Genomic DNA, 119,621 nt, shown 5'->3' with positions numbered 1-119,621 from the left:
AACATGTAACTTTGAGCATATAAAGTAGCTTAAGAAACTGTTCTGTCGTGTAGGTGCTTGAGATGTCTTCAGTTGTTGCAGGAGAAACTCTGATGTCTGCACTCATTTTCTTAGCCAGTTAAAGATCAACTGAAAGGCTTTAAAGTGTCACTTTCTGCATTTTCATAATTCCAGCAGTGTCTTAACTCAGCTGGGATAAATTCATTTGGGTTATAATGCCACAAAAATGCACGTTTCTGCCTGATTAGTAAAGTGGATAACTTTCACCTAAATTTCATAACTTTTAGTACGTTTACCATATCTACCACATCAGCAGTGGCGTAGCCAGGGTTGCAGCCGAGGAGGAGTGGCGGAGAAAAAAGGCGCTGGTCCTTCTGTGGCATTTCGGCGGCCCTGCGCATGCGCCGAAATGCCGCTGAAAGACAGAGCGGGGCATGCGCAGGGCCACCTCGCTTCCCCATCCAGAGCGCTGTCCGGGGCACTGAGACCCCCGGCCACGCTCTCAGGGCCAGAGTCCCGGCCAGAGCGCTGGGAGCCCGCAGCCCCGTTCCGCCGGCCGCCCGGAGCGCCGGGAGGCAGGAGCCCGCAGGCCAGCCTGCAGCCCCGTTCCGCCGGCCTCCAGGAGATGGGAGCCAGCAGGCCAGCCCGCGGCCCCATTTCACTGGCCGCCCGGAGTGCCAGGAGGCGGGAGCCAGCAGGCCAGCCCACGGCCCCGTTCCGCCGGAGCGCTGGGAGCCAGCCCGCGGCCCCGTTCTGCAGGCGCCACTTTTGGGGAATGTGGTCAGGGGAAGCGGCTGCTTCCCCTGAACCCCGCTAGCTACGCTACTGCACACCAGGGGTCGGCAACCTTTCAGAAGTGGTGTGCCAAGTCTTCATTTATTCACTCTAATTTAAGGTTTCGCGTGTCGATAATACATTTTAATGTTTTTAGAAAGTCTCTTTCTATAAGTCTATAATATATAACTAAACTATTGTTGTATGTAAAGTAAATTAGGTTTTTAAAATGTTTAAGAAGCTTCATTTAAAATTAAATTAAAATGCAGAGCCCCACAGACCGGTGGCCAGGACCTGGGCAGTGTGAATGCCACTGAAAATCAGCTCGCGTGCCGCTTTCGGCACCCATGCCATAGGTTGCCTACCCCTGTGCCACACTAACATGGTGTATATGTGTGGTGTTAGCATTCAGTTTAAAACAGATGTCCCCAGATAGAACAATCCATCACTTAGTTTAGTTTTGGCCATTGTGGCAAATGGTAATAGAGGCCTGTTTGGTTTGTGACAGCAGAAATCCACAACTGGAGGCAGGCAGCTGGTGCGAAATGGAAGCAAAAGGGTCTTTGTTAACATTTAATCTTGGATTCTGTGTAAGACTTGGTTGCTGGTTGTCTGTCTCCAACACAGTGAAGCTGCTTGGTTTTGGTAATAAAATATAACAACTTCCTGAGTTCTTTAATGTTATAAAAACATTAATACTGGTTCTGAGCGGGAGGAGGGTTTGAGCATATAAAGCCAAGAAGCTTTTGTATTCGATTTAATCTCATGCTGATAACTGTTTATCTGAGTAAGTCATTACTCATTGATCTAGTAGTGAGGAAGGACCTGTAAAGAGATGAAATCATCTCCTTCAAACCTGCCAGTGTGGGCATGTCCTTCCTACAGTTAAGTATTAGATAAGGTAAACAATTGGAGAACATTCCTGGAAGAAAATCCAGTCATTAAGTTGACTAAAACCCAGTGACGTGATCAACTGCATTTGCTTAAGTGCAATTCTTAGCTTGCCAAGATAACCGTATTTCTACATTTCATTTATTCCTGTGTAAGAAATTAAAAGTAAACACAAGATCCCTGTATCGAGTTCATGCAACTTCCCCTCCGCACATGTTTGGCTTCTGAACTTCGAGGATCCACAAAAGACTGCTGATTGGAAGTGAACTGAAGCTTGTTTTAGGAACCTAAACCACTTGCCTATACAGTATCCCAGAGCACTGGTTCTCAAACTGGGTCGGGACCTCGTTTAATGGGGTCACCCAGAGCTGGTGTTAGACTTGCTAGGGCTGAAGCCGAAGCCTGAGCCCCAATGCCTGGGGTCGAAGCCGAAGCCCAAGGGTTTCAGCCCTGGGTGGCAGGGCTCAGGTTACAGCCCCCCAACCTGGGGCTGAAGCCCTTTGGCTTTGCCCCTCCCCCCCGTGAAGTGTAGTGGGCTCAGGCTTTGCCCCTCCCCCCCCCCCACTTGAGGTGGCAGGGTTCAGGCACACACAGGCTCCTGTCCCCCCTCCTGGGGTTATATAGTAATTTTTGTTGTCAGAAGGGGCTCACGGTGCAATGAAGTTTGAAAACCGCTGAGCTACAGAGAGAGTCAACCATAAACCAAAAAGAAAAGAAAGTAACTTAATTTGCATAATATAAAATGACTCCTTATCCTCTACTCAAAGCATCTGCTGATTTATTTTTTTGACTGTACTGTATGAATCTACATCTAGAGGAGCGGGATTTATGTGATTATGGTGGAATACAACATTAGCATCACTTAAAATGCATCCTCAAATAGGGGGAAATATTGATTCCCTTTGCAATTTTGTACTTGAGAAACAGTGTTAGGCCTTACATCTGGTATATGCTGAAGCTTGTAGTGTCATGAACACACAGGCACGTGCATACTTCACATATCAGTACCGTAGCTTCTTTTCCTGTTGTTTTTAGTCTAGTGGTCCGACTGTTTTTGGGTTGGAGCCTCTTTCCTCAGTGGAGGAACACTCTTCACACCTGAGTGCTTTGGCCATTTCTCTGCCTTTTCCAACTGGGATAGAAAAACATAACTTTATTTGAGGGTCTTGAAACCTGTTACGAAAGTGGCATGCTGAAGCGGTCTGCTGGCTGTATTGCCAGCTGTAGATGTGGAAACAGAGATTAAAAATCAGTTTGCAGATCTGCTGCTATGTCATTCTGGCAACAAAAACGACAAGGAGTCCTTGTGGTACCTTAGAGCCTTACAAATGTATTTGGGCATAAGCTTTTGTGGGCTAAAACCCATTTCATCAGATGCATGGAATGGGGAAAAAAACAGTAGGCAGGTATATATACACAGTCCATGAAAAGATGGGAGTTGCCTTACCAAGTGGGGGGTCAGCGCTAATGAGATAATTCAGTTAAAGTGGAAGTGGGCTGTTCTCAACAGTAGAATACCAAGGGAGGAAAAACCACTTTCGCAGTGGTAATGAGGCCAATGTAAACAGGGCAGCCCATTTCAAACAATTAACAAGAAGGTGTGAGTAACAGTAGGGGGAAATTAGTATGGGGAAAACTCACACCTTCTTGTCAATTGTTTGAAATGGGCCACCCTGTTTACATTGGCCTCATTACCACTACAAAAGTGTTTTTTCCTCCCTTGGTATTCTACTGTTGAGAACAGCCCACTTCCACTTTAACTGAATTGTCTCGTTGGCACTGACCCCCGCACTTGGTAAGGCAACTCCCATCTTTTCATGGACTGTGTATATATACCTGCCTACTGTTTTTTTTCCCACTCCATGCAGCTGATGAAGTGGGTTTTAGCCCACGAAAGCTTATGACCGAATAAATTTGTTAGTCTCTAAGGTGCCACAAGGACTCCTCGTTGTTTTTGCTGATACAGACTAACATGGCTACCATGCTGAATTCTGGCAACAGTCACTCTTGGGGTATGTCTTCACTACCCGCCGTATCGGTGGGTAGCAATCGATTTATCCAGGATCGATATATCACGTCTCGTTAAGACGCGATATATATCGATCCCCGAACGCGCTCACCGTCGACTCCGGAACTCCACCAGAGCGAGCGGTGGTAGTGCAGTCGAATGGGGAGCTGCGGCCGTCGATCCCGTGCCGTGTGGACCCCAGGTAATTCGATCCAAGATACTTCAACTTCAGCTACGCTATTCGCATAGCTGAAGTTGCGTATCTTGGATCAATTTCCCCTCCCAGGGTAGACCAGCCCTTGGTCAAAGGGCACTGAGAAGGAAAATGTATGGGTGCGTGGTGAAAATATCTGTCCTGTATGTGGCTTGCTTAGCTCTTCTGGAGCTACCTAATCCTATCCCAACAGGGAACGTGAAGGTAGCCACAGAAAATGGTAGGGGGAGATTTTTACTGAGGTTTAAATGACCACACACCAGCCGCTGCTTATGAATGTTGCTTGTGCCATGGAACTGTAGTGAGTAAAAAGCAATGCCATCAGAATAAACATTACCTCTGGCGTTCTTCTCTAGAAATGATCTCCCCTATGTTTCTTTACTCTTGTAGTCTACCTCTGCTTTTCTCTCTTTACCTATTCCACCTCATGACACCAGTTAAGCATCCATTTATTCAGTTAGTGTCTTTTCACCAAACTGATAAACTACTTCCTTGCTGATATTTCTTATTATTGTGCGTGAACATGCAGGAGTGCTTCACCCAAGCCCAAAACTAATATGGTTCCATGAATGGCTATCTTTTAATCAGACTTGACGTACACTGTAGAGACAGTTACCTTTTCCACCAGCCTGAATTATCAGTATTTTGCATACTTATTTAGACAATAAGGAAGAACCAGTTGTAAAAACTTCATTCTTTAGAGGTTAATGATTATCATTATGGGTGCCTCAGGGAGTATGTTCTGGTTCTCAAGGCAAGTCAGCAGTAAGGTGCAGTGTCTGCCTCGGTGTATGTAATTTTTAACGAGTATGATGAGGCAATAGCTGCCTGTGACCAACTTTTATAGCTGTGTTTAGTCTTTGAATGGACAAGTATAATCTCAAAGGAAGCAGAGCATAGCGTGGAATAATTTCATCCCCTTCTAACGACCATCCACTCTTGCGCTGTCTCAGGTAGCTTGGCCAGCTTGCTGCAGGCTGGACATTAAGGAAAATAATCTTGTTTAAAAAAAATCAACGTTGCCAGTGTTCCGGATTGCTGAGTATGGCTGAAGATAGATGAGCTGCCTCATAAACTTACGTTATGGGGCTTGAGCAGACAAACCTGCCAGTTGAGATGCCTCTCCCTGATCTGATTTACAATGTGGTTTTTTTTCCCCATAGAAATAGCTCAAGAACTCCCTTTCAAGGTCCTAAATGATGACGTTATTTCCCATCACTTTATTTCCCTCCAAACTATTACAATCTAAATCAGCCTGTAGCGGGGTGGTTACCCGCTCCAGCCCTGACAGGGTTAAAACCAGCCCTGGTTGAGGGCTGGAGAACAGCCCAGGCTGAGTGGGACGCAGGCTCAGCTGGGGCCACGTCCCAATTAGGGCCCAGCTGGCCCTATAAAGGCTTGAGCCAGGCACTCAAGCAAACTTTCTCTGTGCCTTTAGAGGGAGAAGGGCCTAGCTGCTAGGGAGCGTACCTAAGGTGGAGCAGGGCTGGGGGAAGGCAAGAGGAGCTGGGGTGCTCCGGCCTGGAAACCCTCCAGGCTGCAGGCCTAGGGTAAGGCGTACGGGGGTTGCAAAGGAACAGCCCTTGGGTAGGCAGAAGCAGCAGGTCCGAACCCCTTTGCCTGTGATGGGTGGCTGATACTACAGTCTGCCCCAGTGAACGGGGGCTAGATGGAGACTGGGCAGTAGCCAAGACTGAGGCAAAGTGGGGATAGTGGGTGGGGGAGACCCAGAACTGTGGGGGTACTGCCAGGGGTCAGCACCCAGAGAAAGGGGCACCGGGGTCCTGGGAGGGACATGGGGCCAGTGGAAACACGGATCATTGGCCTGCAGAGGGTGCTCCAAGGCTGGGAGAGCTAATTCCTGAGGACAGCCAGCAGGGTTTGTCCGTCCCCGTCCCGCCCCCCCTCCTCAGCTTAAGTGGTATGTAGGGTCTCTTGTACCAGTGCCCCCAAGCTCTTGTGCTTGCGGCCTGTTGCCATTAGAGATGCAGAGTTTCTTTCTTCCTGGCTAGGCTAAAGAAATAGGTTCATTAACTTTCAACTGTCTTAAGTTGTCATGGTTCTGTTTCCACCATTAACTATACAGTTCCCAGAGCCACGGTATTGCAGGATCCTCCATAAACACAAGTTGTACTTATTACCACAGTAATAAATAGTCAGTTAGCAACTTGTCACTCCCTCTCCGCTGCCTTGAAGCTTTGATCATTTTTTTTTTCTCTTTTTCCTCTTGCCGTGCTATTTATTTCCATCACACCTCTCCTCTTTCTTGGCCTTGCGTGTTCAAACATTTGGTGTAAGATCAATGGCCAACACTTTCAAAAGTATTTTACAAAAATAATTTTATGCCTCCATTTTTGGGTACCCAATTTAAGACACTTTTAAAGGGACCTGACTTTCACAGGAGGGGTGCTCGGCCCTTTGGGAAGTTGAGGCCCCTCAATTTGGGTGCCCAAAATCACTAGTCACTTGCTGAAATTGTTGACCCAACTTACTTTTTTTTTAAAAGGAACAATCATGCTCTTGATTTTCCAGTGTAACTCTCATCCCTCCCATTGTAACGTAAGGATCTAGATTCTTTTTCCCCTCCCAGTCCCCACATTGTATAGCTCACTCGGGTAATTGTATAAACAAGTGCCTGTTGTTAACTTTATTAAGCCTTAGCAAGAAAAGGCAGAGGAGTGGGGGGAAAACTGTCTGTAAGGGAGATGGTCAGGGGAGCAGCAGATAACGGGGGAGCATCTTAGGCCAATGAGAAAATCAGGGGTCATTATTATTTATCTGTGCTGGGATAGTATCCAAAGGATCAGGTGAGGATGTGGGTTCTATGCTGTTGGTATAAACTTATAGACAAGAGGTGGAAGGATGTTCTTGTGGTTAAAGCACTAGACTCTGTCTCAGAAGACACGTATGGTAGCTTTCCTGTGACGTTTAGCCTCTTTGCGCATCAGGAGCGTGCTCAGATACTGAGGTCGTGCAAGTATACAGACGGATGATCCATGGAGCAAAGATGTTACGATCTAAGAAGACAAAAAAAGAAGAGGATACAACGTACATGCACAGTGGTCCGGGAGATGATATGGCCATGGCTTGTTAGGGTTTTTTGGGGAGGATTTAAACAAACCTGTGCAGTTGCCCTCCACTCCAGCCATTATGTGCTGGTCAGTTTCTTGGAGGGGTCAGAGTAGAAGAGGGTTCTGAGAGTGGCAGCTGAAGGAAACAGTAGTGCCTTTATGGACTAGTGCAAGGAAGGTGTTTTGGTGTGGAAGAAAGCCCAAAGGTGATAATTGGAGGACGAGATAAACAGGCTGCTATCGCTGCGGGAAGGTGACTGATGAGGCGAGAGCAGATAACTGTTAGGAAGAGAATTGTGAAGGGACATGAGGACAAGGAGTTGATGCAGGGAAAAATGGGGAGCCAGTGGAAGGATTCAAAGAAGAGGATATGCAAGGCCAGCCTTATGGGTGGGCAATGTGAGCGATTGCTGTGGGCGACCACCCAGGGTGCTGTGGGCAGGGGGGCACACTGGTCAACCGCCACCACACACATAAAGCCAGTCCAAAGCCCCTTTAACACCTGAGTGCTGGGCCCAGAGCCGGGGGGGGGGGTCAGTGGTGGGGGTGTTCTGGCCGGGGACTTTTACCATGTGCCGGACTCCAGCTGCTAGTCCCAGCCAGGAATAGGACTTCCTCTTTCCCTGCATGGGTCGCTCCCAGGTCTGGGTCAGATCCACCTCTGAAAACCTCCCCTGACTGCAAGAAGTTCCGCATCCTCCCCCACCCACTTCCTGCCCCAATCGCTCCCATGTCGCTGTGGGAGGAGTCACCATACAGGGAACTGCCCTCCCATTCACCCAACCCCCGTGCATCTGCCTTCAAAGAAAGGGCACCAAAATACATGTTCACCCAGCGTGCCATTTTCCCTAAGACCAACTCTGGGGATACGTACGTGATGTGGTCAGAGCAATGGGCAAGGGCAGTGATCTCATCAGGTGAACACTGAAAGGAGAAGGGTGGCATGTGGGTCAGGAAGCTCAAGGAGATGGTCTGTCTCTGCGTGTGTCAGGAAGTTAAGCTAGTGAGAAGTTGTGACATTCCCCAGGGTACAATCTGGACTGTTGAACAGCTGTGTCCCCTCAATTCTCCAACCTGGGGTCCCTTTTGCACTGCTTTGCTGTGAGCTGGCAGCTCCTCCATAGAGCCGTGAGCACGGGTGCATACCTGGCACGATTCACCCCCATCCCTGACACTTGTCCTTTTTGCAGTGTGAGGAAGATCCTGGCACACGTCTATCTGGAGGGTGTCAGGTTGCAGCCCCTTTTCCGGCTCCTCCTGCTGAGATTCTGGCTGCACTTCTCTCCGCACCGCCTGTTCTACGCACACCCTGTCCATGGCCCCATGAAGTTGCGAGACCTCCTTGTCAGTCTCCTCCTGGCATTGGCCAAAGTGGCCATTCACCACACCAGGAGGAGGATGCTGGATGGGGAGGTGCTCTGTGACTGTGGGACCTATTTCCGCTCCTCCCTTAGCTCACATATCTGGGCAGAGTTCCTCTGGGCTGCTTCTGCTGGCTCCCTTAACACCTTTGAGGACCAGTGGGCACTGTCCAGGGTTCTCTGCTCGGGGGCCCCTTCCAGATCCCTGATTTTGAACCTATGACCCTCATGCTCACTCCCATTTTATCATTTGTTGTCCTCTGCTTTCATTTGAATCCTGGGTCTAGTAGCTCCTCCCTTTAGGCTGGGGAAGATCTGTCAGATGTGGACGGGCTTCCACACCCCCATCCCTGGAATTCAATAGGTGCTTCGCTGTGAGAGCAACCACTCTTGGTCCGCTCACACCCAGCCTCCAGCGTGTAAATTACTCCCAGCTATACTATATAGTAAGGGAACTTTTGGTTTTATCATTTTATTCCCTATCAGGCCATCTTGGATTGCCTACTATGTCGTGTTTTGGCATCCATCTTGGTTCCCTTTCTTCATCCAGGCTTTGGCACCCTTTTTCATTTTGGTGCTCTTTTCGTGCTATAGTGGGAACAGATAGGGGGTCATGTAACTGGCTAATCTGCCCAGCAACAGGAGATTATATAAGGCCAACAATCCAGTCACTCGGGGCTGTCCACCCTAGAGGCAGCAGTGAAAGCTGTTTGTACTGGAGGTAGCAGCAGAATCTGTTTGCTCTAACGGCATTCAGAGCTCGTGTGGGGGTAGCCAGTCCAGAAGTGGGATTACTTCCAGGTATCTGTACCATTGGTGTAACATCTGCAGCATGTTGGGGAGAGTTTCTTAGTTCCACTCAGGATAGCAGTCCATCAGCTATCCACCTTCAACTCACCCAGGGACAGCGCTGGGGAGAAGACCAGGAAGAAAAGCTACTTACCTGAAGAAGTCCTCGTGTGCCCAGTTCCAGGATCTGGTTCTCCATCTATGTCAAGTATCAGAGGGGTAGCTGTGTTAGTCTGAATCTGTAAAAAGTAACAGGGGGTCCTGTGGCACCTTTAAGACTAACAGAAATATTGGGAGCATAAGCTTTCATGGGTAAGAACCTCACTTCTTCAGATGCAAGTAATGGAAATCTCCAGAGGCAGGTATTACTTGCATCTGAAGAAGTGAGGTTCTTACCCACGAAAGCTTATGCTCCCAATACTTCTGTTAGTCTTAAAGGTGCCACAGGACCCCCTGTTACTTCTCCATCTATGTGGCCAGTCCTCCTGTTCTGCTGATGAGACATACCCTACTTGTCAACAAGAGATGGTACAGTGTCAGCGTGTCATGTCTTATTCCTACCTATTGTAAATATTTTTGGCCCTGGGCTTCAAGCCCTGGTTGGGGGAGTTAACAGGCAAGGTATTGTTCTGTGTTTATCTGTTTAAGTTGGGTGTCCTGAGTCCCACCTTCTTTAGTTTTTACCTTGTTATTAAACTTTATATGTTTTGCACCTTATGTTCTGTCGGGTCCTCTGTTGGGGTAAAAGCACCTGATGATAGATGTGGGATGCAGGGGTGTAAACCTATGTAAGTCCCTGGCCAGGCTTAACCATATGAGTGCTATAGCCAGACACTCTTGAATTACACTGCAGAGCACCACTAGCAAACCCCCAGTCCTAGACTTCCCCCAGACATGTGCGTCTTGTACAGCCCAGTTTCTCTTGGACAACACATATAAAGTCACAAGCTCATATAAAGTTTCTAATTTTATTAACAGGATTTGTGCATATCATTTTATATTATTTCAAATGGAGTTTCCCAAACACTTCAATCCAAGCACTGATTTAGATAAAACAAATTTATTAACTACAGAAAGATACACTTTAAGTGATTACAAGTAATGGGGCATAAAGTCAGAATTGGTTACAAAGAAATAAAAGGTAAAATGCAGCTAAAATTAACAAGCCTAAATTAATTCAAAGCAAAAGTCGCTCTTACCGCATGCTTCAGGCAGCCGTCTTACTGGCTGAATTCCCTTCAGACAGGATCCCTCCCTCAGTCAGTCCAAAGCTGTGTCTTTGTTCCTCAGGTGCGGCTTCTGTGGATAGAGAGAAAAGGAGGAATAACTTGGTATCTGTTCCCCATTCTTATACTTTTTCCTCTTCTTTGAGAATCCTCTCCAGCTGGGGTTCAGGAGAGAGAGTCTGTGGGTACAGGAATCTCCAGCTGTTGCTTTGCCAAGATGTAAATTTCTTGATCACACCTTTTTTCCTGCCAAAGAATGGTCACTTAAGCAGGTAATGGTCCATTTGATTTTGTTGACACCTGACTGAGGCATCAATTTGCTTTTTGTCTTTGAGGAACTTGTTTGTGGCTGCTTCCCCAGATTTGGCATATGTCTTAGTAACATGCAGTAGAATCTTATCACTTTACATACAATGTTAGATTTTATCAGGACAATAATGATCAGCAAATTATGAGTTTTCAAATGATACCTTACAAGGCATAGTTTGTACAAAATTTATCATAGTCTTGAACAAGGGGTGAACATAGGGTACAGACTGGCTCAGAAATACATGTGTCCTGTGGTGGGAGATGGAGAACAATGCAGTAGAGGCCACTTCAAAGTGTTTTCTTGTTGCCAGAATGAAACTTTACAGGGTCCCGGCTTCCACTGACTGGCTTTCACCAGGAACCTTCATGCAGCACACGGGGTCAGCAGTGCTCTATGCTGAGCAACCATCTTTACCAGAATGGTAGCCTGGTTCAATTTCTGAAGCCAGTGAATCTTTTTTTAAAAGGCTAGCTGGTTTACTCTGCACTCAGCCTTCCCCATTTTATCCAGGCTTGGGACTGGCAGCTACAACAAAGTGCAGCAGGCGAGGTTGCGGATAGCATCAGAACAAAACTGAGAATTTTCCATTCAAATGTAATCTCAGTGCTAACATACCACTGTGAGAGCTGGCGCTCTACCAAAACGAAACTAAGTGCCTACGAAAGATTCCAGGAATTGGTTGGACAGACTTAAGTACCAATGAAGAGATCCAAGAAATCACCAATCAGCAGTTTGTTTCCACCAGAATCAGAAGGAAGTACTGGCTGTGGCAGGGTCACATACTCCTGATCTCAACACAGACTCCCACATGAATGGAAACCAACTGGTGCGAGGAAACGCTATGAATGGGGGGACAGAGAGAGAGCAGGAGAGAGGGGAGCTACTGAGACCTGGTGGGGCAGGGATGGGCCGCCGGCTCCAGGCTGGAAAGGGGGATCTGTTCTTACCTGCTCTGAGGCCAAATCCTGGGCTCCGTGGCAGCAACTTAACTCCCCCAGTCCTTCTCTTGCCTCCAGCCCAACCCGTTTGCATGAGTTTACACAGGGGCAACCCCGCCCTCAGCGTCTGCCACCCCTGTTTGTGCCAAACTATTTCACTGCCAGTTATTTTTGTAGAAACGGCTAGTACTTATTCTACAATCCCCTAACCTAATGCTTCCTCTGCCTCTGCAGGTGTTGAATTTAATACCTAAATAACAGGCTTTCTGTCCATTGTATTACACAATTTTATATTCAATGAACTCAAATCTTCAGCAGTTTAATATAATTAAGCTGTCACAGACTTTCCAATCCACTGCACCAGCCCAGAATCAAAGAAATGTAGGGATGGAAGAGACCTCAAAAGGTCATCTAGTCCAGTCCCCTGTACGGAGGAAGGACCAAGTATACCTGGACCATCCCTAACAGGTGTTTGTCTAACCTTTTAGTTAAAACCTCCAGTGATGAGGATTCCACAATCCTCCTTGGAAGCCTATTCCAGTCCTTAAATATCATTGTAGTTAGAAAGCTTTTTCCTAATATCTAACCCTAATTTCCTGTGTTGCAGATTAAGCCCATTACTCCTTGTCCTTGGGGACATGGATCAGCATTCACATCACACTCCCCATCAGTACCTGGCCTGGGCTGGGGAAGCTAATGATCCAACCGGCAGACTAAAATTCGGTGATGAAGCCTGGTCATGTGCCACCTGAGACACGGTGCGCATACGCTAAGAAGACTTCTTGTGCTATCTTCAAGGTACAGTATATGGAGAACAACTGATCACTGTCCTCTTTATAACAGCCCTTAACATATCTGAAGACTGCGATCAGGTCCTCCCTCAGTCTTCTTTTCTCAGGACTCAGGGCCGGTTCCAGGCACCAGCCCAGCAAGCAGGTGCTTGAGGAGGCCAAGGGGAAGGGGCGGCACGTCGGGCTGTTCAGCGGCGGGTCCCTCTCGGAGGGAAGCATCTGCTGCAGAATTCCCACCGAAGAAGAAAGCAGTGCAGTGGAGCTGCCGCCGGAGTACCGCCGATCGCAAGTGCGATCGCAGCTTTTTTTTTTCCCTCCACCACTTGGGGCCGCAAAAACCCTGGAGCCGGTCCTGTCAGGACTAAATGTGCCCAGTTTTTTAACCTTTCCTCATAGGTCAGATTGTCTAAACCTTTTATCATTTTTGTTGCTCTCCTCTGGACCCTCCCCACTTTCTCCACATCTTTCTGAAAGTTTGGTGCCCAGAAGTGGACACAGCACTCCAGCTGGGGCCTCACCAGTGCTGAATAGAGCAGGACAATTACGTCCTGTGGCTTAGATATGACACTCCTGTTAATACATCTGTAATAGGGTGGCTTGCCTGTGGCCTGGAGAGCCTGTGGCTAAGCCAGCCCTGATTACAGGATGAGCCACCCCTGGGTTGAATGAGGGGCTCCCCATATTAAAGATCAGGAAGTTGCACTGAAGGGAGGAACCAGGAGACTTTGTCTGTGCTGACAAGTTGTTTAATAAATAATAATCACACCTAATGCAGAGACCTTGGCATAGACCCAGTTTGCTGAGGCATAGGTGAAGTTATTCTGAAAGTGCTAGCCCATGTTGGTGATGTTCTCTCTCTTTAAAAAAAAAAAAAGAGATAAATGTGTTCTGAGTATTTATACCACTCCCAGCACCACAGATTCTGAGCTCCTGGGATTATTTCTTCTGACACAAGCAACACTGGCACCCACAAGGAACTACACTGACTTTTCAAAGTGCCCCAGCCCTTGAACTACCATTACAGTGGATGGGAGCTGTATGCTTGGAGGGTTTGCATGATTTGAGCCAGATATAAAGGGGGAAAAGGTGAAATGATGAGTTCTCTCCAACCTTGCTAGAGTTCCTCTAAGATGGTAGAAGCTACCTTCAATACCCCACCCTCCAGCTATTCTTTCCCCTTCACTGAAATTCCTTTCTAAAGTCGTTTAAAACGGACACATGGCTGTGGGCTGGAACAGGAATAAAAGGGGGAATGTTGGATGTGTTTTCAAAGCACAGTAGGCAGCTGTGGCTCATTGATCTGCTAGCGGTCGCCGAGAAACACTGTACGAGACGGTGCAGAAGCATCACACCAAGTCAGCATTTCTCTTGGCTCTTCTCCTGTCACTTAGTGCGAAAGGTCACCTTGCTTACTGACTAGTTAAGAGTTCTGAACGGAGCTTTGATCAATGATCGTCATCATCTCAGCATGCTAGGAACATGCCTGGCAACGGTTTGCCTGCTGTGGGATGAAGCTGCCTGACTTGGCAGGACCTTTGTGCACCCTCTGTTCTTTAATTCTCAGGGTCCTGACAAAATACTGTTAAATGGGACCCTTATTCATTAGTGTGATTCAGAGCTTCATGCCTCTCATTTAGATGCTCATCAGTTGTGTACTTATTTGGCACTTTTAAAGAGACATTTGTATTAACTATTTCAATTATCTTTCACAACAGCATTTGCCTTTGAAGAATCTCAAAGCACATAAAAATAGGATGGTCTTATCCTGTAATCCTCTTAGATAGCAAGTAGCCCTTATGTAAGGAAACTCCACTGAAACAATAACACATGTAACTAAAAAAGTTGTTTGTGTTCGTGCATATGTTTGTCCCGTCCCTGCTCAATCCTTTGTCTTCTCCTGTCTTTTAGATTGTAAATGCTCTGGGGCAGGAATTGTCTCTCATCTGCGTATACAATGCCCAGTACAATAGAGCCCCATGTGGGAGTTATAGTAACAAAGGTTTATGAAAAATAAATATGGATTTCTCCAATGGCTATCATGATAGTATCTAAGGATGCGTGCAATCCACAAAGGTACTTATGCACTGAAGTCCCATTTTTAGGCATCACGGCGATTCATAAAATTCCTGCTTGGCTACCAGCAAACCCTGTAGGTGCCTAAAACTCGGCGACTGAGTTTTTGCCTCTGGGCATGCACACTGCAGCTTCATGCTAGACACTGCTCCTGCCTGAGCATGCGCAGTACTGCCTCATGACTGGCATCCAGGTGCCCATCTCTTGCCTAAGCCCCGGGATGATTCCCAAACCAGGAAAGACAGGTGCCTATCCACCTAAGTTATGTATGGAGGCCCGATCCGGTAGGTGTGGTCAGAGGCTGCCAACTGGAGCGGGCCCCTTGAGCTTACACAAAATGGCCAGGGGGAAGAAGGGATTTGAACTCGCATGTGAGTGCCCTAACCACTAGGCCATATAGTCATTCTAACTTTTATTGGCCCTATTAATTAATTAAAGTGGATCAACTTCAGCTTCAATCAGCAAGATTGAGAGAGACCCACATCAGAATATTCCAGAGCCTAGTTGTTAGTCTGACAGGTAGCACATCCCTGTTCAAATCCCTTCTCCCTCTCGGGAGGAGGGGGAACTGAATTGGGAGGTCTCCCACATTCAGGCTGAGTACCCTATCCACTAGAGGCTAAAGGTTATAAGGGAAATCCTCCTCTTCCCGCCCCTGCCATTTTGTTTCAGGCCCTGAACACAACTGAGGTAGCCAAATCTCTTGTCTTCTGCCAGTTCATGGATTGCTAGCACTGCTAGGCACCTCCCCACAGCTGGACTTTGGCGCCTACCACTGAGAAAAGGGCAGAGCTTAGCACACATCCCTCTGGTCAGTGTCTCCCCTTGGCGAGCTTAGGCAGCTCCCTGTATAGCTTGCTGCCTTTGTTGACCACAGTCTAAGGCACCGATCTCTCCCCCTTCGTTGTATAGAACAGGAGTGGCCAAACTTACTGACCCTCCGAGTCGCATGCAATAATCTTCAGAAGGTCAAGAGCCGCAAGACACACAACATGCTCCACGGGGTGGCACCTGCCGGGGTGTGAGGCTTCTGCCCCAACTCCCCCCCGTGGGGCTAAAGCTCTTAGACCTCCTCCCTTCAAGAGAAAGGCCCCGCCGCAGGGCAGAAGCCCCTAGTCCACTGGTGGGCAAACTTTTTGGCCTGAGGGCCACATCGGGGTTTTGAAATTGTATGGAGGGCTGGGTAGGGAAGGCTGTGCCTCCCCAAACAGCCTGGCCCCCACCCCCTATCCGCCCCCTCCGGCTTCCCCCCTCAGAACCCCCGACCCATACAACCCCCACCTGCTCCTTGCCCCCTGACCGCTCCCTCCTGGGACCCCCCGCCCCTAACTGCCCCCCGGGACCCCACCCCCTATCCAACCCTCCCCTGCTCCCTGACTGCCCTGACCTCTAGCCTCACCCCTGCCAGGCCCCCTGTGACTCCCACACCTATCCAACTCCCTGTTCCACGTCCTCTGAGCGACCCCTCCACCCCCCAGAACCTCCGCCCCATCCAACTACTCCCTGTCCCCTGACTGCCCCCCAGGATCCCCTGCCCCGTATCCACCCCCCGCTCCCTGCCCCCTTACCATGCCGTTCAGAGCACCAGGACTGGCAGCCGCACTACCAGGCCGGAGCCAGCCATGCCGCCACGCAGTGTAGAGCACCGGGGCAGGCTGGCGTCTCTCGCAGCCTCGCCACCCAGAGCGCTGGCTGCACGGTGACCTTGGGCTGCGGGGGATGGGGACAGCAGGGAAAGGGCCAGGGGCTAGCCTCCCCATCCGGGAGCTCAAGGGCCGGGCAGGATGGTCCTGCGTGCCAGATGTGGCCTGCGGGCCGTAGTTTGCCCACCTCTGCCCTAGTCCCACTACCCAGCTGCAGGGCAGAAACCCCGAGCTCCACCCTGTCCAGTCTGGTAGGCGGAGAATGGAGGATGGGGGGGGGGGGGGACGACGACGACACTCTGTGAGCCGCACTTTAACTGTAAAAGAGCCACATGTTTGGCACCTAGTTCAGGCTTTGTCTATTGAAGAGTTTGTTGTTCCTGTGATTTTTCTAGGTGCCTAAAAGGTAGGTGCTGCAAAACTCTGCATCGCTACGCCTTTCCCCCTTCATGGGTCTTGGCCTGCATACTGAACAGTTAATCTAGATAATTGGGCTCCCTATTCTTTGCCTTAACTGCAGAACCATCCTGCTAATAACTACCTGGTCCCAGATCTCTTCAGAAGGTAAAGTACAGTATTGCTCTAAAACTTTTCTTCTGCAATGAGCTGACAAACTAATCTCCTTTTCAAAAATCTATAGCAAAGTGAGAAGCACCAGGGGATACAGTACATAAACACCAAAATAATGATGCAATAACCTTCTGAAACCTTGTAATCTCAACAACAGGTTTTGAGGAAGTCACTGCTCGGAGGACACTGAACACTTCCCCTAATTTCATGTGCAGTTGTCACAATCCTCTCTCTAGAGATAGCACAATTTGACACAAGGAGTCCAGAAACAAATTGCTGTTGGCCTAAGGTTGCCTGTAACTGAATTTGCCTCTTGGTCATCACAAGATGGAGATGGTTGACCTCTTAGCTCATTAAATGCTACTCTTGACCAAAATGACACCCGTCCCCCAGCCTGAAAGAAGAAAGTGAGATGTGTGTAATAGACTGGCAAGTACGGGCATTACTGCTTAAATATATGGCTTTAAACCTGAATCACCTTTTTTTCTACTGGGAAACCTGTATTGTCTGATAGTACAGCTATATTGGTAATGATCTCTTTGTGAGATACACAGAAAATACAGTGAAGGAGCAATGTGAAAAGTGGCTGGCTCTCTGTGTGGAAGATTCTGTGCACTCGGCTTTGCATTTGGGGGCATTTGCATTTATTAATTTTTATTGTTTATGTTATTGTAGCACCTGGGAGCCCCAGTCATGGATCAGGACCCTGTTGTGCTAGGTGCTGTACAAACACAGAACAAAAAGACTGGCCCTGCCGCAAAGAGCTTACAGTCCAAGACATCAGATGGGGAGTATAAAGAAACAATTTTCAGAATGGTAGCCGTGTTAGTCTGTATCAGCAAAAACAACGAGGAGTCCTTGTGGCACCTTAGAGACTAACAAATTTATTTGGGCATAAGCTTTCGTGGGCTAAAACCCACTTCATCAGATGCATGGAGTGAAAAATACAGTAAGCAGTACATATATATGAAAAGATGGGAGTTGCCTTATTAAGGTGGAAGTGGCCTATTCTTAACAGTTGATTACTTTTGTAGTGCTAACAAGGCCAATGCAATCAAGGTGGACGTCGCCCATGAGACAGTACTGGTCAGTGTGATTGGCAACGGTCTCTATTTGTGGTGAAAAATTGCTCCCCCTACAAGCTCCCTTCTTTGAGCCTCCTTTTTACATTATGCTTAGAGTTGGCAAAAACATTTATATTTTAATTTTGACAGATATCAATGTTTAAGCATGTCTTTTAAACTTTTATCTATTTAAATGTTCATAGTTGCATGAAATTATGGGCTTTAAGCATTTTCTAATTTTGCTAGATTTAGATTTTCACAGCTGAGGGAAACTGGGGAGGTCAGATAATTTAATGACAGTAACTGTTGAGAGTCAAAAAATTAAAGCTTTATTAACTGTTAAAACATAAATTATTAACATCACGTCAAAATATACAAAGTAAATATTCTTAAATCAACAAACCATACCTGTTTTTACTATTCATTTGCTAGTCTATTTGGAACAAGCCTCATTCAAAAGCCTCAATCAGTAGAGTTTGACTCTAATAAGTCCTCATGCCGCATTTTAGTTATTTAGCCTAGCTGTACATTTCAATTACGGATGGAAATATTTGTTTATCAGTTGGTGCATGTGTGTATGGTGGAATTGATGTTTACCTTTAAAAATCTACTCCATCCAAGCCTAATTACAATGCACCCCTCAGCCGGTGGCACAGAAAGGGGCAGATAGGACGGTGCATAGCCAGCAAACAGTGCCTACAACCCTGGAGACAGAGGTGAATGAATTCTTCCTCCAGCCTGACCCTCCTATTCTCCCCCACACTGTGGAGTGTCCCTGCAATTTGGGGGAACACCTCCCTCCCCCAAACCTGATGCCAACTAAGTGCTAGTGCCTGGCAGCAGCCTTGCCCCGTTGTGTGTCAGAGCCCCTATACTGCTAGTGGAGATTCCCCTATAGCTCTCGGGGCAGGGGCACGTGGTTTGGCAGCAAGAGGATAGGGCCAATGATGGCCCAGGCACAGCTAGAGAGAGCTCAGCCCCCACAGCAGCTGCCCTACCACAGCCCCTGCAGTAAGGCCCTCAAGGGTCACAGGGCATCATCCTGGCTCCCCAGAGGTAGTCTACGTGCGCATGCGCACAGCGAGATGATGCGAAGCCAGGTTCTTTCAACTACCCTGCAGATGAAGAAGCGACGAGAGAAGTCCGCCGCGCCGCTCTTCAGGCGCATGCGCCGGAATCGGACCAACGGGTGGCTTTCCCACTGCGCATGCGCCACCGAGGGCCGCGTTCCCTCTCCCCTAGCGTCCTCAGGTCGCGCTGTGATGAGCGCGAGGGCGGGCGTCCTGTGCGTGCTCGCGTGCGCCCACGGCTCCTGTCTGGCGGGATGACGTTCTCCACCAGCTCTCCCCGCCCCGTCGGCCCTGGCTTTGACGGCCCCTGCGGTTTACGTCACGAGTTTCTGGGTGGAGGAGGTGGAGCTTTCAGCGGGGACGGTAGCGGCGGTCGCGGGCGCCTCACGTTGAAGGGTCGCCCCCCCCCCCTTCTGCCCTCGATCCGCGTGAGGGTGTCGGGCGCCCCCCCCCCTTTGGCAACTCGCTCCCCATCTCCGCCCCCCCATCCGGGTGTCTCCCGCTCCGGCCTCTCTCCCGTCACCCCCGCCGGTAGGCCCCCGTCCCGCAGCGCCGGGGGGCTGGGGCAGGGGCAGGCGGGCTGCCGGGTCCTGCCTGCGACCCCCCCCTGTGCCGGGAACCTGGCTGCGCCCCAGAGCCTGCTCCCCACCCGCGTCCCCCGGGCCTGCAGCGGGGCAGGGAGCTGTGGGGGGGCTCCCTGGGCTCGGGCACCAACGGCTTCCTCCCCCCCACTCGGGGCTCGGCTGGGACCCAGGTAGGTGTGGGGGGGGCGAGAGCGGGGGAGGGCTTGTGTGGGGGGGGGGCTGAGTGTGGGGGAGGGGAGACTGAACGTGGGGGGGGGAGAGGAACCCTGAGCTGCCCTGGTGATGGAGGGAGGGGACCCTGAGTTGCCGTGGGGAGGGGGGGGAAGAGCCTGAGCTGGTAGGGGAGGGGGACCCTCAGTGTGTGTGGTGGGGCAGCGTGAGCTGCCGAGGTGGGGGGAGGGAAGGCTCATGAGCTGCCGAGGTGGGGGGGAGCCACTGAGCTGCTGAGTTGCAGTGGTGGGTTTGGGGGGGACGACCCCGAACAGTCGAGGTGGGGGCGGAAGACAGTGAGGAGTAGAGAGTCTGGAGACATCAGTTGGGGGATGGCTTGTTGGGGGTCAGGTGATGGGGGGGGGGGGGGGGGTCTTGATGAGCTGAGTTCTAAACAGCAAAGTGCTCCTTCCTGAATGCCCGGAAATTGACTAGTATCTTTTGGGTGACCACAAACAAACAAACAGTAACAGGGCTACCCAGGCCCAAGTAACAAAGCTGTTTAAATGAAATAACACAATAAATTAGTTGTTTGCGGCTTTTGTGTGTGCTAATTGGAGATAATAGAAGTTTTACGTTATAATTGTAGAGCCTTGATGGATTTGTGTTATAAAAAATAAATACATTATATTTAATTATAATGTCACTTAGGCTTTTGACAGTATGCCATCATTGAGATACGTAGTCTCCTTCCTTTAAAGTGTTCTATGATGGTGGCAGCACTGTAGCCGATTATGTGGGTTGGCAATCACCAGGTATTTTTGTCGAAAAGAGAGAACATTAGGTTCCTTTTTCCCCCCTCAGTTGTGAAGTGCATTGCAATACATGTAAGGTAGTTCCTTGGCTTTTTTTTCCCTTGGCAAACAAATTTTTAAAGGTTTGCCACAAAATTGTTGGATTTAAAGATCAAAGCATGAAAGATGCTAAGCAATTATGAATATTGAATCATCAAAGCTCTTTTTGTGGAGAGTGTTGAGGATAAGAGAAGTCTGTCTTGCATCTTTGAAAGAAGGGGAGCTTATGGTATATTGTACACAAATAGCCCTAAATTGTGAGATTCTCTTTAAAACAATGCAGTATTTTGCTGACTACAAGAGGCCTTCAGAAATTCACTGCTACATATGTGGCAAAGGCTTAGTATTTGTAAGATGAATGTCTACATACTTGTCTTGCAAAACATCTTGGATTTTCTTGTGGAGCAGCACTTGTTAGAGAAGGGAGGAAGTAGCAGAAAATTCTGTGATTCATTTATTTTATTGGAGGGGGGAGAAAATGACGAAGTTGTTAGGAAAGAGACTGGACACTATATTGTAATGATGAAATTTTTGATAGAATTTTTCTCTGAGACTAAAAAAAAATCTCACTCATTAACAGCAACATAGTAAGAAATATGGGAAATTGATATTTGCTTTGATATACACTGTTTCTTATAGGAGTTCAGGGTTTTTCTCTCTCTCTCTCTCTCTCTCTCTCTCCCTCCCCCCCCCCCCCCCCCCCGACACACACACACATAGTATTTAAAAATGTGAACATCTTGTACCTAATTCTTGGTTTTCCCCCAGAATTTTGTTTCAGTAACGACGACATAGGACATACCGAAACAAACTGGTAATGTCAGTTGTTAGTGTCACTAAATACAGAGTAAAAGGGCCATCTAGGTTTTCATAAAGCAGAATGACAAGCTGATATTTTACAAATCGACTTATATTTGGAGAAAATATGTATATTCTGTTTGTCTCGTGGAACTCTTTGCATCATTGGTTTATGTGACATTAATGGAGGGCTATTGTGAAGAAAATATCCACTTTTTTGAATAGGGGTTGTCTCAGCTTGTTTGAGAGATTTCTAAATGAAAGTGCGAAAGGAAATTTGTTTTAGAGATAACCACTGTTCAAGTATCTAGAAATCTTACAGTGCATAGTGTATAGGGAGCTGACATATACATAGTGGCAAGAATGGTGTTCTGACGGCGGTTGTTAATGTTGTGGAGTTTGTGGAAGAAGTCGGTTGTGTCTTGGAGGAAGCTGGACCTTTGTGTGATGAGAGGTTTGAGGATGGTTTCTAACAGTCCTGATATTCCTTCAGTAAGAGTGCTGTGGTTAGATCTGATGTCTGCCTGGGTTCCCTTGTTTGTGTATCTTAGGAAGCATGTAAAAGTTCCCCAAAGCAGGTTTGTGGGAGATGAGTTTGTAGAGTTTCTCTTGGAGTGGTTTGGGGAAAGATTTGATATCCTTAAATTCCTGGGGAAATTGTGGTGCAAAGTCACCTTTAGTTCTTTGTAGAAGATGGTGTTGGCGACTTGTTGGTTGGCCTCATTAATGTAGTCATCATAGTTGAGGACTACAGTGGCGCTCTCTTTTGTCTGCTGGTTTGATCACTATCTGGTGGTTAGATTTCAGGGACTGTGTAGCTGTCCTCTTGGAGTTGGAGAGATTGTGGTTGATGTGATGTTTATTAAGGATTTCAGTCAGTTTTTTTCATGAAGCAATCAATGTAATGATCAAGAGTGTGGTTTTATCCGCTTTGTGGTGGTCAGTTAGATTATTTTTTTTCTTATGATATCCGTGGGGACGTGGTAACTGAGTAGTGTCATCGTTGTTGTGAAATAATTCTTTGAGGTGGAGTCGGTGGGAAAACTCCTTTAGTTCTCCACATGTTAGCATTGTATTAGGTTTTGTGGTGAGGGCAGAAGTTCAGTCCCTTAGCATATGGATAATTCATAACTTTGCTGGATACTAAAAATTATGGATTGCATTAGAGTCATAACTAGGCATTTTAGCACCCCGGGCAAGTAAGCATGTTTTCACCCTGTGATGAGGTTTATCAGCCCCGTACTGGTGCAGCAGGGGTTAATCCTTTTCTCTGGGCCGAGGAGGCCACGCCCCCGCAGCTCTGCTGGGCATGCTCCAGCTGGAGAGAGGATATAAAAGGCAGCAGAGCAGCTCATTTGGGGCTGATCGCCGATGAGGAAGGAGGTGCACTGCTGACTCCTGGGGTAGGACCGCCTGCACTCCAGGAAGCGTAGGCCAGGAAGACGCAGATGGACCCTGACACACAGGCTAGGGATGCCGCAGAGAGGGGAGAGACCGTGGAGACCCGGAGACAGCAAACTACAGAGAATCTGGTAGGAAGCGACCCAGGGAAATGTTGCAGGGAAGCGGTTGTAGAACCATAGATGGGCTTGGCGTGTTTCAGTAGGATCCCCGACGAGGTGGTGGCGGTTGGGACCCGGTGGAGAGGGCGGGCCCAGGTCCCCCATCCTGGGTATCTTGGCGCGGTAGAACCTGTTGCGGGCCGAACGCGCCCAAGAGAACCAATACAACAGGGGAACAAAGATGAGGACCTCTGAGCCTGGAGATCAAGTCCTGTTGTTATTACCCTCCTCAGAGTCTAAGCTGCTGGCCAAGTGTCAGGGCCCCTTCGAGGTAACCAGACGGGCCTGTCGACTATGAGATATGGCTACTGGGACGCCGGAGAGGCGCACAGGTCTACTACGTGAACCTCCTCAAGGCCTGGAAGGATCAGGAAGGCCTGATGATTGCACTGTACCCCCCGGAACCCAAGTTGGAGCCACTGGCCGACAAACCCTCTGAACCAGGGCCGGTGGCAATCATCCAGTAGCTCAACCCCGAACAGCAGGATCAGATACAACTGCTAATATCAGTCTTCCCCACCGTCTTGTCAGCCTGGCTAGGGAGAACAAATGGGACAAGCCATCACATCACCACCATCCCTGGCCAGAAAGAGAGAAATAACACGGTCTGCTCCCCAGGAAGATGTGGATGGTTGTGCAGAAGGAACTGAAAATGATGTTAGCCCTGGGAGTGATGGAGGAGTCCAGAAGTGAGAGGCGGAGCCCCGTAGTCCTGGTCCCCAAGCCCGATTCTGCATTGATTTCAGAAAGGTGAATGCTATCTCTTGGTTTGATGCTTACCCCTTCTCCGAGTGGAGGAAATGCTCAAGCGGCTGGGAAAGGCAGAATTTATCTCTACATTAGGCCTAACCAAGGGATATTGGTAGATTCCTTTGACACCAGCCTCTAGAGGGAAGATGGCCTTTCCTACACCATTTGGCCTATGCTAGTCCACCATGATGCCTTTTGGGTTGCAAGGGACCGCAGTCACCTTCCAACGGCTTATGAACCAAATACTGAACCTCCATAATTCGTATGCCGCTGTGTACATCGACGCTTTGGTGTCTATAGTGTGGGTTGGAAGGAACATCTCATCAGCGTACTGCAAGCCCTGGGAGTCACAGGCCTCACTGCGAACCTGGCCAAGTGTCATTTAGGCCAGCGGGAGGTGACTTAACTGGGCTACGCTGTGGGTAAGGAAAAGCTATGCCCCTTAATAGGAAAGGTGCAGGCTTTACGGGACTACCCCATCCCCACGACAAAGGGACAAGTACGGCAATTCTTAGGGCTGGCTGCATACTACCACCATTTGTGCCCAACTTCACCACGCTCTCCACTCCACTGATGGACTTGACAAAAAACTCCTAACCACGGAAAGTCCAATGGTCAGAGGACTGTGAGGCCGCCTTCCAAGTCCTACGAGAGCTGGTGTTGTCCCAGCTTGACTTCCCCCAAACCCTTCATCCTCCAAAAGGATGCTTTGGAGGCAGGACTGGGAGCAGTGCTGTCACAAGGACTAGAGGGGGAGAAGCACCCAATCCTGTACCTCAGCCACAAGTTGTTACCCCGGGAGACCCACTACTCCATGATAGAACAAGAGGCCCTCGCCGTTAAGTGTGCGGTCAACACTTTAAGGTATTACCTCTTAGAGAACTCCTTTCTTTTGGTAACTGACCACGCACCCCTCCGATGGATCCATAGTACGAAGGAAACCAATGCGTGAATCATGCGGTAGTACCTCTCCCTCCAACTTATGCCTTCCGTGTGCTGAACCGGCCGGGGAAGGCCAATGCAAACGCAGACGACTTCTCCGGGGAGGGAGGGGAAGAAGGGAAAGGAAGACAGCTCTCGGATACCATCTTGAGGAGGGTTTGTGACTGAGTGCATCAGCCCTGCATTGATGCAGCAGGGATTACTCCTCCTCTCTGGGCCGAGGAGGCCACGCTCCCGTGGCTCTGCTGGCAGTGCTCCAGCTGGAGGCAGGATATAAAAGGCAGCAGAGCAGCTCATTTGGGGCTGGCCACCGATGAGGAAGGAGGTGCACTGCTGACTCCTGGGGGAGGATCGCCTGCACTCCAGGAAGCGTAGGCCAGCCATAGATGGACCCAGACACACAGGCTCGGGATCCTGGGGAGAGACTGGTAGGAAAAGACCCAGGGAAACGTTGCAGGGAAGCAGTTGTAGAACCATAAGCGGGCTCGTTGTGTTTTGGTAGGATCCCCACCAAGCTGCCCGGTGGAGAGGGGTGGTGGGCCAGCTCACCAGCACTACTGCCTCTGGCCACTAAGCAGCACTGCCCTGATAGCTAGGGCTGTACTACTGACTCAACGGTGAGGCTGTAACGCACATCTGCCCCGCTTCCAAAGGGTGACGGAGTGGATCAGTCCCATGACAAACCCCCTACCATTTTTTCATAACTTTTGCGCCCTGTGGCTTTGCGCCCTGAGCAGCTGCCCTGCTCACCCCACCCTGGTTATGTCCCTGTGCTTTCTCAGTCCTTCTCCCTCACTCTGGTTTTGAGAGCAAGAGGGGTCTGATTTGTGTTTCAGTTCACTCCATTAGTTCTGAATCCTTAACTGGAGACTTAAAAAATGCGGAAGGTGGTCAAAGAGGGTTGATCCATATGAGTGAGTTATTGTTCTTCCCACGATTACCCATGTGAATCCCTCTTCTTAGCAGATTAACAAGCACTAGTCACCCTCCATAGCTGCTGCTGCTTACTACAGGTTTGTGGGAGCGTATTTTTCTCAGAATGGGGATCCCTATGGACAATTTTCAAAGAAGAGTTTGTGTTTTCTAACACACAAGAAGACTGATTCAAGACCACAAAATGACATGGAGAGATTAAAGTGATTTGTGGGGAAAGCGATGATACTAACAAATACAAAGCTAGGGCTTCACATAGCTTTCCCTTGCCGCGCATTTTCATTACTACCCACAGAGTTCTATACAGCATCAGTGACAACAGCCAGAATCTCCCAAGTTTCATTGTGCTGCTGCTTAGGAAAGTTCTGAGCAGCAGCTGGGGCAGTGGAGCTTTCTGCAAACCCAGCCTGACACCACTGCATCACGTTTATATTCAGAACATTCTTCATAACTGTAAAGGCTAGAAACATTTTAAAATTAAAGAGCAGATAGGAAGAAACCGTGCATACCCACCTACTGAATTAATGCAAGCTTATTTTGATCCTGTATCTTTAATAGTGCCTTTACATTACTTCTTCAAGTAACCAAACATTACTAAGTTTCTGTAGGGAATGGGAGGTGAGAGATCTGGAAAGGGAGTCTGGGATGGGAAGTGTTTGTAAGAGGCCCTCTGATAAGAAGTAGTCTACAATATGGGCATGTTTGAAAACAATTAACTAATACCTACTATCACCTGTAGTAGGCAAATTATTTTTTTCCTGGACCCTTGGAAGGTGGTTCAAAAAAGAACCCCTTTGTGTATAGATCCTAATCATAATACTATTACTTGCACTTAAATAGAACTTTTCATCAGTAGATGTCACAGGTCTTGACAGAAGTTTCAAGTTTTCCCTTTTATAGATGGGGCAACTGAGGTAGAGTTTCAGAGCAAAACTTTAATGAGTGGTCAGTGATTTTGGATGCCTAACTTGGGACACTTTATGCCTGATTTCCAGAGGCACTGCACTGAACAGCAGTAGCTTCCAAAAGTGGCATTTATAGGTGATCAGCACCTCTGAAAATCAGGCTCTGTGATCATCAAAAAACTCCAAATCAGCATCCACTTTGATTAAAATCGAGCAATCAGAAAGTCACGAGCAAATAATGGGAGAGGTAGGCACAGTACTCAAGCTGTTCCTGTCCCCGTGCTCAAGCCATTGGGCCATTGCTGCTCCTAGTCAGAAGTCAGGTTCAAGGTGGATTTGTGATGCGGGGTGAAAGGCTGGGGACACACCCACCATAACCAGGCAGCTGCCACCTGTCCCACGGCCAGGTGGGGCCTGCTGAGAAGGGGGTTTGTAATGGGGAGTGGGCGAGCCCTTCAGCTGGTAACACACCCTGGGTTTCGCTTGGAGACGGAGGGTCCTTCCACTTCAGCAGATGAGGGGCAGAGGGTGGCCAGGGTCCCTGAGAGCAGTCCCCAGGCTTTGTCCCTGCTGGGGTGCACTGCCCAGGGCAGGTGGAGGGTCTAGGGCTTACCGCAGTAGCCAAGACTGACTCACTCCGGCCTGGGCTTCTGGGCCCTGCACCTTGTGGTAACTGCTCCCCAAGGGCTCTGATGGCCCTGGAGCCGGGTCCCCCTGCCTGGGCGGCTCATACTGGCCACAAGCAGTCAAAGAGCAGCCTGGAGTTCAGGTGCAGCCACAGCTCCGGGCACCAGCAGACGCAGCAGGAGGAGGAGATTGGGGAGCGCTTTGGCCACCCAGACCATGACACTAGCCAGCATAGCAGCTGCCCTGCACTGCCCGGCTTTGGCTTCTGGCCTCCGAACTGGCCGGGGGTGCGGTCTTGAGTGGGGGGAGAGAAGGAGGTGGGGCTGGCACTTACTTGAGGAGGAGCAGGGGTGTGGCAAGGGGAGGCCAGCACCTACCCAAGGAGAAGCAGGTAGAGGGGTGGGATAGTGGTGAGGATTTGGGGCCTCTTGGCCAGCAGCGGGACCAGTATTTACGCGAGAGGGAAGGGGCAGAACCAAGCAGGATCTATACAGGAGGGGACATGGCTTTGGGGGGGCTGTAGAGCCAGGCGCGTGATCAGCCCCTGGCCTGCCAGGCTGCGTGGATACAGAGACTAGAAATCTCTGCGCAGTGATGCTGTGTCTGTGGAACCGCCCCTCTGTGGCTTTGCCCCATGGGCAGCTGCCCCACTCACTCCTCCCTAGTTATGGCCCTGGACTGCGTAGACCCACTGGATTTATGGCTTATTACAACAATATGTAACCCACTAACAACCACTGCGCAGCTGCTTTCCCCCCCACTCCTTCCTTTCCTCCCTATGACTAGAGGGGTGCTAATGGGCCACTTCATCTTGAATGGTTCCTTGAAATACGTTAACTGCTTATGCTAAACAGTCTGTTCCACCTTCTATTTAGCAGTGATGTTCTGAGTCAATGTCTACACAGCAAAGAAAATCCGCGACTGGCCCATGCCAGCTAACTGGCTCATGGGGCTTGGTCTGGGGGGCTATTCCATTGCTGTGTAGACTTCCAGGCTCAGGCTGGAGCCCAGGCTCTAGGACCCTCGCAGGGTCTCGCAGCAGTGAAACAGTCCAGTGAGCCTGAGTTTGCTGGCATGGGCCAGCCACCGGTTTTTCTTTGCTGTGTAGACATACCTGAGTTAATTTTCCAGGCTTGAAGAAGAGCTCTGTGTAAACTTGAAAGCTTGTCTCTCTCACCAGCAGAAGTTGGTCCAATAAAGATATTACAGTAGAACCTCAGAGTTATGAACACCTCGGCAATAGAGGTTGTTCATACCTCGGAAATGTTCGTAACTCTGAACAAAACATTATGGTTGTTATTTCAAAAGTTTACAACTGAACATTGACTTAATATGGCTTTGAAACTTTACTGCGCAGAAGAAAAATGCTGCTTTTAACCATCTTAATTTAAATAAAACAAGCACAGAAACAGTTTCTTTACCTTGTTAAATCTTTTTTAAACTTTCCCTTTATTTTTTTTAGTAGTTTACATTTAACACAGTACTGTACTGTATTATTATTATTTTTTGTCTCTGCTGCTGTCTGATTGTGTACTTCTGGTTCTAAATGAGGTGTGTGGTTGACCGGTCAGTTCGTAACTCTGGTGTTCGTCATAACTCTGAGGCCTGGTCTACGTGTTTGTGTGTGTGTGTGTGTGTGTTTTGATGTAAGATACGCAACTTCAGCTACGGGAATAGCATAGCTGAAGTCGACGTATCTTATTTTGACTTACCTCCCGTCCTCACTTCGTGGGATCGATGGCCGCGGTTCCCCCGTCGACTCCGCTACCACCGCTCACCCTGGTGGAGTTCCGGGGTCGATGGGAGCACATTCGGGGATCGATATATCACGTCTAGATGAGATGCGATAGATCGATCCCCGATAGATAGATCGCTACCCGCCGATCCGGCGGGTAATCTGGATGTACCCTTAGACTCTACTGTACCTCACCCATCTTTTCCCTCTAATATCCTTGGGCTCACATGGCAACAACAACACTGCATACCTGTAAATGTGCATATTTTGGAGACAACTGAGGTTTGAGAGAACTTCCTCAATATTTAAAGTTTGTCACCATACAATGTTGCAATAATGCTGTTTAAGATATTTTAATGCTCTTGTGGAGGAAAAAAAAACTTACATAAACGCACATTGAATTTATATATACACAATTTAATATACTATTTGTACAAATGTGTAGATGTGTAGTTATTAAAGTAAAAATGTGAGGTAAATAGACTTTAAAATTTGGTTATAATTCCATCTCTGCTTCTTTCATGTGGTCCCTAGGAAAGTTATTCAGAGTCTAGAGCTTTGAATCTTTAAAAATGACTGTAGCTAGATACAGAAGCATGCTTTGTTTTATTGTAAATGTAACGTTTGTGCTTTAGAGGGCTAGAAAACCAGTCACTGTAAATTTCCTTCATGCATGTTGCCAGTGCTGTTCTTGGGTTTTCCTTCTCTGTTAACCTTTCCTCAGCTACTGTTTATAAATAATTGGTTCAAGTCAGATGTGGTATGAAAACTTTGTAGTATTGATACATAGGCTTGGAGAAATTCTCTTGAGGGAGTATCAGGGGGTAGCCGTGTTAGTCTGTATCTACAAAAACAACAAAGAGTCTGGTGGCACCTTAAAGACTAACAGATTTATTTGGGCATAAGCTTTCGTGAGTAAAAACCTCACTTCTTCGGATGCATCCGAAGAAGTGAGGTTTTTACTCACGAAAGCTTATGCCCAAATAAATCTGTTAGTCTTTAAGGTGCCACCAGACTCTTTGTTGTTCTCTTGAGGGAGGTTCCATGTATTTAGTAGTTACAAGTGGTATTTGTTAACCATCTTCATCTGTGTTATATTATCTTACATAAATTTGACTATAGGCTGACTTTTATAAATTATAGGACTACATTTCCAGTTATGAATTAAGTGTTTTGACATATCTGGTCTGTAAACTACTGAACATCCTCTGGACTCAAAATGGTAATATTTGTGATATCACATTTCAGCACAGTATCATGAAGGTGAAGATTATTGTTTGTAAAGTGTAATGTATGTTGGAAGACAGATTACTGGGCTAGATGGCCCTTTGTTCTGACCCGGTATGGCAAATAAAAAGGTATATTTACTCTGTGTTAAATAGACTATATTTAACACTCAATGCTAGATATCTTAAATATGGAAAAATTGAGCAAAAGCAATTGGACTTTATTATAGCAATGGATGAATAAGAACATAAGAACGGCCATACTGGGTCAGACCAAAGGTCCATCTAGCCCAGTATCCTGTCTTCCAACAGTGGCCAATGCCAAGTGCCCCAGAGGGAATGAACAGAACAGGTAATCATCAAGTCATCCATCCCGTCGCCCATTCCCAGCTTCTGGCAAACAGAGGCTAGGAACACCATTCCTGCCCATTCTGGCTAATAGCTATTGATGGACCTATCCTCTGTGAACTTACCTAGTTCTTTTTTGAACCCTGTTATATATAGTATAGGCCTTCACATAGGGTTGTCCAATTTTCTAGTCGCACAAAACTGGATACCCTTGCCCTGCCCTTTCTCCGAGACCCCACCCTGCTCACTCCATCCCCCCTCCCTCTGTCGCTCCCTCTTCCCCACCTCACTCACTCGCTCGTTTGCACCAGGCTGGGGAGGGTCACAACATCCTCTAGCAAAGAGTTCCACAGGTTGACTGTGCATTGTGTGGAAAAAATACTTCCTTTTGTTTATTTTAAACCTGCTGCCTATTAATTTTATTTGGTGGCCCCTAGTTCTTGTGTTATGAGATTGAGTAAATAACACTTCCTTATTTACTTTCTCCACACCAGTTATGGTTTTATAGACCTCTATCATATCCCCTCTTAGTTGTCTCTTTTCAAAGCTGAAAGAGCCCCAGTCTTCTTAATCTCTCCTCATATGGCAGCCGTTCCATACCCCTTATAACTTTTGTTGCCCTTTTCTGAGCCTTTTCTAATTCCTATATATCTTTTTTGAGATGGGGCGATCACATCTGCATGGAGTATTCAAGATGTGGGAGTACCGTGGATTTATATAGAGGCAATATATTTACTGTCTTATCATCTATCCCTTTCTTAATGATGCCCAACATTCTGTTCGCTTTTTTGACTGCTGCTGCACATGGAGTGGATGTTTTCAGAGAACTATCCACAATGACTCCAAGATCTCCTTCAGTGGTAATAGCCAATTTAAACCCCATCATTTTATATGTATAGTTGGGATTATGTTTTCCAATGTGCATTACTTTGCATTTATCAACAATATGGCAGATGAAATTCAGTCACCCAGTTTTGAGAGATCCTTTTGTAGCTCTTCGCAGTTTGCTTGGGACTTAACTATCTTGAGTAGTTTTGTATCATCTGCAAATTTTGCCACCTCACTGTTTACCCCTTTTTCCAGATCATTTATGAATATGTTGAATAGGACTGGGCCCAGTACAGACCCCAGGGGGACACCACTATTTACTTTTCTCCATTCTGAAAACTGACCATTTATTCCTACTCTTTGTTTCCTATCTTTTAACCAGTTACCAGTCCATGAGAGGACCTTCCCTCTTTGTCCTATGACAGCTTACTTTGCTTAAGAGCCTTTGGTGAGGGGGGTTGTCAAAGGCTTTCTGAAAATCTAAGTACACTATATCCACTGGATCCCCTTGGTTCACATGCTTGTTGGCCCCCTCAAAGAATTCTAGAAGATTGGTGAGGCATGATTTCCCTTTACAAAAACCATGTTGACTATTCCCCCAACAAACTGTCTGACAATTTTATGTTTTACTATAGTTTCAGCTAGTTTGCCCGGTACTGAAATCAGGCTTACCGCCCTGTAATTGTCGGGATCACCTCTGGAGTCCTTTTAAAAAATTGGCATCACATTAGGTATCCTCCAGTCATTTGGTACAGAAGCTGATTTAAATGATAGGTTACAAACTACAGTTAGTAGTCCTGCAATTTCATATTTGAGTTCCTTTAGAACTCCTGGGTGAATACCATCTGGTCCTGGTGACTTATTACTGTTTAGTTTATCAGTTTGTTCCAAAACTTCCTCTAATGACACCTCAATCTGCGACAGTTCCTCAGATTTGTCACCTAAAAAGAATGGCTCAGTTTTGGGAATCTCCCTCACATCCTCAACAGTGAAGACCGATGCAAAGAATTCATTTAGTTTCTCAGCAATGGCCTTATTGTCCTTGAGTGCTCCTTTAGCATCTCGATCATCCAGTGGCCCTACTGGTTGTTTAGCAGGCTTTCTGCTTCTCATGTACTTAAAACATTTTTTTTTGCTCTTACTTTTTGGTTAGTTGGTCTTCAAATTCTCTTTTGGCCTTCCTACTTATATTTTTACACTTCATTTGCCGGAGTTTATGCTCCTTTCTACTTTCCTCAGTAGTATTTAACTTTCTCTTTTGAAGGATGCCTTTTTGTCTATAGTTCTTGTTGCAAAATGGTTTGTTATAAATTTGTCTTCAACTAGTCATTGTAATCACCTTTGAGGCTTCAATTTTCCATACTTCATCTGTGCCCTAACATGAACTTTTCTTTTTCTTTTTTTAATTCTGAGGATAAAATGGTTCAGCAACTTCTGAGAGGAAAGAAAAACCTTTGTAACATTCTTTTTCTGAGTCTGATTATAGTAAAAATGGTGATGTTTTGACTTGCCATTGAAGAGTAGTTCATAACCTTATTCCAAAAGAAATTGGTTTAGATTTGATAGCTATGATAATTTACATTTATTTTAGCTTGAACTGCTGTAAGTTAAAGAAAGATGTGGCCGTATTGGAAAGAGTCTAGAGAAGAGCAACAAAAATGATGTGAGGAGAGGTTTAAAATAAAGTGAGTTTAGTCTTCAGGAAAGAAGACAGACAGGGGACCTGATAAGTCTTAAGGACTGTTATAAAGAGGACAACGATCGGTTGGGCTCCATGTCCAATAAAGATAGGAGAAGCGGTAATGAGCTTAATCTGCAGCAAGGGAGATTTAGGTTAGATATTAGAAATAACTTTCTAACTATGAGGATATTTAAGCTCTGGAATATGTTACCAGCCCCCATCATTTGAGGTTTTTAAGACCAGGTTAGACAAACACCTGTCAGGGATGGTCTACTTGGGCCTGCCACGGTGCAGGGGGCTGGACTAGGGACACAGCTACATTAGAGAGTTTACAGTGGTGCAGCTTTGCCATTGTAAGCTCCCTAATGTAGTTACTCTAAGCCGACAGGAGAGAGCTTTCCTGCCTGATAAATTACACTGACTTAAACGCCGGTGTGGACCGTGCCACTGACGCTCGCAGAGGCTGGAGTAATTAATGTCACTCGGGGTAGCATAAGTTGTGCCGACATAAGCTGTAGTGTAGCCATAGCCTAAGTGACTTCTTGAGTTTCCTTCCAGCCCTATATTTCTGATTTTAAATTCAGCTTACGAATAAGGACAACATTACAGATGTTTCAGGAATCAATGGTGGGATTTTCAAAAGCATTTAGTGTTGGCCAAACTCTACTCTCTGAAGTCAATGGTAAAACTTCCATTTATTTCAATGATTAGGACAATAGGGAGTGCTTTTGAAAATCCCACTACCTGATGATCAATTGTCTATTGCTATTCTTCTCACTAAAATAACCCCCATGCCCTAGGGCATAGTAGCTCAACCTTTTTGATTATCAGGGTTTGGTTTGCTGCCTTCCTAAACTGTGTCAGGGAGATCTCAGGGATTGGGGCCGGTCCATGGGCCGGTCATTGAGAAGCACTGGCCTTGGGGATTGAGAGTCCAGAGGACTAGAATTCTGTTCACTTCTTCCACTAATTGGCCTTAATACTTTTTGCTTATTGTGAACTTACTTTAGTGAGGCCTCACACCTCACTTAAGTAAATATTCTGATATCTTTTTATTTTGCTGTTTGCCCAAGAACCCTCCTCTGGATCTCCTTGTACATCTTGTTTTTCAAAGTCTGCTTCCAGTTTGCAAGCTATCTCTGGGGCAAGAATGCTCTTGTTATGACTTGTGCAGGACCAAGCAGATTGTCTCAACTAATAAATATTACCCCCTTTTCACAGTTGGGGAAACTAAAACATTGTGGTTTAAGTGACTTGCTGGCTGGAAAAGAACCTAGATCTTTGGCCTGCGAGAGTACATATTCACTGTGCAGTTAACTTGGGCTCTTAATCAGGTGTTGCTTCTAACCTCCCTCCTGTTTACACACACAACTCTCTCTCCTGAGTTTGATGGTGCTTTAAACTGTTCTTTCTTATCTTTGTAAAGTCCTCCTAGACCTCAAGATGAACAAGTGGTATATAAGTGTAAAGGATTTAATCCCATTTTACAGGTAGGCTAGCTAAGGCCCTGTCTATAGTGTGTCAGGATTTTTTGTTTTTGCACCAATGTAGTATGTCCACATTAAGGGATTGCTCTGACTGGTATACATATTTCAGTGTAGTTACACTTGTAAATATTGTCCTAATCCAGAGAAATCCTAAGGCACAGAGGTTGGTTGACTTATGTGGAAAGCTTTGTGATCTAGAGGTTTAGGAATAGCCCTAGGAACTAAGAAAGACCTATGTTCTAGTCCTGGGCATGAGGTATTTGCCTGGTGAAGTTGGGCTAGTAATTGTAAATATAAACTATACTCAGTTGAATCACTGAATTTTTACATGGCTGTTTCAACAGCAGTCTTTAGCATTCGGCTAAATAGGACATTATTTAACTAGTATCAAGTAAGTTAGTGCTTAAAGGCAGGTGTGATATTCTAATCCAGGGGTAGGCAACCTATGGCACATGCGCCGAAGGCGGCATGCGAGCTGATTTTCAGTGGGACTGCCTGGGTCCTGGCCACTGGGCTGGGGGGCTCTGCATTTTAATTTAATTTTAAATGAAACTTCTTAAACATTTTAAAAACCTTATTTACTTTACATACAACAATAGTTTAGTTGTATATTATAGACTTACAAAAAGAGACCTTCTAAAAACGTTAAAATGTATTACTGGCACGCAAAACCTTAAATTCGAGTGAATAAATGAAGACTCGGCACACCACTTCTGAAAGGTTGCCGCTAATCTCTGGTCCCCTAATCTTTATTTACAAATTGTATATTAAGAGGTATGTTTCCTAAGTAATTGGGAAGACTACGCCTTGAGTGAGTGGGTTCAGAGGCATCTAGCCAGAAGATTCTGGATTTTGAAAAACATTTTGCAGTTATTTTTAAACAGCAGTAAAGATAGAAAATGCAAAACACACACATACACGAGTTAAGTACTGAAGTCACAAAATGACAAAATTAAGATGGCATATGCAGCCTTAACTCATCTCCTGTACATATGAGTTGGAAATCTTATTGCATGTTCACATTTGTCAAATATTGTATGTTTATAAAATAGGTGTACTTGCAAGAGATTAAGTTGTTTAGTTCCTGGTGCGAGCTGAGTGTGAAATCGTTTTATGTATGCTAATGTCCAATTACATGGGGATCCGTTTCTCTCCTTGCCGCTGCCTTGCTTCCGGCAGACCTTGGTTTTTATGTCTCTTTTGTCACGTGTTTCTTTCCCAGCACCCCCTTCATAGTTTGCATCTCTTTCGAGTATGCACAGCAGCAAAGGACACCAAAGAGAGGCTCCCCTGCTAAGCACAGTAACAATAGTTAGATAGCAGCTATGGTTTGAATAATGACGTTCAAATCTGTTTCGAACTGCTGGTGCTTATGAAGGGACCACTTCTTTGCAGAAGCACAGGTGCAGTAGGAGTTGGATTCCCTCACTTGGGTGAGTTAACAAATGGATGATGATATGGGAAGCTATGCCACAAACCTTTCCAAACACACCCTATCCCCAGGACTTCTAAACTTGGGTCTAGTCTACACTAGAAAAGGTTTGCTGATATAGGTGTACTGGCAAACCCTCCTAGTATAGACGCAGGTTCTCTTGGGGAAAAATGTGCTTTTGCTGGTATAGCTTATAGCAGGTCCCCAAACAAACACTTGTTTGCTTATAGTTGATGCCTAGAATAGGGCTTTTGCCATTATAAAGCATCATAAAAATCACACTCCTAACTGACATTATTATATCAACAAAAGTTTCTAGGGTAGACCTGGCCTTAGTGGAAGGGATATGGAGTCAGACAATTGTCCTGATGGGGCAGATATAGGGCCGTACTGATAGAGAATCGTGTCCAAGAACAGAACAAAACAAATACCAACAGTGGTCATTAAGGAAAGCATGGGAGGGGGTTTGTCATCTTAGATACAAATGATGAGTTAACTCAATGTAGATGGTGATTAAGCTAAAACTATTGGACAGGCTGCTGGTGCAGAAAGAATTTAAGAAAGGTTAAACCATCTAAATGCTGACAGTTTTCAGCACTATGGAGGCAAATCTATGCAAATGGGAGCCAGAATTTCACCTTGGAGTGAAGATTTTACATTACAGCAAAGCAGCAGGAGACTGGCAAACACTCAGATAATGAATATAAAATTAGAACATCTAACTCTGGTGACAACCACAGTAACAAAGGAAATTAAAATGTTGACATCCCTACCAACTCCTTCAGGGATCTAAAGAAAGCAACAGATGTGTTTTATCGCGGAGTGGTGGGGAATTAGTATCCTACATATTTTTGAAAGGCAGGTTCTGACTGCTTGAATATGGTTGATTTTAAAACATCACTCTATATTCATTGGCCAACTATTGACAGATTAATGTCACTGTGTCACCATTGTTATAGTGCAGTGTTATGGTGTTACAGTTGATTTTTATCAGGAGTGTTAATCCTTTATTTTGTAAAAATCTAATTGAAATGGCAAAAAACAAAACATAGAATAAACTGATCACTATTTGAATTTTTCATGGTTCGATGAAAAATGAATCGATACAGAGAGAATAATACTTTAAAAATCATCCCTTTAGGTATTTTTTTCACTGCAGCATCTCACTTTTCTTTGTAGCACTTTTGCAAGAAATCTAAAATGCTCTGGGACTCTGTCCTTTGGCCACATTGTTCCTCGTACTGAGTCCTAGAATCATAGATGTGTTGGGAGTATATGACAGTAAAGTATTTTATTAGTTTTTAGCCAGAACAGCAAGCTAATGTCAGCAATGTTAAGGTAAAATAACTTCCAAATACATAGAAAGTGTGAGGGTCATTCATACATGCTGATCTGTTGATATAACTGATATAAAAGCAAATGTGGGCACTTAAGATTTTGCATTGGAATGTAAGTTTGAAGTTGGGGGTATGTATTGCTTTAAGACAGGTTTCAGAGTAACAGCCGTGTTAGTCTGTATCCGCAAAAAGAAGAACAGGAGTACTTGTGGCACCTTAGAGACTAACAAATTTATTAGAGCATAAGCTTTCGTGGACTACAGCCCACTTCTTCGGATGCTTTAAGGTATGTGTTGGGAAATCCTTATGGAACATTGGCGTGTTGGTGACTGTTTTGTAGGCAACGTGAAGGTAGAAAGGAATGCATAAGTGTTTTCCCATAACTTCTTTCCACGCTTTTGAGGGGTTGGGTGCACTATCCCTAAGTGTATTTTATTTGATACTACATAAATACTACATTTAAAAAAAAAAAAGTAGCATTGAATACCTAATTGATTGGTGATCAGGTGTAGAATGTTTCAGCTTTTATCCTGGTTAAAATCTAGCCCAGTCTGTTGTGCAATAGTGGTGGGTGGATGTTGGCCTGCATAAAATGGGTTTGTGGTCTTGGCCCACTTCCTAGTGGGCTGATGTCCACTTCACAAACCATTCCACATTTGGCATCCTAGTTGATATTTTTTTGAGAGTGAAGGTTTGAACTCTAAGAACTACCCTATCTCCCTTACGAGAACTCCCTTCACATCAGGGTTAAGGGTGTTTTATTCACTGCTCTGTGAATAACTGTTCTGTGAATAAAAGTCTTGAGACTCCAGAACTGTCAGTTTGGCATCATTCATGAGCATCAAATAAATCTTTCAAATGCGAAATTAAATTTAAACCCCGATTTACAAATGTTTAAAATATGTATTGCAGAATTTTAATCCATAGCATGCTTCTTCACTTGGTTTTATAACTCTGTAAAAATGGATGCATCATACAATTGCTGATGCAACTCTAAACACAGTATGGATTGAAAATGACACTGGTCCAGGATTTCCTTGAAGTAGTGGACCAGTGCCAAAATAATATTTCTGGGCCAAGAGACTAGTGACCATTCCAGCGATCTCAGGAACCACAAGCACTAGAAAAACGAATACTGTGCACCATCTGAAATTTGAGAAGCCAGTGTTCTGATTGTATACAGCATTTCTTTCTAACTCTAAGCGTCCACTCTAGTGGACCTCATAAGTTAGAACTAGAACAATGTTGTATGCCTTGTAAAAGCATGCTACAGCATGAATTTCTAACTTTAGGGCTTTATGAGAATATTGGCTGCTAAAATCATTTTGGAATAGTGAATCAGTGTGAGGAATCAGAACAGTAGCCAGAAAGCTTACATTATACTAGAATTGATAAAAATGAATAGGGATTTAAACATTCTTGCTTCAGGGCATCAGATAATGCCTTAACTGCGTAGTTATGGGACAACTTGCCCATATGTTTCTTCCTAATCCTATCTGGTGTTCTTGTATTTTATCAATTGGAAAAAAAAAGTATATCTAAAACAATACCCAAAACTGTTTTATACATGTCTTTAAATACCAAAACAAGGATCCTGCCCCTAGGACTTTAGATGATGGAGTGTGGGAAATGTGTGAAAGAAGCAAAGTGAGGATATGTTGTCTTCATACTTGTATTTGGTTCTTGGTTCTCTAACAAAGTAAACTTTTACTGCTTTTAACTTTTCTTAGCACTGCAGTTCCAACACAGCTTGAGAGAGATGGATTCTTCTTCTGGTTCACACCAACAGAAAGTTACATTTACAAGGTCAAATCCTACTTTGTTAAACCTATCCAAGCCGTGTAACTAAGGGCAGAATTTGACTTGCAGATTTTCTTCTGATAATGTATACAGCAGGAAAAACGAAACAAAACTTGTCTTTTAGATCACAGGATAAGTTTGCAGGGTTAACAGTTTGGAAAATGGAAGCAATTTGGTACTGAATCATTGGGGAAATAAACTTGGAACTGGTGTCATTTTTAGAGTATAATCACGTGTTAATTCTTGAGTGTCATCTAACTGAAAGAAAACAGTTGACCTCCTTTATTTTTTAAATCTTACGTTACAAGTATCACCTAAAGATTACTAGTATTGAAAGATTAAATGTTTTTCTTTTTCAACTTGACTTTTCACATTGGAGAACACTTCAGACATGCAATTGAATTACTTTTCAGTAGTCAGGTTTCAGAGTGGCAGCTGTGTTCATCTGTATCAGCAAAAAGAATGAGGAGTACTTGTGGCACCTTAGAGACTAACAAGTTTATTTGAGCATAAGCTTTCATGGGCTAAAACCCACTTCATCAGATGCATGCAGTGGAAAATACAGTAGGAAGATATAGATGTACACAGAGAACATGAAAAAATTCGTGTTGCCATATCAACTGTAACGAGAGTAATTAATTAAGGTGAGCTAGTATCAGCAGGAGAGAAAAACGTTTGTAGTGATAATCAGGATGGCCCATTTCCAATAGGTGAAAAGAAGGTGTGAGTAACAGTAGGGGGGAAAATTAGCATGGGGAAACAGTTTTTACTTTTGTAATGACCCATCCGCTCCCAGTCTTTATTCAAGCCTAATTTAATGGTGTATAATTTCCAAATTAATTCCAATTCTGCAGTTTCTCATTGGAGTCTGTTTTTGAAGGGTTTTTGTTGTTGTTGTTGTCAAGTATCAGAGGGGTAGCCGTGTTAGTCTGGATCTGTAAAAAGCAACAGAGTCCTGTGGCACCTTTAAGACTAACAGATGTATTGGAGCATAAGCTTTGCTGGGTGAATACCCACTTTGTCACCCATGAAAGCTTATGCTCCAATACATCTGTTAGTCTTAAAGGTGCCACAGGACTCTGTTGCTTTTTTGTTGTTGGGAGTATTGTGACTTTGAGATCTGTAATTGAGTGACCAGGGAGGTTGAAGTGTTCTCCGACTATTTTTTGAATGTTATAATTCTTGACATCTGATTTGACCATTTATTCTTTTGTGAAGAGACTGTCCGGTTTGGCCAATGTACATGGCAGAGGGGCATTGCTGGCATATATCACATTGGTAGATGTGCAGGTGAACAAGCCCTTGATGCTATGGCTGATGTGATTAGGTCCTATGATGGTGTCCCCTGAAAAGATATGTGGACAAAGTTGGCAACGGGCTTTGTTGCAAGGATACGTTCCTGGGTTAGTGTTTTTGTTGTGTGGTGTGTGGTTGCTGGTGAGTATTTGCTTCAGGTTCGGGGGGCTGTCTGTAAGCGAGGCTTGGCCTGTCTCCCAAGATCTGTGAGAGTGAGGGATCGTCCTTCAGGAGATCCTTGATGATGCGCTGGAGAGGTTTTAATTGGGGGCTGAAGGTGACGGCTAGTGGTGTTCTGTTACTATAGGACAGGCCCAACAAAGAAAGTAGGTGACTTCTGGGTACTCTTCTGGCTCTGTCAATCTGTTTCTTCACTTCAGTAGGTGGGTATTGTAGTTGTAAGAATGCTTTGATCGAGATCTTGTAGGTGTTTGGCTCTGTCTGAGGGGCTGGAGCAAATGTGGTTGTGTCTTAGAACTTGGCTGTAGACAATGGATCGTGTGGTGTGATCTGGATGAAAGCTGGAGGCATGTAGGTAAGTATAGCGGTCAGTAGGTTTCTGGTATAGGGTGGTGTTTATGTGACTATCGCTTATTAGCACTGTAGTGCCCAGGAAGTGGATCTCTTGTGTGGACTGGTCCAGGCTGAGGTTGATGGTGGGATGGAAATTGTTGAAATCATGGTGGAATTCCTCAAGGGCTTCTTTTCCATGGGTCCAGATGACGAAGATGTCATCAATCTAGTGCAAATAGAGTAAGGGCGTTAGGGGATGAGAGCTAAGGAAGCAGTATTCTAAGTCAGCCATAAAAATGTTGGCATACTGTGGGGCCAGGCGGGTACCCATAGCAGTGCCGCTGACTTGAAGGTACACATTGTCCCCAAATGTATAATAGTTATGGGTGAGGACAAAATCACAAAGTTCAGCCACCAGGTTTGCCGTGACATTATCGGGGATATTGTTCCTGACGGCTCGTAGTCTTTGTGTGGAATATTGGTGTAGAGGGCTTCTGCATCCATAGTGGCAAGGATGGTGTTTTCTGGAAGATCACCAATGGATTGTAGTTTCCTCAGGAAGTCAGTGGTGTCTTGAAGATAACTAGGAGTGCTGGTAGCATAGGGCCTGAGGAGAGAGTCTACGTAGCCAGACAATCCTGCTGTCAGGATGCCAATGCCTGAGATGATGGGGCATCCAGGATTTCCAGGTTTATGGATCTTGGGTAGCAGATAGAATACCCCTGGTTGGAGTTCTAGGGGTGTGTCTGTGCAGATTTGTTCTTGTGCTTTTTCAGGGAGTTTCTTGACCAGATGGTGTAGTTTCTTTTGGTAACCCTCAGTGGGATCAGAGGGTAAAGGCCTGTAGAATGTGGTATTAGAGAGCTGCCTGATTATCACTATAAAAGTTTTTTTTTCCTCCTGCTAATAGCGGCTCACCTTAATAATTACTCTCGTTACAGTTGATATGGCAACACCATTTTTTTCATGTTCTCTGTGTGTGTGTGTGTGTGTGTGTGTGTGTATGTGTATGTATATATGTATGTATGTATACACACACACACACACACACACCACTCCCACAATACACTGGGGATGTGTTGTCTGTGATGACATGTATGATGGAATTTCTTTAGCCTGCATTTTTGATTACCTTATCTTATTGCCTTGAGTTGCAAGACATTTATATGGAGACTCATCTCTTCCTGGGACCACATTCTCTGTGTCTGGAAATGGTACAGGTGAGCACCCCAACCTATATGCATCTGTGATCAGGGTCTTTAGAGGTGCAGGGGTGGAGGAAGAATACTGTTATCCAAACATTCAGTGAGTCTGTCCACTAGTTTTGCGATTAAAGGATATGAGCTGGGACTACAATATGCATGTCCATATGAGCTCTCTCAGGGCAATACACGGACCTCAGCTAGCCTTGTAATGGGTGTAGGTGAAGTCTAGCTAGTAAATGCAAGGCAACATATGACCTGTTTGAGATACAGTCTCAATGTGATGGATTTATCTTGAAGCTAGAGATGATTATCTGGCTCTGTGGCTGAAATCTCTCCTCTGGAAGGTATGCCTTTGCTAATTTGGAGTCAATTATTGCTCCTATGACCTCTATCCTCTGCAAATGGTTGAGCAATAACTTTCTGTAGCTCACTATCAAGCTCAACTCCATGAACAGGTGGTGGATGATGTTTAGGGCTGTGGTGATGTCCTCATGAGGCCTGTCTGATCAACTAATCATCTGGATGTAGACAGACATTAATTACTTGCCTCCAAGTGTGTGGCCACCAAGGCTCGGCATTGTGTGAAGACTCTTGGAGCCACAGAGAGCACAAATTACAGTATCTCGTACTGATGATTTGACCTTACTACAAAGTGCAGATGCTTCCTGTGGGCTTGATGGATCACAATATGGAAGTATGCATCCTTGAGGTCTAGAGCCACTAACCAGTCTTGTCTTGAGCCTATAAAGAAGGGATAGTGGAGGCTAGCATTATTACTAATTTTTTGTATTCTCGTAGTGCTTAGGAGCCAGTCATGGAACAGGACCAATTGTGGTAGGTGCGGTACAAACAGAACAAATCTGAGACGTTTTATATAGTTCTTTAGTCCTTTCAGATCAAGGATAGGACAAACACCCCATCTCTTTTTGGAATAAGAAAATATCACAAGTAGAAACCTTTTTCCCTGACTTCCAGAGACGGTTCCCCTACGGTTCTTAGGCAAAGCCGGGAAGCCACTTTTCAGTCGATTTTTGTGAGAAGGTTCCCTGAAGAATGATGGGGAAGGTGGTGGGTAGGACGCAGGGACTGGAATTGTTGAAAATAGTCTACTTTGTCTAGTCTGAGACTGGAATTTGAAGTGTTTCCATCTCAAGACCAGGGTATTGTTACCTAGTGATATCAGAGTGGTCCTGGAGTCCTTTAGAGGATGCAAAGCCTCATTTGTTCAATTGCTGAATAGGTCTGTGCACTCAAGGGCAAGTCATCTATGGTATTCTGTACTACTTTTGGTATACTGGATGCTTGGTGCCACAAAGCCTTCCTCATTGCAACTGCCACAACCATGGACCAAGATATGGTGTCAGTGTAGAGATTGATGGGAGTGGTGGGGGGAGCAGGAGAGGTGAATGTGTGTCGCCTATGTTCCATGAGGCAATCAAATTATGGATGTGGTATCAACTTATGGGATAACCTGAATTGCTCTTCATCTCCCAGGAGCCCATAATAATTTGACAGATTTTTGTCAGCAGACACTCTGTCATCAGTCACGAATGGTCTTTCATTCTATGATTTTTTTTTCCATATCAGCCTGGGTATCAGAGGAATAGGGAAAGTGCATGTATGAGGTCTTGATTCTGTGGTATGAGAAGGGATGTTTACAAGATGTCTAAGCTTGTACCTCCTCTAAAACAAAAGACTGGATACTTTGTGGTCTCTTTTGTGGTGAATAAATCTACAGTGGAATTTTCCTGCTGATGAAATAATGATCCTGTAGATCTCTTTGCCAGATGATAATGTAGTCGATAAGATGCCATTGTTTGGATGTTGGGTGCATCCATGATTTGTTTTTTGTCTGGTATCTGGAAAAAGGTATTTGTGATAGCTAATGGCTGTTTGACACATTAAGTAAAAGTTCCATTGCTAGTCTCCTTCCCAGTCCCATGCTGTCCAATGCCAGGCTGCCAGGTTATCACATTTCTTTCAACCTTGGCATTAGAGTTCCCCATGGTAATCTGCTTATCTGACACCGATGAAGACATGAGGTTTTTTTCTAAGTCACTGTAGAACTTTTCTTTCTCATCATCTGCATTTGTCATGGTAGGAGCATAAGTGCTGATGATAGTAACATACCAGTTATGTTTCAATGGCAACTGTAGAACCATAAGCCGATCACTTATGCCGTTAGATAGACTTTCAACCTTGAAAGCAGTGGAGTTAGTTGCTAATGGCAAAGCCATTACTTGATTGTCATGGCTCTGAGCATGGACAACCTCAGCAGAAGAATGTGTACCATGCATTGATCTCTGTGAGTTGCCCTTTGTCAGCGAGTCTGGTTTCACTGGCATTGTTAACCCAATACCTGGTCAGTTCTGTTGCATCAAGTGCTGAGCCTCTCTCAGATTGGCTGGTGATAGGGTTGTTGCATAGAGTTCTAACTTTCCACAAGACTATTCTAATTGGTGTCGTAAGCTGCCGACATGCAGATTTGTGACTATGACCACCAGCATCAACACACCTGTTGCTTCACCACTCGCCCAGGACTGTAAAACTTTCCTCTGTCATCTGAACACATGTGAGAGTTGTTCCCAGGGGCGATGGCTTGCATTGCACCATCCACACTGTTTACCTGTGCTCTATTACATTGTTTTTCAATCTTTTTCATTTGTAGACCCCTAAAACATTTCAAATGGAGGTGCAGACCCCTTCGGAAATCTTAGACATAGTCTGTGGATCCCCAGGGGTCCACAGACCACAGGTTGAGAACCACTGCTCTAGTGGCATGCACTGTCAGGGATTAGTGTGCATTCTATGGCCGTCAATGTGGAATTGTTCTGTGTGCCCTCTATAGTAGTAGGTAACTGCTATGCCTGCATCTGCGTGCTGCGCTGTTGTAGAGTGTAATACTCTCATCTGCCATAGAAACCACTGAGCTCTTCACTACTAACCGTAACCAGGGGCATGATGGTGAATGTCAAGGCGTGTTCTGCACACTAGTGGTCCTGTTCACTACACCTATGGGGCCCTGTGCTGCTCTGAGTTCCCTTGCAGAATGGCATGCTAGGATCCAGTTACCATTCTGGCTGAGTCTTGGTCACTGGGATTGAAATCTTGTCCATCTAGAGGAGGGGTAATTGCCCTAAATGATGGATGTGACATATGCCTTTGTTTAGATGAGAGCTGTATCACCTCTGTGTGCAATTCGTAAATCTTGTCCAAAAAACACACACACAAAGCACGGGAGTCAAGACTGAAATTTTCTCACAGAGAAATCTGTCAGAGCAGTATCTGACTCAGAGGTGCCTCAAGGGTAGGAGATCTGAGCCCTTTCCACGTTAAGTCAGACTTTCAGTGCTCCATCAAGGAGAGAGGTGGCTATGGGTGCCAGAGCATCATAAAGATCTAAATCTTAGCATCAAGCACTGCCAGAGCAGTTAGACACACTAGCTGCTCATGGGAGAAAGAAGCATTGCACAGGTCATCTCTTGGCACAGCGAAGCAGTCACCAAGAAATTTAGCTAAATGGCATTGTTCCAGTTGGCACCACATGCAAACGTGACACCAAAACAGCAAACTCTGGCAATGACTAACTTGATGTACCACCTTAACAATTGTTTTCGTCAGTAGGTCACTCAGCATCACTCAATGCATGTGGCACTAGCACATTCAGTTCCAACTGTGAAAATGGTGATGCTTATTGCATTGGTGCTGTCTGAACTGGTGTCAGGTACTTTGGTGCCGAATGTGTTGGTGATAGGACTCAACTGGCTGTCCCTTTTACCACTCAGCTGATATCAATAACGTGTAGCTAGAATCTCCCCTGTTGGACATGTCTCCAATATCTGGCACTCCTAAATCTTCCCTGGAGCATGAACCCAGGGTTCTGGTGGTCGCTGTGACTGTCTATAAATGACTTCAGTGATTATTTTACTAAACAAATTATAATGCACCCAAGGACAGCTCCATTATTGGAGTTTTCTTCTTTCTTATTTGCTTCCTCCAGTACAGACGTATCATCAGAATAGCATTGCTTACACAAGTTCCACCCTGGAGTAGTGGACAGCTCAAGAAAGGCTCATTTTGAACTACAATATTTAGAAATCCCGTATGAGAAACCCCCTTTGCTCCCTAGATGCCACCACTTTGCCCAATTTGCTTTATCTTAAACATGCCAGAATATCAAGTCATCCATCTGGTCTTCTCTCAGGACATGGTGATAAATCTCAGTGTGGTCTTCAAGTATCTAGCCTCTTGCCTTCAAGATAAATTACTTCAGAAACACTACAATTGAGCGAAGAAAAAGGCACACCATGTAGAATCATCTCCACAGAGATGTTTTTCATCTTCATCTCCAGATAAGACAATAGTGTGTTGTCAGTATCAGTGGTTATAAATGGTTTTAAGACTTTCCAGGAGCCCTTAGAGGATGGTTGACGTGATTGAAATTCCTCTGGAGGTGGTTTAGAAGAAGACTAACTTTTCAACATTCTTCAGCCATCTACACAAAATAGAGTAGCCTTACCTGTCAACAAGGGCATTCTTAAACCTGCAGAAAACTTGTGTGCTATGCCAGCGTCTATGTCTGCAATTCCAGAACATGCTGACTAAAAATATCAGGTCCCACCTAAAAGGCTGAAGCTCTCAAAAACACATACTTGGAAGAATTTTTTTCATCTAGGTCACCTTCATCTCAATACTCAGTTGATTGATTCTTTAGCAGAGTAGTTTGTCTGTATCCAGCAGTTGACGCTTGTTTTTTACTTAAGTTGTAAGATTTTTGGGGCCAGGGACAAAGTTTGTGGTCTGTTTGTACAGTGCCTAGCACAATAGGGTTCTGGTCCATGACATAGGCTTGTAGGCACTACAGTAATTTGAATGAGAAAAATAATAAAAAGTACCATTTTAATCTTGCGTCTGACTGAGACTGATGCAGTAAATTTCAGTGTTGTACTAGTAACTTAAATGGATGGTGAAAGTTGGAATCTGCAACTGGGTTAAATGGTAAAATATTGTGTGATAACATATCTAGGACAAACATCACTTTTAATGTAAGCGTAAAGGCCATGAAATTCATGCATGACTATGTTATTGATGCATCCGAAGAAGTGGGCTGTAGTCCACGAAAGCTTATGCTCTAATAAATTTGTTAGTCTCTAAGGTGCCACAAGTACTCCTGTTCTTCTTTTTATGTTATTGATGACGCTGGTAGTGATGCCAATAGTAAAAGTTGTCCAGTGCTTCCCATTAAGACCCTGTTTTGAGTTGCTTATAACTTTGCCAAACTTTAACCTTTAAGGCTGAAATTTTCCATGCCAAGTGTTTGCCTCAAGCTGAATTTGTTTTGGACAGTTTCAGCTAAAATGATCCAGGTGTTGGTTCTCAGAATGTTAGGGAACTTGAGACACTTGGGATCTGATTTGCAGAAGTGCTTAGCATTCGCAACTGAAGTCAGGAGCTGTGCTCTGAACCTGAAAAGAGCTAGGTAATATGAAAAATCAGGCCTTCCCTAGGCTTCTCAAATTGGGCATCTCTTTGCCTCGATTCCTCATGTAAAATGGGGATAATACCATATCACTTCATAGATGTGTTGTGACGATAAATTAATGTTTGTAAAGAACTAAGATTCTAAAATAAGATCACCATAGAAAAGCCTATAAGGACACTTAATTTTGTATTCCGAGCAGGCTTTTAAGGATGTGCAGTAAATGATGCATGGGGCCACACTCTGAAAGAGGATAAAAATAAATATTGAATAGCTACCAATTCAGTGAGCATCATCCATCCTGTGCACTGATTGAGGCAGTAGTACTGTGGAAAAAATAGTAAGTGATTATATATTTAAAGATCATATCACAAATACAGGAGGGATTAAAATTTCATAGGCAACCTTAATTTTGACATTTCCGAACTTGAGTACGTACTTCTGCAACCTTAACACTCTTTTAACATCATTTATTTGGATGTGATAGCTGTTACAGTGGCACATCTATAGCTAACAACGTTTATTTTATGAGCACTTCCCATTCCAAAAACGCATTCAGCAAAACTGGAAGTATACAGTTCTGTTGCTACATCAGATTTTTATGTGAATGCACAAGCAAGTTTAGAATAATGTATCGGTCTAATAACTAGCTGTGTTGCAAGACATAAAAAAAATGTTATTTTTTTTTCCTGGAAATTTGATTAAATGCTTAATGAAAGATTGTCTTGTCTTATCAGAATGTCCGGAAAAAGCTAATACTGCTATCTTTAGTATAATTATAAAAATTACTTGCGTTGAATTTTCCCTCTTTGTTCTGCATGTAATGTTCGTTTGTTTTTAAAAGGTCAGAATAATAAATATAGCTTACAGTAATTAATATATAGTCTACAATAAGTATTCTTTACAGGTAGCATGTACAAGGAATTCATATTTCTGGCTTTCTTGCTCCTCCAAAATGGTAGACTTTCAACCCATTGTGGGTCATAGAACTTAAGCATAAATTGTAAAATTCTAGATACTGGATATTAAAGTGTGTACCGTGTACTTGAGACTCAGGTGCATATGGAGGTGGGCTGTCAAAACTGTGTCTCAATCCGCGAGCAAAATGTAGCTATTCATACTTAAATTATGGTAGTGAAACACTTTTTGTCCTAATTGTATGTAGCACTAAATGTATATAGAGTCAGATCTCAATTTTAATTTATATTCTTATTACTTATAAATTAATGTTCATAGATTATAAGCTCCTTGGGGGCAGGAATTGCCTTTTCAATAAGTAGGTGAACTTAGTTCATTCTGACTTTAGAGATGTTACCACTTTTAGTGCTATGCCTCATTTTAAGAATGGGGAATATGCTGCAATCAGTAATACTTCTAAAACCGGAAACAACTGTTGAAGTGTATTCACTTTGTTTGTACAGCATAGTGTAATTAGACCTCAGTTCTGACTGGTGTCTGAGTTCTTCTGTAATATAAGTGGCTTACAATTCTTAAATGTTTGTTTTTGAAAAGGCCTTAGCTATGGCTTCTTGAAGAAATAAAATGAATGCACTGAAGCTTCTGCTACAGAAATACGGAGCTTTTGTTATATCATGTTTACCAAACCAAAGAAAATAGGTTGACTCTTCGGCCATAAGATTAAGTTAGAACTGGCAGTAGTGCCACCCAGTGAAAGTTTCAGCAGAAGACCTTCCAAGATCACCAGAAGGTAATGGCACCTTAGTTTAGACTGCCTTTAAAAACAAAAACAGAGCAGCAGTGGGAAGAAAAAAAAAAAAAAAAAAAAAAAACCCACGCCCCCAAACCAGAAAAAAATAACATCGAAGGGCAAACAAACCAAAAAACCCTTTTAATATATGGGTATGGATCCTAGCATAGTAATCAAGCACGATTTTAGTGAAGATAAAGATAAGCCTATTCAATATTTCCTTTAAGATCCTGTAATATGAGATCAGCATGCTGTTGAGTGACTCAAATGCATCAGAAATTAAGAAAGCAAAAATCCAAACTAAAAAAATAAAGTATGTTGTCCATTGCAGAAACTGAATGGGAAACATGTCTGTTTTGTAGACAGTGGTGGACACAGACAAATAGATCATGTCATACTTGGATATACAGTAAGAATTCCTTTCTGTAGAGTATTCTAAGATCTGGCAGTACTTATACAGAAATGTAGTGATCTTGCTTGTAAATCAGAGCCAAGAACAATGTTGGACTAGTTTGTACTTGATAAAATTACAAATTCAATCAATGTAAAGAGTAAATGAGAACATTCTCACCTCGGCCACAAATGTTAGAGTTCAAACTTTGTCATACTTGATCACATGTATAATGTGGAAAAAAAATTAAGTCCAGACCAGTGATACATAAAATTAGTGCTTTAAAAGGGCCAATTTCACAGAACTGAGCCAAATCAGCTGGGATGGAGCGTTTAATCAGAAAAATGTGAATGATAATTGGGAATTGTTTAAGAATACATTACTAGATGCTCAAAAAGCCACAGTCGATGGGGAAGGCTGTATTGGTTAAAAAAACAACAAAAAACTGATTTAGAGGGGAAATGAAGGCAGATAAAGCTCTGTCTATATCTATCTACGTAAATATAACAAATGAAAGAAAGAGGAAGTAGATAGTAATGAATACGAATCAGACAATTGATAAGGGAAGATCCAGCAGCTTGAAAAAAGCTATTGTTATAGGCCTTTGTCTGACATTAATCCCAATCAAGAGAATGGCGTGGGTGATACGGCACTTAAAGAATTAAAGGAGAGTAATATAATGTATGCATACCAACGTGGGTTCATGGAAAATAGATCCTGTCTAGCTTGTAATGTCATCAAAAACAGATACCAGGTGTGGTTGATGAAGGTAATAGTGTTAGTCTAATAGACTTAGACATTTGACTTGGTATTGAATACCTTTGATTAAAAAAACTAGAATGGTATAAAATTAACCTGGCACACAGTAAATGGATTAAAAGCTGGCATACAGATAGGTCTCAAAACATAATTGTAAATGGGAAAATCATCATCAGACAGAGGTATTTCCAGGGGGGTCCCACATAGATCAGTTCTTGGCCCTATGCTATTTAACATTTTTATTAATGACCAGGAAGAAAACATAAAATAACTGATAAATTTTGTCAAACACACACATTGGGGGAGTGGTAAATAATGAAGAGAACAGGTCACTGAGGCAGTGTCATCTGGTAAGCTGGGCGCAGGCAAAGAATATGCATTTTAATATGGCCAAATGTAACTATATACAGCTAGGAACAAAGAGTGTAGGCTGGGGTGAGCAGACTACGGCTCACGGGCCGCATCCGACCCGTCAGACCTTTTAATCCAGCCCTCGAGCTCCTGCCGGGGAGCAGAGTCGGGTCCGCGCGGCTCCCAGCAGCAGTGGCATGTCCCCCCTCCAGCTCCTACGCGTAGGGGGCGTGGCAGCCAGGGGGCTCTGCATGCAGCCCTTGCCCCAAGCGCTGGCTCTGCAGCTCCTATTGGCCAGGAATCGTGGCCAATGGAAGCTGCAGGGGCAGCACCTGCGGACAAGGGCAGCATGCAGAGCCACCTGGCTGTGACTCTGCGTAGGAGCTGGAGGGGGGACATGCCGCTACTTCCAGGAGCTGGTTGAGGTAAGTGTCACCTGGAGCCTGCACCCCGACCTCTTCCCTTGCCCCAGCCCTGATCCCCCTCCCGCCCTCTGAACCCCTCAGTCCCAGCCTGGAGCACCCTTCTGCTCCCCAAACCCCTCATCCCCAGCCCCACCCCAGAGTCTGTACCCCCAGCTGGAGCCCTCACCCCCTCCTGAATTCCAACCCGCAATTTTGTGAGCATTCATGGCCTGCCATACAATTTCCATACCCAGATATGGCCCTCAGGCCAAAAAGTTTGCCCACTCCTAGTGTAGGCCTTACTTAATGAGCCACTCTATCCTGGGAATTAGTGATTCTGAAAAGAGTTGGGAGTCATGAGTAAGCAACTGAACATGAGCTCTCAATGTGGTGATGTGGGGCCAAAAGGGCTAATGTAATCTTTGGATGCATACATAAGAGAGACTTGAATAGGAGTAGAGAGGTTATTTTACCTCTAGGTGTGTCACTGGTGTGACTGCTGCTGGAATACTGTGTCCTGCTCTATTCACAATTCAAGCAGGATGTTGATCAACTGGAGAGGGTTCAGAGATGAGCCATGAGAATGATTAAAGAATTAGAAAACATGCCTTATAGTGATAGACTCGAGGAGCTCTATGTATTTAGTGTAACAAAGAGAAGGTTAAGGGGTGACTTATTGCAATCTATAAGTATCTACATTGGGAACAAATATTTAATAATGGGCTGTAAATAAAACAGCTGATTCTCATTTAAATTAAGGCTCTTTTACATCACTCTGGCCACAATCCTTCTCCAAACCTTAGTTATCCACCTCTTGCTTGGCCACTGTTACCTTCCGTTCTGGCATCCTTGCATATGAGTACTCTACCCTTTTCCAATATAACCAAAATGCAGTTGCTAGTTTTCTTCTTTGTCTGCCATTCTTACCACAGCACCCTCTCCTTGAAATACCTTCCTGGGTATCCTCTGTCTTAAATCACGCTGCCTGTCCTTGTCTGCTATAATCTCATCTGAGCTTCATTTCTGGTCTTGTCATCTTTCTTTCTCTTTTGCTCCCTATGCGCCTTCCAGTCCTATGTCTCTTTACTCCCAGTTCTTTCTATTTCAAATCCTGCTAATACCTTTGACACTTTCATTGTTGACGAGATGGGATATAATCTATTTTTTTTTTTAAGTGCATGGGGGGGTTAATTTAGCAGCACAGTTGGCAGGGAAATATAGCTATTCAGCAGAGTATAGAACATATTTTTGGTGCTTTAATATAACAAAATTACACAACTAATTAAAATAGGTGACATATATTAAAAGGACCCAGTTTCCATTTCAGGGAAGTTGAAACAAATAACGAGCAAAATGGTGGGGTTTTTGTTCTTTTTTTTTTTTTTTTTTTTTTTTTTTTTTTAAGAACAGTATAACAGATTGATAGAGCTTTTATGGGACTCCTCCAAAGTGTGGAACGAAATCCTGTGGCATCTAAGCACTACTACAAACATTTCATTGTATATCAGACATAAAAATTATTTTTGAAAAATATTAGAATCATAGAAGATCAGGGTTGGAAGGGACCTCAGGAGGTCATCTAGTCCAACCCCCTGCTCAGAGCAGGATCAATCCCCAACTAAATCATCCCAGCCAGGGCTTCGTCAAGCCACCATTCAAATGTAACTTTCCATCTGAGGGGTGAGAAGGAGAGAACCATACATGGTAGTCATGTCACTTAATGAACTCCTGGAAGGTGATCAGATACTGATGGGTAGAGCTGGATAAAGGCAATCCAGGCCCCCGTGGCAACTTGCCACAGGAGGCCCCCATATTTATGCCTGTGTTCCTTTCCCCACGTGGACGGGGTGGTGGTCCGTTTCATTTCCCAGAGGCAGAAGCATGAACCCCTCCTCCTTCCAGGAGCTTCCTCCCCTTGGAAACAAGGGCTGAAGAAGGTATCCCTTCTCCTCCCATGGAGAGGCAGAGTGCCAGCAGGGGGCATCACCCAGTATTTAGGGTGTATCTGCTTGGTTGGGTGGACCAGGACAGTCCTGCTGCACTCTTTCCCCCTCTTGCCAGACACACACAGTTCTCTGCTGGAATGGTGTTGTCTGGGGCCCCCAGAGCAGTAGGTCTTGGAGGTAACATCCCACTGAAGCGCATGGGGAAGCTCACACAATTCTGAGCTACTGTTTTAGGCTGTCAGTAGATGTAAGACATTGTGTTTGCTATGTTTGAGTCATGTTTTCAAGCTTTTCTTCACCACCATCCGGACTATCAACTTATTTTTTTAGAAAACGAAAGCTGAGCTTTTGATAACACTGGAATGCTAGATGTGGGCCTATAGTGGCTATGTCTTACGGCTTGTCTACATTGGCAATTAACAGCGCTGCAACTTTCTCACTCAGGGGTGTGAAAAAACACCCCCCCGAGTGCAGCAAGTTGCAGCGCTGTAAAGCGCCAGTGTAAACAGTGCCCCAGCGCTGCGCAGCGACCACACACGGCACGTTAAAGCGCTGCTAGCATTGCCAGTGTAGACTAGCCCTAAATCTTATCCTGGTGATGGACATGGTGTCAAAACCTGAATAGAATAGAACTAATCATTGCTTCAGATTGATAGGCTCTTGTTAAAGGGACATTAGCAGTTAGAAACCACTTTAAATTGTTGTTAAAATATTCTACGTGCTCTTAAGTCAACATGCCAACTTTTGTAGTTTTACTGTAACAATTTCTTATTTGTAAAAATGTCTTTTTCCTCTTTTGGTATACAAAAGACCAGCCACATAAACAAGGGAAACTAACGCCACAGGGGAAATAATGAAACAAAATATCAACAAATGCCCAATTAAACTGAAAGTGAAGGTGTTTTCTCTAATCTTTGCTACAATACTCATAGGTGTCCTTGGGAGGATTGGGGGGAGGGGGGGAGGTAAATGTTCAGATACAAATGTGTTTTTAAAGTTGATGGTGCCCCTCTATCTGTAGTGTAATTTCTTGCACCTCCATAGTGGGTGGGAGTGTGATAAAGTACAAAATTATGTGCTCCGGGACTCATCTGGGTCTGTATTTTAGGAGTGTTAGGTTGAACTTTGAATATATTTTCCCCTTCTGTAGCATAAGCTTTTAAAATAACTATGAGCATGTTCTGCTGTTGCAGGATTTGTTGGATACTGCTATATCTGAATTCAGAGACTGTGTTTAACACCATCTTCTATAAGTGCTGAGAATCTTAATAAAAAAAGTGACAAATTTTGAGTGCAGTTGTTACATGTAAAAAATATGATTATTTACTGTACAGTAATTGTGGGTTTTTAAAATGTGTTGTACATATATAGATTCCATTCCTGGAAACTCAAACAAGACTCTCATGATCTTGATAGCACCAGCTTGGCTCAGGCAATTCTGGTACCCAGCCTTCATGAGACTTTCAATTTAGCCTCCAATAACATTGCCAGTGAGTCCAGACATTGTCTTCCTGAACAATGGGAACATCTAGCATCCAAACTTGGCCTCTCTACTTCGCACATTCTGGATGCTGACCATCATCGAAAGAGCTTGTTGTAGAGATATCCAAAACATTCTCCTACAAAATGGAAAGGATGTTACAAGGGTCCCATACGCTGCACAGTGGAAAAGTTCTCCTTATTGGCAGAGCAACATCATATTTCTCCAACAGCAGCAAACATTCCTAAATACCTGGACTACTTAATGTTGTTAAAAAGATCAGGGCTTAAGTGGGTCTCAGGTTATATTAAGATATGTCATCAGTTAGCTAGTTTAGATCCACCAGATCAAGTTAGGGCTTATTTCACTTGAGCTCAGGCAGTTTTTCAGAATTGTTCTCATCAGAAATATGTATAGCAGCTACTTGGGGATCAGTTCATACTTTCTCAAAACACCGTTTGTTGATAGGAGCATCTAGACTGAATGTCTTCTTTGGCAGAGCTGTTTTACAGGTTTACTGTTTGTGGGCCATAAAGAGTGATATATGTATGGCAAGCATTCAAAGAAGAAAAGTTACTTACTTTACAGTAACTGGTTCTTTAAGATGTGTTTTCCACATGTATATTCCACAACCCGTCCTCCATGCCCATTTCTACAGCGTCTTACAACACCTAGATTCTGTACTGGTGAAAAAATGGTGAGGTTGGTTACCTCCTCTATGCCCTTTGTGCTCTTGGAGGATGGACACCAATGGATGCTGCTGGCCAAATGATTCTGATCTCAAGTGCATGGAGTGCATATGTACCAAAAGTGGAATCTATATGGACAAATGCTTAAAGAAGATACAAACATGCTTACCGTTATAATTTTAAGGATTCTTATCCGATTTTGCTCAGCTCCATGCTTTAATCTCTAAATTAGGAGGGCAAGTTTTAATGGCTATAAAGAGTTACAATAGCATAGTCTCTTCTTCCCGCCCCATTTCAGTTGCTCTATAGTTCGTAATGGCCTGACTTACACTCCCCATTCTCCTTCTAGAGCCTATGGTGTTGTGATACTTGGTCTAGCAGAAAGGATCAAGGGGCTATTCCCTTCAGAGCTTCTTAACACTACTCTTTGCAGTGACCATAGTCTTTTGCTGCCAGGGAGAATGGCACCTAGAGAGTAATTACTTTCCCCATTGCCTAAAGGACACAGTCCCTCTGTGTTTCAAAGTCTCTTCTTGGTGTCTGAACTCTGATCCCACCGAGCTGAGTGATTTAAAAGTAGGCAGCTGTACGGAAGCAAGCTATTTTCAGTTTGTATAGAAACTTCCTAATTAAATAACTTTTTCTTTTCATTTAAAGAAAAAACATTTTGTGCCTTAAATGTTGCCAGATGCTTTAGTAAATTAAAAGGAAAAACGTGTGGATGTCTTTTTGTGTGCTTGATCCTGTAACATAAACCACTGCACATGTGTATGGCATCATTGAAGTCAGTGGGAGGCCACAAGTGGAAGAGTGTGCTTGCCAGTTCTGTTTCCAGGGTTGAAGTCTGTTCTTGTTTTATTTGTACTATTGGAGCACCGAAGAACGGGGGACAGTTGTGCTAAGTGATATACAGACATAGATCAATTAGGAAGTGTGCTTTTCTTATTTTTCTCATGATCCTAGCATGGTTTAACATATGGTGATAACTATACTTTGCATACTTTGCCACGACTCTTTTTTTGGATTGTTTACTATTATCCTATCTTGGCTTTCTCTACAGCTTTTATCTTGGGCCGTAAGGTGACTGAGGGATTCTGAATGTATGAATATATAGTGTATGTAAACAGTTGACCTGGAACTTTTCCGACTATTGAGAGTCAAAGGTAGTCCTTTTTGTTTTTAGGAGGATTTCCTCTTCATGTGTGACAAGGATTAGGGTTTGGCTATAAATTCTAGTGCCATCATACTTCATTTGTCTGAGTGCTTTGACTAGATGTGTCTCTATTCAGTGATCATTTGCATTTTTTCCTTATAAATTGTGTGTAAATATCTTTAAAAGAAATTGAGAAATGTAAATACAAATACTTGATTATGGCTGTGATTGTAAACGTGTATAGTCACATAATATCTGCAAGTTAGCACATTGCATATACTAAGAAATTAGTTCTGAAAATATTATATTTGTGCAGTGGGGACCAAATTAAGGTGAACCATAAATCTGAATTTCCTGACTCTAGACCCCCCCCCCCCCCAAAAAAAAAAAAAAAAAAAGTCTTGATTATAATGTGTGTGGAGGAACACATTGTTCCCTCTTGTGGGCGGGGATCCAGGGGGAAGAAAACCCAGCAGAAGAATTCTTTTTTGGAGAAACTTGGAAATAATGAGTTGTTGAACCTTCTGCCAAATCTTTCATTTGTTATCAATTCACTCCATTTAATATCTAGTATTTTCCTTAGGCATTTGCTGTCATAGGCATTTATATAGCTGTCTATGCTTCAGTGCAGTGATCCCCAAACTGTAGGGCATGCCTCCCTAGGGGGACACAGAGGAACATTCAGGGGTGTGTGGCAGGGCCCAGGCCAGTCCCCATGGGGGATGAGGAGGCATGCCACCCAACTTAGCTGTACCCCCTGCCTCAGCTCCTGGCCCCACCCTCAACCCCCGGCTGCAGCTTCTCGCTCATCCCTGGCCCCGCTCCCAACCCTAGCTGCGGCCCCAGTCTCGACCCCCTTACTCCTGTCTGTGGCTTAAGCCCCCCTAGGGTGACCAGATGTCCTGATTTCATAGGGACAGTCCCGAGTTTTGGGTCTTTTTCTTATATAGGCTCCTATTACCCCCCACTCCCTGTCCTGTTTTTTTCACACTTGCTGTCTGGTCACCCTAGCCCCCATCCCCCGGGGTCTCAGCCTTGCTCCCAACTATGGGTGCGGACAGTGGTAAGGTGGGGGGGGGAGGGGCACAACATGAAAAGTTTGGGGTCATTGCTCTAGTGGATTTTCAGCTTTCACATCCATTTGTTGAGGCAGAAATAACTGAAATGAAGATTCATAATTTGGTCTTTAAATTGTAGTTGTGTTCGATTAAAACTTCGAGTTTCAGACCTGGTTTAAAACTCTCAAGAAATATAGGAGTTAGTGCAAATAGTTATTATACTTCACATGTAAAATTTTTTACACTTTAAACCTTTACTCTTAAGTTTTCAGTACTTATGTGTTTTTTAATTGTTTTTCTCTTTAGAAAATAAATGAATGCTAATGGGACAGCCATTTCCCTGAAGTTCAGGTTTTCAGGCTGGCTGCCATGATGGGTAAGTTACCTATAAGTGGAATTCAATTAAACTGTTACCTTGGCTAAATTCCTAGTGAAAAGAACAAGACCACTTATGTAATTAACATTTTTATTATGGAAGTGCATGTCATGGCTTTGATAGTTGTACCTGAAAAAAATTGCAAATTGTTGACAAAATTACAGCACTTGCTCTGTGGATATAGAATAAATTTAAAAGAAATTGAAATGTTAAAGTATGGAAATATGCTGTTTGAATACACAACGTTCACTCTTTAATGACACCATGGGGGGCAAAATCTTTCTTCAAAAATTATTTTAATCTAATCTGAGACTACAAACACTCAAATGCCTTAATCATAAGCACATTTAATGCCTAGTTTCACTACAAGGTGGCGTTAAGGCTGTCTAGGTGTCCTCACTATGCATTTCTGTACCTCAAAATGTTTGGATTTTTTGTTACATTTAACCTGAATTTTTGGGGTTTATGATGCTTAGTTTTTGGAATAATTACACCATCCCAATTTTAACCTAAAATACTGATATGTACTCTCAACCGTAACTCTATTTTAGTGTATTCTTTGTCTGGGAGTTATGATATAACTGATTTTTGTGTGAGTGTTAGTCCTAGTCTGGTACTTTAAAAAAATTTAATGAGCCAGGATTGTTTAAGAATATAGTGCTTTTCATGCTGCTAATGTTTCTGCACACACTGAAATTTATAAGTACAGGGATTTTGTCAAATTATAACATGTATTAGATGTTAAATTGCATTTAATATCCTCAAGCTAAAACTTAATTTCTTATTTTTATCAAATACAGTGGTCAAGCATGCTTCTTCTTTATAAGTAAGGCCCCTATCAAATTCACAGTCCATTTTGATCAATTTCATGGCCGGAGGCATTAGAGGGTCCTGTGGCACCTTTAAGACTAACAGAAGGAGGGTTTTAAAATTGGTCAATGTCATGTTTTCAGATATTTACATCTAGAAATTTCATGACGTTGTAACCATGAGGTTCCTGACCCAAAAGAGGGTTGTGGGGGGTTGCAAAGCTGATATAGGGCTGTTGCGGGATTGCCACCTCGCTTCTTTGTTGCCTTAAGAGCTGGGTTCTGAAGGGAGCAGCCACAGAGTTTCCTGCAGCTGGGGGAGATTCTTGGAGGTGGGTCTGATCTCCCCAGTGCTGCTGGAAGTGCCCCTGCCATTCACCTGGCTCCAGCTGCTAGTCTTCCGGGTTGGTGAGGGATGGGATTACTTCTTCCCCTGCACAGCCGCTCTCAAGGGGAGATCCTACCCATGGAGCCCTGAAAATCCATGGGTATCCGCTTTATATCCATGGATATCCGCATCTGCAGATGTGTATATCCTTGGACCATTTTTGCGGATAGCAGCGTGGCTGCAGATACAAATTATGTATCCGCATAGGGCTATGACGGTAAGAGCCGGGTGGGCAGCTGTGAGGAACACAGCGCAGACCCTCCACCTGCCCTTGGCGGGGGGATTGAGGGGAAAGGACACGGACAAGGGGCTGCTTGGGACCCCTGTCCAGGGCAGGTGGAGGGTCCGCCGCAGCTTCCCACAGTGGCTGGGCTGCGAGAAAGAGGCACCCCTCTTTCTCCCCCCCCCCCCATTCCTTTCCCATAGCCGGGTCAGGGAGAGATGTGCTGTGGGGAGCCTGGTTCTCTCCACCTGCCCTAGATGGGAGGCCCGTGTAGCCCCAGGCCCGTGTCCCTGCTCCCAGGGCTCCGACCCAGGGCAGGTGGAGGGACTTAGGCTTCCCACCGCTGCCAGCACAACTCTCCCCAGTGTGGCTCTGACTGGGGGAGGTGGGCGGTGGCTCATGGCACGAGGCAGCGGTGGGGAGCTGCGGTGGACCTTCCACCTGTTGCAGGCAGTCTGCTCCTCATGCCTGATCTGCGCCACTTCCTTAGTAGCTGGTAGGGGAACCCAGGCCCACTCTCTACACTGTTTTCCAGTCCAGGAACCCTCAACCGAGCAGCTCTGGGCTTTTACTCTTCCAGCCCTTACTGCTCCTTCCCTGGACTGCTTCCTACTCCGTCCATGCTGCTCCTTGCTCTTCCCCTTTGTGTCAGGGAGTACAACTGCCGGTTTCCTCTCTGACAACCTACCAACTTCCTCTCTATATAGACCAGCTGAGCTCCTCCCCCGAACTGAACTTCATCTGCAATTAGGCCCTAGCACTCCCTATGTTTCCTCCAGGTGCAGCCTAAGGTTAATTGGTCTAATTTACCTGTGTGGGGTGGACACCCCTTCACACTTGGTATTCTTCTTTGAGTGGTGTCCCTAAGGGTGCCCCACTTCAGGACTGTGTGCCCATCCATGTGCTTTTGATGGGAGATGTTTGGGAACAGTGCTTGTTCGGCCCGTGCATGCGCCCTACTCATCCTTGTGCCCCATACCAACGACGTATAGGGCTGCCCAGGCAAACTGCCCTCTGTTCCTTCTCAACCGCCTTCGGCTTGAAGCAGAACGTCAACCCATGCCCACTTTACTCAATTTCTAGTATAGTTTTAGTTTAATAGTTTGTCGTTCCCCTTTTGTTCAATTTTCCCGACTGAGGGTTGATTCTGAACTTCTGCTTTGGGGTATGGCAAGGTCCCGAGGCTTTAAGGTCTCTCCTGCCAGCAAGCTATCCCAATCAATGACCACCATTCTTGGTTCCTCTGCTATTTGGGAGACACCCATCTCCCCCAAGAAGTGTAAAATTTGCTCCTCCTTCAAAAGCAGATCTTGGGAAAACAGGGAGATCAAATGGGAGAGTAAGCCCTAAGACTAGCTTCTGACCCAGGCTCTGAGAACTCTTCTGCACACAGGCCTCCGAGTACTCTTCATGCCTCGTAGACTTCAGGATCCCGGTCGCCAAGAGTCTCAAAGGATCCGTGCGTTGCTACCCTGTCTGCCTCCGAGTCTTGGTGACTGGCTCAGGAGAGGCAGCACCTGTATTGATGGCTGCAGTAAAGAGTTTCATTTCTAAATCTCTGGGTACCAACAAGAAAAGTAGGAATACTAGATGGCTTAAGAAATCTTGGTCATCACCTAAGAAGTAAAGAACAAAATTGTCAGACACACAGATGAACATAATTTGTTGGGGAATAGTTAACATGGTTTTTGTAAAGGGAAATCATGTCTCACCGATCTACTAGAATTCTTTGAGGGGGTCAACAAGCATGTTGACACCTCACACAATTGTATTGTCATCATCACCTGATAAAGCTGTACTACCTCCCCCACCTTCCATGGCAGATGACTTCAGGTAGTTCAGCAACTGATGAAGCACATTGCTGATATGCTTCAGATCCTTTGATCCAGGTTCAGGATTCTCATCATAAACTCCACCATAAATCATAGTAAAGAGCAAGTGTGCATCAGTTGGCTTGCTTGAGAGTATTGCAGTAAGAAGCAGATCTGCTCTTAATTTTTCCCTTGGTAGGAAAATTTTAGAGGTTTTATACCGTTATTACGAAAGCAGATTTTCACTATTGGTTAGTTCCAAGTAAAACTTTTGACCTACTTATTTTGACAGTGTCCCATTAAGATAAACGTAGTTGTATCCAGGGAGAGCCATGGAAATGGGTTTATTAGAAATTCAGGATTAAAATAAGTCTCAAAGTTTTCCTTTACATGTTGGTCTATTGTAAGAAATGGAGTGTTCAGGAGAGATTGCTTGGTCTTGCTCTTCTTTCTGTGTGGCATACATGCATTCCTCTCTTTTAAAACAGATATATTTTGGGAAGCCTGATACTTGAATTGTTTGGCGTAGTGATGTCCAGGAATGGCCTTGTTAAATTGTAGTGATGCAAATAGAAAAATATTATTAGTGCAGAAGTATTATCCATCGGTGATTACTAACAAAAACGAGGGAAAGACGCTTCCTTGAAAAGTGGGAGTTTATTAATTTCTTTCATTTTAAATATGATTTAGAATGTTCCTAATTCTAGGAATGGAAGGCTCCTGTAGGTGTAGCTGTTTCGGTATAAAGACTGTAAACTAGATTTAAATTATTTGAATGTATCGAATTATCATCCTTCATCCCACACAAACTCTTGGGTAGCTCATTACTGCTATTGGCTAATGATAGCTACATTTTTAACATCTTCGGTTGTGTGCAGACTCTTACAATTGTGGTGTTACTGCACTCATATGGTACTGTTATCAATATTTTATGACCATTCTTGCAGTACTAAAGACAGGAAATGGTATTTTTGAACTTGCCAGTCTTTTTATCTTTAAATGAGTTTACCATAACTTGTTTTTTATTTTTGAGTTCAGTTTGATCAATGAGCAAGAATAGATAATTAATACTTATTTAGAGCTCTGTGAATCTCAAAAATGTGTCCCTTCCACCAACAGAAATTGGTCCAATAAGAGATATTACCTTACCTCCCTTGTCTAACTAATTTTAGGCATTCATGGCCAAAGGTCTTTGGATAATTTAAAAAAATAAAAATCTGGATTATATTTACTGTTTACATTAAACAGTCGTTTATGCATTATACAAGTTTGTATTTTATTCTTTTCAACCATTTTTTAGTGTTCAGCATAAACGACAGCTTAAAAGGACCATGACAGTGAAATATTGAGCTGCTGTAAATCCCAGTACAAGTTATTTTAAAGAAGAGAGAAGTTAGCTAGATGAACATGGAATCACTGTTATCCACAGATCTTCCTTTCCTTGTGTAAGGTGATGTTGGCATAAATGAACAGTATCAGTAGCAAATCCTATAGCTGAGGAATCACCATATTTGTCGGTGACATCTGACTTAGCCCTGATACCTCTTCAAGTGAGAGCACGTTATTCTTGCTTGCTTCCCACTTCTGCAAAATTAACATTATAACAAAATTGCATTTCACAAGAATGCTTGTCAAGGATCATAAAATTGAATCTTTGAACCTGGCGTTCATTTATGCATAGGACCAATGCAGCCATTAATATTTAACTTTGATAACCTAATAGAGTTCTTCTACAGGGCTGACTACAGTGAATGGCATTCTATTCAAACATTAGAAACTCAGGTGTTTCACCTTTTGAAGGACTGATGGGATCATTTATACAGTTGCTTGACTTTGTATTGTCCTCAAAGGAGGGTTATGCATATTTAAAATGTGTTTCCAAGAAGAACTAAGTTTTAATATATGTAACTGTTCTCTCCCAGGCTTTCCCTGCTGTGCAAATGGCTTTAGTCATATGGAATATAAAGTCATGTGCTTACATAATCCATTTAAGCAGTTCTCTAGATTCTAGTGGGAGCTCTTCACCATCTATCTACATGAACTTTGCAGTAGAATTTGTCCTGAAGCTTGCTAATTAGTCCAGCATTTAGAAAATCTAGAGAGGAGTTATTCATTATATCACCGTTTAATATTATTTGTATGTGAGTAGTGGGATATTATTTCTTTCCTTTCACCTTCAAGTGTAGATTTATCCTTGGACACATTTGGAGTAAACTACAGGCCAATGTACATAGGAGCAACCCCTGTGGTGTGGAGTTGAAGTAATGAAGGGTACGTTTCCCAACCACCCCTCAAAACCTCCAAACACTTTACTGTCCAATGTTTGTCCATCTTAATGTGGCTGTAGGACTAATTCTGACTTTTGGACACCTCTAATTAGAAGAGACCTTCGCTACTGAACACTTGCTGATTGCTCTCAATGTAGTTTTTACATTAGGTTCACTCTTCCAGCATTGCAACTGCAGCATTCTAAGGCAAAGAGGGGCAAGCAAGGATTCAATCAGCAAGTGTTCAGTAGCAAAGGTCTCTTCTAATTAGAGTCCAATGCGTTGCTTTTTCAATGTCCCTGAGTTCTTCTGGTTTAGGCTGGGGAAGAATGATACCCAGAGTAAATCCTTACTTTGGTCTTTCTGTGCTACAAACAAGGACTACCATAATAGTGCATCTTTACAAGTTGAAGATCTAATTTTTTTCTCACATTTTTCTAAGACTTTCATATGAAACAGCCTTTGAAACCCTTTTTCCTAGTTATAGTCTGCAGTTGTATCAAGGTGAATTGAATTGTGAGTCCTAATTTGTTGGGAAGCTGCTTTAAATTTTTGAAAAAAATTAAAATTTAAGTACTTTAACAATAAAAGTTGTTTATTTCCTTAAGCCCTGCTTATGATGTTACTTCCTGGAAACAAATTAAATGAAGAATATGTTTGTAATTGCAACATGCTAGCCACAGCATCTTTTATTTTTTATTAAGCTAATTGTGATGAATGTGTGCCTTTTCTTAAATTTTTAGGAAACATGTTTATTGTCCTAGTAAATTTTGAAATGCATCTTTCAAGTGAAACAATGATTTGAACTTCTAAATGTCCTATTTTTGATGGTTTTTTTTTATTTTTTTTAAACAGATGATCAGTCTTTGAATTCAATCGAGCAGCAAGCTTTGAATTCAATCATGCAGGATCTGGCTGTCCTTCATAAGGCTAGTCGTCCTGCATTGCCAGTACAAGAAACAGGCAAACCAAAATCATCTTCACCCAAAAAACAGGTAATTTTCAGCATTCTTGTCTAACACAATGAACAATGTATATCATACTGTGACTTCTATAATTTTCCAATTGCAAAACTAAAGTCAGTGTTAATTGAGTGATTCTAATCTCCTGTGGATGCTGCATGTTTTTGAAATTGGTTACAAAAATGAAGAGTAGTGTTTCAGGACACATTCTAAACACATGCACACTAAATGTATCCGGTAAAGTAAAGCATCCACTTCCTACTCTCTAATTGATTTTTTAAAGTCAATAATCAGAGAGTTACACTAATTGTCAAGATCTCACTTTGGTTTGGATCACAGTCTTTTTTGCTGACTTGTTTTAGGATTTTTATTTTAAAAGCAAAGTTTGCTCCATCCTTTCTTTGAATTGTTTCTTTAGACTGAATTTAGTCATATACAACTGAATTGGACTATCCAGGTATTTAAACTGTCATATTAAAGGATGTTTGCAGTGGGGGATATACATAGAGAAGGTATGAAAGATTTTTTCCATGTATTCGAAATACCAGTTCTTGTGGACTGTGTTTTTCCCCAGAGACTGTATGGGCAGCTGGAGAACTAGTGGAGATTGTGATATTGCAAAAGAGAATTGATAAAGCTGAACAATTGGGTTGGGGGGAGGAGCTTTTAGTCATAATGTTAAAATTTTATATTTATTTTGAAAAATAATATTCAGGGCTTCTGTGAGCTTCATAAAGAAGCAAAAAGCCACAGTTTTTCGCCTTCGTACAGTAGGTCACATTCTGCACATTCTGTATAAGGGCATGTGAATAGCATTGCTCATGATAATAATCCCATGGAATTAAATGGATGTTTATTGGATTGCGCCCTGAATTGGTGGTCTATCAAGACATTTGAATTTTTACATGTATTTGTCTGTTAATCTATTTTATCTTCAGTATTTGGAAGAAGGGGGGGATCATTCCTTATTGGTGGCTTAAAAGCCTTAGATATTCCACTTGTAATAAACGAGGAATTGTGATTGGAATTCTCCGTTTATGAGCATAAATTCGATGATGTTGGTATTACTGAAACCTGATGGGTTGATTCACACAATTGGAATGTTAAAATGATAATACCGATTTAGGAAGTATTCAGCGGGCAAAAAGGGAGGAGGAGTGGCACTCTGTCATAAATGGCATTATCTGTTTCTGAGTCACTGATAACTTGGAAGAAAATGATCTTGAATGCTTATGGATCAATATCCTAACAGATAAAGCACAAGATGGGGTACTAGTTGATGTCTGCTATAGTCCTCCCAATCACACTAGGGACCAGGATGACAACCTCCGTATGTACCTATTTACAATGTGTAGGGGAAAGAACTGTGTGATCATGGGGAACTTCAGTTTGAGTGACGTGCTGGAGTTCTCATGCTGCCCGTATCAAAACAGCCTTGGAATTCCTAAACATTATAGATGACAGTTTCTGAACTCAAAGTGTGTTGCAGCCAATATGGGGGTAATTCTTTCTTAGACCTTGTCCTAACAGATAAAGAGGAACTGATTACAAAACTAAAAATTAATGGTAGCTTAGATACAAGCTTGTTTCCTAATATGCAAGCAGAATAAAGTCCAAACCAGTAATAGGTGTACTTGGTGCTTTAACAGGTGCTTTCACAAAGTTGAAAACAATTATCAGCCAAATCATCTGGGAGGAAGAATTTAATCAGAAAAAATGTGAATGATAATTGTGAATAATTTAACACCTTACTAGCTGCCCAGAGAGTCATAATCAAAAAAGAAGGCTCTAGTGGTTAAAAAAACTGACCTGGGTTAGAGGGGAAGTGAAGGCAGCTGTAAAGTGTGTGCATATATTAAGATATAAAACAAGTTTTTAAAAATATATTGGGAACAAAAATTATATAAAAAAAATTATATAAAAAAAACTACTGACAGTAGTATTGGTCCATTATTAGATGGAAATGGTAGAATTATCAGTAATAGTGCAGAAAAAACAGATGTGGCTCAATAAATATTTCTGTCCTGTATTTGGGGAAAAACAGATGATATGGTCTCATCATATGGTGATAACACTCTTTAACATCCTCCAGAGATATTAGTGGAATGGAAAGTTGGCCATTTTTTAAATCAACATGCCCAAATAACAGGCATCCAAGAATTTTAAAAGCACTTGCTGAGGAGCTGACTGGACCATTAATGTTGAACTTCAATAAGTCTTTGAGCACTGGGGAAGTTCCAGAAGACTGGAAGAAAGCTAATGTTGTGCCAATTTTAAAAAGAGTAAATGGGATGACCCAGGTAAATTATAGGCTTGTCTGACTGACCTTGATCCTGGGCAAGATAATGGAGTGGCTGATATGGGACTTCTTCAATAATTAATTAAAGGAGGATAATCTAATTAATGCAAATCACGTGGGTTTAGGGAAAATAGATCCTGTTAAACTAACTTGTAATCTCATTTAAAAAAAAATCAATTATGGTTGATACAGCTAATAGTGTTGGTATAATATCCTTAGAGTTCTGTGAGGTGTTTGACTTGGTACCGCATGACATCTTGATTAAAAAGCTAGAAAGATCTAAAATTAAAATGGCACACGTTAAATGAATTAAAAACTAGATAACTGATCAGTCTGAAAAAGTAACTGAGTTGGAAATCCATTGAGCTGGTGTGTTTCTACTGGGGTCCCGCAAGGTTCTGTTCTCAGTTATTTTAATATTTCTGTTAATTATCTGGAAGAAGACCTAAAAGCATCACTGATAAAGTTTACAAATGACACAAAAATTGGGGCGCAGTAAATAAGGAAGAGTAAAGGTCACTGATTTGGAGCGTTTGGTAAAGTGGGCACAAACAAATTATATGCATTTTAATACAGCTAAATGTAAATCAGGGGTCAGCAACCTTCGGCACACGACCCATCAGGGTAATCCGCTGGTGGTCCGCAAGACATTTTGTTTATGTTGACAGTCGACAGGCACGGCCCCCCAGAGCTCCCAGTGGCTGTGGTTCACCGTTCCTGGCCAATGTATGTTTTTTCTCACACAAATATTTAGTTTAGATCAAAACCATCCTTTTGATCCTCATGGATTTCCGGACTTATCATATCTGATACCTTAGCAGAAGAAAGTCTTCCACTTATCTGTTAGTTTCTGCCAAAATGTTCAGTAAGCAAGAAAAGAGTGTAATTAAACCTTATGGGCCTTCTAAAGATTAAATAAAATGTCTGAGAATGTTAAATGTATTTTTATGGTTTTCTGAATAAGAATTTGTCACCAACTAATAATTTATAATGGCCTTTTTTAAAATATATATAATTTATCTCTTTCATTACAGAATGATGTTAGAGTCAAATTCGAACACCGAGGTGAAAAAAGGTAAGACAGGAAAAGATAAACTATTTTAATGCATTTCTGTTGCTAGTTTATGAATTGTATTGCTATTTCTCTGCTAGTGTCCCAAAGAAACCATTAAAAGTACTTGATAGAAATTGATGTACATACATGGCTTAAGAGAAGTAGACTAGTCAGCACAAATAAGCAGAAAATAGAAATGTATAATTTAAACAGAATTGTCAAATATGATTTACTTAGATGTAAATTCCAAAGAATGGACCTGATTCTTTAAATGCTCTCTTATGAATAACTTTATTCACATGAATGAAATCACTGGGACTTATGCTCATATGAATAAGTGGTTGCAGGATCAAGCCCTACATTAGTAAGAAAAGGAAACATTTTGATTTGCCCTTTCTGTACTGACTGTGATTTTGTGGGAAAATCCTAACGGGAAATTCTGCTATAGGAAAGTCTTCTGAGATTTGTAACTGCGCTGTTCTGATTGGTTTCTACTGAAACTTCAGTTTAAATATAACTTCGTGTTGGGGGCAGAGAGTGAGATATTCAAAAGCTTAAAAAGCATAATTAAAGCTAAGATGTATGATTCCATCTCCCTTATGTGGAAGTCTCCCACTTTCCTTCATGCATCTCATTTGCTTGGAATCTGTTTCTCAACTGGTTTGCCATGCCTCATTTTTCTTCTCCAAGTACTTCTTGCCAATTTGCTTCTTCCAGTAGACCTTCCTACAGAATAGTGATCACAAATTAAACTATTGAACATTAACTCAAATTAAAAAAAGACCTAAAAAATTCTGATCATATTCATTGTATAAATTGTAAACTCTTCCGAGCAAGGACCTTTATCTTCATGTTGGTGGGTGTGAAACACCAAGCACACTCAATACTATGTAACCAATAATAATGATGATAGAGAACCCTATTTTTAATAATAGCAAATGCAACAGTTCTCTTTTCTTTTTAAAAAACAAAACCAAAATTACACTAAAGCCTGTGCTACTGGTTACCAGTCGTTAGTGGCGTGTAAAATCTATCAATGCAAGTTCTTCCATGCTAATCAGAATGCAGCGTGGCCACCTTTTAAAATGGCTAGAAAAATAGAAATACTCTTAGTGGCCATTACCAGACTTCACTATCTGTGTCTGAAATTGTAATTGAAATGTATTAGCACATCATTCATGGAAGAGTGTTTTATGTAATGCAAAATGCATCCTTATAGCTGCCTTTAAAAATAAGACTATTTCAGGCCAGATAGAAGTGATTTGGAGCTAATGCCCAGGTGATATTGGAGGCACAAGGTGGGTGTTTTAACATTTTTTTATTGGACCCACTTCTGTTGGTGAAAGAGGCAAGCAAGCTTTCACCAACAGCAGTGGGGCCAATAAAAAAATGTTAACTCACCCACCTTGTGCCTCTAATATCCTGGGACCAACATAGCTACAACTGCAAACAGGTGATACTGGACAGACCAAGTCCAATATGCAGGTTGAGCTCTGATGTTCTGTGTAAGAACATGCAGCTCCAAAGATACCAGGATGGTGTGGCACAGTGGACATAGGGTTATGCAATAAATAAATATTTTGAATGGTGCTTCTACATTGTTGTGAAATAGGAGGCAGAAAGGAGGAGTCCGAAGCTATTCATGAGTTCCTAAGATAATATATATGGCATTCTAAACTGATAGCCAAAGTCTTCTAGTAAGCAAAGTTTCAAGCTTGCTGAATGCACAGTTGACTAAGGTGAGAAAGGAAAGAGACTTTCCTTAATGACCTAGCTTCTGTCCTCCTTTCCCCAAGAAAACAGTGTTCTTACTGGTATGTTGGTTAATGAAGACCCAGATAAAAGGGACCATTAGCCATTGTTAATTTTCCAGTGTAATATCCATAAAATTCAAGTGGAATTTCTCTTCAGGATTTGTGGTTATTATCTGCCTCGGTAACTTAGAATAGAGATGAAGCAAAAGTCTGTTATATGGCCTTTCTGCTGAAATAATTTAATAGCCTCTATTTGAGAGATATTTGTACCTAATGGAAGCTCTGAGAGTGACACATATTTAGGATCTTTTAGTTTTGGTGGCATTCAGCTAATAGGAAATCTTTAATTTGAGTTTATAACCCACATTTTAGAAAATTTTAAGGGAATTTTACGTAAAAGAAACACTGTGAGTGTTGAGGGTCTCAGAAATTTAACTACATCATATCTTTCAAAAACGGGGGTGAGTGGATGGTATTTTTAAGCTCTCCTCCTGATTCTAGAAAATTTGTTAGCTAGTTAAAATGAAGGTGGTAATATTGATGTAATTCAGGGGTTGGCAACCTTTCAGAAGTGGTGTGCCGAGTCTTCATTTATTCATTCTAATTTAAGATTTTGCGTGCCAGTAATACATTTTTAGAAGGTCTCTTTCTATAAGTCTATAATATATAATTAAACTATTGTTGTATGTAAAGTAAATAAGGTTTTTAAAATGTTTAAGAAGCTTCATTTAAAATTAAATTGAAATGCAGAGCCCCCCGGACCGGTGGCCAGGACCTGGGCAGTGTGAGTGCCACTGAAAATCAGCTTGTATGCTGCCTTTGGCACGCGTACCGTAGGTTGCCTACCCCTAGAATTCTAACTCTTCTGCTGGTCAACCCATTACTAGCCTACATCCTGTTTTTCTTAGGGCAGGTCTACACTACAAATTTACATCGGCACATCTGGTGAAGATGCTCAAAGCCTCTGTCACAGCCTCCGTTTGTCAGAGGGTGGAGATGGATGGCAGGAGAGAGATCACTTGATCATTGCCTGTTAGGTTCACTTCCTCTGGGGCACCTGGCATTGGCCACTGTCAGTAGACAGGATACTGGGCTAGATGGACCTTTGATCTGACCTGGTACGGCCTTTCTTATGTTCTAAGCCAATGGACGAGAGCTCTCTCATTGGCTTAACTCCACCTCTGCAAGAGGAGGTAGCTTCTCCCACTGACATAGCTATCCTGCCGTCATAGCTCTGTCTACACACGTACGTGTGTGTGTGTGTGTGTGTGTGTGTGTGTGTGTGTGTGTGTGTTAAGGTCAGTATAACTACTTTGTTTGGGGTGTGGATTTTTCACATCCCTGAGTGGCGTAATTATACCGAAGTAAGTATGTTGTGCAGATCAAGCCTCAGTGATAGCTGCCTCCACTGTTCTACTTAGTTCTGTTAAACAGAAGTTATTGAAATTTACAAGAATCCTCCATTCTGGAATACTTGGAGCAGGTTCTGGAATATTTAATGCTGTGTGCGCTCACCAGAATGAAGCAATATGCAAGTTACTAAAGCACAGCTAGCAGGACCTAATTTTATGCCTACTAACTGAGTGTTCCTTTAATTTTTACTGCAAAAGATGCTTTTTAAAATTTATTCTGCATATTAAGGCAGCAAATATTTTGTAAACTGTTTCTTCTTTTTCCTGTTATAAGATTACTCATGGGTAATTCATGAATAAACAATGATCCTTTCAAATTAGTGAAAAAAATTTCCAAAAATTATTTTTTCTGTTACAGGATTCTACAATTTCCTAGGCCTGTCAAACTAGAAGATCTTGCATCTAAAGCAAAAGTTGCTTTTGGTCAGCCTATGGACTTGCATTACAGCAATAATGAGGTAATATTCTGCCTTCCTGAATCCTCAGTTTCTCATATTTTAATGTATTAATGGTTTTGACAGCTGAACATTTCAAGACTGAAATCCAAGGTATTTTCATGATGACTGAAGGCCACCTGATGGCCTCCTGCATAAAAAGCTGCAGAAGGGCCAAGGTTAGTCACTTCTGCCTTGAGTTTGCAGGGTTCTCCGCTGCACCATTCTGTCAGGTGAATGGGATTTGTCTAAACAGGGATAAGGCAGAGGGCACAGACCCAAGATTTTGTAGGGAGGCAGCATGCTCTGGTGGATGGGACACCAGACTGGGGAAGGGGATGGGGGTGTGAATTTGATTTTTAATCCCAGCTTTGTCACTGATCTGCTATGTGACTTTTGGCAACTCATTTAATCTCTTTGTGCCTCCCTTCCTTTTTGTAAAATGTGGATGATATTTACCCTCACCGTAAAGTGCTTTGAGATCTAAAAATTAATATTATGTAAGTGTAAAATACTATTATTAGTATTGGAACATTTGAGTAAAGAGCCAGACCTTCTGTCTCATTTCTGGACTTAATTGTTTTCTTCCTCCTAGTTCCTCTAGGCAGCATAGCCAACTGGGGGGCCTCAGAAAAACGGGTGCCCTTGCACCGCAACCCGCTCTGCCTACCCGCCCGGCTCTCCTGCTGGTAGGAGCACGGGGGCGGGGGGCAGCAGAGGGAGCTACTGCAGGCGGAAGGGATGGGGAGGGGCCCCCACTTGCTCTGGCCCAGGGCCCCACAAAAGGGTAATCTGCCTCTGGGCATATGAATGAATTTTCTGCTCCTCTTGTTCCTCTGGAGTTAAAATGAGAAAGGAGAAGTGTGTTAGAAACAACCTACCACTGTTAAGCTAATAAATATTAGAAACTACTGTTTACCTTTTCTTCCCTAACCATTTGTTTGGTTTTGTCCACTTGTTGTATCATAATTAAGATCTTTGAGGTAGGACTAGGTATTTCACTAGGAGGGTGGTGAAGCACTGGAATGGGTTACCGAGGGAGGTGGTGGAACCTCCATCCTTAGAGGTTTTTAAGGCTGGCTTGACAAAGCGCTAGCTGGGATGATTTAGTTGGTGTTGGTCCTGCTTTGAACAGGGGGTTGGACTAGATGACCTCCCGAGGTCCCTTCCAACCCTGATATTCTATGATAGGACAGTCTTTACTGTACTTTATATCTCTACAGTGACCATTATGATGATGTCCCAATCCCTGATTATGGGTTTTAGGTTCTAACATAATACAAATACTAATTAATAGCTTAGTTTTTGGTTTTATTCTAAAATGCCCCCCCCCCCCCCCACACACACACACACCCCGTTTGATTGTGTTTTTCTTTGGGTAACATGAAGGTTAATTGATTGCTAGAGAACCAAATTTGCAAAATGTTTCATTCCTCAAATTTCATTACAGTAGTTACTTGTGGGCAGGGAAAATCCATTGATATAGACCAGTATTTTGCAGTTTCTTTATATAAACAGGAGATATTTCCATTCCAATTTGATTAAAATCTGGTTATGGTTTAAAAAAATGTTAATTATAATTTAAGTGGATTTTAGTTGGCAATTTGTGACCCTGGCCTAGGCAAATGATAAATTCAATTCATGCCTTCCTAGTGAAGCCTGTATTTATCCCATGTAGGAATGTTCCTGTCTGGCACCCTTCCTTGAATAATGTAATTACTTAATAGATAAGTCATTGGTGAATGTGTATAAACAACATTACTGTTTTTAAAAATTGTATTTTGAATGTATATTATGAGAGATGACAAAATACATAATGATGTAGAAAAGAAGTTATATGAGCTCTGGGGGGGAAGGTACAGTGATTTATTATGATACTTCTGTGTGGGAGAAGGAAAAAAATATACTAGAAGATGCTACACATGTATCTAAAGTTGCAGAAAATGTTACACTGTATATTTTGAAATGGTTGTTACTTTGTAATGAATGCCTGCTTCATAATGCTTTACAGATTAGAAGGCACAGTTAAAATTGTGATTCAAATTTAATATTATTTCCTGATTCTCTTCAGTGCCTGACTGAGCCGTCTCAATGCTGCATTATCATAGTATTTTATGTTAATTGATTTACAAAAAAAAAAATTGGGTGGGGGGTCCTTAGTCACAGACAGTATCGGGTTTATACCAACACTACTATTTTTGTGTCCCTTATTAAGACTAATTTTTTCCTCTTTCCCTGTAGCTGGTGATTCCGTTAACCACACAGGATGATTTGGACAAAGCTGTTGAACTGCTAGATCGTAGTGTTCACATGAAGAGCCTCAAGATATTGCTTGTAATACATGGAAATTCACAGGTACAAATTAGTATATTTATTAATGTCTAGATTAAAGAGTTCAACGGGACACTGCCTACTTAAAAATTACACTTCTGTGTGAAATATTTATCTATTATTGTTACAAGTAACATCTAAGATTACTCCGAGATTAGAGAGAATGTTTTTCTGTTTGTTCAGTTCGTTTACTTTATGCATGTAACATTTCATATTTGGTCAGTTTCACTGTGTTTCCCTGGAGAGTTAAATTATTCGTTACCCTCTTTGTGTGGGTTTTTCATACATCAGCAAAATTCATATTTTTTAAAATAGGAAAATGTGTAAAATCGCCAACATTGGCGTGCAATTTCAGAGGCTAGTGCAGTATTTGAAACTGCTATTTAAACTTCTTTTAAATTTAATAATTTCAAATTTTCTTTAAATAAAAATGAGTGTTCAAATGCATCTGTCACAACAAATGGTAACAGTGGAGAGATATAGTAGGTTTGTGATATGTCCCACAATACCACTTTATGTGGATATTACTAACACAACAAGGCCCTGATAATAATTTGGTCATTTGAGTTCTACCACATTATAAATAATAATAATTATTTTGTATAGTGATTCTTTCAAGCTGAAATCCACACATCAGATCCCATGAGCTAAAAGAGAATGTGTATTTTTCTTGACACAAACTGAAAATTGCAAGTTTGAAAAAAATCCTAATTATAACAAACATAATTTGCTATTTCAGTGTAATTTAAGACGTGGTTGTAGAAATGTTTGAATAAACTACTGAAGTGATATGAACTATATGGACTTTGAAGCAAATTGGTTTCTTTTCCTTAAGCTTATATTATAAAAAAAAAAAAAGATATATTGCATGGAAACATTTCTTGTAATATAAAGAGCTTTTGGAAATCTGTAGTGTTTTTCTTTTTTTTCTCCTTTCGGGACTACAGAATTAAACTTATTTGTTATTTTAATTTTTTTTTTTTTTTTTTTAATTTTTAGGTTCCTGTCCTAAGTAACATGGAACCATTGCCATCACTGGAAGATTTGGATAATACAGTGTTTGGAGTGGCAGAGAGGAAAAACAGGCTGTCTGTAATAGGTAAAGCAATTAATATTCCTGTGATTTTAAGAGTATGAGCTTTCACTTTAAATTGTCCGCAGACTCGTACTTGAGAAAGTATCTCTATTAATCCTGATTGATTGGTTGATGCCATATTTCTTTTATTGAGGTTTTATTCATGCTAATGAGTTAGGTGATAATTTTTAGTTGTAAAAATCAAAGAAAAATTAAATAAAGGTAAATATTTTTTTAATTTGTATAAATGTTTAGTGCAGAAAACACTGACCAAACAAGAATTAATCCACAGTTGAAAGAACCCTGTAATAGAATTAGATTTGGGATATTAGCAAATGGGTTTAATTCTTTGTTCCCTAATGTTCATCTATAGATTGCAAATGAACAATAAAAAAGCAGACTCCTCCCTTCTATCCATTAAAGTCAGTGTCAATACTCCCTTTGACTTCATTACATGCAGGATTGAGCTTCTGAACAAAGCCATATTTATTTAAATGGCAATGCATTTTCCTGACTGTAAGATTCCATTCTTAAAAATGATGTTTGACGATTTAGATTGTTCATGCTGCTTTTAAAGTACCTCTAAGAGAAGCAGCTGCGTTAGCATTGGGCTAATTAACCTTTTCTCCTATGCACAGTTTGAAGTGTGAGGTTAACTTGTGAAATTTAATTATGTGGATTCCTTGGTTTCACTTCTTCTTTGGCTAAAGAATTAATTGAACAAGTAACATTTGTTTCAGTCAATTTAATTGTAAATCAAAATTTAATTTTGCACATCATGTAAGCATATTTTGCTGTGTATATAGCACTGTTACAAACAAAAGAAAATAGTGTGGCACTGTAACTCATCTGTGTTAGGGAGATAGTTGGATGCTTAATTAAATGCTTGCTTACTTTATTTTGGGATTGGATATTCAGCCATCTTTTCTTTAAAATTTTAAATATGACCATATTAAATACAAATGTTAATGTGATATAAGGACCTATATTTAGGAAACAATTTGTCACACCTGTTTTGATGCAGTTGAAATGTGCTTTTTATTTACAACACCAAGTAGTGCCAACTGCAAGGTTTAAAATAATGAATCAGGCCACAAAAAATCATGTTGTTGTTGTTGTTGTTGTTGTTTTGTTTAAATAAATAATACATTTTGGATTATTTTTATTTGCCTTCTGGATTTTAAGTCCTTAGGGTTTGTGTTTTCAAGCTCTTCTCTGCAATGATGATGGTTAAAAACATTGTTTTTTTGTTTTTACTGAAAGCTGAAATTCTCACATCCTCATAAGACTCCAGGAGCTGGGGTTTTAAGTAAAATGTCATGAGATTCTCAATAAAATCACGAGAGTTGGCGTCAGTAAATGCTCCATTCTGATGAAATCTAGATCCAGTCGTCTGGTGTGCTGGGAATTAATGAATTATATGCCTGTCCTGTAAAGCGGAAAATGGGGCATTCTAAATGCAAGATTTAGAATGCACCAGATTAGCTTACACGTTGACAGAGGCAAATTTTTATCCAGAGACAGATCTGTAGATGGACACAATTCCCAGATTACAGGTTTAAAATTATCTTGTCTCTCTTCTAATGAAGTTAAGGGCACCAAAAATTGCGGGAGAAACACAGAATGTTGACTACAGGTCTAGGAGTGTTTGTACAAGAGAAAGTGATTACAGCTGGCTCTGGGCCCCGGGAAGCCTATGACTGCCCTTAATTTTGGGTTAGTGAGGAATGTGAAGGAGAATTTCATATATATATATTTTTTTTTAAAGTAAGTTTTATCCTTAAAGATAACACTGAAAACATAAACTTGATATATACCAGTCTCTGGGGAGAAAGGAAGATGGCTGAAAGGCACCTTAAGATTCATCCCTTTCACACACTTTCATATAATATGAGTCAATTAATTTGGGGTTTTATCCCAAAGAATCATTTTGCAACCCTCTCCAGAATACAAAGCGCATAGTGATGTGATAGTAGTGAATTCTTTGCAGTCACCTTTAAACCCTCTTCAGTAAACTGAACTGTTGTTCTTGTTCTCTGCTATAGAAACAATGGAAATTTTTTCAGTCCTTCAGTATATAGATTGACTCGTAAGCAATCCTAACTCATGATGTTTAATAGTTCTTAATTTGTCGTTTTAGCCCTGATCCTGGAAGCTGCTCGGCACAAGCAGAGTCCACATCCATTGACCCGGATTGGGGCTTAATTTTGTCACTTAATACATTTTAAAGTAATACATTAAATACATTAAATTTTAGGAGAGGACATTAAAGTTTTAGTTGATGGTGCCCAGTTGGGGTTGGTTTGTTTTTTAATCCCTGGCCATTGGGAGTTCAGTACCTTGCAGTATCAGGCTCCATGAGAGCAACAGTGAGCTTTTAAAAATTGTGAAATAAATCATGGTAGATGTAGAAGCAAACTTCGTGCTTTACAAAAAGAAAGAAAATACCATAGTAAGCTTTTTTTGCAGGAGAGGATTGTTTTTAATCTCCAGTCCAAGCAAAGTGTTCTCCAATAAACTGCCTTTTTATTTTATTTTTTTTAAAGGTTCTAATACACGTGATAGAAGTTCACCTCCCCCGGGGTACATACCAGATGAGCTGAACCAGGTGGTACGAAATGGATCATTCACTAGTATCAATAGTGAAGGCGAGTTCATTCCAGAAAGCATGGATCAAGTAAATACATATTTTTTCACTTCCACTTGATTAAATGTCACTGTGGGCTTGGTGACTGACTGACCCACCAAGTCCCACCTATCAGCTTTTCAGTTAATGTTTGTATAATGGTTTAAGAAAGTGAAGTACTATAAACCTAATAAGCATTACCACCTTCTTCTGGCAGGTGCACAGGGGCGTGTCATTCTGTCCCTCTGATCTGTCTGTTAGCTTCATTCTGGTAGAATAGTTGAGTATCAGAATCTACAAGAAATCCTGCTCTCTCTGAATATCGGTATCCTGTCTGGATACTGATGGAAAAGATGGGAGGAGTCTGAATAGCTCAGAGGATTGAAAATGGGATATGTAGTGCCTTTCACATCGGGGCCATTATTATTTATCCTTATTACAGTGGTGCCCCATTTGGGATCAGGACCTCCTACAGGTAGACTCTATCCTCACAAGTAGTAAAGAGTCAGTACTTACCATGAAGAATTTACAGTGAGATGAGATGAGAGAGGGTGGAAGAGAAAACAGGCATGGTGTGAAAGTAACTTGTCAGTTGCACAGCAAGTCAGTGTCTGAGCTGGGAGTAGAACTTGTATCTCCTGACCCTCAGTGCAGGGCCCTGTCCACTGAACAACACTGCCTACCAATCCTCTGATCAGATCCAGCCCATTTCTGTACATAATAAAAATCATTACCATTGGCCTGCATAAAGTCACTTGATGCCTCTCGGACATTTCAAGTACACAGATGCTCACAGGAAATTAGAGACCAAGGATTGCATGTATGGACACTCAAAATGTAAAATATTTATAGCATGTGCAATTGTAACAACCACCTGCATGAGTCATCAGTAGTATTTAAACGTAGGACCTTCAGCTCTATAGCATATGCCTCTACTACTTAAACTATAGGAATAACTCACTTAGCTGGTAGAAGTAGTAGACTGATATCCTCTCTGGACCAGCCACTCAAAAGGGCATGTAACCTGGATTGTCACAGCCGCAGCAAAAGACACACCTCTGATCCCATAATCCTCTCCTTTTCAAAATTCAGGTTCCTTCTCCTGGAGCCGTTTCTTTAAAAAAACAAAAGGATTTTTTTGAAACATTGCCACAGTTAACTATCCTTTAGTAGCCTAATTTTTTTGCTCATGTTTTCCAAAAAATTTCAGCCTGAGATAGCGACCAAGCAATTTTGTTATCTAATATAGGTGTTGCAAACACTCCCTCTCTTAGTGTGTGTACTACATACATTTCTTTTAACATAATTGCTATAACTTACTATTTCCTAAACACTGTAAATTAAATACAAAAATACAAATAATGTGTTTGTATTAGGTGGGAGAAGGGCACCAGAGTGCTTTTCAACAAGCAGGACTCCATACAATAGGACTTCAGCCACCTCAGTTATAACCGCTGATTTTTATGATCAGTATGTTGGGGTTTGGAGCTATAAAATGTGATGTAAAGAACCATCAACCCTAAAAAAAGATTTTCAGTCCCTCTCTCTTATGGTTACTTACTAGATGCTGGATCCATTGTCCTTGAGCAGTCCTGAAAACTCTGGCTCAGGAAGCTGTCCCTCACTTGACAGTCCTTTAGATGGGTAAGAACTACTTATATTCAGCACTTCTTTCTGCTGGATTGCTTGAAAGTACCTACCACAGAGCATAGTACTCAACCTTCAGAAACAATTTCTAGGTGTACTTTTTACACACACACTTACACACACACACTTGCTCTCTCTTACTTATTGGGATTTAACTGCTTACTGATGCACAGAAGAGAAGAGTGCCATATCAGCCTGTTGTTTTTGAAGATGCATGACATTTAAAACATCAGTTTCTGGACTTGCTGCTTTTTGTTGCACACAGAGATTTATTGTAAATCTGGCCATGGTTGTCTTGTTTGTAAATTGTGTGTATTCCACCGCCATGAACAGCTCCCTTAAACATGCACTTCAGGTATTGGTATAATCTGCAAGAAACTTCCATTCTACTAATGGGTTACCCAGCACTGTGCTTAATATTACTGCACAGATGATAAATCAGTGCAAACAGGCAAACGTAAACGGGAAGGTGAGTGATAGTTGTATATAGTCATTGCAGATAAAGATCCATTCAACACATAGGATTATATTGTTCGCACATATTTTACTGAACATTTCAGTTCCACCTACGTGCTCAAATATTATAAATAAAACAAAATTTGAAGATTTCCCAGATGAACTGACGGACGTTATTTGCTGATTTTTTTTTTTTTTAAAGTTGAATATTTTCTGTTCTGAAAGAAATCATTGTACAGGCGAAACAAGCAGATACAGTCAACTGTTATCTTGGTTTGGTTTTAAATTTACTTAGGTTTTGTCATTTTGTGCCACTCTTACCTAATATTTAAATACTTAATTAAAATTATTAGTACACATTTATGAACCACAGATCCACCAACCTGAAATGGATGGTTGTTCCCATGTTGAACCAGTCAGACTGGCAGAACAGCCAGTCATAGTTGAGGTAAATTCCTTGTGCCTCCTTTCCTTATTTGATAAGGACATCATTGTGGAAGGACTTATCTTCCACGCATGCTGCAAAGTCCATCTTTTCCGGCATTTAAAGTGATTGGGGATCCATATGTGGAGGAGCTGGAAACTGAAGGATGATCTGAGAGGGTCTCACCATATGGTTGGGGAGAGGGCGTTTATTTTCTTTTGTGGGAAAGTAAAAATTAATCTATTTGAAATTGGAAGTTTGAATCAAAACTTTGTAATGATACATTAAAAAAATCCTAAAATATTTTTAAATTTTGGGTGATGATTTAAGGTGTGAGTAGACATCAGATAACTCAAATAAAATTCTTCAACCCAGCACATGGTGCAAAATTTCTGCATTGTCATCAGAAATTAAACATGTCCATGTTTTCCCTTTGTGTTGTCTTGTAATTTTAATTTGATTTGCTGTAGTGTTTTGTGATCATGCCAGTAATTAACTGTTGATGATTGAAGAGCTCACGGAGTTATAAATATCCATTCAGAAGTCTTGCTTTCTTCCTGTTCCGCTCTGACAGGAGCCAAAAGTGGCAAAAGACTAACCTCCCATGTCCAAAGCACCGCAGGAATTTCTTCCTCTAATCTGTTCTTACTGTCAAAACATCAACTGCACTCCTTTCCTGTACTAGCTATGCAGGGCTAGAAAAGGATAAAAAATGTGGGGAAAGACATCTGTTCCCAGCTTGTTTTGTGCTTATGGAACATAGGACAGAGAATGGCAATAACAGGGTCTTCTGGTCTATCTAAGCTTCTCAAATGTTTATACCAGTAGGGAAAAACCTCTGTGTCCAGGAACACATGCTAAGTAGACTCAGAACTAGACTGGAGTCCCATGAGTCAAAATATTAGCACAGCAACAAGCATATCAGTCACTCTGAAATCTAGCTTGATATCAGAACCATATTCAGTACACCAGTCTTGGAGTTGAAGGTCAGATACATCTTAGACGGCAAACTTTTTTTAAGTTTCAGAGGGGTAGCCGTGTTAGTCTGTATCAGCAAAAACAATGCATCCGATGAAGTGGGTAATAGCCCACGTATGCCCAAATAAATGTGTTAGTCTCTAAGGTGCCACAAGGACTCCTCATTGTTTAAACTTTAAGTAGTTGGATTCTACAAACTGTATAATAGTTATAGCCTTCAGAGTTAAGGCATGTATCTCTTCATGTCCATTTTTGGGGGGAAAGACATGAAATTGTAAGCTAATTGTCATCATCAAAGCATCACAAAAGGGTCTTTGAAAACTTTTGATATTTGAACTTTCCAGAAGCTTGCAAGTACTTAGAGGCAAAAGATGGCTTACTGGAGGAATTCATTTAGTTATGCTTATCCAATTAGAGAAGGAGAGAGAAATTACTATTCTTTCCAGTGGAAGGAAAGATTAGTTGTTCTATGGCTATTTATACCATGTTTAAGAATTTGTTTCAAGAAGCTTCACAGACTTCTCAGGAAAACTTGAATCCTAGATCTCCATTCCGCAAAAACATACCCTCATAGCATTTGTTTTCTAATAAGAGTGTACTCAATTTCCTTAGAAGAAAATAGCTTTCTACTGCTGAATACTCTGCACTTCTATAGCAACTTTTCATCTGAGAATCAGTGCTTCGCAAATATTAATTAATTCAGTCTCATAAATACCCCTTTGAGTTAAGTAATTGTTATCTCCATTTTACAGATAAGAAAACCTATGTATGGTACAGAGAGATTGCATCAGTGCTTGAACTATCCACTTTGTAGCGGGTGTGTAAAAGGTTATGCACTTGATTTTAGGTATTTAGGGTTTTTACTAGGGCTGTCAGGTGATTTAAAAAATTAATCGTGAATCGCACGATTAAAAAAATTAATCATTTTCAGATATATTGATTTCCATTACAACATAGAATAAAAAGTATACAGTGCTCACTTTATAGTTATTTTTTATTACAAATATTCCCACTGTAAAAAACAAAAGAAATAGTATTTTTTCAATTAACCTCATATCAGTACGAGGTTTCAATCTCTTTATCATGAAAGTTGAACTCACAAATGTAGAATTATGTACAAAAAACCCTCTGCATTCAAAAATAAAACAATGTAAATCTTTAGAGCCTACAAGTCCAATCAGTCCTCCTTCTTGGTCAGCGAGTTGCTCAAACAAACAAGTTTGTTTACATTTGCAGGAGATAATGCTGCCTGCTTCTTGTTTACAATATCACCTGAAATTGAGAACAGGCATTTGCATGGCACTGTTGTAGCCAGAGTCACAAGATATTTATATGCCAGATGCCATAAAGATTCATATGTCCCTTCATGCTTCAACCACCATTCCAGAAGACATGCGTCCATGCTGATGACGGGTTCTGCTCAATAATGATCCAAAGCAGTACAAACCGATGCATGTTCATTTTCATCATCTGAGTCAGATGCCACCAGTAGAAGGTTGATTTTTTTGTGGTGGTGGTGGTTTGGGTTCTGTAATTTCCGCATCAGAGTGTTGTTCTTTTAAGACTTCTGAAAGCATGTTCCACACCTCATCCCTCTCAGATTTTGGAAGGCACTTCAGATTCTTAAATCTTGGGTTGAGTGCTATAGCTATCTTTAGAAATTTCACATTGGTATCTTCTTTACATTTTGTCAAAATTTGCAGTGAAAGTATTCTTAAAATGAACAACCTGCTGGGCCATCATCCGATACTGCTATAACATGAAATATATGGCAGAATGCCGGTAAAACAGAGCAGGAGACATACAATTCTCCCCCGAGGAGTTCAGTCACAAATTTAATTGACACATTATTTTTTTAATGAGCATCATCAGCATGGAAGCGTGTTCTCTGGAATGGTGGCCAAAGCATGAAGGGACATATACTAAACATTCATATCTGGCACGTAAATACCTTGCAACACCAGCTACAAAAGTACCATGCGAATGCCTGTTCTCACTTTCACATGACATTGTAAACAAGAAGCGGGCAGCATTATTTACTGTAAATTTAAACAAACTTTTTTCTCTTAGCGATTGGCTGAATAAGAAGTAGGACTGAGTGGACTTTAGAGCCTACAAAGTTTTACATTGGGTTTTTTTTAAGTGCAGTTATGTAACAAAAAAACCTACATTTGTAAGTTGCAGTTTCATGATAAAGTGATTGCACTACAATACTGGTCTGAGGTTAATTGAAAAATACTATTTTGTTTTTTACAGGGCAAATATTTGTAATAAAAATAATATAAAGTGAGCACTGTACACTTTGTATTCTGTGTTGTAATTGAAATCGATATATTTGAAAATGTAGTAAAACACCCAAAATATTTAATACATTTCAATTGGTATTCTGTTGTTTAACAGTGCAATTAATTTTTTTTTTGAGTTAATCGCCTGAGTTAACAGCGATTTTTTTCTAAGAAAACCAATGTAACCTTGATTGGTAGACTGAAAGTATCCTATGAAAACATTCCTTGCATAGACATTTTTTGACTTGCCTCAACCAATCCAGAGACCCTCATTTAGTTTGCTTCTTACTTTGTTCGAGGACTCCCTAACAGGGGTTTAGGCTTGTCTCTCCATTTCTGCTTCTGTTGCCTACTAGAGAAATTCTTATCTGGAAAAGGAAGATGCTGGGGTGGTATGGTTATGGAAGTGCTCTACTGCAATTGGTTGTTCTGTCTGACTGGAATCCCATCCATTCCTGTGTGGTGGCTGGGAGTTACATAAAGACAAATTTCTAGGTAAGAAATTATTTGACCACATGAAACACCATTAATTATTCAATAAAATTGCTTTTTTATTAAATCACTTGAGCTTCACAGAAGGAAAAAGGAAATCCAAGAGTTGCAAGAGACTCTGCATTTCTTTGGCAAAAGTATTTAAACAAAAATTCTTGATAAATTAATATCCTGTAACTGATGTTTTGATTTTGTTTATCCATGAAGGTGCAAGGCACGAGCTCCTGTGTGGCTTCATTGGCACTGCTTTATGTCCACTAATAAACTGTACTAATGAGCAGTGCCATTCGTTTCCTCCCTATCCCAAGCAAGATCATCCATTGTAATTGATATGTATGTACAAGCTTGGTGTTTCAAAGTTGGTCCCATTCATGTTTACAAGTGCAGGAGACTGGGATAGTACATACTTTGCTGTGTAATTCAATAATTATAAAACAGTAAGACTTAAGTGCTTGCCTGACTACTCTGACTCTCCAGTAACAGAGCATCTAAACTGTTGTCTTACACTTCTAGAGACAGCTACCCCAAATCTCGGATGCCACGAGCACAGAGCTATCCAGATAACCACCAGGAGTTTTCAGGTAGGTAAAACTACTGGGCCCATTTAGTCTTATCAGATACATCCAGCTGTAAGTAACATGTCTCAGGATGCATGTACCTAGTATATGTAATGCTTCCTTGGGTACCCAGGGTTTTGAGGCACCTCGCTACCACCTTCCCTTAGTGTGAGGAAACCTTGTTTGTGTTTGTCATGGCTCAGCTCCCCAACTCTACCAGCCATGGCCACACAAGCACTCGCCTCTAGACCTCACAGGCCCGACTGTCCCTCTACAGGTCAGTGGTTGGCACACCCCAACCCTTGGAGCGTCTCTACAGTACATCCTCTCATCCACTGGACACGCCATATTCACAGATTCGCTGCTTCCAAAGAATCAAAACACCTCAGCTTACCAGTTTCACCTCAGATCATTGCTGTGCTTAACACATAGCACTTAGATTTGTTTATAGTGAAATCAAGTATAAGTTTATTTAAGAAAGCATAGAGAATCAAGTAGTTTCAAGTAGAAGTATTGAAAACAAATTATTACAAATGAAATAAAATCATAACACACATTGTAGAGCCTAAACTTAACAAAATACTCGTGTCTTGTAGAGTATTGCTCACCCAGAATTTTTGTAGTGCTTTACAGCCTGGCTGGCTATGTCCCTCCTTTCATGAGACAAGAGACAAGCATGCGTGTCAGTTTGCTTCCTAGGTGAAGAAATCAGTGTGTACCTTTGGACTTCCAAGATAGACCAGACCAATCTTTTGTCTTTATTCATAAACAGAATATTCCCCTTCTGTTTGTTCCTTCTGGTCGATTTGCAATCTCTTAACTGACAGCTGGCTCAGTATATGTATAGGCATATATCTCAGGCATACAATACACAAACGGCCAAATGGGGAGATAAGTGTCTGTTACCTCCTGCCTGAAAGGAACATTTCTGAGGTGTGTCACCACCTGGTGACCTGCCTTAATTCCAAGACCTTAAGAACATAATTTTCAATATAGATGCATAACTCCTTAAGTATTATCCAAATAGTACAGACATTTTGCATTGATTGTAATGACTAGTGGCTACTGGCTCTCAATAGAGACCTCACATCCCACCCTTTGGTGAACTATTATGCAAATACCCAAGAGATCCCTGTGAAACCCTTTGCACTGTCTGCCAGTTGGCACCAAGGGATTTCTGGGTCACAGGATAACCAGATAATTTTTGCCTCTCATCAAAAGCAAGAGAGACATCTTTGTCAGGTGGCAGAGGACTAGGAGTCAGACCTGGACTATAGTTCCGGTTTGCCAGTGAATAGTTGTGTAACCTTGGGTGATTTATTTAACCTGTCTGACCCTTTAATTCAGTTTTTTTCCACATGTCCCATGCCTCATTCAATGCACGGAATAGATCAATCAATTAATGGGCAGCTATTCAATATTTTGTTTGATCCTCTTTGTTCAGTATATGGTCCTAAATCTTACTTAGTGCACACTATTCAACACTATTCAAACCCTTCTGCGAAGACAGGATTATTAATTTTGTCATAGGTTTTTCATTGGCACTCATCACGATAGTATTCAAGTGCTTCACAAACATCTATTAATTTATCTTCACAAAACTGCTGTGAGGTGACAAAGTATTATCCCCATTTTATACATGGGGAGCTGAAGCACAGATTAAGATTAAAAGTATTCTCTAATTTTGGGTGCTTAATTTGAGATGCTTGGACCTGATTTTTCAGAGTAGCTAGTATTATGTAATAGTTTTTATATTGAAGCACAACTCCAGTTGACTTGAATTGCAGTTGTGAGTGTTCAGAACTTCTACAAATTAGACCCCAGTGTCTCAAGGCAGACACCCAGAAAATGAGATGCGCACAATCAGTGGCCACCTGTGAAAAGCTTGGTTTAAGTGACTTGGTTAGCATCAGACAGGAACTCTGTGGCAGAGACAATGATGGAAGAAAATTTTCTGGGGCAGCATTCAACTGTCTTAACCACAGAATCTCCATATCTCTTCCTGCTATTTCCTGCCTCAGTCACTGCAGACCTTCCAACTTCTGCAACAAATGAGGCAGTAATCCTACAGCCAACAGCCTGCTTCGTTACACATCCCTAATTTGTCCCCAGAGTAGGTCTATCAGGTGTACTGAATGAGGCAGGAGTCCTGTGGAAAAAACAGTATATGATCATTAATTAAAGACTGTCATAATGCATACACATAAGGGAGCTTAATTAAGATTGCACAGGCAACCTTAATTCTGGCATTTCCTAACTTTTGTATGCTTGACTCTGCAATCTGAATTTTTTTTAAAGATTTTTTTAAAAAAACCTATGAAATTACACTTATACACACACACTAATTCCATCAGGTGTCATCATATTGAACCTTTAGATCATCACATCTCTGCCACTTGAGCTAACAGACTAAATGGTAGTATTAGGTTGTCATCCTCTATGTGGAGCAGCACTAACAAAAGATGAGACACATACGTTGGCAGTGGGGTTCACAGGTATTTGCTGACAGCAGAAATGTTGAGACTCGAGAATCTTGGGTTCCATTCCAGGCTCTGGAGGGGAGTGTCCTCTGTTGGCCTACTTCCTCAAAGCTTGACCCCTTATGCCCATTCCCTCCAACCTGTCCCAGTGCTGACTCTTCCCCACTCCTGGCTTCTGATCCCAGTCTCCTTGCTCAGTCAGCTCCAGTTTCTCTTTTCTTGTCCCAGCTCCTTGTCCACAGTCTTATTGCCAGACAGCCCCCATCATAGTCCTTCCCTGGATCTTCATACAATCTATATCTTTCTCCTGCCCCACCTCTGGTTCCCAGTCTCTCTCCCTGGGCTCCTCATCCAATTTCAGCCTCCAATCCCCACCCCCACCTCCTTGGCTCCATGTCCCAGTCTCCCCAACTCCTCGTCTAATCTCAGTGTTCCCTACTCAGACAACTGGCTACCAGCTCCTCCTCCTCTCCCGTTTCCCTCACCAACTCCCAGTGCCAGCTCCCAATTCCTAGTCTGTCTCCTCTCCAACTCCCAATCCCAGTTTCTCCACCTCCACCTCCAGTCCCTGTCTCACCAGGCCACTTATTCCAATCTACTCCTCTCTCTCCCCCATGGTCCAGTTTTTGTCCCTTTTGCATTCGAATGAGACAGCCTACTCCTCCACGCTGCCTGAATTCTGGCAGGAGAGTTGTTGAGAGCACATGAGAGACCAGCTACTTGCTCTCAGTTTCCATACCCAGCCTAGAGCCCCCAGTACAGGAAGAATCTTTCTGAACCTTTGTAGCTCTGGGTTGGAGCATGCTCAGTCAATCTTTGAGGATGGTGCATGTGAAGTCTGATTAGTGCTAGGAGCTGAGAGGCTGGAGCAGTGAGAATGGAATCTTTGGAGATTTTAGCTGCAAAGCTCTAGCTAGCAAGTCTCAACTGAGTATGTGAAAACCGTAATTTTTTGTAAAGGCTTATAACATAGCCAGATTTGGGTGGCTTTACCAGATGGCAAAAAGACATCCTTGAAACAAAGGTCACTCCTACCCCCTGCCAAATTTCAGAAACCAGCTCCAAAGCATGCAGGTGTTAGCGCATTTCCAAGAAAAAGTCACCAGAATTTTTTAACATGGTCAAAACAATATATATTTTCCCAGCCTCATTCTCAGAAACATCTAAACCCTTTTGGCAGAAATTTTCAAGACAAATTGAGCCTGAGGCAGACAACCAGCATAGAAAATGTCAGCCCAAATGGTTAAAGTTTGGCAACGTATAAGAAACTGAAAAACAAGGGTCTTAAAATGGCAAGTGTTGGACAACCCTTAATAATAGGTGGTGCAACCAGCCCGGCTTATGGTAGGAATTATGCAGTGACCTATGGATTAGTGGGTGGCAGACAACTAGATACACCAGTGCAGGAGGGGTTTAGCCATGGATGCTAGACAAACCCTTCTTATGTGTTGAACGTTAAATGAATAGAGATGCAGTGTTTCCATACACATGAAGTCTGTAGATGCCTTATAGATATTTTTACAGAAATTTATTTTTTTATTTATTAATGCAGATATCCCATCTCCTAGAACTGGAAGGGACCTTGAAAGGTCATCAAGTCCAGCCCCCTGCCTTCACTAGCAGGACCAAGTACTGATTTTGCCCCAGATCCCTAAATGGCCCCCTCAAGGATTGAACTCACAATCCTGGGTTTAGCAGGCCAATGCTCAAACCACTGAGCTATCCCTCCCCCCCGATTCTTGCCATGAATTTTTTTTTCCATTCAGCATAAACAGGACATTGCTTTTAACATTTCATGCAGAAAATTCCCACATAAACAATGCTGCAACTCCAAATAGTTTACTAACTAAGGGTTTTATATAAAAAGCTTACTTGCCAATTGAAGGAAAAAAATATATTAAGACATCATTTTCTGTTTGAATGGTATTGTAATTTTGTGCCTGCTTAGAAACAGATGGTAGCACGTTTGAGTGGATGTGATATCTAATTAAATTTATTTACTTTTTATTATTTTACTGTTTTATCATTTATAGGGACTAAAAGAACATGATTAGTAGGCTGAATGGTAATTCGCTTATCTTTATGTGCATAGCCTTCCAGTTTACAAGTCTCTTTATACAACAGTCCACTTAACTCTTAAGTGTAGGGTTGCTTTTTTAAAAACTTGTGATGCAAGACCGATTAAAATTTGGTTTGTTTTATGAATTTTTCCTCGTGTTTAAGTTTGCAGTGTGTGGTCATATTTTCTTTTTGTTCCCCATAGACTATGATATCCCAATATTTGAGAAATTTGGAAAAGGCGGGACTTATCCCCGAAGGTATCATATTTCATATCATCACCAAGATTACAATGATGGTGAGCATGGGACACTGTAACATTTTCAATATTTATTCTTTTTTTCAAAAATTAAGTTGAAAGAGTTAACGTTATAATCAGAAAATGTTGAAAAGAGAAGCAAACAGGTGTTCTCTCTGAAATAAAAGTAAAGCACGCTTAAAGTTAATCACAAATCTGCGTTTAGGTACCTAAATTAAAGTAGCCTGATTTTCAAAGATGCTGACTACAACAGCTCCTGTGAAGATGTAGATTAGAGCATTAGAGAATCATGGGAGCAGCTGTACATGGAAACCTTCTCTGCCAAAAGCCTATGCACAAACTATACAGAACATATAATGAATGCCATGAGTAATTGTGATTGTTTACTACCCAGAATAAACTTCGCTCTTACTCAATCTGGAATGGCATAGAGTAGCTAAGTTGTCGCTCCTGTTTACTGATTCTCATAATAAAAGAGGAGAAGAATATGTCATGAAATTGAAAAGCAATAAATTTAAAACTCAAAAATACTTGTTTACCTAATGCATAATTAACCTGTGGAACTAATTGCTGGAAGGTATTGTATTTCAAAACAAGATAAGACATTTGGATAATGAGTTGCATTAGATAGACAAAAAGGAGGGGGAGGAATCCATGCTTCAGGGTATGTCAACCACTAACTGATGGGAGCTAGGAAGAAACTTCTACAGGCAGGTAATTCCCATAGTGTCCATTATGGACTGTCTTTCATCTTCATCTGAACTTAAACACCCTCTGTGTGAGGATACCTCACTAGATGGACTATTAGAACTCTAGTGTATCTTTGGTTTGTTTTTCAGGAATACATATAGCCTCTCATAGCAGTGAAGATAGAAGTATTGTTCCCTTTGGAACTTGTCTCAATTTTCTTCAAACCATCAGAAGAAAGTGTCACTTAATTATGAAACTATTTGCAGGAATTTTAGATGTACTTATGCACTGCTCCCAGCTAGTCAGTCTTGGACTAAGTCATTAAGCTAGTTTAAGTCTGATATCTACAGGTAGGCATTTTGCACGCTTTCCCTCTCAGCAGGCTGAACCAGTAACTTTCATTATCATTCCATCATATTCTATGAAAGGTTTGAACTGTTGTTTTCAGTGCACACTTCATGAAGTATGCATACACCTATTGTTTAGTACTTATTCTTCATGGTACAGTATTATAGGTAGTCTTTGTGCATCATTACAGGTCGTAAAACTTTTCCAAGGGCCAGAAGGACCCAGGGGAACAGCTTCCGGTCTCCAGTCAGTTTCAGCCCCACCGATCACTCCCTGAGTACAAGCAGTGGGAGTAGCACTTTTACTCCAGAGTATGAGGAGACCCGAATGAGAAGAAGGGGAAGTGACATAGACAATCCTACCCTGTCAGTAATGGACATCAGCCCACCTAGCCGCTGTAAGTTAAAAAGGCACATTACGGTCTTCAAAGGAAAATTTTAAAAAAATCTTGTTCAATATATAATACACCAGAATTGACAAAATTACTAAAATACATGTTATTAAAGGCATACCCATAATATTACATTATTACATTATAATTATAACTTACATTATATTACAACTAATCACTACAGGTTTTCTTAACATTTAATAATGTTAATATACATCTGGACCTGAAGTAGTAAGATGCTTACCAGTCAAATAACTTTATTTGCTCTTGCTGCTATGGGTCGAATTTTTTTGTTTTGATAAACGGGGGACTTAATTAGTATGGTTGGGTGTATGTGTTTATACTAGATACGTATACTTTGTATTTGCTGTAGATCATGACTTGTTTTTAAAGGGTACTCTTAAAATACTTGGATGATTAAATGTATTTTAGTCTCCTTTTCAGGTACTTAGTAGGTACCTCAGATGTGTGTATCTTGTACTTATGTGTTTGGATGTACTTTTATGGATAAAATATAGGTTATTAGGTAGCTGACAGGATCACTTTTTCTATTTAGAGGAAATTTTATAAATCCATGCTTTTTACATGGAGCTTTAAAATTAAAAGTCTTTTTTCAAGCGTTTTATTTTTGTGTTCCAATTTTTATTGAACAAATGAATAACAAACTCATTCTAAAAACAAAACATACTTATATTTTCAGCACCACGAGCACCAACTAACTGGAGACTTGGCAAGCTGCTGGGTCAAGGTGCTTTTGGCAGAGTATATCTATGTTATGACGCTGACACCGGAAGAGAATTGGCTGTTAAACAAGTTCAATTTGACCCTGACAGTCCAGAGACGAGCAAGGTAAGAGACCCTAAAATAAATATTTGTAAAGGTATCACTGTAAGAGTGGTTTTCTGTATGGTCTAAACCGATGTTGCTTTTTGCTTTCACTTCATTTTATGAATGTTTGAGGATGTGTACTTCTATGAGTCTGTACGATAAAAAGACATTCTGTTTCATTAAAATCTTCATGAAAATAACTCAGTTGAATGATTATAGTATTACGTAGCACATGATTTCATCTTCAGATATATCTCTTTGAAACTAACATGTATTATCAAATTCAACACAGCCTGAGACTATAAAGCTAAACAGTAATCTAACACGGAAGGTACATTCTACAGAAATATTACTTCAAGTAGTAAAGTGAAAAATATAGGAACCTAGCATACATTAGTTTAGTTTTGTTTTATAATGATACCAATAGAGAATGTTATGATAAAGAACACTGTTTAATGGATATGACTGCAGTTACGTACAAATTGACATTATAGGTAAAGTCCAATGCCAATGAACATTCTATAATTGATCCCCTATATTGCTCTCCCAAGAGCATTGTTTAGTGCTTTTGTTGAGTATTTTCATATGTCTAATCTGAACTTGTCCTTCTTTAAAAACAGTTAGTCAGAAAAGAGACAATGTAAAAATGGCACCATGTTACTGCCCGGATCTTGTTTGTATTCCAAGTTGTAGCTGCCAATTTTACTGACAGAAATAAATTCTTCTTTTCATTCATTAGGATTCCATAGTCAGTCCAGTTGTGGGGAGAGTGGGCTGGATTCCATTGCGGTTTCTGCGTCATCTGCAGAATTGACTGGCTGACTTCCAGCTATAGACTCTATTACTGCTGATGGCATAGGAGCTAGACAGAACAAAGATTGACTTGCAGCTGTAGTTTTTAGTGCTGATGCTTTAAAAATAACCAATTTGCTCTGGAAATCATAGAGGCGGTAAACATAGAACCACATGATGCCATTTTTGCAGTAGTTACCTTTCAGAAGATACCCAAACTTGCCATTACTTCTTGTAACACACCCATGGCAACATCAAGAAAATTTTCTCCCTCTAATTTTAAAGTACCACAAGTGTTCTGTGATGGATAAGTACCAAGTTTTGATGAAGGGCTTCCACATGGAATCTCTGGAATGCTTAACATTCTAAATCATAGCTATTTTTAATTAACTTGTATAGGGAAATTTATAACAGGGAATAAATGGCTTTTCCACCCTTAACCGCTTCCATGCTATAAAAATAAATAATAAAATAAAATAGATCTGGGAGGAAAAAAACCTAAAATATGTAATTAATTGTGAACTATAGTTTAGATTGATAAATGTGTTGCTTATTTGGCATAACTTGAGATAAGCTTTTAAGAACTAATTCCAGTGATACCTGAAGGAAGACTTAATTTGAGAATTTTTCATCCAACTGAAAATTTGTAACATAATATTACAGTACAGCTCTTAAATTCATCGGCATTTTAAAATAAAGTACCTGACAGGTTCTTGTTTCTGAGTATGAGAGATTGATTCTTGAAATCAAAAGAAACTGAAATAACTGGAAAATATCCCTAAAGAATATGTAGAAGTCACACATTTCTTAGATTATGCTGTAGCTCTGCTCTCCCTCATTCTAGTGCTGATGTTTTCTAACAAGAAAATGTGTTAACTTTGCACAAACTGCAGAGTAAACCCTCTACTTAATTTAGATTCCCCAAAAGCTTCTCCATAAAGTCAGTCTCGTTAATAGAAATCTAAAAGTTGTGTGAGATGATTTGTCTCAACTATAGTAAGCTTTACTGAATATTTTCTTTTCAGGAGGTAAATGCACTTGAATGTGAGATTCAGCTGTTGAAAAACCTGCTGCATGAAAGAATTGTTCAGTATTATGGCTGCTTGAGGGATCCCTCTGAAAGAACACTCTCTATATTCATGGAATACATGCCAGGGGTAAGCAAGAGAGCTCATTGCAGGCAATCATTTCTAAAGAATGTGTGCCAAGCGTCTAAATCGGGATTCTCAAACTGAGGGTCATGACCCCTCAGGGGATCACAAGGCTATTACAGGCAGAAGGGGGGTTGCGAGCTCTCAGCCTCCATCCTCAAACCCCGCTCCACCTTCAGCATTTATAATAGTGTTTAATATGTTTTTAATTTATAAGGTGGGTCGCACTCAGAGGCTTGCTGTGTGAAAGGGATCACCAGTACAAAAGTTTGAGAACCAGTGATCTAAATGGATAAGATTTGCAGGAGCACAAACAGATGTTAAGGAAATGTCTGATAATAAATTGTTAACCAAAGACAGACAACTGCGTTATAACATTATTTGACTTTTGCCTACTGTAAATAATTGCTTATTAATTCAGAATTAGAATAATTTAGAGTACAATATTTGCGTGCTTCTGGCTGACTACTTTTTGCAACAAATGTCTTTTTAAAAACAGTTTTGTGAGCTTTTTTTAACAACTTTTAATCATGTATCTCAAGTTTAACATTCCTGTTTCAGTTTGCATCCACCTCCAGCTTGACCGTGTTCTAGAGATGCTTCTAACAGATGAGGGATACATACAGCTGCCTCTTAGCCAATTAGCAAGCCTACGAAGGGAGTATCACAGTAGCCATACATAGGACTCAGGGCCGGCACAACCCATTAGGCGACCTAGGCGGTAGCCTAGGGCACTAACATTTGGGGGGTGGCAACCGCGGCGGCCAGCTCTTTGGTCGCCCCAGTCGTCGGCAGTATTTCGAGGACGGGACCTTCCGCCGACTCAGTCGAGGGCAGTAGTTCGGGGGCAGGACCTTCCGCTGCCTAGGGCGGCAAAAAAGCTGGCAGCGTTCCTGGTAGAACTCCTGTTGACTTGGGGAGAGACAGATCAAGCTTGAGTTCTAAGGTTTAGATCTCTCTCTTAGTGCATTAGGCACTATTACCAGGTAACTGCGTCAGCCAGTCAAAGATGTTATGAGGGCAAAAACTAGTTAATAATAGCCAGCGATAAGTTGAAAATTAGATCTTGCCGCTGTCTTTTTGTTGGCACAGAGGTGTGTGTTGTACTGTCCCTCCTATCTGCCTACTCCTTTATGGAAATATTTTGCTTTCTGAAAACTGCAGATTTTCACTTATTCACAAAATAGAACAAGCAGACGTGAGTATAGTAAGATGCAGTTGTTTCATGTATCCCTAAATGTTCATAAATAATTGCTGCATTCTAGTTTGTTGTTGTAAGGCTGCACAGAAGAAATATTAGGATTTTAGATGAGACGAGGATCTCATTTTAGAGACTTCTAAGATTTTCTGAGATCTGGAGGACAGAGTTTCAAAGTATTCAGTTTTAAAGACATGTATAGTTTTAGGTTTTTGTCTTGATACTGTTCCTTTTTAACCCATTAAATGTGCGTAATTTAAAATGGCCAACCCAAATTGTATTAAGATATTTAGAAAAACATCAGTTGTAGACTGAGACTTTTTTATGCCAAGTTTCTGCCTGTTGTTTTATTGAGACCTAAAAGTTATCAAATAACATTTTTTTAAATGTCATGCTCTGGGCTGTCCAGTGCGTTTTTCACTGTTTGTTGTCTCTCCGAGTGTAAGATGGATTGGGTACAGTCAATGGCTGTGTCATGTACAATGCCAAACACAGCATCACGTAACTAGTAAATCTCTTAAAAAATCCTGCTTAGAATGAAAATACTCTACTGTATTGCCTGTACAGTAGCTCAGCGGCATTTACACTATTTGGTATTTTAAAAACTCATTGTCTGATAACATTTCTGTGTATCGTTATGCTCCTGTTAAAGGCTGAATCATTTAGTTTAGCTGGAGATATAACTGCTTATGTGAATTAAGCTGATCCGGAGAAGTTACAGAGCCTTGCATCTCTAAATTTCTGGTACAAACTTCATACAATCCAGTTATTTTTTAATAATGGTTAAAAGATAGAATAATTTATCATTCTTAAAAGTGCTGTAATTATTAATACTTTTTCTTTTTGGCCACAGGGTTCCATTAAGGACCAGTTAAAAGCATATGGAGCACTCACAGAGAATGTGACCCGAAAATACACACGGCAGATTTTGGAGGGAGTTTACTATTTGCACAGTAATATGATTGTACATAGAGATATTAAAGGTAATTAAAGAAGAGATGTGAGTGAGTTCTTCTTTCTCTAGTCCAAATAAGCAACATGACTTGAAACTTTTGACGCTTCATAAACCAAAGGGAAATTATTGCAATAAACTTAAAGTGTCACTGCTAAGTTTGTGATGCCAGAATATTGGCTTAACTTCAAGTAGTTCCATCAGGATTTACTTCACTAGTCCAGTCTTTGTACTGTTTTTCAAATCTGAAAATTGCCAATGTTGCAAATTAAGAAAAAAATGTTTTAGTGAGTAATAGGATACTAATAGGGATATATATGACTGTTTTAATAGCAGGACTTTTCAAAATGATGTTTATGAGCAACAATCCAGAGAACACAATGTTGAAACCCTTAGCGAGCGTGATTAAATCTGGTGGACATAACAATATCATAGCAGCTAAAATTGCTACATTATTTTCCTGTTTGTCAATATAATTTTTTGTAAATTTCAAGGTGACAAGATTTAATCTATCATGCTTATACCAAGTTAAATAAATTTGTAAACATTAAAGTATGTCATTCCGTTTGAACATGAGATGAAGATGCAGATTTTCTGAGTGCTCTAGGCACTTTCCTTCCTTACTTCACTTCTTTCTTACCCACCCAGTTCCCTTTTATTCATTCTTAATGTAAGATAGATTTGGCAAGTCAATAACGTTCTCAGAAAGTCCGTAGAAAGGACCTCCATAATTCTCAGGGGTTGCAAATCAGTGTCAGGGAGTTGTGGCCCCCCTGCCATTTTTAGATTGCTAAATGGGGGGGATAGGTAGTCCTGGTTAGAGGAGTGAAGACCCCTAGAGCACTCTGATAATGGAAAAGATTGAGAAGCACTGAGTTAATCCAGTCTTTTTTTTTTTCCCCCAAATTGGTCAATTTTTGAAGGATATGGAGACAACCTGCAAACTCTCAGATGACAGAGGTGCCCCTAATATTCTGCCCTCTGAATTTTGACTTGCTTTTTGTACATTAAACTAATTCAAATGTGACTTCATCTAAGATTAGAATCAGGCTCCATATATTCCACAGCAAGAACTCCTTAAATTCTGCAGCAACATCACTTTATTCTAAGGCCATGAAATAGTCTCTTGTCCCCATCCCCACCACTACTGCCAGTACACACACAGCTGTGGCTCAGAGTGGAAAATATTCATTAATGTAAAACTTGTTCATGATCATCAGTGGTGGGATTTGATTGTTCTCCGGGTGGCCCAATTCCACTACCTGGGCCTCAGATCCCAGGATAAACAACGAGGAGTCCTTGTGGCACTGTGGGTTTTAGCCCACGAAAGCTTATGCACAAATAAATTTGTTAGTCTCTAAGGTGCCACAAGAACTCCTTGTTGTTTTTGCTGATACAGACTAACACGGCTACCATTCTGAAACAGATCCCAGGATGTTGCCCAGAGAACTCAGCTCAGATCCTCCTTCTCCTCATAAGAGTCAGGAAAGTTGGAAGCAGCTAGTTTTAGCAGTTTACCTCCTAGTTGTCCTAGTCTCTTGCTTCCTAGCTTACCAAACTACACTTCATCTCCTCCTGGTCCTTAGATGCAAGCTGCACTCTATTTGAGTGAGACAAATAGGGCAGGTTATGCCTCAGGACTATATTATTCAGACTCTCTGCAGATGCAGGTAGATGACACTGCATCAGTTACACTTGGTTCACATTTCTGAGGGGTTTTTTCCTGCAACCATAAGGGCTAGAAATATTTTTTAAAATGAAAGCTCAGATTCTAGAGAACAGTTCTGAGGCCAGGGGCAAGTTCTGTGCCATGTAATATACTGGGTCGTTATTATAATGCATCAGTTAAATGAAGTGTGTGTTGATGCCATTCACGCTCATGCAGTTTGATGGGCTTTTACTGAATATAAAGCAGAGATTTTTCTTTTTCTTCCAGGAGCAAATATTCTGCGGGATTCAGCAGGCAATGTGAAGCTAGGTGATTTCGGTGCCAGCAAGCGACTTCAGACTATCTGTCTCTCTGGCACGGGAATGAAATCTGTCATGGGGACTCCATACTGGATGAGTCCCGAAGTTATCAGTGGAGAAGGGTATGGGAGAAAAGCAGATATCTGGTATGTCAAAGAGCTATTCTAATGAAAGAAAGCTACACACTACCCCAGAGGAGATGGTTTCACAGCAAAATTTAAATGTTCATTATTTTAAGCGTGAGCGCTCTCATTATGTGTTTTTTGGTTGCCCAAGGTGAAAACAAGCTGTGTAGGCAATAAAGAATATATTTTGGGGGTGGGAAGATCAGTTAACACTAAACAGATGCGTCTTTGTTTATCGGCAACTGTGCTGACTGACTTAGGACCACAAGAGAAGACTTTGGACCAAGCTCACATGAAGTTAGGCCTATAGGGCATACTTGTAAATACTAGAGGGGCACTAACATAGGAAAATGTCACAATTAATTCAGTTCAGTGATTAATAAAAGTTACCTAAGTAGCATTTGCCCAAACCATATCATGAATACTACCATGTTGAGAGGGGAAGAGTCTAATTTGTTTTAGTTTTGTTTCTTCCTTCTGCTCCCTTATATACTAAAGGTCTCTACCATATGTTAACTGGGTGGATTACATGTTGAGTTTACTTAGCTATCAAGCAAAATATAAGCACCAACATATTTTATACTGAAGCTTTTATTTAAAAAAAGAAACTGCAGCATTCAGAGCAGTACAGCTAAGGGAGCATTGTGATTTGAAGAGCTCTTTGAGTGAAATGACACTGAGCAATTTGCAACTGCATTGTACTCTGGATGCTTGATACTCAAAAGGTCTCATAAATTAATAATTTCATTTATATAGTGTGCCATTCCCGATCAAAATGCTTGGGACACAGAACACACAATGAAATATCACTGTCTTTCAAGAATGAGAATAATTCTTCTTCTTCGAGAGATGTCCCTGTGGGTGCTCCACTACAGGTGTTGGTGCGTCCCTGCGCCTTCGCCCGGAGATTTTTGCAGCAGTACTCATAGCGGCCACGCATGCTCAGAATCTGCCCCCCCGCTGTGACTCTAGGGTAATAGAACGCATGCGTGGCCGGTCTCCTCAGTTCCTTCTCAACCGTCCCCGGCCTGAGACGGAGCTCAGCAGACTCATTAGAGAATCCTTCACTATTGCCTTAATTATCCTTTAGAAACCAGTTTTTTCTGTCAGTTTTCTCTGTTAAAATAGTTACTTACACAGTTTATCTTAAAAAAAAAAAAAAAAAAAAAAAAAAAAAAAAAAAAAATTTCCTGTAAGCCGCGGCTATGCCGGGCTCCACCGGTTTCAAGCGCTGTGCTATTTGTAAGGAAGCTATCCCGTCATCGGACGGGCACTCAAAGTGTATAAAATGTTTGGGGGAAGCTCACATTCCCCCAAAATGTGCCCACTGCTGTAAACTCAGCTCCAGGGCACGGAAAGACAGGGAGCTTAAACTCAAACTGCTCCTGCTTCAAAAATCTATCGGGTCAGTTTCAGACCCAGGCATTGAAGCCGGCTCCGCTACCCGACACAGCCCCCCCCCTCAAAAAAGCTCAAGAAGTCTACGAAAAAGGGGCACCTTTCCTCACCGAGCAAGACTATGAGGCATAAAGTTTCTCCAGGCAGATCAACGATCTCTCTGCCTGTGATTCCTCGCCTCAGCAATTTTCACGAGCCAGGCTCCTCCGGAACAGCGCAAAAGCCGCCTGAGGCTTCAGCGCCGCCGAGAAGCTCCGGTGCCGAGGCATCAGGCTTCCAGTTGCCTGCCTCAGGGACGGCACCGTTCGGCACCGCGAATGAGACAGTGCCGACATTCTACAGCACGCCTCACCCGAGGCAGCCCGACATTTCTCGCCCGGCACCGACCGCGGCACCGACGCCTGCGGGGCATTCTGACACACCGATCACAGCCAGAAGCCCCGATCGCAGGAATGCTCTTGTGCAGCAGCCTCTGTCGGCTCAGCTTTCGTCTCCCGCAGGAGCTGCTTTCACTCATTTTACCCAGACAGCTGATCTGCTAGTATCACCTACCTTGCAGTCTCTGCTCATGAATGCATATTCTGTTTCGATGCCTGAGTCAGGATCTGAGCAGTTTTCCTCCAGTGAGGAGGAAGCAGATCCACAGGGAGTTTTTTCCCCATATCATGACTCCCAGCCCCGGACCCAGAGCAATAAGGGCTATGGAAATACTACCTCATCCCACTCTCAGGACCCTGCCCCTTGGGGGATGAACCCCTGGATGGCACCACCTATGCCCTACCCGCCACCATGGCAATACTGGACACCATGGACATCATACCCTCGGGAACACATGCCCCGTGGCCATTCGACCAGGCGCAACACTGATCCAGTGCCGTCTCCTAATGCATATGCTAGTGACACGAGACGCCTGGCAACACAGCCACGTTCCCAGGATAAACCTAGCCCTTCTCCTGGTCCAACAGATCCGGAGTTAGCACCGGAGGAAGCATTACTTCCCCTTCCTCCCACTCCCTCTGATGAATATACAAAATTCCAGGACCTCTTTAAGAGAGTTGCTAGTGACCTGAACATTAACTTGGAAGTGGTTCCCAAACAACAGCATGAGCTAACGAACATCCTACAGCCCCCTTCTTCCTCCAGAGTGGCACTTCCAATTAACGCAGCCCTTTTAGAACCCGCTAAGTCCATCTGGCAGACTCCAGCGACAAGCCTACCTACCTGCAAGCAAGCGGACAAGAAGTATTTTATTTCTCCAAAGGACTCTGAATTCCTTTTTACCCACCCAGCACCAAACTCATTGGTAGTGGACGCTGCGAACCAGAGGGCCAGACAACAGTATTCTCGTTCTGCCCCACCTAACAAGGATAGCAAACGACTGGACCTGTTTGGTCGCAAGGTCTATGCATCCTCCACCCTCCAATTTCGCATAGCTAATTATACTGCAGTCCTGGCAAAATACGACCATAAAAACTATAATAAGTTAATGGACTTTATTGATGACATTCCAGAACAAAGAAAACAACAGTTCAGAGCTATAGTTTCTGAGGGTCAAGCCATTTCACGCACCGCTCTCCAAGCAGCCCTTGATGTAGCCAACACAGCGGCAAGATCTACCGCTACAGCAATAGTCATGCGACGGGGCTCATGGCTCTCCTCTTCCTTTTTTCCTCGCGAAGTTCAGAACACAATTGAAGATCTTCCCTTCGACGGTGACAAACTCTTTGCTGCTAACACGAATGAAGTGCTTCATTCAATGAAAGACTCCAGAACAACCCTCCGGTCTTTAGGTCTCCAGACACCTAAGGCAAGAAGACGACAATATCGATACCAACCATACCACCGGCCACGTTATCCCGCATTTACACAACCTTCCCATAGACCGCAGGAACAGCAACAGCCGCAACGTCCACGACCAAGATTCCAGCGACGTCGCCCAAACTCTACAGGGGCGCCTCAACCCCCACCAGCTAATAGGCAGATTTGAAAACTTGGTCGAGGGTTTAGAAAGCAATGCCCTCACTTCAGCCGGCACACCAATCTTTGGACACCGCCTACGACCTTTTTTCCAACAATGGAGGAAGATTACCTCCGACAAGTGGGTCTTAGAGGTAGTTACAATTGGATACGTCATCCCCTTCCTCTCCTTACCTCCCACCCACTCACCCTCCCCGTCCCTCTTCAGGGACCCTTCTCACGAGCAGCTACTCCTCCAAGAGGTGCAACATCTCCTTCATCTGGGAGCAGTAGAAATCGTGCCAGAGCGACACAGAGGGAAGGGTTTTTACTCCCATTATTTCTTAATGGAGAAGAAAAATGGGGGATGGCGACCAATCCTCGATCTCAGGCGGCTCAACAGATTCATCAAAAAGCAAAAGTTCAAGATGGTGACCCTCAATACCATAATCCCAGCGCTGGAGCAGGGCGACTGGTTTTCTGCCCTCGACCTACAAGATGCCTATTTCCACGTCACTATACATCCGGCCCACAGACGTTTCCTCCGATTTACCCTTGGTTCCACACATTTCCAATACAGGGTACTCCCCTTCGGACTATCTACAGCCCCCCGTGCTTTTTCCAAACTTCTAGCTGTAGTCACTGCTCACCTCAGGAGACAAGGGGTAATAATATTTCCGTACCTCGACGATTGCCTCCTCAAAGCTTCAACATTCGACGAGGCGCTCCGGTTCACACGACTCACAGTCGAGTGCTTTCTTTCTCTCGGCCTACAAATAAACAAAGACAAATCCACATTACGCCCCACCCAGCACCTTCAGTTCATAGGCGCAGACCTCGACTCTCAGACCGGGCTAGCATCGCTCCCACCCGATCGCTACAATTCCATAAAACAACTGACCACAACTATTCGCAACAGCCCTCAGGTAACTGCCCAAGACTGCCTGCAACTACTAGGTCACATGGCCTCGTGCACTTTTGTCGTCCAGAATGCACGCCTACACATGAGGTGCTTCCAAGCGTGGCTGGCAACGGTTTACAAACCGAATATGCATTCTTTAAACAAGACTCTCTCCCTGCCTACTCCAGTCAAAGACTCGCTACGTTGGTGGACCGTCCACTCCAACCTTTGTTCTGGAGTCCCGTTTCTTCAACAGGCTCCATCACGCATTCTGACCACCGATGCATCTATGACAGGGTGGGGTGCACATATGTCTCATCACACAGTACAGGGACTATGGTCACCAACCGAGACCTCCCTGCACATAAATGTACTAGAACTTCGAGCCATTCGCAACGCGTGCCGTCACTTCCTGCCACTAATCAAACATCATCACGTACGCATAATGACGGACAACATTGCTTGCATGTTTTACGTAAACAGGCAGGGCGGAGCTCGTTCCCATTCGCTGTGCACAGAGGCTATGAAGCTCTGGAATTGGTGCATTGTGAACAACATCCGGGTATCAGCTGCTTATCTTCCCGGAATCATGAACACCACAGCGGACGAACTGAGCAGACGCTTCCCATGGGACCACGAGTGGGAGATAGACGAGAAAAACATTCACAACGTATTCAGCATCTGGGGTTACCCAACAATAGACCTCTTTGCAACTGCAAAGAACAAGAAATGTCTCAATTTCTGCTCCAGAGCAGGACTGGGCAAACATTCCCTGGGGGACGCATTCATGATCTCATGGCACCGAAACCTATTCTATGCGTTTCCCCCGATACCAGTTCTCAACAGGGTTCTGATAAAAATACGAACGGATCGAGCCAAGGTGATCCTCATTGCCCCATCGTGGCCCAGACAACCATGGTTTCCCTTCCTCACCAGAATGTCAATCCAACCACCAATCTCCCTGCCGCTTATTCCGAACCTTCTATCTCAGCAGCACGGTCGTTTTCTCCACCCCAACCTGTCCATGCTTCACCTCAAGGCCTGGTTCCTACGTGGTTCTCCCAACGCGAATTAGATTGCTCCGAACAAGTTCAGGAGGTGCTCCTACATAGCAGAACGCAAGCTACTCGCAAGACCTATCTTCAAAAGTGGAAACGATTCACACATTGGTGTTCTGCCAAACATCTTTCTCCTACCTCGGTACCTCTTCCGTTTATATTGGACTATCTCTTGGGCCTTAAGCGATCCGGCCTTTCTTTCAGCTCCATCAGGGTCCATTTAGCTGCTATTACGACTTTCCACGACAAAATTGATGATACGTCTGTCTTTGCTCACGCTACTACGAAGCGTTTCCTCAAGGGCCTACAAACCTTATATCCAGACATTAAACAACCGACCACCCCCTGGGACCTTCATCTGGTACTGTCTGCCCTAACTCAGCAACCCTTCGAACCCCTAGCCACGTGCTCCCTTTTACACCTCTCCATGAAAACAGCGTTTCTAGTGGCAATTACTTCTGCCAGACGGGCAGGAGAAATAGCAGCTCTCATGGCTCATCCACCATATACGATATTTTTTAAAGACAAGGTTACCCTCAGATTGCAACCCAAATTTCTTCCAAAGGTTCACTCATCATTCCATATTAATGAACCCATACACCTCCCGACTTTTTTCCCGAAACCACATGCAAACTCCTTTGAAGCCTCAATGCATACACTAGATGTTCGCAGAGCCTTGTCATTCTATTTGGATAGAACCAAACCCTTTAGAACCTCCTCTAGACTTTTTGTCTCTGTTGCAGAGCGCTCCAAGGGCATGCCTATTTCTACCCAGAGACTCTCGAACTGGATCTCCCAGTGTATCCGACTGTGCTATCAGATGAAAGGGGTTGCACCTCCAGATGGCATTAGAACACACTCCACTAGATCTCTGGCTGCCTCCATCGCGTTCTTACGCAAAGTCCCCTTGGCTGACATTTGTAAAGCAGCCACCTGGTCATCTGACCATACTTTTGTTAAACACTATGCCCTTATTCAAGGCCCTTTATCTGACATACGCTTGGGCAGGGCGGTACTCTCGACGGCGTTCCTACCAGATCCGAAGTCCCTACCTCCTTAAGATACACTGCTTTTAAGTCACCTGTAGTGGAGCACCCACAGGGACATCTCTCGAAGAAGAAGAGGAGGTTACTCACCCTGTGCAGTAACTGACGTTCTTCGAGATGAGTGTCCCTGTGGGTGCTCCACTACCCACCCTCCTCCCCTCTACTTCGGAGTTGGGGGGCCTCCGTGGTAGAGAAGGAACTGAGGAGACCGGCCACGCATGCGTTCTATTACCCTAGAGTCACAGCGGGGGGGCAGATTCTGAGCATGCGTGGCCGCTATGAGTACTGCTGCAAAAATCTCCGGGCGAAGGCGCAGGGACGCACCAACACCTGTAGTGGAGCACCCACAGGGACACTCATCTCGAAGAACGTCAGTTACTGCACAGGGTGAGTAACCTCCTCTTCTTTGAGTGCTGTCCCTGTGGGTGCTCCATTTCAGGTGCTGGTGCATCCCAGCGCCACAGATCGGAGATTTTTGGTGGTAGTGCCTGGTCGGGACGCCTGTGCGCAGTAACTGTTTCACAGTGCCATTGGCACTTCATTTAGTGCTCGCGCGTCCCAACCCCCCTCATTCCTTCTCAACCGTCTTCAGCTGCAAACAGAGCTCCAAAGGCAGTGTTACAAAATTACGTAGAAAAGAATTAGAAACAGTTATTAAAGTTTAGTCCTCAGTAGTTAGTTAGTTCATTGTTAGTCTTGGGTTTCTGTTTTAACCATTTAGACTTTCCCTTTTAAAAAAAACAAAACCCACTCGGGAGTTCACCCTTTCCCCTGTTTCATTTATTTGTCCCACGACTTAAGTTGGACTCTGAAAATGCCAGGCTCTCCTGGGTTTAAAAGATGCACTTTGTGTAAGGACGCGATGCCTGTCTCTGATGGACACTCAGTATGTCCACTGCTTACAGGAGGAGCACATGCCTCAAAAATGCTCTCATTGCAGCAACCTTTAAGCCAAAGCGAGGAACAGGATTTCTGACTTAGGGATTTCTCCATAAGAATCATTTTAACACCATCATCTGTTTCGGGAACAATCCCATCGAGTGATTCACCAAAAACCTCCTCCCTGGACAGAGCGAGTACCCTCTCCTCTAGAAAGTCGAGGAACAGGGAGACATCTACCCATGAAAATGTCGGAGATACCAACCTTATCATAGCAATAGAGACACAACCGTACAACGACAATAGAGACCTTTCGACGAAGACAAAGGCACAGACCACAGAGACGTCGCCTACCCAGTCTCAGGTTGCGATGTCCCAAGCACCATCAAATAAGATGCAATTTTGAAGCGTTCGTCAAGGGTCTGACAGACCTCTGCCGAGCACCAGCACCACTAGAACAAGCAACCCGAATTTTTGGTCATCGACTCCGACCATTTTACCATATGTGGACCACTATCACCATGGACTGCTAGGTTTTGGAGCTCATCAAAACAGATTATACCATCCCCTTTACCTCCATCCCACCTACCCACCCCCCTTCCTGGTCCCTCTTCAGGGACCCTTCTCACGAGCACCTGTTGAGGCAAGAAGTATATCACGTTCTACAATTAGGGATCGTGGAACAAATTCCAACACAGAGGGAAGGGGTTTTATTTCCCGACTCAAAAGAAAAACGGAGGTTGGAGACCCATACTAGATCTCAGAAAACTCAACAAATTTGTCTGCACCCACAGTTCAAAATGATCACACTGAACTCAATCATCCCAGCGCTGGAAAAGGGGGACTGGTTCTCAGCCTTTGACCTACAAGATGCTTATTTTCAGATTACCATCCATCCTGCTCACAGACAATTCCTACAGTTCACATTGGGACAAGATCACTTCCGAAACAGAGTACTACCATTCGGACTGTCAACAGCCCCACAAGTCTTTACCAAAACCCTAGTGGTGGTAGCTGCTCATTTGCATAGACTGGGAATACTGATCTTCCCATACTTAGACAATTGTCTACTAAAAGGCCCTACCAGGACGGAAACATTACACATCGCTTGACAAAGCATCTCTTTTTCACTCCCTAGGGCTACAAATCAACTAAAGAAACCTACCCCAACTCTAGTACAACAACTGGACTTTATAGGACCACACCTGGACTCAGTGGAGGCCAAAGCATCGCTCCCGATGCCCCGATTCACAGCACTGACCTCCCTTATATTGGTGGCCTCAGGCTGCCCGTGGATGTCTGCATGTACCTGCTTACAAGTCTGGGGACATATGGGGCCATCCCTTTTGTTGTAAAACACGCCAGTCTACACCTGTGCTGCCTTCAAGGATGGCTGAATTCGGTATATATTCCACGAAAGCACAGCCTACACAAAGGACTCATGCTGACCCTAGAGGTCCTACATTCACTACGATGGTGAACAAACCCAATAAACGTTTGCTCAGGCATCCTGTTTCAACAGGATCCGCCATCCATACAAATGACGACAGATGCCTCACTGATCGGATGGGAAGCTCACCTAAACCAACATACAACCCCAGGCATGTGGTCCCCTACAGAAACACACTTACATATCAACCTGTTCAAATTACACACAGTCTGCAACACATGTCTATATTTCCTCCCTATTATACAAGGAAAAACTATAAGCATCCTGATGGACAACATCGTATGTATGCTCTATATAAACTGTCAGGGTGGGGCTTGTTCCTACTCCTTATGCACGGAGGCCTTAAAACTATGGAATTGGTACATAAAACACTACATCTTTGTTATAGCAGCATACCCCCCAAGGCCGACTGAACACGATGGCAGACACTTTCAGCAGACAGTTTTTCCAAGCGCACGAATGGGAACTGAATGACAAAATAACACAACACATATTTCACATGTGGGGATCACCACACATAGATCTGCTCGCGACATCAGTAAAAAAGGAATGCACAAAGTTTTGCTCACGAGCAGGACTCTGAGCATAATCCCTGGGGGACGCTTTCCTCATCAAATGGAATGCTCCTCTGCTATACGCATTCCCACCGATATCTCTAATCTCCAGAGTGGTGCACAAAATACGAAGCGACGGGGCCAAAATAATACTCATAGTACGACATGGCCCAGACAGACATGGCTCCCTTACCTGACACGGATGGCGATTTGCACACCATTCACTCTCCCTCGACTGCGCAATCTTCTTTCTCAGAACAATAGCCAAATCCTCCATCTGGACCTGGACAAATTTCACCTGAAGGCATGGCTCCTTCATGGCTCTGCCCCAACGAACTAAACTGCTCAAAACACATAAAACAAGTGTTAATAAACAGCAAGAAACACATGTGTACTACCTACCTCCAGAAATGGAAAAGATTCTTCCTATGGTGCCAAAACTAACAAATAGCTGCAAACCGGGCATCATTTCCACTAATCATGGATTGATTATTATCCCTAAAGAACTCAAGGCTTGCTATGAGCTCACGTGTAGAGTTCATCCTGTGGCCATCATGGCCTTCCATCAACAGGTAGACAGGATGTCGGGTATTCGCCCACCCGATTACTAAGCGATTCCTAACAGGCATACAGAATATGTACCCAGACATCCGAGAACCCAAGTTTGCTTGGGACTTAAATCAGTTCTTAGAAGTCTAACCAGAGCCCCTTTCAAACCCATAGCCAAATGCTCATTACTTCACTTATCTATGAAAGTGGCATTCCTGGTCGCCATTACATCTGCGCGAAGAGTCAATGAGATGGGGGCTGTCACGGCTCACTCCTCAAACACAATGTTCTTCAAGGATAAAGTGACACTTAGGGTGTGTTCTAAGTTTATGCCCAAGATATAGTCTTCATTCCACCTCAACCAGCCAATTCACTTACCTGCATTCCATCCAAAATCACACACTAATGCTCAAGAGGCGGCCCTGCACACATTGGATATGTGCCGTGCCTTAGCTTTTTATCTAGACAAAATGAAGCCCTTCTGTAAATCACCTCGACTTTTTGTGTCAACAGAATGATCAAAGGGCTCTGCCATATCGACGCAAAGATTATCCAAATGGATATCCAGCTGTATGCTTACATGCTATTCATCACACAACACTGAAGCCCCTCCAGGCATCAGAACCCACTCGACAAGAGCTTTAGCTGTCTCCATAGCATTCCTACACAATGTTCCCATTCTAGACATCTGCAGGATGGCCACCGGGGCCTCTGAACACACATTCACGAACCATTATGCAATTACTCTCGGTTCAAGCTTGGACACACAACTAGGTCTCACTGTACTAGCCTAAGCAACGAACTCCACTCTGAAGTCCCTTCCATCCTCATGAGGGCACTGCTCTACGTTCACCTGAAGTGGAGCACCCACAGGGACACACATCTCAAAGAACCTCATTTACTGCACAAGGTGAATAATCTTCTCATATAGGGCCATCTATTGTAAAACACCTTTTTTGGCAGGGCGAGGAGGAAACATTAAATGACTTTCAGAAGTAGGGATAGATTAAAATGAGACTGATTTATGTTTCCACATTATAAAGTCTATCTTAGCAAAAGCACAGTTGGCAGGTGATATCAACCATGAGGGAATTCCTTACAAAACACATGGCGTGTTAGCACAGAGAAGCAACAGTACAGACCTAAAGGAACATGTTGCCCAGGGCAACATCATTAAGGGCTTTATAAACAGTAGTGCCACACTTAAAGCAGCTAGCATAAAGGACACAGGTCAGTAAAATATAATCAGAATAATTCAGACCAGTGAGCAGTTGTGTCCTACTGTACTTTGAACAATGGAGAACCCCAACGGTGTTGCTGTTGTAAAGTTATAGCTGGTAAATAAGCAGACCCAATTGTACAACTGAGAAACACTTGTACCAAGATAGAGACCTGGCTTTCTGTGGAAAGGTTATAGTGAAAAACGACACAAATTTTATTAACTTGTTTCACTGTTGCTGAACATATTCTTCAGCAAGTGCAGATGTGAAGAAGCGAGCCTCCTGTTAGGCAGTCGTGCTGTTGGGCGGAGGACTATATAGGTCAGGGGTAGGCAACCTATGGCACGGGTGCCGAAGGCAGCACGCGAGTTGGTTTTCAGTGGCACTCACACTGCCCAGGTCCTGGCCACCGGTCCGGGGGGCTCTGCATTTTAATTTAATTTTAAATGACACTTCTTAAACATTTTAAAAACCTTATTTACTTTACATACAACAATAGTTTAGTTCTATATTATAGACTTATAGAAAGAGACCGTCTAAAAACTTTAAAATGTATTACTGGCACGCGAAACCTTAAACTAGAGTGAATAAATGAAGACTCGGCACACCACATCTGAAAGGTTGCCGACCCCTGATATAGGTCATCCATTTGGCAATATCTTTCAGATATTTCTTTGGAACAGAGACTGAATTGGCAAGGCCTATGGAGCCTTGATGTACTGCTAGTATTCTCTCTACTCAGTGTTTAGAAATCATTTCAACCTAAGTTGGTATGTATAATGAAGCAATTGATTAATAAGCTCTAGACTGCCTTGCAAACTCTCCTGCTAATGAACTGACAACCACAGAAATTGTATGCCCTAAACCAAAGGGGGAGGAAGAAACTGTCTGTTGCAGTCTGATTTTAAACATTGTAATTTTCAGTATTTAATGCATTGTAATGAGTGTCGTCACCTTAAACATTTTTTTAAATGTGATGGTATTGCACTAAATAATATGTCTGATTTCTGGTAGGAGCTAGAGCCTGATGGAGATGCAAAGTGACAGAAATATTTGCAGTTAAAACAAACTCATGTGCCTTCTCTGGGCCAAGGAAGGTTGAGTGCATTTCTCTCCATCACTACCATCACAAGGCTATCCTGCTGTCTCCAGAGATAATTGCTTCTGTAGTGTAGTGTTCTCAACCCCTGCTACCCTGTTGAATAGGGTCCAAGCTCTGAATCTGAACAGTGACTTACTGTGGGGTTGGCCCAGAAATTCAGATTGCTGGCTCTAGCATTTGTAAATTTTATTTTCAAGTAAGAAATTAGCCTGCTGTCTAGATAAACTCACCGAGTGTCAGTGGGTCACAGCTGAGGATGCCAGATTTAGGACAGACTGCTGAGAAATAGGGCAGACTCACCCCCAAACTGATGGTTATTCTATCATAAGATATACCAAGCCAGTAACAAAAGTAAACTTCTGTCTCATCACACTGGTCAAAAATGCAGTCTCCTTAGGCATTCCAGCACTTATTTTACCACCCAGACACTAGACTTTATGATGAGTGGTTATTGAAAACCAATTTCATCAAACAGGGTTCTTCTGGTCTCTCAAGATCAACCACATCGCCAGATCAATATATAACTCGGCTCTTACCCACTAATCACGCTGTTGCCAGTCCTTTAGTTGCTAAAATCTAAAGGTTTATTTTTAAGAGAAAAGACATCGTTAAAATGGTCGAGGAAATCATTGCAATGATTATATGCATAAGTTCTTATATCAGGTTTGAAGCAGTGATGGCATAAACTGCTAGTTTGCAAAAGTCTATCTGGAAATTACTCAAATAGCTTAGGGATCATGAGTCCTTGTTTAGAGCTTCCTTGTTAGAAATTCAGTCCAGAAAAATGAAGCAGGACATGAAGACAAAATGGAGATGTTTCCAAGGGTCTTTTGTACCTTCTCCCGCGTGGATGGAATTTTACTGTCCAAACAAAGTTCTCATTCTGTTTGTGGGAAATTATAGGCACAAGATGGATTCCAGGGTCACATGAGCAAGTCACATAAACATCTGCCACTGGAGTAATTACATTCAGGTTAGCTGACGTGGAGCAGGACATAAGTTGTGATTTGCAGTGGCTAGTGTGACATTCAAATAAAGTGCGTAGTTATAGACATGATAAAAGTCTGTTTTTTCAATTGAAATTGAGTTGCAATGTTGCGTGGATAACAGTCTTCCATTTGTGGCATTTCAGTAAGCTTCCTTGTTGTAGTTTGTTTCCACAGGGGGAGAACATGATTCTGTTTGTAACCTGCTCTTTTACTTTCACCTCTGTTTCAGGAGCGTAGGTTGTACGGTGGTGGAAATGCTCACTGAGAAACCCCCTTGGGCAGAGTATGAAGCAATGGCTGCCATCTTTAAAATTGCCACCCAGCCAACCAGTCCACAGCTGCCACCTCATGTCTCGGACCATAGTCGGGATTTCCTTAAGCGGATTTTTATCGAGGCCAAGTTGCGACCATCTGCAGATGAACTGCTAAGACACACATTTGCACATTATCACTAACAGCCTGCCTCAACTCAGCTTGCATCTACTGCATTTATTTTCTATTTGACTGCACTTTTATTTTTATTTTTTTACAAAAAAAGGAGAAAAAAGACAAGAGAGAAAACATTTCTCTTGATTCTTTGTTTTACTTAGATTATAAGCAAGAATCTAAATTTTTGTATTTAGAATGAGGGTCTCTTCTCCTCTCCCCCGCCCCCCAACAGGACCCAGAACCTTTTGTTTCTGTAATGTACTGATGTGGTTCACAAAGATAAAGCACTTTAGTACATATTCATTCCTTAACTAAGGGGAAAACAGACATATGACTTGGACTGTCAAGAACTGTAACTTTTTCTAACACCGCTGACTGTCTCAGGATGCAGGGAAAAATACAGCAGCAGCTAGCACGCAGGGAGAAGAAAATCATCATCTGTGATTTGTTCTTTGTACTGTAGGTAGTTGCTGCTGAGGGTTTTAAGTTAAATTTTAGCTTGTTAATCAGTTTCTGAATATCACACTTGAGGCATGAACCCACAGTTCTGGAAATGAATTAGAAAGCTCAAAGAACTTAGAACCCTCAGTAGAGAGTGCTCTGCATAATAGAGCACCTGCCTGACACTTCCTTTGTGACCAAAAGAAAATAAGGCAGGAACATAACTCTAAATGAGTAGTTGGTGGGAGCTGTTATAAAGTTATTTTATTACCTTCATAGAACAAGAATTACAGGTAAATCAAAGATTATAGATCCAAACTCCTAGAGACTGCAAAGCTCAGGGGGTAGTCTCCATAATGAAGAAACAAAAAATAACCAAAAAGATCAACAGATAAATAAAAATAATACCCCCTGCAGCTGCCAAAGATATGCCTACCATATAAGTTAAAAGGGTGTGGGGGGGGTCACTTTCCTTAGGTGATGGTAAGACACAAAATGGTGTGAGATAAAGTCCTTCACCATCCAATGAAATGCAAAGAAAAAAATTAATCCTTATCTACTGTATGCATCATCTGACTATCAAAATTATCTGCAAGGAATAAGCGATTCAGAACAATTGTCAGAGACTGAGAAGGAATGTATTTTGAAGGTCATGCACCTGAATATAACAATCCTTCTTAAATTGTTTTCAATGAAATTGTTTTAATAACACAATCCAGTTATTAGGATGTTTGAAAAAGTCCCTGAAATAAAATGAATTCTAATTCCTTGTGTCTAATTCCGTTAGTGTCAAATGATGACAAGGCACTTCAAGCCTTCTTTGGTCATATTTTTCAAGCCGCAATGATGATAAAAATAACATTAAAATGCCTCTTTCCTAGGGAAAGCCTTAAAAGCAATCAACATAGAAACATCAGGGACGGACCACACAGAAAAAGTGGACTATTTTTAAAGCTGCGTGTGTGACACAGCAATAGTACGTGAATTTTGAAAATGAAGTCCAACTAAACAAAGAGCAGCGGCACACCGTCATGTTGAGTTTTACATTAAAAATGACCAAAGATGTAAAAGGAACAAAGCAGCTAAACAGGATGAGTCTCTAATTTCGCAATCCAGAAGGATCAAACTGTGCTAGATCTCAGTCATAAAATGTTTATTCATCTTTTCCATCTCTAGAACAGGGTAATAAAAGTAAAATTCGGAGACACGATCTCACAGGCCTTGAACAGCTCCACTGAAAAATACTAATGAGAAGCATGGACTAAGGGTTGGTCTACACTACCCCCCCCAATTCGAACTAAGGTACGCAACTTCAGCTACGTGAATAACGTAGCTGAAGTCGAAGTACCTTAGTTCGAACTTACCTTGGTCCACACGCGGCAGGCAGGCTCCCCCGTCGACTCCGCGGTACTCCTCTCGCCGAGCTGGAGTACCGCAGTCGACGGCGAGCACTTCCGGGTTCGACTTATCGCGTCCAGACTAGACGCGATAAGTCGAACCCAGAACTTCGATTTCCAGCCGTCGAACTACCTGGTAAGTGTAGCCAAGGCCTAACTGACTTCACTTTAGAGAGAGAAGTCAAACCCTCCCATTTTTATAAAAGTAGACAATATACAGAATTTGAGAGAGAGTTTGGAAATAAGTTCTTTGACCTATATAACTTAAGTTTGATTCTTGCTAGTATGGCTGATTCACTAGTTGTCTGTCTTTCCCTCCCAGTTCTGTAAAGACAGAATGTGTTGATGCTTTGGACATCAAACCATTCTGACAAGGATGGTCCCAAGAGTCCACTCTGCTTTATGTCTTTATTAGGACTATCAAAAGCTTGAGGTGGGTGAAAATAAAGAAATGAATGTCGGTGCTACAATGAGAAATTAGTGTTGGCTCATGTGACAGACTCTTGAGGTTTCTGAATTTTTATTTTTCTAATTTAGCTGCTAAATTCTGTATCAGCAGCATAACTAGGAGTCTGGGTCTATCCTAATCCATTTACCTGTAATAGGTTATCAGTTGTTCTTCTACTGGGGCCACTATCACAATATTTTGGGCAGGTGGCCTATTCCAGTTGTCTGTTTTCTGTAATTATTGTGACTTTTATCTGGTTGGTCATTTTGTTGGTCACGGTAAGCAGCAGTGCAGGGTTTACATGCATGAGATGAGAGTTCAATCAGGGAAAACCCATGGGCCAAAATTAAAGTAAACTTGTGTTCACTTTCTTTGGCTTCTTTGTCACTCGATGGAAGCAGCCTCTGGAAAGAATCTGCATGAACCTTTGTGCTTTAAAGGACCTTTGCTTCATAAGCAAAATTTAGTGGCAGCGGGGACAGTAGGGAGAGTTATGTAGAGACTGTCTTTAAAATACAGTAGAACCTCAGAGTTATGAACACTAGAGTTACGAACTGACTGGTGAACCACACACCTCATTTTTAACCAGAAGTACATAATCGGGCAGCAGAGACGGGAAAATAAAAAAAACAAATACTGTACAGCACAGTACTGTGTTAAATGTAAACTACTAAAAAAGTAAAGTTTTTAAAAAAAGATTTGACAACGTAAGGAAACTGTGTCTGTGCTTATTTCATTTAAATTAAGATGGTTAAAGCAGCATTTTTCTTCTGCACAGTAAAGGTTCAAAGCTGTATTTAAGTCAATGTTCAGTTGTAAACTTTGGAAAGAATCACCGTAACGTTTTGTTCAGAGTTATGAACATTTCAGAGTTATGAACAACCTCCATTCCTGAGATGTTTGTAACTCTGAGGTTCTACTGTAGACTAATAGTTTACATAATGTACAAACCATATATCTGAAATTGATTTCAAAAGAATTAAGAAGGTACCAAAAACCAAGCTAAAAATGTACATATATAATAGTCGGTATCTGAAAGGGTAAGAAAGTTGTTTATATTACCAAAAAGTACAGAAAAGGAACGTTAAAGGGAAAATTGAATCAGGTTTAACTGCAGCACTCAGAAATTTTAAAGATACTTTTGGATCAATAAAAGAAACTGTACTCTCTGAAGCTTGAAGTTTTCTAAAAATATACCCTGTTTGCAAGGCAGAGTTGGCTTCTCTATACTGCAGTGTTATTTCTTAGCTGTGACTGGGGAGAAAAAAACAAAATAAGACTGCTGCTTTTGTGCCTTTTTAAAAGATAGTGCTTTCGGTCTGGACAATGGTAAACTTGTTTGAGATCGGGAAAAGTGAGAACTTGCAGAATAATACAGAGTTTTTAAAACTTTTAGGCATAGCTTTCCCCTTAAAATATAATTCCATCTGGATTGTAAATTATTGGACATCTCAAAAAACTACTGAGGCAATATAGTACCTCTTTAATGATGACTAATTTCACCAGTTTTGTTGTTTATGATTAAGATCTCGTCATATGAATTACAAGAAGGACTGAACTATTGTTTTTACCCTTGGGAGAACCTGCCAACTGACCTAAGCTACTTATGTATAACCCTTTAAACAATTACTGTATAAATTAAAAATGTATATTTTGAGCTAGAAATAGGAATTATTGAAGCCAGTCAAATTCTACCTTTTGAGAAACAGGCAGTATATTCATCCCCTTGCATGTTGCATTTTTGGAAACTTGGTAAAGTCAAGTTGAGGTAAAATGATTTTTGCATTATCTGCTTTTAATGACGGTACAGTAGATCCCTTCATGTCTATAAAGCATCTAGCACACCACTGGCACTATAACTAGTAAAATTTATGTCCATAATTCTGAAGGTGCATGGAGCTGCATGATTAAAATCCCATTGAAGATGAGGGTCATGAAGCAAGATTTCTCTGTGCCACTTTGAATAACCTACCAACTAACATTACAGTATTTTAGAATCATTAACTTGTGAGTGCTAAGTCCAGTTATGAGAAAATGTCAGTGGGACAGAATGTTGTCACAGAGTTATGGTCTCCTATGTAAATACCAAAGCAGAACTGGACTTATAGAAAATAAGTGTTAAGATTTATTGGGAGAGTAGAAATGCTTATTTTTCAAATCAGGCGCTATTGATCTGGCATCTATTTTTTAGTACACTGACTTTATTTCTGTTACACCTGTGTAGTAATAAATATTTAACAACTTGTCTGTAAATTGGTTTTAATAGTGAGTTAGTCTCTGCATAATTCTGATATGCTGCATTCCCATTGGCTTACATAACAGGTTGGGTTGTACTTCAGCCAGTCAGAAACAAGCTTATTAATTAAACTACAGTTTTCTGTGTATTTTTTAATAAGCTGGTTTCTATGTGATAGAAATGGAGAAAAATATGAACAGCAGCTGGCTGGCACAGACTCCATTTAGTGTAAAAACAAACAGCGTGCTTTGCTTCAAGTTCAGTCCTGTCTGAGGGGAAAATGTCCATTGATAATTTTAAGAAAATGCTTACTTTACAAAAACGAATTGTGAATGGAATTGCAGCGCATCTACAGTAGCAGTATGGTTAAATCTAAAACACAAACTATACTTTTTGCATACATAATTCTTTCCATTTTGTTTTAGGCAACATTTTTGTGTAATAGTTGAGGGTACGTTTCTAATTGAGTTAAACTGTCCTTTTGGTTATAATATTGAAAAATAATTTAACAGCTGTCTCTTCAGCTAGTGCCTTTTTATCTGTATGCCTTAATTTTGTTTGTGTATAGACACCATATTTAAATCATATGGCTGTCTAATCATTCAGTGCCACCAAAATAGTCTTTAAAAATATATGCAAGGTTCCAAGGCAGAACTCATTAACTGTATCAAAAGTTGTAATTTAACTAGTATCTGTAGCAGAGTTTTAGGTTGAGATTTTACTACAGTTGTTTTTAAATGATAAAAATACTTAGCACCTACAGTGCTCTCCTACTGTACAAACATTCCAGCAAGGATGTTAGTGTTATCCCCATTTTACAGATTGGAAAACTGAGACACAGGCTAGATAACTTGCCCAAGGTTATAGACTTAGACATGCCACTTGCTATACGTGGTACTGTACTATAATAAATGAAGTTTGGCTAAGAAAAGTGTACAGTAGTATTGGCTAGGTCTTAACAAATTAGCAGATAGTTCAAATGCGCTACCTTTGTTTCCAATAATATTGTGTTCTCTTCTTTTAAATAATCCTAACCCTGCCATTGTCTTGAATGAAAGCTTTCCTGCTAGAAGCAGAAGGTACAGTGCAGTGTAGGAAGCCATTCCTTCAGACAACATTGAGCAATGTCAAACTGCAGCTTCAGAGACTTGAGCAAATTGGTCAGATTTACAGTTTAGGACTAAATGTATTTGTTAGCTTTTTAATCCTCTAGCTCTTTAAACTTTATCATGAATATAAAAAAGCATATTTTGTGTGCTTGAATGCAAGTCCATATGGTGTTTTTTGGATTAGCAAAGGTATTATTGCCCATACCATTTCTTATTGCTGGGAACTTCCTATCTTGTATTCATGACAAGTATGCAGTGTCAAATCACTTAAAAAACCAAAGCTTTTCTATCCCCTCTACAAGAGCCAAAAGTGATGTTTTGTAGACTAGTACTGTTACTCATCCTTATCTACCAGTAAGCTATTGCTAAATAGAATAGAACAGGCACTAGTAAAAGTTATGTCCAGCACTGCCCATTTTTAAGGATAGGTTTGGATTTTCATTGTTGCTGTTTTGAGATGCAAAATTCATTCCAGCATTAAAATGAAAAGTTTGAACAAAACTCTACACAATCTTATTGACATCACTAACATAAGGCACAAACTTGGTGATTAAATTCCTTTCCTATGACATTCTTTATAGCCAAGTTTTTAGCTTGGGGGCATTTAAGGAAAGCCATGAAGAAAAGTAGATATATGATCTGAACTGCTCATAGTGCCACAGCAAACAAGAACACTTCAGAGGTTGTTGGGGGAAGCAGTCCTTTTAATTTAAGAGCCAAATCTCACCCCTAGATACACGGGACTTCCACTGCCCTTAAGGGGAGAGCCATGAATGCACACTGGAGGAAGCAGAATTTCCCCCAAGATAGGATTTCTAAGTCATTAAACTCCAGATCAGGAACAAAGAGTGCTTTTGCATTTAACCTCTATTTAGTTTGTTTTAATTTGCTTTGACTTTACTTCAGTACCTTTTTTGGGTCATATTTAAGTTCTGCCATTAGCAAAACCTTGGGGAAAATCTGTAGCAAGAAAACTGTAGTTCAGTTGACCTCTCATGTATTGAAAAGACGGAATTTAGTAAGCTCATTTTGACTAGCTCTTCGTTTTTTTCCATTAGTTTTTTTAAAAGGGGTGAAAAACTGGATGAAAATTAGTGAAAATTTGGACCTGATCATTCAATTGTTATGCTGGTGGAACTCCTGCTGGTAAGGATTGCAGGACCAGGCTCCTTATGGGGAGAAGAGAAGAAAGAGAATATGGGTTTACACTGAACGTAGGGTGGGAAATATTTCAAAAAGTTTTGCATCTTTTCCCCCGATAATAGTTCTTCTCTCTCCCCTCTCCCCCAAGAATATATAAATGTGGATATAAAGACAAGCATTGCATTTTTTGTCAGTTTCACAGTGTTTATCTTTCCCTAATACTGGTTTAAATCTTGATGTCATTCATTCTAAAATGTAAATGGTTTATTAAAACTTGTCTGCCATCTCAGATGTGTCACAGTTCATTTAATGGAATATCATTGTAAATAAATGTTGGAGACTTGGATAAGTTTGAAAGTAGGCTTTTTAATTTTCACAATGCTATGAATAAATGTGTAAATTTGCCCTTTTGATCTAATGTACATTTTTATGTAGCTGTTAAATTCTCTATATTTAATCTATCCGTTTCTCTCTGTAAATGTTTTTACTCTCAGTTGAATGCTGGGCACAGTTTGTAATGTATGTACACAAAGGTGTTTTTTTCTATCAATGTTGACTTTTTTGCACATTTTTGAAAATGTTTAATTTGTACACTGATTTAATACTCTGACCAATTGTTGATGGGCGTATGAGAATCATGTATGTGTGCAATGTACTACTGTTTGGATGTATGTTTTTTATTACTTTTGAGATGTTGCTATCAGTAACTGCACTGCTGTTGCTGCTTTAAATGGAATTTCTTGTGTAAAAGTGTATTAGCCTATGGTTATATCTTGGTTGAGGAACTCAGGAGTTGAGCGTTGCTTACTAGTTCCATAATGTGTCTAACAACTTTCCCAACTTTAAAGTATACTTGTAATTCTGTGTACGAACTGTGTGTGTGTGTGTGTGTGTGTGTGTGTGTGTATACACACGTGTACACACACACACACACACACGTGTATACACACACACACACACACATATGTCTATATATATATAACCCAGTAGTCTTATTCCACAGTTTCATTTCTACATTTTTATGAACTTGTTTTTTAAGGGTACTATGTTTAGTTAGAATAATTAAATATATAAAAGCTTTGAGAGATAATTTACTAGATAAATATATTTTCAGCTGGCTGATGTTCAGAAAATATTTTTTTAATTTTGTTTTTAATCATTCAAAATGTATTTGTATTTCCAAAATTGGACCTGAATTGTACTTAGAAGTATATTAAAACACTCTGGAGGGACAATAGTGTTATTTCTCTTCTAAGAATTTTGTAAAAAACCAAAATGCTAAAGTGTCAGTGATGCAGAGAAAATACACTGTTGTGAAAAGGGGAAAGCAATCTTTGAATTCTCAGAGCTACTTGAAAAAATATGGGGGGGAAAAAATCAATCTTAGAAAAGTCAGATTTTTCCATTTCCTGTTCTTTGTTACATTTAATGTTAATGCTTCTCTTTCTTTATCCTTTTACCTTTCTAGTTTTCTGGTATTAGAAAAGATAAAAGCATGTTACTATATTGCTGATTGATTGGCGCATGAGATACGAACATGCTTTAAAAACGTGGCTTACTCCTTTCAAGAATACCAGTCAAACTTTTGACTTCCAATTTGATTAACATTTTTGTGGCTTAAAAAAATAAAAATCCTGTATAATGTTTAAAGTGATACCAAGTAAAAATTCTCATGCTAGGTATACAGTGCACTGTTGAATGTCTCTAAATCCATAGTTTAGGAAAAGAGCCAGTATACTCTGTCAAACAAAGGACCTACTAATTGCCAGGTACGGTGTGGTTTCTTCCACTTTTCACGCACATTTTGACTTTGTTACATTCTCAAAATTGTGCTTGTAAAAATGTATAAAAACTTTTTTGATTTTTTTACTTTTTTATGTATTTACCTGTTTTATTTTCTTGCTGGTAAATGGCTTTTATTTTGTTTGGGTTGGGTTTTTTGTATCTGATGTAAAGGAAGCCATGTTTATATTTTGTGTTTGACCAATGACTTTGTTTATATGAAATTTGTATATTGTTGGTACACATCTTTGTTTAGGTTGATCATGCATGAGGACCTGCAAGAATTAGCACAATGAAAGATTGCTTTTTCTTCCAAATTTTTATTCATTTTTGAAAGGTTATGGTGCAGAGGTTTACTGGATGTAACCTTATGAACTATGGAACGACTATAGATAATGGCACTTTGAGTGTTAATAAAACAAAATATTTA

At 42.1% G+C, this 119,621-nt stretch overlaps 1 protein-coding gene across 1 annotated transcript; it reads left to right on the top strand.

The window, feature by feature from the left end:
* Positions 1 to 19,216: 19,216 nt before the first annotated feature.
* Positions 19,217 to 118,309, top strand: MAP3K2 (mitogen-activated protein kinase kinase kinase 2). Its single transcript, XM_054044104.1, has 17 exons — positions 19,217 to 19,547; positions 57,511 to 57,580; positions 63,934 to 64,073; positions 67,374 to 67,414; positions 70,918 to 71,017; positions 73,235 to 73,348; positions 74,324 to 74,423; positions 76,946 to 77,076; positions 78,590 to 78,669; positions 83,821 to 83,888; positions 88,608 to 88,700; positions 89,890 to 90,096; positions 90,791 to 90,939; positions 92,736 to 92,867; positions 94,913 to 95,042; positions 96,948 to 97,125; positions 110,436 to 118,309. The coding sequence occupies exons 2-17, from the start codon at positions 57,574 to 57,576 to the stop codon at positions 110,659 to 110,661; spliced, it is 1,896 nt and encodes a 631-aa protein (XP_053900079.1). The 5' UTR covers positions 19,217 to 19,547; positions 57,511 to 57,573; the 3' UTR covers positions 110,662 to 118,309.
* Positions 118,310 to 119,621: the final 1,312 nt, after the last annotated feature.

This window comes from Malaclemys terrapin, chromosome 11 (assembly GCF_027887155.1).
Source record: "Malaclemys terrapin pileata isolate rMalTer1 chromosome 11, rMalTer1.hap1, whole genome shotgun sequence".
Classification (NCBI taxonomy): Eukaryota; Metazoa; Chordata; order Testudines; family Emydidae; genus Malaclemys; species Malaclemys terrapin.
This window is presented reverse-complemented; position numbering and strand designations above follow the sequence as displayed.

Coding starts and splice junctions, on each gene's coding strand:
- MAP3K2 (XM_054044104.1), top strand. Junction 83,889..88,607: donor TAACCACCAGGAGTTTTCAG/GTAGGTAAAACT, acceptor TGTTCCCCATAG/ACTATGATATCCCAATATTT. Junction 90,940..92,735: donor ACAGTCCAGAGACGAGCAAG/GTAAGAGACCCT, acceptor TTTTCTTTTCAG/GAGGTAAATGCACTTGAATG.